General features: G+C 35.5%; 2 protein-coding genes across 2 annotated transcripts; one reads left to right on the top strand and one right to left on the bottom strand.

Annotated features, from left to right (window-relative positions):
• The first annotated feature begins 61,219 nt into the window (after positions 1–61,219).
• On the top strand, positions 61,220–134,096 carry SYT10 (synaptotagmin 10). Its single transcript, XM_044677975.1, has 7 exons — positions 61,220–61,367; positions 90,691–91,039; positions 103,093–103,660; positions 115,756–115,876; positions 117,775–117,946; positions 119,285–119,414; positions 134,031–134,096. The coding sequence occupies exons 1-7, from the start codon at positions 61,220–61,222 to the stop codon at positions 134,094–134,096; spliced, it is 1,554 nt and encodes a 517-aa protein (XP_044533910.1).
• LOC123249021 (AP-1 complex subunit sigma-3-like) lies at positions 129,366–129,839 on the bottom strand. The gene is given in 1 exon segment (XM_044677976.1): positions 129,366–129,839. A coding segment is annotated over 1 exon segment (465 nt). The 3' UTR covers positions 129,366–129,374.
• Positions 134,097–144,179: the final 10,083 nt, after the last annotated feature.

The raw sequence follows: 144,179 nt of genomic DNA, 5'->3' as shown, positions 1-144,179 counted from the left end.
GGGTAGTAAGTTAAGCTATTCTCTACCTCTTTCCTACATTTCCCTCTCTTTACTATCACTACTTTGATGTAATAAAGCTACTAACACTACTAGCAGCCTCATGATTTAATTTTAATGAAAACAAAACACAGCTCAAAAAAAGTTTTGGAAGGGTTTTTTTTTTCTTTATGGTAGGTCTGAAAGTCTTGTCCTCATCAAGGGAATAATGAATTCTAATAAATATATTGATATAATGAGCAACAGAATTGTTTCAAATTACAAAAATTACCAAATGGAGATGAACTACTATATCATAATCTTGCAACCTATCATATGTTAATATAGGGATAAATTTGCTTCAGGCGACTATGAATTAACCTGATTTAAATTTCACTGAAAATTTTGGACTGTAATAAAAGTTAGATTTGGAAAAATGGGCTACTCATTAAAGGCACACTTAATAATCTATGATGTGACCCTGAGTGAGTCACTTAACCCTATCTACCTCAGTTTGTTATTGATCAGCTGTTCTTTAGTTGTGCCTGACCTTCTGTGACCCTATTTGGGTTTTTCTTGGCAAAGATATTAGAGTTATTTGCTATTTCCTTCTACAGCTCATTTTACAGATGAGGAAACTGAGGCAAACAGGGTCAAATGACTTTCACACAGCTAGTAAGTATCTGAGGCCATATCTGAACTCAAAAATATGAGTCTTGTTGACTCAGGTTCAGCCCTTTATCCATTGTACCTCCTAACTCAGTTTACTCATCTGTAAAGTGGGAATAATAGTAACATCTAAATTCTTAGGGTTGTTGTGAGGATCAAATAAATTAATCACTATAAAACACTTAGCATAGTGCCTAGAACATAGTAAGCATTTTATAAATGTTAGCTATTAATTCTAATACTTTTAAGAATTAAAGAACATATGTCAAAATTCTGTGAACTCAGGGCCAAACAGTATAAAACAAATGATGCAGCAATAAATGTAAATGGTTCAATATTGCCTCTAGGATCAAATATCAACTCCTAGGCTTTTAAAAACCTTGGAAAACTTGACTCTAACATACTTTTTCAATTTCATTATATAATACTTTCCTATCGGTGCTCTACAATCCAATCAAGTTGGCCTTCTTGCCAAACGTGCCAACTTACAAAATAGAAGGTATATTGGAGTATAATATACAGAAAGGCAGAAATATTAAACTAAACATATAATGTATGGATAATGATACAATTAAATTTACATTCAATAAAAGACCCTCAAAAAAGAAACAATTGAAAAGTAATTAAGAAAAAAATAATCTATCCTAAAGAGCTCATGGGTCAAAAAACAAATTATAGAAAATATCATCAAAGAAAAAAATAAGATCACATGCCAAGGTTTATGGGATGCATGAAAGTAGTTCTGCAGGGGGAAAGAATCATCAAGAAAAGAGAACATAAACAAATTAATGCATTAGGTATGAAATTTAAAAACTTATCAAAAATCAAAAACCCTCAACCAAGTAACAAAGTAGAAATTTTGAAAATTAAAAGAGACTAATGATTAAAATTCTTGAGAAGAAGTATATCCTAATTTTATGTTAATTTACTAATTGATCACTCAAGACAATCTAAAATCCCTTCACAATCTGAGCAGGTAGACTGTGTAAGACCAATAAGAAGGACAAAAGAAAAAGAGCCAAAGAGAAAAAAAGATAGAGAATTCCTCTGGTACACTCTTGTCACCTTACCACACATTCGCTCCCCTGTACATCCCAAGATATCTCTGATAAGTAAATGGAGCCACTGAGGAAGTGGACTTAGGAATTCCCAATTCTTCCCTCATTACTTCATCACAGGAAGAGGCTGGTCTCAGGAAGATGCCAACATACCCCTTTTTCAATATATGACTGGGTCACTGTAGTCCAAAATGGTGGCTAGAGCTTGCCAACTTCATTACCTAAGAGAATTCTTGTTTACAGATAAATAAGGGGCAGGTTTCCACTCTGCCTCTAACAAAGTCAGCTCAGTGAGATGTCCTAAGGCCTAGGAACAAAGTACTTTAGCTTGGAAGCTGGCTGACCTTCAAAACCCAAGGCTCAAGAAAGACTTCACATAAAAATCATTACAACTCAATATTAATCTTCCATAAGAGATTAATAAAACAAAGTAAGAAGACTGATTGATTTGATTGATAATTGAATTGATAAACAAGCTGTTTCTTCTAACAAAAACAATTAACAAATAGCTAATCTGATTGTTTTGTTTTGTTTTTAAAGAAGTGTTAATGTCAAAAATAAAATGAAAATAACATGGAACAAATGAAGAGGAAATAAAAGAAGTCATCAGAAAATATTGTATCCAATTATACTACAACAAAACTCATAACTTAGAGGAAACAGGTTAAACATAAATATGAAATATATACATTTTAAAAAGAAATAAAGCATGTAAATAACTCAACATCAGAAAAAGAAATCAAACAAGTAATAACTTTCAAGGAAGGAAAAACTCCAGGACTAAATGAATTTAGAAATGAATTAAACCTTAAAAGAACAATTCCAGCATAATATAAACTGCTTGCAATAATAAGGAAAGAAGGCACCATTCCAATCTATTACAACAAAATATAGTCTTAATACCTAAAAGCGGGGAAAGAAAACTACAAGCCAATATCTGTTAATGAACATAGATGAAAAAATTATAAATAAAATATTAGAAAATAAGCTTTATAATATCATATAATATAACCATAATGGGTTTTACCAGGAATTCAGGCACAGTTCAGCATGAGAGACTATAAAACAAGTTAATAATATAAATAATAAAAAATATATATATTAAAATATTTTTTTAAATCCACATGATTATATCACTAGATGCTGAAAGGGCTTTTGACAAAATCCACTGCCAATTTTTATAAAAAACTTTAAATTACAGGAATGCAGTATTACAAAGAAAAAAAATTATATCAGGACCAATATCTACTAGTCTTCTTCCCTCCTCTCCTCCCCACCATTGGTTAGGAAAAGGAGACAAAGGCAGAACTGGCCCTGGGGTGATGGAGGACTCAAGCTGTGCCTACTTTGGCACAGCTTCAGGGTTTTGACTGTGGCTTCTTTGTCATGTAAGGGCCCCTTGACCTAGTAGATTACTAAAGAGCATGTAAGTCACCATCCCTTGCAGTAACAACAGGATGTGTTTTCATATGTAAATAAAGGAGGCTACATTTAAATAAGCTAAATCCAGCACATCCTTGATGCAGATTGATTTGTGAAAGTCTTCTGGCATAAGAGAATCCCTCCTGGGATGACACAGGATGACACAGTTGATGCTTGCTTTCTACAACTGGGACTATCAACAGGTTAAGTTCTTGTTCAAGCATCAAATTTATGTCTAAGGAGACACCTATGGGCCATCCAGACACAGGAGGAAATCCTTAATGGATTTAAATGCTAAGGATAATTTCAAAAGCAGTGCTAATCTATTTAATGCAAAGCTTTATTGAAAGTAATGAGGAGGGGAAAGGGGAGAGAGAAAAGGGGACCCAAACTTACAACTCAGACATACACTCTAACACAGGGCATACATAACTCGCATAAGGGTGGCCCTGCCTTGGGGAGCAGAGACATAGATCCATTCATCAGGAAGAGCATGCTCCAAAATGCCCTGCTGAGAATGGAGTTCTTAAATTCTGATTTTAAGTACCCTTCTCTCCACTTGCAGCTAGCCAACTTGCATATCAATGATCCAGGCAAAATGTTATTTTTGAGGTTTACTTATCAGGAAGAAATGCAAGCTGATGGCTGACAAAATATTATTTTGGGGCATACAGTCTACTAACCTTAGAAAAACATTATTGTCAGTGTTTTTTCCATTATTATGTTCTAAAAGCTTACAGTATCCCTTAAGGGGAGACTATGATAGTGATCTCAAGACCACCAGGGCCACTTTTATAATACATATCCTTCTGATGTTAGGGATAAATAAAGCTCCTTTTATTAACTATTCAAAAACTTATGAATGGGGGAAGCTGGGTAATTCACTAGATTGAGAGCCAGACCTAGAGACAGGAGGACTTAGGTTCAAATGTGGCCTCAGCCACTTCTTAGCTGTGTGACCCTGGGCAAGTCACTTAACCCGCATTGCCTAGCCCTTACCACTCTTCTGCCTTGGAATCAATACATAGTATTGATTCTAAGGGGGGAAGGTAAGGGTTTAAAAAAAAAACAATTTATGAGTGCCTCATTTTATTTCAACATATAAGCTGAACTAAAAAGGTGCTGGTGTCAGGCCTGTCATTAACAGTATCTTTGAAAGAATTCAAAACTATGTATGAATGAGTATCACAAATGAAATTAGAATGTCCAATAAAAATGACAATGAGAAACCAAAGGTCCAAAAGAATGAAGATGAAATAAGCCACTTACCTCCTGGCTATGACAATTAAAAATTCCCAGAGACTGACTTCCAAGTAAGAAAATCAATTTACTGATTAGGCTAATAATAACCAATAAATTAATTGAAAAGTAATCTCTCTTGGTGATCTAAGACCAAGAAATTCCAATTAAATACAGTTTTGGAAGCTCATTATTCAGCCCTCTCCAATACACTCCAAGGCATCTCTAATTGGTGACTAGCCATCTCCCAGATTCCTTAATTGATGGTGGATAATCAAGTCTGGTCCTATGACCCCAATGTGTAGAAGGAAAAATCAAGTGTTGTCCAGGTAGGAGTGACTTTGTTCAATGCTTTTCAATGTGAGATACAAGGACTCTGTCCTGCTATCTACAGACACATGGCCTAAATTGGTTCCTATTTACCAGGAAAGATAGAACCCATAATCTCACTTTTCTATTACCCTACAATGAAAGATACTCTAGGGTGGGGTATAACATGAATTTCCAAGGAACAAAAGGATGAGTAGGAAGGTTTAAGGAGTGAATCTGAGACTCAATTCAAAACCCAGAAATAGAAATAATTAACTGTATTAGAAATAAATTCTTTCACAACAGAGGTGATGAATTTAAAATTTTAAATTTGGCAACACACATTTGAAGACATGTATTTGTTTTACTAAACAAATTTGTTTTATTAAACTATTATTATTTTTTAAAACCCCTTACCTTCTGCCTTAGAACATATCTAAGGCAGAAAAGTGGTAAGGGCTAGGCAATGGGGGTTAAGTGACTTGCCCAGGATCACACAGCTGGGAAATGTCTGAGGACATATTTGAACCCAGGACCTCCCATCTCTAGGCCTGGCTCTCAATCCACTGAGCTACCCAGCCACCCCCCCTTTGCTAAACTATTATTGAAAGCTATATGTTTTTCTTTTCTTACCTTCTTTTTTAGCTCAGTGCAGGGAAAGAAATAACAGAATGGATAGATTATAAAGCAGCAAAAAAGATGAGCAATTGAGAAAGAATTATGAGTAGCAGTATCATCAAAGACATCCAAAGGGTTAAAATAGCAATTAGCATTATAAATTAATTTAGAATCATGAGGAATAATTAAAAGAACTAAAGACATATAGCACAGAGAAAAGCTGAATTATGGGGCAGAGAAATGATAAATGTCTATGTATTATATTAAAAAAATAATTATACTTGTTCTACTTAGATCCATAGAGAAGAATTAGAAGAAATAAAAGTGACAAAAGGCTAAATTTGGGTTTAATCTAAGGAGAATTTTCTCATAAGGGCTATCCAAAAGTAAAATGGGCAACCCTGGGAAGTGTTGGTCTCCTCTTCCCTGGCAATCTTCAAGGAAAGGATATATAGGCAAGTTTTATGCAGGATATGTTACAGAAAAAATCGTTGTTCTGATATGAATTGTTCCAAATATTTTTACTGGCCCCTTTTGAGAAAAGGAAAAAAAAAGAGAAGATAGGAAAGAAGTTAAGGGGAGGAGAAGTGCACATGAACAAAATCTTCAGACACCTCTTAGAAAAAATCAGCAGGCAGAAAGGGAGAACTATAAAACTGAAGGTTATGGAAATGTAACTTTTTGCACTGCCTGGGTCTGGAGGTTTGTTTAGTTGAAAGTTAAACAGAAGAGAAAAGTATTCACTCCTTCTGGCACCTTTGGAAGGAGGCTACTCCCCATCTAGTCCAGACTCTCCCTTTATCTTCAAACTAGGCATAACCATCATCAACCTCAACTCCCTCCCTACAGAAATTTCTCTATACATATATGGCATTATTTCTCCTTCCTCCATTCTATGATAAAATTAAATTGGTCTTCCTTCTGCTCCTCATATTCAAAATATATCTCTCATCTTGGTATGTTTTTACTGACCATCCCACATGGCTGAAATAGACATAGTTCAATTCTTCTTTTCCTTCAAAATGCAGTTCAAACAACATCTTCAATATCTTTCGTGAAGTTTTTCATAATCATCACAATTGCCAGTGCGCTCTCTCTGAGATTTTTATTGTATACATATTTGTATTAATTAACTCTATAATTATGCTATAAAATTATATATGTACTTATTTCTCACTCTTTTATTTTTTTTAATCCTTACCTTCTGTCTTGGAGTCAATAGTATTGACTCCAAGGCAAAAGAGTGATAAGGGCTAGGCAATGGGGGTTAAGTGACTTGCCCAGGGTCACACAGCTAGGAAGTATCTGAGGCCAAATTTGAACCTAGGGCCTCCCATCTCTACTCAATCCACTGAGCTACCCATCATACTCCCTTATTTCTCACTCTTACCTCCCATTAGAATGAAAGTTTCTTATGTATTGGGATTGTTTCATTCTTTGTTCTTATTAACTCTTCTGTCTAGCAAAGTACAGGGCCTTTAAAAAATACTTGGTGATTAGTCGATTTATTGAAATCCCTGGCTTCTTTTAAGACTCCACTTAAGTACTATTATAGAGGAACACTTTCTTAGGTTCCCCTAGCTACTAAAAGGCCCTCTAAGGATACATTCCATTTACTTTGTTTTTATATTCTATGTCCTGATTTATGTATATAAATTCCCCTATTTGAAGGTGAGCTGCTTGAATGCAGATAGTCTTTGCTTTTTTTTTTATCCTCAGTTATGTATGCATAGATATATAGATATATTGTATGTGCATATGTATATATGCATATGTACATATATATAATACCTTCCATCATTGGCACATAGTAAGCATTTATTAAATGCTTTGATTGACACTTTTAGCCAGAGCATATAATTTAGAAAGGGAAGCTATGTGAGAAAGATGCAAAGGTAAATAGCAACCAATCTGTGAATGGTCTTCAATTTCCAGTCCAATGTTCTTTCTACTATACCATAAGTTTATATACCTTTTACATTCTTATATTGCAAACTTCTTGAAATCAAAAGAATTTTTGGTGGTTTTTTTTGGCAAGAGACATATGATTAATTTTAAAAATCTTACCTTTTATTATATAACTTCTTATGTTTCTGTTTGTACTATTAATTTTCATGTTTTCCTTTCCCTAAAAATTACTTTGTTCAACAGATGTCATTTACACATAATTAACTGACAAAGGAAACTATAAAAACTTGTCAAATATCCCAGCTGTGTGACCCTGGGCAAGTCACTTGACCCCCATTGCCCACCCTTACCAATCTTCTACCTATGAGACAATACACCGAAGTACAAGGGTTTAAAAAAAAACAACTTGTCAAATAATGAGAAACAATTACACTTTTGTTTTTGCCTAAGTGCATGTATATGTTATAGGCTTACCAACTGGAAAAAATTTAAGGACAATTTTCAAAATCCAAAGCTATTATTTTTCTCCAGGGCTAAATAAAAACAAACTAACAAATATAAAACACAAAAAAATTTTCATAAAGTATATTAGTAAAGGCAGCAAAATGTAGTGGATAGAGAACCAATCTTTAGTCATCAGAGACCTGAATTCAAGCCCCATCTTTGACAAATGCGGGCAATGTGATCCTGTGCAAATAATTTAACCTCTGGGTGGGTTAGGGTTATGGAATAGGCCTATATAAGTAAAGAATTTTCTTACCTCACTCATAGTACCATAAACCATGAAATTAGAGAGTACTATCCAAAAAAAATAAATTTTAGTTTCAATTCCGATATTTTTATGGTAGTGTTATTTACCCAGATAATTAAAATTACTAAGTTTTTCAGACAACAAAAAACCTAAAGGAAATATTTAATTATGGTTTTTTATAATGCTACATGAAAATACTATTCCCATCTCAGTATCTCATTTCATATGATGTCATTTATATGGATATTTCATCATGATATATACTCAAATTCCCCATCTCCTATATTATTAATGTGATAAATCCCAAACACAATTACGTATTTCCCTGTGGATAATAAAAACAATTTACACCCTTAAACTCACTCCAAGTATTAGATGAAGAAGAAAGACCTTTTGGACTAAGGCTCATACTGGTAGAAATTGAGAATTGTTAAAATTCTTAAAGATTTTTGATTCTTCAATATGGGTGGCATTTAATGGATGGTTTCTGCACTCAAATGGGGTAAGGGGGAAAGGCAATATCAAACAGTAGTTTACTCCAGAGCCTTTGGCTCACTGCTCAACTCTGGTAGGGTAAGGATACAATCATGATAAAGTAAGTACTTAATTGTTTTTTAATTGTTTGTTTTAATTAGAGGAGACTGTGGTAAAGGCCAGGGGAAATGCCCAAACTTTAGTTCCTCTTCTCCCTGGGCTTAGCGAGCCCTAGGAAGGAAAGAAAGCCATTGCCATTGGCAGGAAGCACCCCTAAATACCCTGGCCATCACTTACCTAAACCCTCCGACCCAATTCATCCTGGTTTGGATGCTGTGGGACAGCTAGGCTGAGCTTCGACTGCCGTAGGGTGTGGGCGCCCCAGACTGCTCAACTTCCGACTACAGCGTGGAAGCAGCGCTGAGATCTCGCGAGGCCACCGGGCTCAGAGAAGGGTGGGAGTGGAGGCTGGCTGTGAGGGCCAAGAAGTTTTAGATCTCCTGGAATACAAAAACTAGGTCTCCCCCCTCTACCCCCCACCAACTCCCCCATCCCGTTCCAAGCAGAAAAAGGTTAAAGGAAGGAAAGCTAAAGGAAGCTTAGCCAACTGGGGCAGGAGGAAGCAGAGGTGTGTGGCTTCACAGCTCAGACACTGGAGACCTCACATGACTTTGGGAAAGTCCAGGTGCGGGACCTCCTTATGGTCATTTCTGGTATGAGGAAGATGTTGGGAGAAGCCATGAAAGTCAGCTTGTTTTCCAACGCTAACTCGTGTGTGTGTGTGTGTGTGTGTGTGTGTGTGTGTGTGTGTGTGTGTGTGTGTGCGCGCGCGCGCGCGCATCTGCGTGTCTGTGTGTCTGGGTCTTTTTCTTAGTCTCTTTGTGTCTGGGTCTTTATGCCCACGCTGAGCATTTCACTTCTCTGGCCGTTAGTTTTCTTAATAAAATGAGGACTCCATGACTCAGAAAACCCCTTTTCACTTCTCAATCTGGTAGGAAATAGTTGGGGATTGTTTTAAGTTGCCTTTTTGTACTTTATATTTTCACATGGATATTTATTTCTGAATATATCCTTCCTTTATCCTCTATAGAATAAGCCGACCCTTTATCCAAATATAAATAATTACTATTAAAAAGAAGGAAAAAGAGGTCGATAAAACCAACTGGCATATAGGCTGTGCAATATTCTACACCCATAAATCCTTCCCCCCAAAACCACAACCTTCCCCTCAATAATAACAAGATCTACAAATGTGATAAGACTTTGCTACTAACAGCAATATAATGATCCAGGGCAATTCTGAGAGACAAAAAAAAGAATGTTAACCACCTCTAGAGAAAGAACTGTTGAAGTTGGAAAGCAGAGGAAAACATATGATTTATCACTTGTTTATTTGGGTATATGATTTGGGGTTTGGGTTTTATAAGAGTATTAACTTACAAAAATGAATAATATGGAAATATGTTTTGCTTGGTAATACATGCATAATCCAGACTGAATTGCTTGTCAGTGCTGGGAAGGAGGAGAGAAGAAGAGAGGGAGACAATATGGATGATATAACTTCAGAAAATGTATGTGAAAATTTGTTCTTAAAATAAAAAATCCAAATAAAGGAATAATAAAAATAAATATTCCATCTCTTTATTCTAAAACTGTTCTTATAAGTTCATGATATTCATGATCTTTAGAAGGTAAAAGGCATTTCAGACAGATGCTCTTCCTCTAAAAACATATTTTCATTTATGAGTAAAAGCTCTGGGAAGAAGAGAAGGACCTGGGAAATGGTTATACAATAGCAACAAAATGTTCTGTCTCCCCAAATTGAATATATTTATGAACCTTTGGTATTTTGTTTGAGTCACTGATATGCCTGGACAGAATTCAATGTTCATCTGTGTCTGCCTCATCATGCTGCTCGGACCAGGTGAATTTATCTACTGTCTATTTCCTTCCCATCCCCTCTCATAACTAGCTGACAAACCAGAATCACATATCCTTCGAAGTTTCTTGCTCTTTTAAAAAGAAATGAGTTGGGGAATGGCTGAACAAATTGTGGTATATGCTGGTGATGGAATACTGTTGTGCTCAAAGGAATAATAAACTGGAGGAATTCCAGGTGAACTGGAAAGACCTCCAGGAATTGATGCAGAGTGAAAGGAGCAGAGCCAGAAGAACATTGTACACAGAGACCAATACACTGTGGTAAAATAGAATGTAATGGACTTCTGTGCTAGCAGCAATGCAATGACCCAGGGCAATTCTGAAGGATTTATGGAAAAGAATGCTACCCACATTCAAAGGAAGAACTGCAGGAGTGGAAACAGAAGAAAAACAACTGCTTGAACACATGGGTTGAGGTGGACATGATTGGGGATGTAGACTGGAAACTACCACACCAATGCAACTATCAACAATTTGGAAATAGGTCTTGATCAATGACACATGTTAAAACTAGTGGAAATACCATCAGCCATTGAAGGGGGGGAGCTCGGGTGGGGAGGTGAAGGAGAAAGTAAGAGCATGAATTTTGTAACCATGTTAACTTTTCTAAAAAATAAATATTAATAAATGTTTACCAAAAAAAAGAAATGAGGTTTTTTTAATTACCTATTTTCATCTTTGTAATAGGTTTTATCTACAAATAAAGAGAAGCTGAAGCATTCTGGAAGAGTATTTGCTTTATAAGATTAGGTAAGAAGGGATAAGAAGGGCTGGTGGGGAAGGAAGAAAGGGGAATATAAACAGTTGCCTTGCCTTTAAAAAGAAAAAAACTACAAGAGTATATTAAGTTCTTTGGCAACACAAAAGGAAGTTTCACATGCTTTGATAAATATTTAAAACATGAAAAATTAACCCAAAATTATTCTGTTTTGGGGTGTTGGTGCATAGTGTATTAAAAACATGTAACACTTAGTGGTACTGCTAAATTGGCATTTCACCTTCATCTCAGCTCTATATTTTCAGGAAATCCCTCAAAGTCTGTTTTCTGATAAGATAGGGTAGGATTTGAGTTCATCTTCAGAGTGGTCACTTTCCCTTAAGAAGGCTGAAATAGTAGGAATTACTGCCAGTTACAATCAATTGATTATAAAAATCTACAGGAAAGTAGGAGAAAGGGATAAGAGAAAGGGAGTGAGGTTTATAGAAAAGAGGGCAAATTAGGGGAATGTGGTGATCAGAAGCTAAACAGGGAGAAATAGAATGAAGCTTAATACACAGTAAACATAATAGTGCAAAAAGAATTTTGAGTATTTCTAATGAAGACCTCATTTCACAAACAAAAAATCAAATTAGCCTATAGTTTATTTTATTGACTTTTCACAAAGTCAGCTCCTATTTTTATTTATTAGCTTAATGTTTTTTACTTTCAATTATATTCATCTCTCCTTTGAAGTCTAGGGTTTCTATTTTGGTGTTTAATTGGAGGTTTTAATTTGTTAATTTTCTAGTTTTTTTAGTTGCATGCATGCCCAGTTCATTGATCTGCCTGTTCTCATTTTTATTGGTGAAAGAGTTTAGAGATATGTTTTTCTCTGATTACCGTTTCAGCCTCATACTACGAATTTTATGTTGTCTTGTCATCATCTTTGATAAAATTATTGTTTGCTTCTATGAAAAAAAAAAAAGGACTCCAGTGAATCATTTTCTCTAAGGGACTATTTCAATCCTTTTACCTTACAATTATGTCCTTTGCAAGTCCAGAAAAAGAGGAGGTTGGAGTTCACTTAGAGTTTAGCATAATGATTTACCCAAGGTTATTTTTTTTTGTTTGTGAATTTATTCTTTATCAGTAGTTTTCTTCCTAGTTACTGCTCCCAATAAGGATCTCTATCAGGCTTCTCATGGCTACTACCGTTTAGTTCTGCATGTCTTCTCCCTAATCCACCAGAAGATGATGCTACTTGCCAATTTTTAGCTGCTAACTTATTTACTGAGTATTCAGGAGCTTGTTCTGACTGTATTTCTCTTGTTCAAGTCCTCAACCACAAGCCAAATGAAAGAAATTCACACCAAGGAAATAATCAGGAGTGGCGTTATTAGAGGTCAAGTCTAAGTCAGATTCAGAGGAAATGATTCCTGTATAGTTGGAAAAGTATGTATAAATGCCAAGGACCAAAAGAAAAATTAAAAACCAAATTCCAGAGGGAAAAAATGGGTTTGTTTAGAACAGATTATTGGTGTCAGATAGGTCAAGAAGCATTCCTAATCAGACCTAGATATGGATCCCTGGTCACTTATTCATACCGCTTTGTTAAGGAAAGTTTCCTTAACAGGACCAGAAATTGAGTAAGGGTTTGAGTTAGCAAAGACCCTAAAAATAAGTGTTTGCTCACATCTGCTATAGCCAGTTCAGAGTCTCATCTAGTCAGCAGTAATGATTACCTAATTGCTTGTCATGTGGTCAGAATGAGTCAGAATAATAGGAAAGTATAAGCTGACTGTCATGACATATAAATTTGTTGTCATTAGGAGCACTTAGCTTACTTAACACCATTTCTAGAATTTTTTTTTTGATCCAAAAGCTATGGATTTCAGTCGTAATATTCCTTGGGAGTTTTAATTTTGGAGTTTCTTTGAGCCTCGAAGTGACTAATAATTTCTATTTCTACTTTGACCTCTGCTTATAAAAGATCTTGGCAGTTTCCTTTTATGATTTTTTTAAAAAACGATATCCAGGCTTCTTTTTTGGTCACAACATTCAAGTATTCCAATGATTCTCAAATTATCTTTCTTGGATATATTTTCTAAGGTCCATTGTTTTTGTTATGATATGTCACTCATTTTCTTATACTTTTTTCCAGTCTTTTAATTTTGTTTTTGTATTTCTTATTGTCTCATGGGATTATTATTTTCTATGTCACCCATTCTAATTTTTAAGGATTTATTTGTGCCAAACTGTTCATTTTCTTTCTAATTTTTTCTTCCATATTTCCCCCTTTTCCCTTTAGTATTCCCATTTTGTTTTAAACAACTTTTTTTAACTCTTTAAAACCTTTATTGCTTTGTGCCCAAGTTGTTTTTCTTTGAGGTTTTGCTTATAGATATTTTTAAGTTTTTCTCTTCTGGATTTGTGCCTTGAATGTCCCCATCAAAATAAGAGTACTTTATGGTAAAAGAAACAAAAACCTAATTTGTGTTTATTCTTCCAGATTGCTTTTTGACTTTGTATAAAGTTTTGTATTGGGCCTGGATTTGTGAATTTCTGCAGGGAATGTCTAAGGCGAAATTATTCCCTTTTAGGACCTTCTACTGCTTTCTTAGGGGTATTCTAGGAACTCAGGGGTCGCTCAGATTGGAACTTACAAACTTTTGGTACTATGAAAAGTGTCCTTATCTATGGCAAAGTCTGATCATTGACCTCTTGGGCTGAAGTCTGAAAGTTCTTGATCTAGATTTGGGTTCCACTTAAGGAGCACAGGCTAGTGTTAAATTTCCACAGTGTAATAAAATGAGATATTTAACCTAAAAAAAAGAAAACTTTGATGGGACATGACAGTCCTCAACTATAGGATAGGATAGGATAGGATAGGATAGGATAGGATAGGATAGGATAGGATAGGATAGGATAAGAATGCACATGGAAGAAGCAGACTAATATGAGGTTTGGTTCTTCTCCCCCCTCAGTTAATATAATCACAAAAGACCTAGACAACTCAATCAGAAGTACAAACTAGTAAAAATGTCTTCAATCATTAATATTGGATTATAGTATTTTGCCTAGTGGGTGAAAGATAGATGATAAAAGATAGGAAACATCTTTTTATTGGCTGAAAAGATAATACACCCCTCTGAGCCTACAAATAAAAACAGAAGTCAGTTTTTGTCATTAAGCCAATAAAGCAATGAACCATTCTAGTGATTAAAGTGGATTCCAGTTTTTTAAACCTTTACTTTCTGCCTTAGTAACAACTCCAAGACAGGGGAGCAAGAGGCTAACAAGATTAAATTACTTATTCAGAGCCCCACAGCTAGGAAATGTGTGAAGTTAGACTTGAGGTCAAGTCCTTCAGAGTCCTAGCCTGGAGCTCTATCTACTATGCCACCTTTATACCCCAAAGATTCCAATTTGAGTGTTAGTCAAGCACCTGAGAAGGAATTCATCCCAGCTTCTCCCCATTATAGTTATCATATAAAGATAGGATTAGTAAGCATGTGCAAGGGTAGGTGGTGATTCTCTAAGTAATGCTGTTAAAGTCTGCTAGTGTTAAGACTAAATATAATTTAGTAAAACCTGACAAAATCTAATCAGATTGGCCATCTAGTTCATATAGTGAAAAACTACTTCAGACCTTATTGAGAAAATCTTATAAACAGCACAGTTATAGGAAGAATATTAAAGTAGGCTATACAGTAAAATATTTTATTCTTGCATCTTATTATAGCAATTCAGAGGCAATGAGATATTGCAATAAGATTTGCTAAATTTTAAAAAATACAGTTTAACTTTCATGGGTAAAGAATTTTGCTATGAAAGAAGAAAACAGTAACTATAATTTAATATTGTTCTGAGTTTTGAAATCAGGTCTAAATATATGAATTTTTATTTTATTTTATTTTTACTTATTTAAGTCAGTAATCCATCATTCAAGGGAAATGCCATGAGGTACTTACTCAAAGGGAGTGTGATCTGAAGACTGTTAAGATGGATATCTGCATCTGGGAAACTGAAGGGACAACCTTGTATAGATAGAGGTAGGCTCCTCTTGACTCAATTTCCCTAATGTATCATTTCCTTTTGAACAGGAATATTTCCCACTTGGTTAATCTTGAGCCAGGCTATGATGCCTCGTGAATAATGTGGAATTTTAATGAACAATTAGCTGTTTTTAAAAGTTATCTATGACTTACCTGAAATCAAACAAAACTAAGAATGCTTTATCCTGTTATACCTTTGTTAAATTACTTTGTGCCCTTAGACTTATATTTGGAAAAATAGTCTTGATGCTGTTATAGTTCCAAGAGGTTTTACCTCAAATAGTAAGTTTTGCTAATAATAGCTTAGGGCTATATACTGTTATTATTAACTTTCATGCTATTGCAATAAAAATTTGCCAGGCCTTTAAAAAAATCATTCACTATTCTTATTGTCTTTCTTTCCTTTTCTTCTTGAGTTAAAACCCATTCTGGTGTAAAAATCAATCATTAGAAATTAAGAAAATAATTGTATTCTGGAATTCCACATATGATAGTTCAGTCAACCCCCCCCCCAAAAAAAACCCACTGGTTTCTTCCAGATATAATTTAATAATTTTCATAAACAAAAATCATCATAAAATCACTTCTATAAAATCTCCCCATCTGGGATGGCAAGGAGTAGTTGTGATGGAAGACAGGGATCTCATTTATCAGTAAACCAAGTCATTGTTTTGGAGTTTCACATTTAGTATGTTCTTTCAAAGTACCAATAAGATTTTTTGATCTTAACTAAGCAGATGGTCTCAAGAAACATGGCAAGTTTATGAGTATGGAAATTTTACAAGATATTCCTCTTCCCTTCACAACGTAAATATTGTTCTTGCCTTTTAAAATATATCCAATTAAGTAGTTGATAGGCTTTAACAGCATAACAATAGCCTCCAATAATTTAATTAATAATTTCACATTATTCATATTAAAAGAGAAGTGAAATTTTCCAATGATTCAATTGTTATTTTCTTAACAGTATTGCTTATATAATGGTTCCTAGAAATTAATATTAAAATAGAACTTAAAAACATAATAACACACAACATTATGGACCTACAACATAAAGCAAAACTTATTGCCAGTCAGATAACCTCAATTCAGTTGAATGCATTTCTGAATTATATAAAAAGTCACTTCATTCATTTTATCTCTTTGGAGATTCTATGCTAATTGCATTCAAGACCAGTGTAGAGTGATGTTGATTAAACTATACTTTGCCAAAACTTACTCTTGCTTTTACTAAACATATTGTCCAAATTGCAAATATTAAGTGTCTTTTCCATTAAGGCATGATTTACTTATCAAGGGCCTAACATCATAATTATCCTAATAGAATAATATATTTCACTTAAAATGAGACTAGAATGAATTAAATCACATTTATAGATACAAGTGGTATCATATAGAATCTCAGTTTTCCTAAAGGCACTTTACTGCTAGCACTTCACATTATAGGGCTTGTATTCTTAGCATTCTCAACTATCTTAGTGTTCATGAGGATTTTATATTCCTCACGTAATAGCTAAAATACTCTTGTAAGGAACCTTCAAGCACAGACTTTTGGTAGACTATCCTCAAATAAATCCATCTTGCAAATATACTACTGTAGTTTTCATGTCATAAAAAGTAATCAAATGAAATTTCTCATAATCTTCTTATTTCAATAGGATCAAACCATACTTTCACATCTTCATTCACACTCATTACAAACAGACTCCAACTTTCTAGCACTCTTTCCTAAAGTCACTAAACCTTGAAAAAACTAGTGTGTGCTCCTGGGTTTATTTCAAATAACCAAGTCTCTATGATCCTGTAAGATTCTACAAAATTTCCATTGTCTTCAAGTCAGTCTTTCTGACCTTTTGTGGATTCCTATAATCTAGGCTTCACCTTAAAATGAATGGAGGAGACAGATCTAATTTTATCAGTGTTAGAATAAACAAAAACCAATTTCCATTTAATCTAACCCATTTCTAACCAGTGTTATATTCAAGCTCTGGGAGTTGGTTTATCTCACCTTGATTGACAGGGGAAGACAGTTGGAGACCTTGGAATATTTGCAGAGGCTGTTAGGAGAGGGAAAAGTGGGTTGGCCTGAGGATATAAATAGCCCTCACAGCCATCTGGGGGAGGTCTTTGGTCTTTAGTCTTGGAGCTTGGACCTGGGAGCTTGGATCTTTGATCTTTGCTCTGAATCTCCCTAGATATTTAGACATTTGATCATCATTAGCTATTTAGATATCTGGGCCCAGGAGGAGGGAAGGAGAAGAAGCAGAGGGAGGTGAAGGGTAGATATTTCCTGAAGGCTGTAAGGCTGACATATTACAAACTGAGAGAAAGGAAGCTGAGAGAAACCATCCATACATCTGCAGATTACTTTCTCTGGTTTAGCCATGGCCAAGCTGAACCAGAGGGGAAAGAACAATAGCTCCAGCTTTACTGAACAACAGTCTACAGTCCTGAGGGATTATTGATCATAGTTATTAGTGACAGGGTCTCCTATCCCCAATCACTTCCTGATTATTCCTTTCCCTATTTAACATCACTAGATAAAGTTTTATTTAAGTACCTTCCTGAGTGGTCATTATATCACAGCCCTTGGGGAAGGAGCAATGCAGTCAGATGAAAACATTATCCAAGGCCAATAGAGCCCAATATTAATAATCAATCCAACCCCAGGTGGGACCTGAAAGGGTTACTCATCCACCTGACCATTAAGGGTCCTGCCTGGGCACTGTTATATAGAATAGGGCAATTATAACAACCAGCTGGGTGACAGGGCTCGGGTGTCCCTTGCACCAGCTATCTGGGGAAATACAGAGGCACAGCTCCCCAACCAATATGCCCTAGAAGCAGTAGCATCTTAAGAGCCCTTACTATCTACAACTACTATTACTAGCAAAAACTATTTATTTATTATTTTATAACACCAGGAATACCTTCAATATTTCTGACAAGTGTATGCCAAGGAAATGGAAGTATAATATTTAAAGGCCAGTCTATCCAGTCCCAATCTTCTTATTCGTCTTCCATGTGAGAGAAAAAAGTCTTTTAAAATTGAGGAGGAGAAAAACTCATCTCTTCCTTCTTTTTCACAATCTACTGCTTCAACCATGGCTTATTTTTGTTGTTATTGTTTGGTTGTGCCTGACTCTTTATGACCCCATTTGGAATTTTCTTGGCAAAAATATTGGAGGAGTTTGCCATTTCCTTCTCCAGCTTATTTTACATATAAGAAAACTGAGGCAAACAAGGTTAAACGTCTTGCTCAGGGTCACACATAGGATCAGAGGCCAGATTTGAGCTCAGGTCTTCCTGATTCCAAGAATGGCACTCTATCCACTGCACCATCTAACTGCCTTATATCCTTCCTAAAAGAGGCATCATAAGTCAGTGTAACCAGTTTATGCCATGTGGCTATGATCCCACTTCTGCATTCTAAGAGATTCAGATAGAGGTAAAATAGTAGAAAGTGTGAGAGCATGGTTATATGAGAACTTGGAGAGTGTAATGGACTAGGTAAGATTTGGAAAAAGGTCAAGCAAGCCTGTCTTTTTGAAAATTCTCTGATGGAATATTGAGACCTCAGGAAGAATGACAGTTAGCAGGAGAGCTGAGGATTGGGGGAAGAATCCAACAGACACACTTTCTGTTCACTCAACTTTGGAGGAAGAGGGAGGTGGGAGGAGAGATCTTGTGGGAACTGGAGCACTTCAAACCCCCAAATCTGAGAATTTCCCTGTGACTTTCAACTACTGCAAACAGCCCGATTGATCTTTCAACTTCATTGAGCACCATTGAAGATATACATTGCAGTTCCTCAGTTTTGTCCAAGGATTCAGGACTCCAGTGGGAGGGAGCCAGTCCCTGGGGGCTAACCAACCTAGCTTGAACCTTGATTACCACATTCCCTCTTTAGGCAGTTAAAGTTATTTAGGATAGGAGTTTTACTGGGGTCTGGGTCCATTAACTGAGATTGAAAACTACAGAAGAAATCTCTGCTACTGCCCAACCCTTGGAGAGACCGATACTAGAATTTAGAAATTACCTTCACCCTTTTTCCTGATATCCTTTCTTTTATCTTTGAATTGTTTTATACCTGAATAAATCCCATCTTAGAGATTTGAGTCAGATCTGGACAGCAGCTGATTTGGGAGGGAGATGACATCTTCCTGGGTTTTGGGAGGACGGTGGTGCTCTCAGCAATTGGTAGTGGGGAGGCTTGTCTTAATTTAACCTCCATGATGGCTGGGGACAAGTTGTAACTGAACCCCTGGGAGACCTCAGAGGAAGTGGAGTTTGTATCCTGATATCCAGAAGGAGGAAAGTGTTCTTGCCTGTGGGAGGTTTGTTTGGGTTGAAACTATAAAATCTAACCTGGGTTGCTGGTCAGCTCAGGTAGGTTTAGCTCCCTGACTTACCGAACTGAAGAAGTACTGGCTGAAGATGTAGGAAAGCTGTATCATTGCTGGATTTTGACAGGACTCAGCAGTGAGGAACCCACTTTCATTCCAGATCTCCATTGTGCCCCGCCCTGCTATAGTTTCTAGCTTAGTGTAGATAAGTTCATTCCCTAACCCCTGAGGCTTGCCTATAGACTGGTAGAATAGAGCCCCCTTTCCCTTCTTTCAGACTATAGTTCATTGAGTTAAACCCTGTTTATAAAACCTTTTGTCAGTCTACTCACTTGTTAGTTTCACAGACTCCCTGGCTAAGTGGATCTGTGTTAGCCCATTCTAACTGTATTTCCTCAGCTTGTTATGTCCCAACCTATTGTCCATTCCTGTCTCCTATTCACCCTTCTGAACATAGATAAAAATATAAGTTAAGCCCAGGTTTTTCCCTTAAGAGTACTAGGAGCTTTGAAAGTCTCTTTTGACACAAGGTACATCTCAGAGGCTTTTATAAACTTGTACAACCCTGTGCTTCTCATTATGTTAGATAAACTGAAACTCATTGATGTTATCTCCTGGCCAAAGCTATTTAAAAAAAACAACCTATGAATATAAAATAGATTCAGAATCTAAGGGGGTGGGATAGGAAATGGACTGGACAATTATTAGAAATTTCACATACTGCTTACATTAGAGAAGGATATTGACTTTGGACTCTAGAAAGGAATTCCAGTAACCAAGAGTTATATACTTACCTTTTTACTACATGTGTTCTCTAGAATTAGAGCACAACTTTCTGTGTGTACTTATAAAAGTGTGAGTCCTGGTTGTTTAAAAATTAATTTATTTATTTTTATTTTTCATGTAGCTATTGTCTCTCCCTCCTATAGACCTATTCAACTAGACAATTATAAAGCCTTCAAAATGAATATACAGGGCAGCTGGGTAGCTCAGTGGAGTGAGAGTTAGGCCTAGAGACAGGAGGTCCTAGGTTCAAACCCGGCCTCAGCCACTTCCCAGCTGTGTGACCCTGGGCAAGTCACTTGACCCCCATTGCCCACCCTTACCAATCTTCCACCTATGAGACAATACACCGAAGTACAAGGGTTAAAAAAAATGAATATACATAGCCCAGTAAATGAAATTCCCAGAGTGCCATATCCAACAATGTATGTCTCCTTCAGCATCTCAAATTTATCTCTTCTTTTTCAGAATGACATGCTTCATCTTGAGGGGCATTGTCATTGCATTGATTCAAGTTTAAAATTCTTTCAAATTTATTTTTCTTTTTTATATTTTCAAAGTTGCTTTTCTTTATAATGTTATTATCACTGTAAAAATTGTTCTCCTTCTCCTCTCTATGCAGTTGCCTTTGAAATTGTCCCTTTCATAATTTCTTATGGCACAATAATATTCTGTTACATTCATATACCACATTTTCCTCAAATGTGGCAAAATTGGAACATTAATGCATTGCTGGTGGAGTTGTGAACTGATCCAACCATTCTGGATGGCAATTTGGAACAATGCCCAAAGAGCTATAAAAGACTACCTGCTCTTTGAGGCAGCCCTAGCATTGCTGGATTTGTACCCCAAAGAGATCATAGATAAAAAAGACTTGTACAAAAATATAGCCATGCTTTTTGTGGTGGCAAAAAACTGGAAAACAAGGGTATGCCCTTCAGTTGGGGAATGGCTGAACAAATTGTGGTATATGCTGGTAATGGAATACTGTTGTGCTCAAAGAAATAATAAACTGGAGGAATTCCATGTGAACTGGAATGACCTCCAGGAATTGATGCAGAGTGAAAGGAGCAGAGCCAGAAGAACGTTGTACACAGAGACTGACACACTGTGGTAAAATTGAATGTAATGGACTTCTGTACTGGCAGCAGTGCAATGACCCAGGACAATTCTGAGGAATTTATGGGAAAGGGCGCTACCCACATTCAGAGGAAGAACTACAGGAGTGGAAACACAGAAGCAAAACAACCACTTGAACACATGGGTTGATGCGGACATGATTGGGGATGTAGACTTGAAACAACCACACCAATGTAACTATCAATAATATGGAAATAAGTCTTGATTGATGACACATGTTAAAACCAGTGGAAATGTGCATTGTATATAGGAGGGGGAGTTGAAGGGGAGGTGAAGGGGAAAGCAAAAACATGAATCATGCAACCATGGAAAAATTTTCTAAAAAAAATAAAATATTTAAATAAAAAAAGATAAACAATATTTGGGAGCCCCAAACATTGAGAGGATGATTTCTTATCAGTTATCCTTAAATAACACTTAAATGACTTCTCTTTGCTAAAAATCTAATTATCATTCAGTGGTTGATTGAAATCAGAAATATCCCCTTTCAAATGATATTATTTAAAACCACAATACATCAGGTTAAACACTAGAACTTGGAGAGTAATAGCAGGTGCCCTTTGGAGACACTATCCTTCATGTGCAAGTTGAATAAAAGTTCTAGAAGGAGAGCTATACAGAAAATAAATTATTTAAATTGGGTCATTGATCATTTTTTTTGCTTGCTACATTTATTGCTTATGCCTTAAGCTCCTTAAGAAATACTACAGCAAGGGGGCAGGGAAGGAGGAAAGAAGGAACCAAGGAAGGAAGGGAAGGAAAGGAAAAGAAAGAGGAAAGAAGAAGCTTTGAAGGAAGTAAAAGGAGAAAGGGATGGAAGGAAGGAGGAAAGAAAGAGAAAGAAAGAAAGCAAGCAAACAAGAAAGAAGTAGAGAAGCCTAAAGGATTTCTGATCTCATAGGCCAGTGATGGCAATTTTTTTTATTTTAGAACTTTTTAGGGATCCCATGCCATGCCCCACCCACCCACCCAGACTGTGTGCAGTGACCCATCCTCCTGCATTTGGGTGTGGGGCTGGACTACAGGCTGCCCAAGCCAGGGCCCAGCTCTGCCACAAAGGTGGAGGGAGGCTTGAGTGCCCCCCTCACTCCCAATTTCAGGGGTGGGGCCAAGCTGCTGGCCCTGGGCTAGTTGCACTCCACTGACAGGATGGTGGAGGAAGGCTCAGGTGTCCCACACCACCCCCTTCCTGCATTCAGGGGCTGGGCTGACCTCTGCCACAATGGTGGAGGGAGCTTTGAGAACCCCACCCCCTGGTGAGGCCAGGCTCCCAGCCAGCCGAGCCAGGGGCCTCTGCGTGCCCACAGAGAGGTCTCTATGTGCCATCTTTGATGCATGTGCCATAGGTTTTCCATCATGATGAGAGGGGGAGAAATCCCTACTCTAGTATCTCTTATCCCACACCTCATACTGCATGCTCTTTGGGTCTTCCATTTTAATCCAGAGAGCAATTTCTCTAAATATATGTTAATGTGACTAACATTAAATATTCAGTAAGATTGTGTGTGTTCAGCCCCATTCTGATTTCCAAAATCAGGAGGCACACCAGATAATGTAAGAGCAAGAGGCACTCTGCTTTATTGCAAGCTTGAGCTTGGGTCCCACCACCTCCAAGGCAAATGGAACAGGGAATGAGAGGTCTAGCCAGCTTATATACAGTTTGAGTTCCAGGAACTTGGGGGGGCTGGATATTAACACATGCTTCCTATCATCCATTCACCAGATGTTACTGGTCGGGGGTCTTTCCTGCCATTCATTAGGTGTTGCTATTTAGGGTCTTCCTGCCATTTACCAGATGTTACCAGTTGGGGGTTTTTCCTGCCATTCATTAGGTGTTGCTCTTTTTATCAGCTCTGCTTGTGATCTCCCAAAGGTTTAAAAAGGCAAGATTGATTTATAAACAAGTTCAAAAAATTCAAAGAAAAATTAATTTGAATATTACTTAAGTTGTTTGAAAAAATGAGACCCTACTAAATTCCTTCTGTAATATATATTTTGTCCTGATACTTAAATGAGGGAAAGCCAAAACAGAAAGAAAACAGTAAACTCATTTTTTACTGAACATTGACCCAAACATACAAATCAAAATGATTATACATTATTACCAGTTTAAAGTTATATGAAGAATCTAGAGTTGGTTCAATATCAGGAAAATCATAAGCATAATGGAGATCATGTTAATAATCTAAACAACAACAAAAAAAGATTTAATTGTATCAATAGATATAATAAAAGGTTTTGATAAGCTTCAACAATTCATATTCACAATACTATAAAACTGCAAGAAGTGGCCCTTTCTCAGTATAAGTAGTATCTAGCTAAATTCCAGGGCTAACATTCTAAGTGGATAAACTAAGCAACTAAGATAAGCTAAGATAAAGGGTAGATCATGAATGCTCATTATCACCCTTACTATTTAATATAGGTCTTAAAATGCTAGCTACAGCAATTAGATTGGGGGTGGGGAGAAGAAACTGAAGAAATAAACATAGGAAAAGGGGAAATAAAAATATCATGTTTACAGATGATATAATTATTTCCTCTTTGAATCTAAGAACCCAATATACATACTTTTGTCAAAGATAATTGTGACAATGAGACAACATACCAAAAGTTTGGGGATATAGTCAAAACAGTTTTTAATATATTTCTAAATCTGTTTCTCAACAAAAGACAAAAAATTATCAGATCAAACAATTCAACTAAAAAAACTAGAATGCCAACAGATAAAGAAATAAACACTAAAATAAATATTCTGAAAATCAGACAAAAATTAACAATACAAAGTAAAGCAAGCTGTTGAATTAATAAATGAAACTAGAAAATGTTTTTAAACAATAAGCAATTAGCTGATTCTTTTAAAAGAGAGCAAAACCAAATTGTCAGTTTAGAAAATGAAAAAAGAATTCACAACAAATGAAGAGGAAGTGAATGAAATTATTAGAATTTATTTTGTTCAACTATAAAAACACAAGTTAAATTAAATGGCTAGAAACTTACATAAATATTAAATGCCAAAAAAATCTAGAAAGGATTCTAATAACTTGAATTCAGAAAAAGAAATTGAATAAGCCATCAATAAACTTCTAAAAGAAAAAAATACCCTGGGACAAGATGAATTTATAGATGAATTCTATTGAACTTTCAAAGAATAATTAATTCCAATATTACATCAGATGTTTTCAAAAATATGAAGAAAGAAATCCTACCTAGTCTCTGTTTCTTCCATAATACAAATATAGTCTTAATGCTCAATCCAGGGAAAATCAAAGCAGAAAAAAAAGGACAATCAACTAATAACCCTAATGAGAATTGATTGACACAGCAGGTTTTTTTTAATGATTCCCAAAGTTTAATTAAAAAGAGTATAGTTCTGGGAAAATAGTCCCTCGATGGGACTTGAGAAGACTATAGTTATATTATGAATTCTTTTTTAAATTAATTTCATTTATTTAATTAATTTTGAATATTTTTCCATGGTTACATGATTCATGTTCTTTCCCTACCCTCCTCTCACCCTACTCCCACAGCCAACTAGCAATTCCACTGGGTTATACATGTGTCATTGATCAAGACCTATTTCCATATTATTGATATTTGCACTAGGGTGATCGTCTAGAGAGCAGTGATGGGCAAACTTTTTAAAGAGGGGAGCCAAAGGAAAGGAAATGCTCGTCAGTCTGTTTCTAAGGAAACTCTTTAAAGGTTTCATTGTATTGTGTCCTATTCATTGTATTTGTCAGATTAGGAATAATGTCATGCGGCTGCTTAGAATATTTCAGGGGGCCGCATCTGGCCCCCAGGCAGTAGTTTGCAAATCACTTGTCTAGAGTCTACATCCCCAATCATATTCCCATCAAACCATATGATCAAGCAGTTGACATAACAGTTTTAAATGAAATATTAGCAAGGAGTTTATAGAATATATGAAAAAGAGTTAAGACAATGACCTGGTTAGATTTATAGCAAAAATGCAGGGTTCACTCAATATTAGAAATATTCTAAGCATATTTATTCCTGTGCTGTCTAGTGTTTTAATAGGAATATGTGCTGTATTTTTAAAAAACCTTTATTGCATTTATTGATATAGTCAAATTATTTTTGTTCTTTTAGTTATTGATATGGTCAGTTTTACTTATAGTTTTCCTAATATCGAACCAGTCCTGCATTGGTGTTATAAATCCTAATGGATTATAATGTAAGATCTTTGTGATATATTGCTGTAATCTCCTTGGTAGTATTGTATTTGCATCAATATTTATTAAATTGACCCATAATTTTCTTTCTCTGTTTTCCCTCTCTTTGATTTAGGTATCAAAATAATATCTGTGTCATAAAAGAAATTTTGTAGGACTACTCCATTGCCTGTTTTGTCAAGTAGCTTATATAGTATTAGAATTAATTATTCCTTAAATTTTTGGTAAAATTAATTTGTAAATCCATCTGGCCCTGATGCCTTTTTCTTAGGAAGCTCATTGATGGCTTGCTCAGTTTCTTTTTTTCTAAAATAGGATTATTTAAGTATTCTATTTCCTATTCTGTTAAGCTGGAAACTTTTTATTTTTCTAAATATTTATGAATTTCACTTACATTATCAATTTTACTGGCAAATGGGCAAAAGAAGTCCTAATAAATGTTTTAATTTCACCTTTTTTGGTGGTACATCCACCTGTTTTCATTTTTGATCTGTTTTCCTCTTTCTTTTTTTAAATCAAAATAACCAATAGTTTATCTATTCTATTGTTTGCTCTCCCATAAAGGCTGTTCCTAGTTTTATTTATTAGTGTCATTTAAAAAAACTAATTTAAAAAAACTGTTATCCTTTGATTTTTCAGCATTTCCATTTTGTGTTGAACTGGAAATTTTAAAAGTATTTTTTTAGTTTTTTAGTTGCATGCCCAATTCATTGATCTGTCTTATTTATTTGTTTGTTTATCTAAACCCTTACCTTCTGTCTTAGAAGGGCAAGGGCTAGGCAAACAGGATTAAGTGATTTGGCCAGGACCACACAGCTAAAAAGTGTCTGAAGACAGATTTGAACCTATGTTCTACCAACTCAAGGCCTGGCATTGCATCTACTGTGCCACCAAATTGCCTCTTCTCTTTTATTGATATATGGGTTTAGAATAAATTTTCCCCCTAAAGTACTGTTTTGGCTGTATCCTGCATGTTTTCATATATTGTCTCATTGTCTTTATCTTTATTAAAATTATTGATTGTTTCCTTCATTTGTTCTTTGATCCACTCATTCTTTATAATTAAATTATTTTGTTTCCAATTAATTTTAATTCATTCTTCCATAGTCCTTAATTGAATATAATTTTTATTTCATTATAGTTTGAAAAGAATTCATTTAAATTTTTTTTCTTTTTTGCATTTGTTGGATTTTTATACCCTAATACATGGTCAATTTTTGTGAAGGAGTAATGTATAGCAGAGAGCATACTTTCTATTTCCACTCATTTTTCCCCAGAGATCTATTATATCTAACTTCTAAAATTATATTCATCTCCTTAACTTCTCTCTTATTTATTTTATAGTAAAATTTCTTTAGAGTTTTGAGGAGGGAAAGTTGAAGAACTCCACTAATATAGTTTACTGTCTAATCCCTCCAGTAATTCAATTAATTTTTTGCTTAATTATTTGTATGCTATGCATTTAGCATAGGTCTATTTTTGTTTTTGCTTTGTCTGTAATCATAATTGCTACCCATATCTTTTTTTACCTTCAGCTGAAACACAATAGATTCTGCTCTAGCTTCTTGCTTTAACTCTATGTGTTTGTTTCCTCTGTTTCAATTGTGTTTCTTAAAAACAACATATTGTCGGTTTCTGGTTACTAATTCATTCTACTGTTCACTTCCATTTTATAGGTGAATTTGAGCCATTCAATTCACAGTTATGATTACTAAGTGTGTATTTACCTATTTTCTTCTATTTAGCTTTCTCCCTCTCCCTCTTCTTCTCCTTACCTCCCTCCCTCTCTGCCCTACCTCTTTTTTCCCTCCTCTCTCTCTCTCTCTCTCTCCTCAAATGTCTGTTTTGCTTCTGACTTCTGCCTCACTTAAAGAACCCTTCCTTTTATCATTGTGGAAAATTAATTCTGAATTGGGAAATTATTTCTCTTTGACCCTCCTGAAAAACAGTTTAATTTTCTTTCTTTTTTTTTTTTTAAACCCTTGTACTTCGGTGTATTGTTTCATAGGTGGAAGAGTGGTAAGGGTGGGCAATGGGGGTCAAGTGACTTGCCCAGGGTCACACAGCTGGGAAGTGGCTGAGGCCGGGTTTGAACCTAGGACCTCCTGTCTCTAGGCCTGACTCTCACTCCACTGAGCTACCCAGCTGCCCCCAAAACAGTTTAATTTTAAAGATCAAACAGTCTCCACCAGGCTATGAAACTGGGTTACTCATCCTTTCTTTTGTCTAAATCTTGTGTCTTTCTTAAAGATAACAGGGTTTAAAGCACATTACAGGCATGACTTACAGGCAGGGTGGAGACCTGTTCCTTATTTATCTATTAACAAGAAATTTCTTCAGTAAAGAAATCAGTCAGCTCAAGCTGGCGTGGGATCCAGCCACACGATGAAGAAGAAAGGGTGTGTTGGTGTTCTCCTGAGACTTGTGTCCTCCCAATGAAGGGATGAGGGAAAAGTTGAGGTCTCTGAAGCCACATCCTGAATACCTTCTTTTCAATCATAGATGTCCAGAGGAGGAACTGCATGATATTCTTCTATAGGCTTCAGACTGGACTAGAACCTGGAACTTAGACCCTTTTCTACTCCTGGAGTTTGACGCACACTACTGCTGCTTGATTATGGACTTGACCCTCTCTAGATATATAGCCTTGTAACTGCCTTCTTCAGGTTGGGGTGAAATTCAAGTCCCCTCTTCACACAGCTCTGGATCTGTGACCTAGAACTGGGTAGTGGGCAATAAAGCTTCCAGTTTTCCCTTCTTCCTTTAGTGGTGTCCCAATTGTCCCAGGCTGGATCTGATGGTCTGAGGCCCCTTCTTATCCTTGTTCACAGCCTTTTCCTCAGAACTAGTGTGCATCTTCCATAGACTTTTCCCATCCCAAAATGCTTGTCCTATGTTAGCAAACCTCCCTGTCTATCTCTCTATGCCCAACTGAGCTAGAAAAAATGAATGACTAACTGCGACTTTTTCTTCAGATTTCCCCATCAAGATTAGTTCTGGTACATTTTCTGTATCAGTTCAGAGGGGTTTTGGATGAAGCTCCTCACTATTTCTTGCTTCTTCCTACTCCTTGGCTCCCCCAAACTGAATCCATTATCATTCTCCCCAAGGCCTCTCCCCTTTCTAACTTTTCTATTACTGTTAAGTGTACTCTCATCCTTCCAGTCACCCAGACACACAACCTCAACTGTCATGGCCAACTACTCACTCTCTTTCACTTCCAGTATCTCATCCATCCCACAGTACTTTTCATTTTGCAACATCTCTAGCATGAGCCCCTTTCTCTACTTTAACACTTCTATCACTGTGGTATAGGGCCTCATCTCCTCATCTCTGGACTATTTCAATAGCCTGCTTCTTATTCTATTCTCTTTTTCTTCTCCTCTTTTTGTTTAGTCATCTTTCTTTACAAATAAAGTGTAGTAAGGTAGGAGTGGGCTCAGCACCAGTGGTTATTATCTTTTATTTATTTCCTTTTAAATCCTTCTTCACAAGTCTGCCAAAAGTGCGTCTCTATTCCAATCCATTCTCCATTTGTCTGAATGACCTTCCTAAAATGCACAAGTCTGACTATGTCACACCTTTCCCCCTGCAACTCCATAGATTCTAATAGCTTCCTATCACCCCCAGGATTTAATATGAAATCCTCTACTTGTCATTCAAAGTCCTTAATAATCTGGCCCCACTTACATTTCAGATATTCCTAAACTATGTATCACACCCTCTCCCTCTCAAATATTCTATAATTTGGTGGAACTGGCCTTGCTATTTCTGAAAAAGGGTTTCTACTGACTGTCCATGACGTCTGCCTATTTCCTTCTTCAACTATGCCTATTTCCTTTCTTCAAGTCCCACCTTAACATTCCATATCTTACAAAATCCCTTTCTTGAATTTCTTCATGCTAGAGCCTATTGAATAATTAATGGAGACTTTGAAACATGCCCAGATGACCTAAGAAGAACATAGCATGTTTCTGAAAGAAAATGAAGTGGGATCTCCTAACGTGGTAGAAATAATCTTCTTTAGTTGGCTACAGAGCCAGAACAAACTGTCTTTAAAACTGTCAGATTAAGACAATCTTACTCTCTTTAAAAATAATTTTTAAAGTTTCCTAGTTTATAAATTCTTATAAATTTTTTTGTTTTAGCTTTTTCTGATAATCTGATGGCAAATCATTACTTTTTTATTAGCTGGAGACACAAATATAGTCTATTTTCTTCTAATCCTTCATTTATATTCTTTATTATTTTTTAATACTTTTTAGGGGTGTTTCTAATAAGCAGTAATCTGTCACTCTTATTAAATTGCTAGTTCATTCACATTTAAAGTTATGATCATTAGGTTTATATTTCTTCCATTTATCTCTATTACTCTTTTTTTTCTGAATTAGAATTTGGAGGGTTATCCTTCCTCAGCAAAAACAATACTTTGTCACTTCATTAGTTTTATTTAATTCGCCTTAAGACAATTCTAACATTCCTTGCCTTTCTTCTCTTCATCCTCAACCCTCCTACTGTTTGTCACCCCTTTCTTTTAGCCTGGGATATTATTTAATATTAATTTCTCTTACTTTCTTACTTTCACCTAATTATCTAACTTTCCCCATATTTTCCCAGACTCTTAATCTTTTAAATAAAGTTCTCTTCCTCTCCTCTCATTCAGTTCCTTTTGTATGTCAATTTTAACCATTTTCTGTACCTGTTCCTAAAATAGACTTCCCCTTCTCTCTTTTCCTTTTATTAATTATTTTCCCTTTCTATATCTTCTAGTATGTAATTCGTTGATTCATGGTTCTTATTTATTTCCTCTTCAATTTGTATTACTCATAGAATTAAAACCTCTAAAGTACCTATTTTAACTCCCTCTTCTAGACAGCTTACTTGCCATTCTTGTCCTCTCCTTCCTTTTCCTCCCCTTGTGCCTCAGTCTTAAAATGATCAAATTCCATAAGAGATAGAGATAATAGAAATATTGCCCCATGGAAGAAACTTCTTTTTTCATTACAACTCCCTTCCCTTCTCATGATCATTTTCTTCCTCATTTACCATGAAAGTAACTTTTCTAGGTTCATCTCCAAGTCTACCATCCCATCCCCCCCAAGTCTAACCACCTCTAAAGCATCTGCTTCCCCTTCTTCTGAGGCAAGATGCTGTCAAAGGAGGCATAGTATTATCAGAACTAGTAGTCTTTAAGCTCCAGGTCCTTGCATTATTATAGTCATTGGAAGGTTCCCAATTCCCAAAATAAACACCTAAAATAATGTGAAAAATAGTCTGCTTTGATCCACATTCCTACTCCAACAGATCTTTCTCTGGAGGTATACAGCAAGCATTTTTTGTCATGTCCTTCAGAATTGTCCTGGATCACTGTATTGCTGAGAATAGCTGGAGTCTTTCACAGCTGATCATTCCCCTTATCTAGTTTTAGAAAGAAATTTCTTATTGCTTCATATTCTTATTATTCATATTTTGATTGTTATTCATATTTTTAACACCACAGGAGTTTCTCTCTTTATAGTCCCTCCCCAAATTAACTTTTTTTTGTTACTTGTTCCTTTCTTGTTTATTATATTTCTTTACTTTTTTAAGGCTTCCATTATCTGGGATATTTGCAAAGTAAATAAAATGCTTTATTTCAAATGCCTCATTTTTATTGAATGTCTATCTTTCTCATTGGCATGGGTTCACTTTTGCAGGTTTTGTCAAATTGTTTTGCATCATAAATTCATTGGCTTTTTATTACATTTGCTCTTGTGTATCTAGTGTGAGTATAAAATTGTTGTGTTATTCAGTTGTTTTCTTTTTATTTCAAGGTCTTTTCCAGATGGATTGCAGAATTTGTTATTTATCATTGGAATTATTCAATATAATTACTGTGTGTCCTGGAATTTGCAGGGTTTATTTGTTTTTTAATCTTTTATATCTTTTCTTCTTTTTTTCCGGGGGGAAGTCATCTGTGGACTTGTTCAACTGGTACTTTGTTTTCTGTTTTTATACTTCTAGGCAGTCTTCTTGCATTATTTCTTAAAATATGGAGTTCAGATTTTCTTAAACTTGTTATATTCTTCTAGGAGATCTCTAGTCCTTAAAACTGTCTCTATGTATTTTGTAGGATCATTGTATTTTGCTTGCAATTTTATTTGTGCCTTGCTTTTTTTCTAGATAATCCTTCACTTCTGTGTATTTACTTTTTCTTATTTTTATTTATTTATTTGTTTGTTTGAAAAGACCACTGTGAATTCAAGTTTTTCTATTCTGCCAATTATTTCTCTTGTGTAAGCACAAATTCCACTTTTATGATTCTCATTTCTTTCTTAAGTCTGCTTTCTGGGGATTCCTTTGTGCCCTCTATCTCAGTAAGTGTTGATTCATTTTCCTTTTATCTTGTAATATTTATTCAGAGATGTTTGAATGCATTTTAATGTCCTTGAGTTAATCTACCCTTCTGTTATTAATATCTTCCTGGCTGATTTATTTATATTCAAGATTTCTAATGGTTTTCTTCCTGAGATCAATTTCAGAATGTTTTTTTCCTCTTTATATTTCCCTATTGCTTAATTTCTAGTTCCTTCTGATTTGATGGTAAATTTCCCCAAAGGCTAGAATTCAATGTTGTCTTATCCTCCTCCTACAAAGAGTAATTCACTTTTCACCAGTGTCTTCCTTAGTTCCAAGTGACTGGATTAGGAGGACTGAACTGACCTCAGCTGACTGCCAGTCCTTTTTTCTTCATGCCCAGTTAAACCCTCCTTTACCTCTTTCTCCCCTATATACTGCCATCTTGTCACAATTCCCTCTGTAGTTTTCCAGCTAGGCAGTCCCAACCAAACCCTGCTGCTGCCCCAGGATAAACCTATTTTTCTATTCTTATGCCTCAAGCTCCCCTACTTATATAGGACTGAGTTATATTGCTGTTTTCACAAAATAGTGGGATCATGTTAGGTTTGGAGCTATGTTAACAGAGACTGCTGATATGGTGCCAGGAGCAGTAGAAGCATTGAGAGTGGTAAGGGAGGAGAGATTGATGATTATATATAGCCCTCTCTTATTGGTAGTATGACCCAGATATCTGGACTATAATATTTCATTCTTTACTTCAATTTCAGAAGCAAATTCAATTCTACATTCAGAATAATCTTGGGTCACATAATTTAGGATCCCTTCATATTTGAATTTTGTTCTCCTTTACTGCTTGTAAAATTTATCCTTGAAGTTATGAAATTCAGCCATTACATGGTTTGGAGGGTTTTTTTTTTTAATGGGAGTGATGTGAATTCTAATTAGTCATTTTTCTTGTTGTCTGAATTCAAAAGTCCTGGGTTGTTATCTTTTATTATTTTTTGTGCCACAGTATACAAGGTTTATTTTTGTGTGTCTCATTAGGTTCTGTATGATGATTCTAATTTAACCTGAGATAAAAAAGCAACTTCTCAAGAGAGTACAGAAGTGTTTTGTGTTATTTTACTTCCTACTGAACATAATTAAAATATTGTTTTCTAATTGTTGTTGTTGCTGTTTTTTAATTTGATAATATTTTATTTTCCCCCAATCACATGTAAAAACAAATTTTAATATTTGTGTTTTTTTTCATTTTGAGTTTCCAATTCTCTCCCTTCTTCCCCTCACCCCTCACTGAGATAGTAAGCAATGTAACATGAAAGCTCCAAATATTCTAACAGTATCAAGAAGACAAATAATTTGTTTCATAATTCTAACTATATATTCTACTTTATGGTAGATAGTTGAGTCTTGTCTTAGAAGAAAAGTCATTCTATGTGATATATGTGCAATCATGTAGAACATTTTCCCATATTAATCTTTTTGTATAAGGAAACTAGAACAAAAAAATAGGAAGTAAAAAAATTATGCTTTTCTCTGAATTCAAACTAGATTCTTTCTCTAGAAGCATATGACATTTTTCATCATAAGCCCTTTGGGATTGTTTTGAATCACTGTATTGCTGAGAATAACCAAGTTATTCACAGTATTTCATCATACAATAGTATTGTTTGTTATTATGTACAATTTTCTCCTGATTCTTCTTTACTTCATTCTACATCAATTTTGTGTAAGTCTTTCCAGATTTTTCTGAATTCCTCCTGCTTGTCATTTCTAATAGCATAATAGTATTCTATTACAATTCTATACTACAACTTACTTAGCCATTCCCCAATTAATGAATATTCTCTCACTTTCCTATCACTACAAAAAGAGCTGCTATAAATATTTTTGTACATATAGGTCCTTCTCCTTTTTGGTTTTTTTTTTATCTCTTTGGTATACAAGCCTATTAATGATATTGCTAGATCAAAGCCTAGGTGCTGTTTCATAGCCCTTTGGGCATAGGGAAGGAAGGAAGGAAGGAAGGAAGGAAGGAAGGAAGGAAGGAAGGAAGGAAGGAAGGGAGGGAGGTTGAATGCTGCTACCTGGAGAGCTAAGCAGTGGGAGGATGGATGGTCCAAGTGAAAAGGAGGTCATTAATTAGGAGGGTCCCCTTAAAGGTCATCCTCAAACCACCGGGCCCATGGGTCCATCCTCAGACCACTAGCATTAGGCTAAAACATGGCTGGGATGGGGATGGGATGAAAGTGTAAAAGACCTCTTGGTTTATTTCTCTCCCTTTAAGGCCCAGGAAGTTGCTGGGATGGTGGACAGGGGTCCAGGAAGGAAGTTTGTTCTGAAGGATACATCCCTGTGCTTTCAGCTTAGCCTTACCATTTCCTAGTCCAAGGCTCCTCTTGTATGGAGTATTAGATCAACTTTCTTTTTGTTTTTTTCTTTCTCCAGCTTCAAGAAACTAAATTGGCTCCCTAGTGCCCCCCAAAAGAAACATTTGAAGCTCTATTAAAATCAGCTGAAGGATCACCACCTGAGACTGGTGGGATAAGACAGGGTATGGGCTCACCTGGCTTTACAATACCACACCACTGGAAAATTCTCTAATTTGGCAAAAAGTCTGGATAAGTAAATGCCTCAAGGAACTGGAAACTACCAGTGCCTACCCTATCAGTGCCCCATGCTGCAAATTGTGTATTTTTTGATGCTGTACTTACCACACAGAAAAAGTAACTGTGCATTATTGGCAATTCTCACATTTACTTTAAGGGCTAAATTCAATTTTATTTTCTTTATTGCCACCTAGAACTTCTAACTTTTCACTCAAGTAAAACAAGAAGAAAAAGACATTTTAATTAAAAAAGTCAACTTTTTTCTTTGTAGTGTTTTTGCCTTCATACCTCTACCCCCCACCAGTATTCATGCATGGCTGGTAACATTTTCCCATGAGTAAGACTTGCAGTCAATAGGAATGAGACAGAAGTAGTCACTACTCTAAATTTAAGCTCAAATTAAGTGTTACATGGTGGGCATGTCTAAAGTAGAACTTTCCTTTAAAATGAGCAACAACAAAAAAGAAGCCAGCTGGATAGTTATTTTGGGCACATGAATATGTCTCAGACTCATTATTAGCTTTTCAGAACTTTTCTGTGATGTTTTTCAGTTGTATAGAAGATTTTGATCTGGCTATAGGAGAATCTAAATTGAGTGTGTACATATGTGTGTTTCAATGATAGGGAAAGATGCCGTAAGTAATGTCAGATGCCCAACAATCCTTTCTTCATGGGAGGGATAAAAAAATACAATTACTTATTTAATAAAAAATTATTGATGGTCTTGGAGACCTCCATCATAAATCTGTATCTGGAAAGAATTTTAAAGGTCATCTAGTCATACCCCTTCATTTTACATTTTACAGAACTAAGGCCCACATAATTTAAATGACTTGCCCAAAGTTACATAGGTAGTAAATGGCAAGACCAGAATTTGAACTTCGGTCCTATATTGCTCAGATACTTAAACTTTTTTTGTATCGTGAATAGGAGGAAAAGAAGATTTGTTTGGGAAAAAATGTGTATCTTTAATATTCAGGTATGCCACAAATCACTGAAAGTCCCTATAATGGTAAAACAACATCCTAAATGTTTATATTGTGGTCCCCTAGTCACAGATGCGTACACACTCACACACGCAACAGAAATATTCTTACTTCATTCTTTGTAAATGCAGCAGCCTCTCCTATCTTTCTTTCAAAATTCTCACTTAAATTAGTAGGGTAGGTCCAAAGAAGGTAGCTGACAATTCCTTCTCCCTTTGTGTTCTTGGGGTAACTTTGAGGGGCTTTGGTGTTCTTTTTGATTTTTTTAAGAATCCAAGCAATTTTCTCTTCATTATATGGTATATTTCAAAAATACCAAACGAAAGAAAAGGGAAATAAAATAAAAATACAATTGGAAAAGATTTAAGTCTGATATATTTTACTATTTTTTTCCATGATGTTGAGACAGTTGTCATCCTTTCCCCCTTTTCCCCTTTTTGTACAAGTGAATCTCCCTGTGTCTCCCAAGCAGGAAGTGAAGCAGGCACTCAAGGGCTTGATCTACTATTGATTTTAATAGTACCTTTGATCTGCTCCATTTATGACCTTGGCTTGGTACACCATTCCTTTGGCAGACTGGTAGCCCCCTGCTCTGGAAGGTTTGCCTATTATCTCCTGACTTAGTTCAAGACATTGGATCAACTCATTCTGCAGCTCAGAATACCTGAGTTTAAGTGATCTACGAGCCTTAACCTCAGACCCAGGCACATGTCACCACTATGGGCATTCCCCATCCTTACCCACTCCTTTCCCCATCCCAATGACACCACCCACCCCAGGTCCATATGGAGATCTTTTACAGTAGGGTCACAGGCAAGAACCTCTCTGCTAATGTTTCTACTCTCCGTTTCTGTCCTTCCTATGGCACTTGACAAATTCTTTCAGATCTTCAAGAAAATTATTATTTTCCTCACATTGCAAGGCAACATTGAGCTCAATTGTTTTATCTTTCTTCCTGTCTAACCATGTCTTCCAGATATGGCAGTCAAACACAAGGATTTTAAGCACAAGCACCTAAAAGCTAGGTTGATGTAAATTCAGTTCCCAGCTTTAAAAGCAGCTAAAGGCTTTCTGTTTCTTGGCTCATTCATTATCAAAAGTCTATGGGATAATGGAGTTATTATTGAATATAACTATGATCTGACCAGATTTGCACAACAAAGTAATGTCTGTTTATTCCAAAGGTCTTTAAGTTTTCAACTTGTTTGTCATGTATTCTAAGAAGATCTATTAATCTTATTCCTCCATTTTGGCATATAAGTGAGAGTCTTCTGAGTCTTCTTTTAGTTACTGTAGGATATAATGTGCCCAATATAAATTTTAATAATTTTGCATGGATGTTTGTTAGGGTGTGTTTCCACATCCTTTATGGTCTATTTTATAATTCTAAAAGTGTACATTAAAAATAATCACATTAAATGTCTGCTTCCCATTCAGCTTTGATTTCAGAATACCAGCAAGGCTCTTAACACATTCAATCATTGCCTTTCTTGATATATTTATATTTATTCTTAATATTCCTTTCTTGGAGGAGGTCAAGGTGTTGTAGGTATCACCTTCCTTTGTTGATTCAAAGTGAAATGCAGATTTAGGATGGATGTCTTCAGTTTCCATCTTTCCTTGAAAAACATTAAGAATTTTATATTTTTCAAATTCTGAAAAACTATTCTTCTTCATTTCTTATGGCATGATAATATTCCATTGCATTCACATTTTAGTAATTCCAAAGTTTCATGTCCTATTTCATCTAATCAAGGTTTAGAGATTAAATTATTTTTTATGATTGCCTTGAAGTGATCAGGAATTTGTTGTCATATTACTTGGACTTGAAGGTACTATTGACAAAAAGGCAGTGTGAACCCTTGCCTGTGACTGATAAGATATTTCCCTATAAAATATGATACAGTATAAATGCCTAATAGAAGTTTTTATGTTAATACATTTCTTTTTTGTGGAAATTATTGTTTTATTTTTCATGTTAATTTTGTTCATTTATTTTTAATATTCATTAAATTTTTTCATCTAAATTCTCTCCTTTCCTTGAGTCCCTTCCCCATCCATTGAGAAGAAAAACAATATAATACCCATTATACATATGAAATGAGGCAAAACATAGTGCCATATTAGCCATGTTGCAAAAATTAAAAAGCAAGAAAGATAAAAGTCAAAAACAATATGCTTGAATTTTCACACAGAGTTCATCAGTTCTTTCTCTGGAGGAGGATAGCATTTTTTGTCATAAGTCTTTTGGAATTGTCCTGGATCGCTGACTTGATTAGAGTAGCTAAATCTCACTATTGATCTTTGTTACAATAGTGCTCTCACTTGTCACAATATTTGATTAAGAAAAAATGAGGTACAAAAATCCAAGCATAATCCAAGGAAAGGTGAGCAGTTACCAATAATAGAGGTCAATGATCCCTCAGTACCCAGAGACACACTTTACAGTCAGAGCATCCTGTTAGCTAATTTGATTTTATAGTCCATTATGTAAGGTCTATTGATGCCTACTAAACTAAAACTGTGATTGGTCCATAATTACACCGACTTGCAAAAGAAGTCTTCTAGAGCCCTTGGTTATAGGGAAAATACAGAGTTAGTTAACACCCACTGAAACATCTCTTGGAAACTCTTCTAACACTCTCCTGTACCAGAGGAACTCAGTTCTTGGAAAAAACATCTGATCAGCTTAATTTATCCACCCTTCTTCTTTATCTTCCTCAGGTGGCATGATCATTTTAAATACTTTGAATTGTATACAGAGTCTTCAATGAAGTATACTACTGTAAAAGAAAAATACTGATATAGACCTTCTGAGTAAAACGGTCTTTATTGTGAATGTACAAGTCATATAAAACAGCAGACAACCCCAGTATAGCCTGAGACCCCAAGATTATCAACTGACTGGTATTTATGAGTGAGGCAGATTATACAAATCCAGTTTAGAAGGTGGTCTCCACAGCAAGGTCTTTCTATTGAAAGTTTTCTCCTGGAGGCAGAGCACCCTCCTTTTTGCAAACAGCCTATCGATCTATCATGATGTAAAGATAACCAAATCCATTCTATGGCTTCTTCAAAGCTAAAATAAAATATTATTACTTTACAGCCTTAGAAACATGTGGACACATTTCAAGACCCTGAAGGCATGCACAGACTTCTCCTGGCAAGGATATCTATAGGGAATTCTATTATTAATTTTACACTATGATTATTTTACTACTGTTTTATGATTTTCATACATAGCTAATAATTAATATTCTTTCTTATTAAATCTATAGTTAAAATTTATCACTAAAATGTTGCATATCTAATGGGATTGAATGCAGAGGATACAAAGCTATAAATAGGTATTAAATAATTAATTTAAACTGATGTTTTTAAATTAAATTATCCTTTACACTACCAAGAACTATACAATGGTTACTGCTATGATTATTAAAGCTTTAACTATTAATCAACCAATAATCAACTTCACAATTGTGTTTTCCTGGTTCTACTCATTTCACATTAGTTCATATAAAGGTTCTCTTGTGACTCTAAAACTATACCATCTGTCTCTTCATTTCTTATGGCACAATATTATCACATTTTTTTACTTTATCTTTTTACCTTATCACATTTTTACCTTATGACCTATTTACTCTGAAACAAGTTGTATAATCTTTCTAGGATTCACTAAAACTATTCCTTTCTCCATTGCTTTATTTATAATTCCTTTATCATTTTACTATCACATATTTACTCTAAAACAAGTCTTTTTTTGCAAAAACAAATTATTTTGTAAAGCGAAAAACAAGATATTCACAATAAATAGATTCGCTCTTTTACATCCTCAAATACTTCTATGAATTTTTTCTCCAAAACAAATTAAGGCAGTGAAATTAGAAGAAATAAGAAAATTATATCATTTCCCCTTTATACATATTTCAGACAGAGAAAACTTTACATGAATTTCAGTTTAGGTTCAAACAGAATTTCTGCTCCATGTTAGAGTTTATAGCAGATAGAATCTCTCACTTCCAGCTCTAGTAGTCTGAATTCCAACAGCCCATTTTTAGTCTTTTGCCACAACTGTTCAGCCATTCCCCAGTTAATGGACAATTCCTGAATTTCCAATTCACTGTCATCACAGAAAAGAGTTGCTATAAATATTTTTGTACATATACATCCTTTCCCTTTTTCTTTGATCTCATTAGGATATAAAACGAGTGGTAGTATTGCTGGATCAAAGGGTATACACAGAATTCTGGGAAGGTGGCAGCTTAGACAGAGCAAAACTTCAGACCTCCATACCCTTTGTTATAAAGAAATAGGGGATGCTCTACTCCTAGGGGATATGTGGATATCGGTGAGGGAAGCTGTGTCTCTGTATTCCCCTAGGTTGCTGGTGAATGGGGAACACCAACCCCAATCGCCCTTGCTAGATGTTATAATTCCCCTTCTAGATAACAGTTGCCCAGGAAGGACCCTAAATGGTCAGGTGGATGGGTAACCCTTTCAGGTCCCACCTGGGGTTGGATCAATTATTAATATTGGGCTCTGATTAGCCTTAGATCACGTTGTTCATCTGACTGCGTTTGTTCCCTCCCCAAGGGTCATGATATAATGACCACTCAGGAAGGTACTTATTAAATATTTTATCTATAATCTTAATTAGGGAAAGGACAATCAGGATATGGATTGGGGATTGGAGACCCTGTCAAACTAATATCTATAGGCTTTAATCCCTCAGGACTGGAGGTTATTGATTCAGTAAAGCTGGAGCTATTGTTCTTCACAACCCATTCTGATTCAGCTTGGCCACTGTGTTATGTAAAGGATGGCAGTATGGAATCCCTGCAAAATACAGGTCAGCCTCACCCAAAGTCCTCCAGGAACAAGAGGGAAAAGTAGAGATTGAAAGAATCCACAGATCACCTGCTACATTTAATCCACAACTGACAATTCCCAGGAATATTATAGCCAAATTCAAGAACTACCAGACTAAAGAAAAAATATTACAAGCTGCTAAGAAGAAGTCATTCAGATACCAGGGAACCACAGTTAGGATAACACAGGATCTGGCTGCATCAACACTGAAGGACTGGAAGGCATAGAATATAATATTCTGGAAAGCAAGGAAACTGGGTCTACCACCAAGAATCAACTACCCAGCAAAACTGACTATATTCTTGCAGGGGAAAGTATGGTCACTTAATAAAACTGAAGACTTCCAAGCATTCATAAAGAAAATACTGGACTTAAAGAGAAAATTTGATATCGAAACACAGAATTCAAAAGAATCACCAAAAGATAATTAAGAGAGGGGAAAAAATTTAAAAAAAAATTAAGGGACCCAATAAGTTCAAATGATTTGTATCTCTATAAGAAAGCATGATATTGATAAATCTTAAAATTGTTATTATCATCAGGGTAGCTAGAAGAAGTATACGTAGAGAGAACAGTGACAAACTATAGGATGAAATGTTAATATATATATATATATAAATATATATAGTGTATGTATAAATATATATAAAACTAAAGGTAAAAAAAGAGGATAATATTATGAGAAATGGGAAAAGAGACAAAATGGAGTAAATTTGTATTCCATAAAGAAGCGCATGGTGGGAACAGGGAAGAAGACCTATACACTAGAAGAGGTTGGAGACAGGAAATACTTTATTCTTACGTGCATTGAAATTAACTCAAGGAGGGAAAAACAATCAGATTCATTGGGGCAGAGAATTGATTCATGCCCTAAAGAGAAGTAGAAGGGTAATATATGGACTAATGGGAAGGGAAGTAATACTTGGGAGGGAGAGTGTGGGGAGTAGCTTAGAAAAGACCCTAAAGGAAAATAAGGAGGAAATAAGAGGGGAGAGGGAGAAAGGGAAGTAAAATAAGGGAGGGGATTCAGGGGACTGATTAAAAACTGGTATAGAAGGAAATAGTGAAAGAAAAAAGGGCAGGACAAGGACAGGGAATCAAAATGTTGGGGAATACACAGTTGATAATTATAACTCTGAATGTGAATGGGATGAACTTGCCCATAAAATGGAAGCAAATAGCAGAGTGGATTAGGAACCAAAATCCTACCACATGTTGTCTACAAGAAACACATGAGGCAGGTAGACATACATAGGGTAAAAATGAAAGGCTAGAGCAAAATCTACTGGGCTTCAACTGATAAAAAGAAGGCAGGAGTTGCTATCATGATATCAGACAAGGCCAAAATAAAAATAGATTTGGTTAAAACAGATAGGGCAGGTAACTATATCCTGATAAAAGGCAAAATAGACAATGAAGAAATATCAGTACTCAACATGTACGCACCAAATGGTATAGCATCCAACTTTCTAAAGGAGAAGCTAGTAGAGCTCAAGGATGAAATAGATAGCAAAACTATACTAGTGGTTGACCTCACCTTCCCCTATCATATCTAGATAAATAAAACCAAAAAATAAATAAGAAAAAGGTAAGAGAGGGGAGTGAAATCATAGAAAAGTTAAAGTTAATAGATATGTAGAGAAAAATAAATAGGGACAAAAAGGAATACACATTCTTTTCAGCAGCACACCGAACATTGACAAAGATTGACCATGTACTAGGGCATAGAAATATGGCAAGCAAATGCAAAAAAGCAAAAATAATAAATGCAAATTTTTCAGATCATAATGCAATAAAAATAATAATTAGTAAGGGTAAATGGATAGGTAAATAAAAGATTAATTGGAAATAATATGATTCTCCAAAATCAGTTAAAGAACAAATCATAGAAACAATTAATAATTTCATAGAAGAGAATGACAATGATGAGACATCCTACCAAACCATGTAGGATGCAGCCAAAGCAGTACTCAGGGGGAAATTTATATCCTTGAGTACATATATTAACAAATTAGGGAGGGCAGAAGTCAATGAATTGGGCATGGAAATTAAAAAATTAGAAAGTGAACAAATTAAAAAGCCCCAGATGAAAACTAAATTAGAAATCCTAAAAATTGCAGGAGAAATAAATAAAATTGAAAGCAAAAGAACTATTGAATTAATAAATAAGATTAGAAGCTTTGGAATTTGAAAAAAAACCAAAGTACTGGTTAATCTAATAAAAAAAGAGGAAAGAAGAAAACCAAAATTAACAGTATCAAAGAAGAAAAGAGAGATCTCACCTCTGATGATGAGGAAACTAAGGTAATCATTAAAAACTATTATGCCCAACTATATGGCAATAAATACAGCAATCTAGGAGATATGGGCGAATATTTACAAAAATATAAATTGCCTAGATTAACAGAAGAAGAAATAGAATATTTAAATAATTCCATATCAGAAAAACAAATTGAACAAGCCATCAAAGAACTCCCTAAGAAAAAATTGCCAGGGCCTAATGGATTCACAAGTGAATTCTATCAAACATTCAAAGAACAACTAATCCCAATACTATACAAACTATTTGACATAGTAAGCAAAGAAGGAGTTCTACCAAATTCCTTTTATGACACTAATATAGTACTGATTCCAAAGCCAGGCAGACTAAAAATAGAAAAAGAAAACTACAGACCAATCTCCTTAATGAACATAGATGCAAAAATCTTAAATAGAATACTAGCAAAAAAATTCAAGTAGTCACGAGGATTATTCATTATGAACAGGTGGGATTTATTCCAGGAACGCAAGGATGGTTCAATATTAGGAAAACCATCCACATAATTGACCATATAAATAAGTAAACCAACAAAAATCACATGATTATCTCAATAATGCAAAAAAAACCTTTGACAAAATACAATACCTATTCCTATTGAAAACACTAGAAAGTATAGGAATAGAAGGGCCTTTCCTAAAAATAATAATCAGTATATATCTAAAACCATCAGCAAGCATCATCTGCAATGGGGATAAATTAGAAACATTCCCAATAAGATCAGGAGTGAAACAAGGATGCCCATTATCACCTCTATTATTTAACATTGTGTTAGAACCACTAACAGTAGCAATTAGAGAAGAAAAAGAAATTGAAGATATCAAAATAGGCAATGAGGAGACCAAGCTATCACTCTTTGCATATGACATGACCTACTTAAAGAATCCCAGAGAATCAACTAAAAACTACTGGAGATAATCAACAACTTTAGCAAAGTTGCAAGATGAAAAATAAATTCACATAAATCATCAACATTTCTATATACGTCCAACACATCCCAGCAGCAAGAGTTAGAAAGAGAAATGCCATTTAAAATTAAGCTATACAAGTCATGCTTTTTGTGGTGGCAAAAAACTGGAAAATGAGGGTATGTCCTTCAATTGGGGAATGGTTGAACAAATTGTGGTATATGCTGGTGATGGAATACTATTGTGCTAAAAGGAATAATAAACTGGAGGAATTCCATGTGAACTGGAATTACCTCCAGGAATTGATGCAGAGCAAAAGGAGTAGAGCCAGAAGAACATTGTACACAGAGACTGATATACTGTGGTAAAATAGAATGTAATGGACTTCTGTATTAGCAGCAATGCAATGACCCAGGACAGTTCTGAGGGATTTATGGTAAAGAATGCGACCCACATTCAGAGGAAGAACTGCAGGAGAGGAAACACAGAAGAAAATCAACTGCTTGAATACATGGGTTGATGAGGTCATGATTGGGGATCGAAACTACCACACCAATGCAACTATCAACAATTTGGAAATAGGTCTTTATTAATGACACATGTTAAAACCAGTAGAAATGCATTTTGGCCAGGGGAGGGGGGGAGGTCGGAGGGTGAAGGGGAAAGTAAGAGCATAAATCATGTAACCATGTTAACTTTTCTAAAATATAAATGTTTAAAAAATTACACTATACAAAATAAAATACTTAGGAATCTATCTGCCAAGACAAACACAGGAATTATATGAACAAACTATAAAACACTCTCCACACAATTAAAACTAGATCTAAATAATTGGAAAAACATTAATTGCTCATGGGTAGAATGAGCTAACATAATAAAAATGACCATCCTACCCAAATTAATCTATTTATTTAGTGCCATACCTATCAAACTACCAAAACACTTTTTTACTGAATTAGAAAAAACTCTAAGAAAGTTCATTTGTTAGAACAAAAGGCCAAGAATAACAAGGGAAATAATGAAAAAAAAAGTGAAGGAAGGTGGCCTAGCAGTACCAGATCTTAAACTGTACTATAAAGCAGTGACATCAAAACAATATGGTATTGGCTAAGAAGCAGAAGGGAGGATCAGTAGAATAGACTTGAGGTGAGTGACACCAGCAAGACAGTCTATGATAAACCCAAAGAGCCCAGCTTTTGGGACAAAAATCCACTATCTGCCAAAAACTGCTAGGAAAATTGGAAAACAATATGGGAGAGATTAGGTTTAGATCAACATCTCACACCCTATACCAAGATAAACTCAGAATGGGTGAATGACTTGAATATAAAGAAGGAAACTATAAGCAAATTAGGTGAACACAGAATAGTATATTTGTCAGATCTTTAGAAAAGGAAAGCTTTTAAACCAAGCAAGAGTTAGAAAAAATTACAAAATGTACAATAAATAATTTTGATTACATTAAATTAAAAAGGTTTTATACAAACAAGACCAATGGAACCAAAATTAGAAGGGAAGCAACAAATTGAGGAAAAATCTTTATAACAAAAACCTCTGACAAAGGTCTAATTACTCAAATTGATAAGGAGCTAAATCAATTCTATAAAAAAATCAAGGCATTCCCCAATTGATAAATGGGCAATGAATAGGCAATTTTCAGATAAAGAAATCAAAACCATCATTAAGCACATGAAAAAGTGCTCTAAATCTTTAATAATTAGAGAAATGCAAATTAAAACAACTCTGAGGTACCAACTCACACCTAGCAGATTGGCTAAAATGACAGCAGAGTAGAGTCATGAATGTTGGAAGGAATGTGTCAAAATTGGGACATTAATGCATTGCTGGTAAAGTTGTGAATTGATCCAACCAATCTGGAAGACAATTTGGAACTATGCCCAAAGGGGTTTAAAAGACTGCCTGCCCTTTGATCCAGCCATACCACTGCTGGGTTTATACCCCAAAGAGTTCATAAGGGAAAAGACTTGTACAAAAATATTTATAGCTGTGCTATTTGTGGTGGAAAAAAAAACTGGAAAAGGAGGGTATGTCCTTCAATTGGGGAATGGCTGAACAAACTGTGGTATTTGTTGGTGATGGAATACTATTGTGCTCAATGGCATAATGAACTGGAGGAATTCCATGTGAATTGGAAAGACCTCCAGGAATAGATGTAGAATGAAAGGAGAAGAGCCAGGAGAACATTGTACACAGAGACTGATACGTTGTGGTAAAATTGAATGTAATGGACTTCTGTACTTCAACAATGTAATGATCCAGGGCAACTCTGAGAGAATTATGAGAAAGAACGCTCTTCACATTCAGAGGAAGAACTGTGGAAGTAGAAACACAGAAGAAAAATAACTGCCTGATCACATGGATGGATGGGGATATAATTAGGGATATTGACTCAAAGTGAACACCCTAATGCAACTATCAATAATATGGAAATTGGTCTTGATCAAAGACACATGTAAAACCCAGTAGAATTGTGTGGGAGCTATGGGAGGGAGTGGGAGGAGGGGAGGGATAGAACATGAATCCTATAACCATGGAGAAATGTTATAAATTAATAAATTAAATAAAAATTAATTTTTAAAAAAGGTATGCACAAGTTGATAGCCCTTTGAGTATTTTCCAAAATTGTTCTCCAGAATGGTTACAGCAGTCCACAACTCTACCAAAATACCAATCTTAGCATCCCTATTTTCCATATCCCTTCTTTGTCATGCAGGAAGGGTTTGAAGGCCCCTGGCATTCTAGCATTTCTTATTTTCCTTTTATGTCATGCTAGCCAATCTGGCATATGTGAGATGGTACCTCAGAGTTGGTTTAATTTGTATTTCTGTACTCCATAGTGATTTAGAATATTTTTCCATGTGACATGAAAGTTTTGATTTCTTCTTCTAAAAACTATATACTGATAATTTATTAATTGAAGAATGGCTTTTATTTTTATAAATTTGATTCAGCATATTTGAAAAATGAGGCCTTTGTCAGAGAAACTTGATATAAAATTTTTTCCTCTAGTTTCCTGCTTTCCTTCTAATTTTGGCTATATTGGTTTTGTTTTTGCAAAACCATTCTAATTTCATGTAATCGAAATTGTCCATTTTACTTCTTGCGATTCTCTCTGTCTCCTATTTGGTTACAAACAATTCCCTTATTCATAGATCTGACAGGTAAATTTTTTCATACTTCTCTGATTTGTTTATGATATCATCCTTTAGCAGCTGGATAGCACAGTGAACAGAGTACCATATCTGAAGTCATGAAGACTCATCTTCATGAGTACAAATCTAGCCTCAGACCCTTACTAGCTATGTAACCTTGGCATGTCACTGAATTCTTTTTTTCTCAGTTCCTCATTTGTAAAATGAGCTGGGAAAAGAAATGGCAAACCATTATAGTATCTTTGCCAAGAAAATCCCAAATGGAGTCATGAAGAATCAGACACAAATGAAAAGGACTGAACAAAGCAACATTCATTCTTTATCCAGCTCTGTAAAATATCTTTTTTGGGAATTGAATTGGAATAGTATTAAAATCTTTAAATTAACTCTGACAATATTGTGATTTTTATAATATTGGTATTGCTAAGTTACAAGCATTGAATTGAAAATGAAATACACTCTAGCTATAAAAATTATTCTTCAAGAAGCATTTTGTAGTTGATTTTAAACAATTAAATGATTGAGTATGCTTTTAAAGCTATTTTGAATTGGATTGCTCCATCATTTATTCTCTCCTAAATTTATTAACAATAAAGATTTTTATGCATTTATTTTGTAGCCTAAACTTTTACTAATGATAATAATTGTCTCAATTATTGTATAGATTCCTAAAATGTAAGCCAGTAAATGGGGATTATCTTATCTACTGTTTGCTTATCTTTAATAGCTTTACATTTTTTTCTTATCTTATAGTCACCATTATACTTTCTATATTTCACATAATAATTGGAAAGTGGGCCAGCCTTGTTCTACTCTAGCATTTATTGGGAATTCTAATGTATCCCTACATATAGTGCTTGCTTTTGGTTATAGATAGAAACTCTTAAATCAAAATTTAAAAAAACCCTCTCTAAACAAATCACTTAACCATTCTGGACCTTAGTTTCTGCATCTGTAAATCAGTGGTCTGGATTTGATGACCTATATGATTCCTTATAGAGGGATCTATGTTCTATGATCCTATGATCTAACTGGGAATTCCACAAACCATTTATGCCCTCTATTTCCTCCAGGTTTTTGCTTTAACCATCTCCGTATATAAACAAACTATACTCAAAAATAGAGAAGAAATTTCAATGCCAAATACCTAATGTTGACACAGGGGAAGACCACAATAAAGAAAGAAAATTATTGACTAATAAGTCACTAAGTATTTATTAAGCATTTGTTATGTGCCACTATTTTAAGTAGTGGGACTACAAAAGCAAATAAAAAGAAAATCCTTACCCTCAAGAAGCTCTGATTCTAAGTGTGATAATGAGATTAAATCTACCTTGCCCATTCTCAAATCTAATCACCTAAAGTGTAAAAACCCCACTTAACTCTCAAGTGAGGAGGCCTGTGACCCACCTGTGCAAGAATGGGTGACCGAATCAGAATTCACTGACTGCCCCCTAGGCAGACCTTAGAAAAGCACCTGTTGTGATTGGACACATAAACTGGAAGGGAGGCACAGAGAGTGACGAAAGAAATGGCCTGGATAAATTGAAAGAACTTCCAGGGCTAGCCCTTTTGGCTCTTGGCTACTCCCTTCTTCATGTGGTGGGCGATTAGGGCCTGGAGGAGCTCCAACCACTGGCTGAGACCTTGGACTAAGTGAGGCTGCTGTTAACCTCTCCCTTGGAAGTACCTGTGGTGAGTGTAAAGACTAAATCTTCCTGGACTTCTTTAAAGGAACTGTTCTTTCAAAAGACTCTGTGACTGAAGCTTCTGCTTCATTCACCTCCTGGGCCCTCCTGACCTCAGGCCTTTAGCTCAAGGCTGAGCCTCCTCCCCTTGAGGACTAATTAGATCTGCCTGGGTTAAACTAGGGGGCCAAAGCAAATTACTTAGTGTGTTAGATTACTTATCCTATTCTCTCTCTAATTTTCTTATTTTCTCTTCCTCTTTTCATTTGTAAATAAACTTCTATAAAAGTCATTTTGACTTGAGGTTATTCTTTAATTGGGGATTGATAATTATTCAATTCCCTGGTAACCAAACCTTTTAATATTCACTCAACCAAAACCCCTTTATACCCCTTATAGAAGGCACATAAAAGGGAGCTGAAAAGGGGAGGGAAAGGTACTCTTATTGAAGGTATGGCAAAAAGGTCTGGAAAGTGAACTATGGCTGGTCTGTACTCTTTCTTGAAATGAAGGTTTTGAGAGATTTACTGATGAGAGACATTGGCAGAAGGCAATTGAAGAATGATGGTAAAGCCCAGAGATATGAAGCTATCTCATAAGCTGTGATTTGAGCCATGTATTCATAATATATATCATTTTTTAAATGTTAATTAAAATTCTGCCAACTAATACTTTATTCAAGAAATTATTTATTATGACTAGACTGGATTCATACAAATGACAATGTTTGACATTAGTAAAACAACAAATCTAATTATTAAATTAGGAACAAACACATCCAAATGCACATGATTATCTTAATATTTTTTAAAGCCTTTGAAAAAGTAGACTGGTCATTTATGATAAAAATTCCATAAAACATATTCAGAGAGCAATCTCTTCCCCTGTACCCACTTTCTCCACCAATCTCTAATTGAATTCCTTTCTTACCTTCAAAGCCCACTTCAGTTATTTCCTTCTGGGGACTTCTTCCTTGATGCACCCAACTAGAAGTGAGTCCACGCTTGAATTTTTCCTTCTCAAAGTAATCTGCCTTGTCTGCTTCTGCCTTGATTTGTTCCTTCACTTTCTAAGGGATTATTCAGATGCTCTCCTCCAGCTGAAAGATATGATCCTTCCCAAAATCTGAGGGTCGCTAATTTAAAACATTTCCCCAGGTGAGGCCTATACTCTCTCCAGGGTTTTTCCTGGCGTGGGAGGGGTTGGTTTGGGAACCAATTCCCCAGGTGGGGTTTTAGGACCCAGCTGCTACCTCTCCAGCTGTGTTGAGTTGAGGTTTACAGAGTGAAAGAAGAGGCAAGAAAATATCACAAGACTGAGTGTAATTGGCACAACCTAAATGGTCAGCCAAAAATGTAACAGGAAAAAAGGGTTTTTTTGGGTTCAATATATTAAAAGATGGTCACCAGAGGATTGAGCTATTATCAATCCTCAATTAAGAATAATCTCAAGTCAAAATTGAGTTTTATGGAAGTTTATTTACAATTGAGAAGAGAGAGAGGAAATAAGGAAATGAGAATCTAACCCGGTAGGTAATCCACTACGATCCTCTAATTAATCCAGGTAGATCTTAATTAACTCTCAGCCAAAAGTCAGAGGGTCAGAGGCCCGGAGGTGAATGAAGGAAAGCTTCATAGAGTCTATTAAGGAAGTTCCTTAAGAGAAGTTCAGGAAGATTCAGTCAGTCTTTAAACTCACCACCTCCACGGACCAGAAGAGCTAGGAGACCTCCTTCACCAGCCGTCCTCTTCACCAGAAGCCCCTCTCACTCACTCAACTCCCTCTTTTTAAAGAGGTCACTCATGCATCACTTCCTGTGCCTCCCTCCTACTTTGCATGTCCAATCACAATAGATGCTTCTTATTAGGATGCTTAGGGGTGGTCAGTTGATTCTGATTGTCACCCACTCTAGTACACTTGTGGATTAAAGACCTCCCAGAATTAGAGGTGTTCTCACCTTTGGTGATTAAATCTAGAGATGGACAGTGTAGATTTTATCCAATTATCACACTAGGCACTTAGTAGATGTTTATTAATTAAATAGAGATTTTGGAATATATTGCTTTCCAGAATGTTTGGATTAGTTCATAGCTTCACCAGTATTTTCCTATGTTCTCTATAGCATTTGCCATTTTCCTTTTTTGGCGTCTTAGCCAAAATGATGGATGTGAGGTAGTATCTCAGAATAGTTTTAATTTTAATTTCTGTAAGTAATGATTTAGGGAACTTTTTTTAAAAAAATAGCTTTGGGGGGCAGCTGGGTAGCTCAGTGGAGTGAGAGTCAGGCCTAGAGACAGGAGGTCCTAGGTTCAAACCCGGCCTCAGCCACTTCCCAGCTGTGTGACCCTGGGCAAGTCACTTCACCCCCATTGCCCACCCTTACCAATCTTCCACCTATGAGACAATACACCGAAGTACAAGGGTTAAAAAAAATAGCTTTGATTTCTTTTTCCTAAAACTGCCTTTTTATGTTTTTTGGTCATTTTTCAGGTCAATAATGGCTCTCATTCTTATAAATTTGACACAGTCACCCTTTATATTTGAGAAATGAAACCTTTATCAGAGAATTGCATCCATTTTCCTGTTTCCTTTTAATTTTAGCTGTGTTGATTTTATATGTGCAAAACCTTTTGAATTTTATGAAATCAAAATTATATATTTTACTTCTGCTAATTTCTTTTTTTCTTGCTTTGTCTTAAACTCTTACTCTAACCATATATCTAGTAGATATTTTTATCTTGCTCCCCCAATTTGTTTGTGTTATCATCCTTAATACCTAAAAAATGTATACATTTTGACTTTAACATGGTATATGGTATGAGAGGCTGAGCTCCTTTTTTCTGCTACATTACTTTCCAGTTTCACTAGCAGTTTTTGCCATATAGTGAGTTATTGCCCTTAAAGCTGAGATTTTTGGATTTATCAAACACTATGCTACTATGTTGCTTGCTGCTATAAATTGTGTAGCTAATCTGTTCCATTTATTTATTGGTAATTTATTACCAAGTACCAACCATCTTGATAATGGTAGCTTTGATTTGTAGTTTGAGATCTGGTACTGCTAGGCCCTCTTTCTTCCCATTTTTTTTTCATTGACTCCCTTGATATCTTTGACTTTTCTGTCCATCCAAATGAATTATTATAATTTTTCCATTCTTCTAAAGTAATTCCTTGATAGTTTGATTGGTATGGTACATAATAAGACAGTATTGTCACTTTTTTTGATATTGACTTTGCCTACCCTTGAACAATTAATATTCCTTCAATTATTTAGACTTCTACTTGTTTGGATAGTAATTAGTTGGATTGTAATTGTGTTCATATAATTCCTGAGTGTAATGTGTTAGATAGACTCCCAGATTATGTCTATTGTTCTTTTAGTGGAATTTTTAGTTCTGCTTCTTTCTGTTGAGTTTTGTTCATAATAAACAAAAATACTGATAATTTGTGTGGGTTTATTTTGAATCTTGCAACTTTGTAATAATTACTGAAGTTTGTAATTATTTCAATTAGTTTTTTAATTGACTCTGTATTTCCCTAAGTAAACTATCATGTTGTCTGCAAAAAGTGGTAGTTTTATTTCCTCATTGCCTATATTTATTCCTTCTAATGCCTTTTCTTGATTTATTGCCATAGCTACCATTTCTAGACCAATATTGAATAGGAATAGTGATGATGGACACCTTTACCAGAATCATATTAGTAAGGCTTCTCATTTATCTCCATTACAGATAATGACTATTCTTGGTTTTACATACTATTTACAATGTTTACAAAAAACACATTTGAAATAGAAAAATACTCACACAAAGTTAAAATAAGGGGTTTGAGCAGAATCTATTAAACTTTAGCTACATAAAAAAGGCAGGAATAGTAATCATGATCTCAGAAAAAGGAAAAGTCAAAAACAGACTTAATTAAAAGAGAGAAACAGGGAAACTATATTAAAGATACCATAGACAATGAATTATTATCAATTGTGAACATATATTCACCTACTGGCATAGTATCCAAATTCTTGAAGGAATTAAAACCCCCCAATAAAATACCAAAATGTAAATCCTGAAAGGAAAAGGAAAAATTAATTAAATTTAAAGTAAAAAAATACATTGAACTAATAAATGAAATTAGGAGTTGTTTTATGAGGGGGAAAAACATAAAGTGGATAAATGATTGGCTAATTGGAATTTTTTTACTTTTTTTTTTAAACCCTTAACTTCTGTGTATTGGCTCCTTGGTGGAAGAGTGGTAAGGGTAGGCAATAGGGGTCAAGTGACTTGCCCAGGGTCACACAGCTGGGAAGTGTCTGAGGCCAGATTTGAACCTAGGACCTCCCGTCTCTAGGTCTAGCTCTCAATCTACTGAGCTACCCAGCTGCCCCCAGCTAACTGGATTTTTTAATATTTTATTTTCCCAATTACATGTAATAACAATTTTCAACATACAGTTTCTGAAATGGTAAAATCTAAATTATCTCCCACTTTACCCTTCCCTTTCTATTCTAGGAGTCAGTAAGCAATTTGATCTGGGTTATACATATATTATCATTGTTTTAAGAGAATATTCATAAGAAAACCAAAACCCCAAAATAAAAACACAAACTAAAGTGAAAAAGTTTGCTTTAATCTGTATTCCAACACCAATAATTATTTCTCCAGAGATACATAGCATTCTTCGTTACAAGTCCTTCAGAATTTTCCTGGACTGTTGTATTGCTAAGAGTAACCAAGTCTTTCACAGGTAATTATCCCACAATACAGCTGTTACTGTGTATAATGTTCTCCTGGTTCTGCTTATTTCATTCTATATTAGTTCATGTAGGTCTTTTCAGCTCTTTCTGAAAGCATCCTGTTCATCATTTCTTACAGCCAAATAACATTCCATCATCATCATATACCACAATTTGTTCAGCCATTCCCCAATTGATGGGGACATTCCCTCAGTTTCCAATTCTTTGTCACCACAAAAATAGCTGCTATAAATATTTTTTGCACAAGTAGGTTCTTTCCCTTATACCGATTTTTTTTAAAGAAGAAAACCAAATTACTAATTTCAAAAATTAAAACAATGAATGTACCACCAATGAAGATAAAACAAAAACAATTATTAAGAGCTGTTTTACCAAAATATATGTCAATAAAATGGACTATCTTATTGAAATGAATATTTATAAAAATATAAATTGCCCAAATTAATAGAAGAGGAAATGGAACATTTTAATGACTCTAACTTAGAAAAAGAAGTGGAATAACTCACAAATGAGTTCCTTCAGGACTTGATAGATTTATAAGCAAATTCTACCAAATATTTAAAGTAAAATTAATTCTAATACTATATAAACTATTTGAAAAAATAGATTAGCAAATTATTTCTATGAAACAAATATGGTCCTGATATATAAGCCAGGGAGAACAAAATAGAGAAAGAAAGCAAATTATATGCCAGTTTCCCTAATGAATATTGCTGCAAATTTTTAAATAAAATATTAACAAATAGCTTATGGTGACCTTGCAGAGATCATTCACCATGGATTTATTCAGGAATGTAGGATTGGTTCAATGTTAGGAAAACTATGAGCATAACTGACAATGTCTTATTTATTTATATATATATTTAAACTTTTACCATTTGACTTAGAACAGATACTAAGTATTGGTTCCAAGGCCAAATGGTGGTAAAAGTTAAGCAATTGGGGTTAAGTGACTTGTCCAGGGTCACACAATTAGAAAGTGTTTGGAGACTAGATCTGAACCCAAAGACCTCCTATCTCCAGGCCTGGTTCTCTAGCCATTGAACCATAACCATCCTTTAAGTACCTATCCTTTTCTCCACCCTTGACCAGACTAAATTACTTTATTATTTATTTTAAATCTTTACCTTTTTTTCTTAGAATCCAAGATTTCAAAGCATAAGAGTGGTAAGGGCTAGACAGTTGGGGTTAAGTTGTCTAGGGTCACACAACTAGGAAGTGTCAGAGACTAGATTTGAATCCAGAACATCCCATCTCCAGGGCTGGTTCTCTATCCACTGAACCACCTAACCCCTCTTAATTCTAGTGCCTTCTCTCTGTGAATTATTTCCTTTTTATCTCACATATAACTTGCCATGTTTGCATATTTATTTGAATATTGCTTCTCTCAGATTATAAACTCCTTTAGAACAGGGATTGTCTTCTGCTTGTTTTTGTATTTGCTGCATTTAACACAGTGCCTGCACCGCTTAATAAATGTTTATTGATTGATGTTTATCACTGATGATGATTATCTTTGTTTTAAGAGAATATTCATAACGATATGAATAACAAAAAATAAAAATCATATAATTTTTTCAATAGATGCAGAAGAAGTTTTTGACAGAATACAATATCCATTTCTGCTTTGTTGTTGTTTTAAATACTGGAAAGAACAGGAATAAATGGAGCTTTTCTTATTATGATAAATTGTATTATCTAAAACCAAGAACAAGCATTAACCACAAAGTGGATAAACTAGAAGCCTTTCTTATAAGATTGGGGGTGAAGGAAGGATGTCTATTATCACCATTCCTATTCAGTATTGATCTAGAAATGCTAGCTAGCCCAGTAAGTCCTGAAAAGAAAATAGAAGGAATAAGCACAGGCAATTAAGAAACAAAACTAACTACAACTTTTTGCAAATGACATGATGGTTTACTTAGAGATCCTTAGAGAATAAACTAAGAAATTATGAAACATTTACAAACTTCAGCAAAGTTGCAAAATATGAAATAATGCTTATAAATCATCACCATTTCTTTAGAGTACTAATAAAAACCCAGCAGGAAGAAATAGAACTAGAAATTTCATTTGAAATAACTAACTACTCACAGTACTTGGGAGTCTACCAGCCAAAAAACATAGGAACTACTCCTTTTTATAGTGGATACAGAATAGCTTTGCATTATTTAAATATCCTTTCCTTTGCATTTGAAGGTCTTGAGTATTTGAAAACCCTTAGGTTTTCTCTATGCATCTTGTCTTCTAGATCCATATGTTTTGCTGGCATAGAGAAGATATTTTCTTTCATATCTTGTTTTTTCTTTCTAGATTGCCTTTCATTTCTGTATATTTGCCATCCCGATCTATTCTTTATTTTGTTTCTTTGGTGAAATTTCCCATTGCAGATCAAGTTTTTCACTTCTGCTTATCATTTTTGCTGTTCAGAACATAAATTCTGCTCTTATAAGTCATTTCTCTTTGACACTGCTTAGGAACAGTGTGTTTGTTCCATGTTCTTAAATTCCACAGAACCCTCTGTCTTATCAAGTGTTAGATCTCTTTCCTTCATTTTGCAGTATTGATTCATAGATGCCTGATCTTGTTTAGTAGATTTGGAGGCCATATTTCCTTCTTTTGTTGCCTTTTTTATGTTGATTTATCTATTTATGTGCAAGGTCTGAGATTTCTTTTTCCTGGAATCTTTGGTATTTTCAGTCCCCCTGCCCCTATTTATTTTGCTTATTTTTCACTTCTGACTCCATTTCCTTAGTGTTATCCTTAGGGACTTTCTGTCTAAGAAAATGGTTAAATATTTTATTGTATATATTTTGTTTTATAAATAAATAGTGACAATTATTTAGTGTTAGGGAAAAGTCCAAAAGACCTTGTAAATTCTAATAGTCTGTGAAGTTCTTTGAGGACTTGCCAGGTTCCTTGGGACCTTTTATTTGAAAGGTAAAAAAATACTATCAATTCTGTGAATGAAGAAGCTTAAAAATGACTAATGAGAAAGTTGTAAAATCTAAGGCATTAAATTACTAAATATAAATCTGTGAAATTTGAATTGGGTAGAATTACACCTAGAACAGTATGTATTAAAATTCAGTTTAGAATATTTTTCTTTATGCATTAGAATATATCTTAGGATGTCTAAGCTATATTTCTGATTTTTGAGTGAACTATCATATATTCACTTTCTGTACAAATGCCAGAATGTGACTATTTTATTAATCTTTGCTAATTGAATGTTATGTTAATCTCTCTCTCTCTCCATATGTACATATATATATATATATATATATATACATACACATATATATGAATGAAAGCTTTTTCCCTTTTTAGGAATATCTTTCATGTGTGATGAATACTAAAGATAAATGTTGTTAGTAATTATGGCTCAATTTAACTGAATGTTATTGCAACAATAAGAAAAATAACTATACTTTGTGCTAAGCTGTGATTTGCTGGAGTAAAAGCTTTTGGTAAAGCAATTTGATTTGCTCTGAATTTTGAAATCAGCTATAATTGTTTAAATTATTGTGAAGTCAGTACTCTATCATTCAAGGGAAATGTCATGAGCTGTTCAAAAGTAGTGTGATCTGAGAAATGCTATAGGAGAATGTATGTACCTGGCGAGGGTAAGAATGTGGTCTTATTAAAGTAATGACAAGATGCTGTGGACTCATTCTTCCTATTAGGCTATTTCTTTTCTGAAGAGAAATATTTTCCACCTTGTTGACTTTTGACTCTGGCTATGATACCTTGTGAATAATGTGGAATTCTGTTGAATGATTGGCTGTTCCATAAGATAACTGTGATTTTTACCTGAAATCAAACAGAGCTAAGGGACTTTTCTCTTGGTATACTTATAATTCAGCCTGTGACTTTTTGGCTTAGCCCAGAGGAAAAGTTCTGATTTTGTTACAACTGTGTCCTGTTTCCTTTCATAGCAAATTTCTATAAACATGGTTCTATAAACACTGTAAAGTTGTGTGTATATTTCAGAATAATTTCTATTTATTTATTTGTAAATAGTCTTTTCTTTAAAAATTTTAAGTTCCAAGTTCTCTCCCTCCTTCCTTCCCCTCCCCTACTCATTCAGAAGGCAAACAATGTGTATGAAGTCATAAAAAACATAATTCCATATTAGCCACATCCCAAAATAAACCCCCCAAAAAGAGGGAAATAAAGGATGGTCCAATTTGCATTCAAGAGTTTATCAGTTCTTTCTCTGGAGGTGGATAACATTTTTTCATCATGAGTTATTTGGAATTGTCTTGAATCATGGAATGATCAGCATGGTATTATTTAAGTAGCCATGTCTTTCACAGTTGATCATCATTACAAAATTGCTGTTACTGTGTAAAATGATATCCTGATTCTTCCCATTTCACATAGGTCTTTCCATGTTTTTCTGAGACATTTCCCATGTCATTTCTTATAGTATAACAGTACTCCATCACAATCATATGCCACTGCTAGTTCAGTCATTCTCCAATAGATGAGAGTATCCTCAGTTTCCAGTTCTTTGCCAATGCAAAAAAGATCTGCTATAAATATTTTTGTTTTCCTTTTATCTCTTTAATGTGCAGATCTAGCAGTGGTGTTGCTAGAGGAAAGGGCATGCACTGTTTTATAGTCCTCAGGTCATAGTTCCAGAATGATTGGACTAGTTCACAACAGTTTTATTATGCACATTTTCCCTCATCCCCTCTAGAATTTGTCTTTTCTGAAAGGTATAATTTCTGAGGTAATATCTCTGAATTGTTTTAATGTCTTTCTCCATATTGACAGTGCATTTTTTCATGATTATGGATATCTTTGATTGTCTGTTCATGTCCTTTGACCATTTATCAATTTGGGTTGTAAGGAGTAAAAAGGGGTTTTGGTAAGGTGGATATTAAAAGGTTTGGTTGCTAGGGAATTGAAGAATTATTAATCCCCAAATAAAGAATAACCTCAAGTCAAAATGACCATTATGGAAGTATTTTTACAAATGAAAAGAGAAAGTAAGAAAATTAGAGAGAGGATAAGGTAAGATAATTAATCTGACACACTAAATAATTCACTCTGGTCCCTGGTTTAGCCCAAGCAGATCTAACTAGTCTTTAGGCTGAGGCCCGAGGCCTGAAGACCGGGGATGAATGAAGCAAAAGCTTCAGTCTCTGGTCCTCTCTTGAAAGGAGAGTTCCTTCACAGAATCCAAGAAGATTTAATCTTTACACTCACCACATGTAATTCTAAGGGAAAGATTTAAGATCATTCTCACCAAGGTCTCAGGGTCCCAGGTCTAGCACTCCTCCAGGTCCAAGTCACAAAGAAGAGCTCCTTCAGGTCTAAGACACAAACAAGAAGAGTGAAGCTGAACTCACTGAACTCTCTTTTAAAGGGGCTTCTTTTGCATCACTTCCTGTGCCTTCCTCCTAGTTTACACATCCAGTGACAACAGACACTTTTCTTAGGACTGCCCAGGAGGCAGTCAGTAAATTCTGATTAGTTACTTACTCTAGCACACGTGGGTCACAGACCTCCCAACTTGTGAATTAAATAGAGTTGTTTATACTTTTGGTCATTAGATTTGAGAATGGGCAAGGTAGATTTAATCTCATTATCACAATCCCCCATGATCATTTGGGAGATACTGTCTCCCCAATTGATCATTTGCCGTAATCATTTTGTACCCCTAAAAAATCTTCTAACTACAATAGTTAGAGATAAGAGGTAAGTAGAAGAGATAGAGAGAGAAAAACCAATGTTTTGCTAGGTGCATTGACAAAAAGCCAATTAGGGGGTAATCCCCTTTGGCATAAGAGTTTACAATTCAAAATAATTGTGTTCAATCTCCTTAAGTTCAATCAATTGCACCCCAAAGTTCATTCTGGATTGTCTTGATTTAGTATAAGTTTCTGGAGGCATCTTTCCTGGATCATCTTGATTCAGTGTAGGTTTCTGCAGGCATCTTTCTCCAAATGGTCCATTTTTTCTGAATTCAAGGAGTAAGCAGGCTTCTTTTCCTGAAAAATTTCTTGAACAAAATTCTAAAATCTTGGATTTTTATAAAAAATACATGGTGTTAAAATTAAACATTCTCTGGAGATTATATCTTAATTTATAATTATTAAGCTAAAAAAAGTGGGTCTGAAAAAGAGGGACAATCAGTCACAGGTGGCCAGCCATTCCATTAGCAGTCTCCAGGAGAGACAGGCCTAGAGATGGCCTATGTATACCTTCTAGCTCTGGATTCCCCTAAAAAAGCCTCCACTTCATCCCACTGCTCCAATTTTATTCTTAGTGAAATCCCTTTCCAAATCCCCTCCAGTTGGGGGATACTGACCTTACTCTGGGCAAGAGGTGCCTCTTCTAGAAACCAGGAGTCATAAGATTTTTAGAATGGTTGCAAAGTACACATGTTCACTTTCTAGTCCAACTATCTTTCCTCTACCCTACCATTTGTTTACAGCTAAAGAGGCTTTGTTTGAATTCTTATTCAACTAGAGTGAGTGTGTGTGTGTTGGGGGGGGGGGGAGGAGAAGAAAATTTGTAACTTCAATCTTAAAATTGAAACTTTCTCCCTTTTAAAAATCAACTTGTTTTCAATTGTCAATGAAAAGGGTACAAGTTAGTGTTAAATTTCCCCAGGGGAATGGTTCTTATTTTTATCAGTTTAACTCAGTTCTCAGATTGAGAAATGAGACCTTTATTAGAAATGCTGTAAAGTTTTAAAATATTTCTTCATTGTCTAAGGTTGCTGTTCAGTTGAGTCAGATTTTTTGTGACCCTATTTGGACTTTTTCTTGGCAAAGACACTGGAGTGATTTGTCATTTCTTTCTCCAGCTCATTTTATAGATGAGAAAACTGAAGGAAACTAAATGGCTTGCCCAAAGTCACACTGATGTTAAATATCCGTGGTCAAATTTGAACTCAGGAAAATTAATCTTTTCTGACTCCTGTCCTGGCCCTCTATGCACTGCACCACTTCGGTGCTCAAATTATTTCATTAATTCATCTTTTATCAAGCACTTTGTGCAAGGCAAATGATACAAATAAAACATTAATGTCCTGACATTACCTTAAAAATTTGAGCAGAAAAATGAATCACAGCATTTATGTTGAAGCACAATGGAGTCAATGATTTTTTGGGGGGTTTGTTTTTAAACGTCTACTAACCAGGCAAGTTGAATTCACAATTAAAATTTGTTCCAAGGTCTGATATAAAAGAAATGCCACATAAAAACAGTATTATCTTTGATCCAACCACCATCTTGGTCAATAAATAATCAAGGACCCTTAGATACATACATACCTACACACACAGCTGAAAGATGATGAAAGGGAGTTTAGGATTGGGAGGGGTAGCTAAGGTAGTAAGGGGAGGGGGAGAGGACAGAACCCAAACCCGACCCAAGCTTAGAACAGAAACAAACGCGCACTTCGAAAGTACAGCAGGTAGTCTTCACTCTCTGCTACTACCTATCCCAGACAGGAAGGCTAGGAGGATCCCCACTCAACCCGCACTACGTTGCTATTGGATGTTCTCCCAGCAGCCAATCAGGAAGAGAGCCCGTGCGCAAAAGGAGGGGAGCATTGTTTTTTACAAGTGGAGGTCTGCCTCTTTTTTCCCCCCCTGTCTTCTTCCCTCTCCGCTGTTGTTTTGTCTCTCCTAGATCTCCTTAGAAGCGTGAGAAGTGATGCAAATCTGTAGCTTAAAGAAGGCTGCAGCATTTCTCCCTCATCAATCTTTTCCTCTTCTCCCGCTATGGGGCTAATTTGGGGCTCCTAGGAGTTAGTGGGTTTCCCAAGTACTCCCAGCCAGCAAAACTCCAGCCAGGAGATGGCTTAAGAATCAAAAGAAGTTAACAGACTGAGTTTGAAGAGGGAACAATACAAGGAAAAAGAAACACACACACACACACACACACACACACACACACACACACACACACACACACACACACACACACACACACACTAGCAAGGAGAAGAGGGCGAGAGGAAGGAAGAAGATGAGTTTCCCTGAGGACAAGTTGAGCAGCCTTTGCCAGGAAGCGCTGCACATCGTCGCGGAGCTCTGCTTCGCGGGACTGGTGGAGTGGGAGAAATGCTCTGGCATCTTCCCCCCAGATAAAGCCAACCGGGGTGGAGACAACACAGGTAACAAAGAAAAGAAAAAACTGGGCCGGAAGACGGGAGGGCTCTGCCTACTTCCTTCAGCATCTCTGTCCTCCCTGTTTCCAAACCCTTCGCTCCCCAGGCTCGGGTTCCCTTCTTTCCTTCTGTATTCTCTTCTGCGATCTGCTCGCGGTTTGTCTTCCAGTTGAGCTTATTTCTAGATAATTATTTCACTCTCTTTCAACCTTTTCCTGGGAAGTTCTCGCCTGGATTAAATTTACCCCCTACTTTTCTTCAGGGTTCATTTTTAAACTGCTTGACTGTCCTGTGCCGCTTTCCCTCTTTCCTTACTTCTTTCCTGCCTCCCCACCAGCGACTCGAACTAGAGTTGTCAAATTGATTCCCTGCCAGAGTGGGTGTGAGCACGGGCTGGAGGCCAGTGCTGTGGTTGCACAGATTGTACTGTGAGGTGAGGTTTGGGAAGTTTGAACTTTGTTCCTTCCTCTCTCCCTCTCGGATAAAAAAAGCAGAGGTGAGAGATAGGTATCCAACAGGAGAAAGCTCCAATACAAACAACAGCAGCAGCAGCAACAAAAAACCCCTTCCGATATCACAGAGCCCCTGGAGGACTCTTTTTGCCTCTAAGTGTAACAAACCTCTGGGAAAAAGTAGATTTAGGGACTCAGAAGGGAATTAGGGACAGGTAATCTATTCCAGTGATGATGGTGATTTACATTTCAAATAGTGATTTTCACATTTTAAGATATTCACAGGCATTAACTAACTTGCTATTGACTATAGCTTTATAGAAGCCAGCAGGGTAGCTTCTACTGCCTCTGGGTTACCGAGGAAATTGAGGATGGGGTGTAATTTTACCTAGTGGGCTTGATGCATGCAAGTCGCTTGCGTAGCCAGGCTTAGACGGTAAATGATGGAGCTGAAATAAGAACCCAGGTTGTCTGATTCCTAGTCCAGCCCTTCAGGAGCCCTAGGTAGAAGGACAAGCAAGGGACAGACAGTGGGAAAAAGTACTAACTCTAGAGTCAGAGAACCCAGGTTCAAATCTCACCTCTGTTTCAATCCCATCCAGGACCAATCTCAGGCAAATCAAAAAGATAAGTCAGTAAGTATTAAGTCTAGTGTGTCTCACACTAGACTAAGTGGTAGTGGCAAAAATAAAGACAAAAAGAGTTACTGCTTGGAGGAAGCTCACAGTACAGTGGAGGAGATAAAATGAAAACTATCTACAAATAAGGTGTATACAGGACAAATTGGAGCTGGTCTTAAAGGGAAAACACTAGCATTAAGGGAGGGAGATTGGAAAAGACTTTGTAGAAGGGAAGATTTGAGCTGGGGCTTGAGGGAATTCTAGATGTAGAGATGAGAAGAGAAAAAGCACAAGTAAGGGGATTTTTTAAAGAATATTGCAGTTGGCTTAACCTCTCTGGGCCTTAGTATCTTCATCTGTAAAATGAAGGAGTTGGATTAGATGGCCTTTGGAGGTCCCTTCCAACATTTGATGTATGATCCTGTGAAATAAGGCAGAACCTGGAGAGCAAATTGTGTTATATGGGGGCATAGAAGAAACTAGGAGAGAATGAGAAGATAACCCCATAAAATCCAAAGTTGCCTGGTGCTTAAGGAAATAGCATTTTGAAATTTTGAAAATCGCTTTTTGCATTAAGAGGCAAATTGGGTCTCAGATTTTGCAGCACCATTCTCCAGAGCAATTTCTTGTTGTTCAAAGGGCTTTGTTAAAAGGACATTTTCCTCCCTTATCACATCCTACCTTTCTCTACCCCTGGGATGTTTCTATTGGTTGAGGTTAGTCACTAAAATATCAGATTTTGTGAAAACACGATCTCAAAGCTGAAAGTAGTATGATCATTTTAGATAAATTATGATACCCTTTGGAATGGGAGGAAGGCAAGCCTTTAAGAATTGGGTGATCTTTTGTTTTTAAGGGACAGAGAAACAAATTGGTCATAAGTATCATTAACCTAAAATTCAAGATTATGGCAATAATATTGAAAAGAAAATTTTGACTGTACTTTAGCACTATCTAAACAACCTAATGAGGTGATGATTCCTGAGGTATATTGTTGAATGATATCTAGTTGCTGCTATAAAAATATTTTGTAAGATTATTTGGGAGTGTTGTGAGGGTTTATTTGGGAGTGTTGTGAGGGTTTATTTAGCAATTAATTTAGTAATAGTTTTGGACCTAGCAGGAAGGGCTGGAGGATTCCAAGATGGAATGAAGGAGCAAGAAGTGGGCTTGTTCTCTGAGAGAGACTCCATTAGTGGTTGGGACATAACTGTTGCTAACCCTGGGAGATCTCAGAGTTAGGGAAAAACTGCCTCCTGGTTCCCTGGGATCCTGAGAGGTGAAGGCTTTCAGCAAGTGGACAAGACCTACAGAGCTGCACCAAGTGGGGAAGTAGTTTGGGACCTGGCGGACAGCATTTCAAACTCACTCTCCCTACCTGGGTATCTTGGATCACCTGGCTGAGTTGGCTCTTGGCATCCTGTGACCATCCTTGGTTTACCGTGAGACCCCAATTGGCCCTTTAGCTGAGCTGACCAAACCTGGCTGGAACCAGGTTTGAAGAAGCTTTCCCTGTGACTTCAGTACTGCTTCCTTTGGGCCCTGCCTGGCTTAGGTCAATAGGATAGAGTAGTGAAGTCCTTCCCTGTCCCCTGTGGTTTGCCCTTAGTTTTTCAAGTATAGAATCCCCTATCCCATCCTTTATTTAGTTATCCTCAATTAAACTGTATAAACTTTTACCTTTGCCTGTTGGTTTCATAGACCCTGGCCTAGGGTGAGCTGGGTGACCCTTGGGCCAACTGCCTTTCCTGTGTCAGTTAAAACAGTGAACCCTGGTCTCCCTATCCTGGTTGGTCCTGTCTCTCCTTCAACCCAGTGTGTGTACCCATTTAGTTACATTTTATTAATAAAAATTAACATCCCTGGTGCCTCACCTTTACAGGAGTGACTTTCACAGGGTCACACAGCTAGGAAATGTCTGGGATCATATTTTAACCCAGGACCTCCCCACTCCAGTCTTGTATCTCTAGCCACTGAACCACCTACCTGCCCCAAGATTAAGATTTTTTTTTAAAGAAACATAGTTTAGGGTATTCTTTTCCCCATTTCTTCTATATCTTTTAAGTATATCTTTTTATAAGAAATAAATGGGACAGTTGTGTGCATAATGCTTATGAACAGCAAATATATGATTATGAATATACAACATAAACATAGAAGTAGCATGGTCTCAGAGTCACTAAAGTGATTTAAAGTAATGTTCAACTAAACAAGCATACAGCTCTGTAGCAAAGAGGTTCATTTCTACTGAGAAAATGAAAAAACCCACATTTGGTTGGGGGGGAGGGGTACAGTTTGGATAGATACAAGGCCTCCTATCCCCCCAACTCCCATAGACTGGAGGAGGGTCCAGGCTTATATAGTATTTCAAAGCAAAGGGAGAAGAAAATCTTTTAGGATTGGGACTGTAGGAAATTTCTATCCAGCACAAGAAATATACTGTCACTCTTTTGGAATATACTAAAATGCAACGTCAGTGAGATTAAGGGAAGCATGGTCACTGTTCAGGGAATACTGACTTGGGCCAGAACCCTGAGTGCAAAGTTATTTCCAGGTATAATCCTGTATTCCAAAGTAATTATAAACATCTCAAAAATCATTAGAAACTTGCTAATCCTTAATATTTCTCCCATTTATTTCCCCCATTGGGGAGTGGGGGGGGCAAGGGACTATTTGCTCCCATGGCCAAAAAAAAAAAAAAAAAAAAAAAGAAGAAACAACTTGGTGGGACATAATTTTTGGTCACAATCCATTATGAATATCTTAACACAATATCCTTGAAAGGATATCCATGAAACCATTAAGGAATAGAAAAAGAAATCAGTGGACAAATACAATGAAATAAAAGACCAAACCAATACAATAATGAATATCAACATTAACTAACTTCAAATCTATTTATTTGCATTTTTGTAGCCAATTTCCACAAATTTTAGTTCACATTTCAGATGTGTCTTATGTAGTTGTTTTATCTTTAAAAACATTTTCTCTTGGACATCTTGGGATAGGCCTCTCTTGTAGATTTGAGTCTTTGTTTCCAAGTTACTTGTCGAGATTCCTTAGCTATATTATTGTTGAAATATTTTACAAGGCAGATCTCAATATAAATTAGTACAACTTTAAACATTGTTCTTCAATAAATACTTGTGGTTCTGATCTTATTAACAATAGAACAAGTCAATTAAATTTTAGAGATTTTACATGCTCGTTAGAATAATTTACATTTAACATTCAGGATTATCCAGTGTATTGCTTCCTCAAAGTTTTTTATTCCATCCCATTTCTTTTTGAGATGATTGGATGCTATTAGAGATCAAATTCTATAGTTTACAAAAAAAAAAGCAATAACACTTTTGCAAATAAATTTCTGCACCCTCAGATTAAATGACTATACAAATGTGTCATCTTCCCAGAGACTACTGTACTCCATTTGAAACAAAAACTTAGAGTAGGAAATAGAAACACTTAAGTAATTCCCCTCTGTATATAGAGAACAGTGTATACCAGATGGGTTGTGTAGTAAAACATGTTCAGTTGTTAACTGCTTTCAGATGGACTTAATCTTATATATGACTGTGTATTAATATGCAGATGACAAGTCCAAATACTTATTTACTTTAATTGTTTAGGACGAGGAATGACTATGCATTTAAACTGAAAACAGCTTACATATTTGCATTGTTCATATATCTTCTAGTAAACACTTACTCTGATTATAGAAACTTGCTTTAAAAAAGAAAAAGCAGGGACAATATTAAGCAGTATCAAAACTAGTCCTCTTAGGCATAAGCTTTAAAGGCATAGAGTGATTCATCACATGTATACTAGCATCTTTAACTTTGAGTTCAGGGAAGAATCACAATTGATGATGCAGTAACAATTCCACCTCACAGTCAGACTCGGGAATAATCAGGTGGGAACATTCCTATTAAGAGAAGTCAGAAGGCTTCCCATCTCAGCTGTGCTGAGATTATCTCCTCAACTTTTCCCAAATAAAGACCTCCACCTGTAGCAATTCAGGATCATGTTCCTTCTGAGTAACTTCTGGCTTTTTCTCAAATGATGACTTAATGATCCATCAGACAACTATACCTGAATTCAAAACTCACAATGATATTAATTGCAGTCCCAAGAGCTTTTACCTCCAATGACAAGTTTCAGTAACCACAGTTTAGGTAATACAATTAAGCTTATTTTCATAGTGTTATTTTTAAAAATGATGAAGGCTGATATTATGAGGAAAACTAATATTTTATTTAGGCCCATGTCAATAGAATAAAATCGACCACACGCCTGTAAAAAATTCATTCCGTACCTTCCCTACTCCTCCACGTCCCCAGGGAGCAAACTCAAGTAGCAAAGAGCAAGTCAAAACTGACTTCCCAATATTTAAAGCTGGGCTTTACCTTGAAGATGTCATCCAAAACAGGAAATCCTTTGGACCATGGAAAATGTAATTTTCCAAGTGTCCACAGGAAGTTTGTCATTAAAGCTCAAATGAGTCTCAAATAGCTCTAAATAGAGTACCAGAAATTCTAAATAACACAATAGAGAAAACAGTAATAATAAAAGTTTGCCAGGGCTCACACACATATGAGAGATTTCACTTAGTTCTCTTCTTCTTAACTATAAATGCATCCTGGTATAAAAATAAATCATTAAGAATAATTCTACATTTAAAACAGACTTTATATTCTCAGTACAGTGTTTTAGAAATTCCATAACCCAAACAAGTTATTACACACACACACACACACACACACACACACACACACACACACACACAGGACTGGTGACCTTGTTCACAGATTGAAAATTTAGAGATCAAGAAGGTCAGCAAGGTTTTGCCTTTTGGCTTTTCCACATAGTGATTATAAATTTTTCTTATACTCTTTTTTCCTAATGTTTTTCCAGGCCTTACTGTGTCTCACCACTCAGTAATAGAACTAACTGATAGAATCTTGCCCATGCTATTATTCTTCATCTATCTGGGAATCCTTTGGAGTGTTTGGACTCCACCCCCCCCTTTTTTTTTTTTTTAACCCTTGTACTTCGGTGTATTGTCTCATAGGTGGAAGATTGGTAAGGGTGGGCAATGGGGGTCAAGTGACTTGCCCAGGGTCACACAGCTGGGAAGTGGCTGAGGCCGGGTTTGAACCTAGGACCTCCTGTCTCTAGGCCTGACTCTCACTCCACTGAGCTACCCAGCTGCCCCTCCACCCCTTTTTTACCCAGAAAAAGTTTCTCTTTTTGCAGTGGGAACCAAGACAGTTTTTAAAACTCAACTGAAGAAATCACAAAATAGGTGGGAGTTTATAAATTAACCTTTGCTCAATACTTATTTTAGCATTTAAAAACATTCAAACTTTTTATAGTCAAATTGACTGCTCAAAGATTACAACTTTCTTTCTGCCTTTATTTCTTGCATTCCTACTTGCTTAGAACTTACACATTACATTTTCCTCCAGTGAATTTTAGTTAAAAGCACCTTAATGTTCAAATGGACTTGGATTAACCTTAACTTGCTCCTTTTATATTGTAATCCAACACTTCTCTCCTTTTACATGCTTTCATCATCATAATTCAAATAATTTTAACTTCACTATATTTTTACTTTTGAATTATGCCCAATTCAACACTTACAAGACTTCTTCTGACACAGATCTCTAAGAACTCAAGTGTTTTCAATGTAAAAACAGTATTACCTTTTATATTTCCAAAAAGGACAGTTTCAAGCAATTTACACTATTCTTTCACCATTTAAAGCTACAACAGTATAATCAATAACCCAAAGGAATCCAGATTTTAAAAGAATTTACTATTTAAACACTATTCCCAAGAGAGACTAATCAAATTCATGTCAGGCATTAATTTTATTCATAGTAATTCAATTTGTAATATGAAAAGCTTTTTATAAGATCATATAATTAACAAAATTCCTGATATATATGCATATATATAAATCACATTGAAAACCATGCGGAATTATCCAGTACAAGACTTTTATATTTAATCAACAAAATAACAAAGCAAATATATAGTGCTTATATCCCAGGTTCTATGTTAAACAATGCACAATCACCAAAGTGGCAGTCACATATTAAATTTTAATATATCCCAATTAGTGTTCTTTTTAAGCACACACAATTAAATTTAGTTCAAATTTGATTTTCAGAAGGAACTCAATGATTTTAGGACAGTGCTAATTCACTATGCTTTCTACTTTATAATACTCAAATAGCAATTTTAGTGCTATTGTTCTCAATAATATAAACATATGAAATTCCATACTTCCCAAAGGTAAAATTTCCACTGAACATTCTCCTTGCAATAATTTTTATTTTAATAGCATTTCAAACTGACTAATAGATCTGTAATCTTTAATTAACTTATTTTCTTCCTTATATTGGCATGTGATTATTAACTTTTGAATTATTCCCAATTCTACTATTCACAAGATAGAAGCACCAGAATTCTTTAAGATGCCTTTTAGCAAACATAAAAATCTTTTAAAGAACAATTAAGTTCTGAAAATTTATCAGTGAGAATAACAGAATTTCCTCTTAGGGGAGGAGACAAAACTTATTCTTAACTATTTAAATAGATAATAGCCATAATATTTTCAGTAGAATCTCCAGTCAATATGAGAGTAATTTCTACCTCACTTCAGTGTTTGGGAAACATCCAATTAAGTGTCCTAATACAGAAGAATAACCTTGCTTTCTCGGCTGTTAAAAAAAATTGAATCTAGCATTCTGAGAGTCTTTATTTCTCCTGATAAAATGATTTCACTTAAAGTGTAAGTGAAACTCATTACAGGGGACTTCCAATTTTATGAAAATCATTTAAAGCACATTTTAGGTATTTATAGCTTCATATATAAGTTCTTTTTAACCCCTTATCTCACTCTTGCTTTCTTGTCCTCCAAACATCCTTGGCATTCAAAAATGCAAGGAGGGAAGAGAAAGAAAAAAGTTCTAAAAGCAGATCATAAAACACAGAAGTTTTCCCTTTAAAATCCTACCTTGCACACACAGTCAGAATAACAGTTAATATTCTCCCAAGTCCTACTTGACTGATTGACTTGATTTCTTTTAGAAAAAGTTTCACTGGCTATTTCCACAGGCTGAAATAAACTTAAACACACAGACAGACAGACACATATAACAGATATGAGTCTGCAGGGCTTTTTTAAATTGGGAGTCAAATGTTAAAATATTCAATTCTCAGGAACTTAATTTACAGTTAAATTTTAGAGCTGGTTGTATTTAGACTAATTTGTCGTGATGAAAGAATTCCTCTTTTTGTGACCAATTATTGTGGGGGGAGGGTAAGGGTTGGGGAGATTGGGGATTGTTCTCATTACCCATCATTAAAACTAAAAAGGAACCTTACAGAAATACAATTTTTTTTACCATTTTACATTGTATGGGAAGGACCTTTTTTTGATATTTGGAGATGTGTGGGTTTTCCTGAAGGAGATATTTTCAAGTCAGATTGATTCTGCAGAGAATGGACTGCAAATTGGAGGTCTCCAGCTAATAATGTACTACAGGTCCTAACATGTTACAGCTGTATAAATAGGGTCGCTGTATCTCTTAAATCACTCCTAATAAAGTGTAGGACAAAAATAAAAATTTAAAAAAAGAAATACAAAGTTTTCTTACCTATTGACATTTCCTAATGATGATCTTTCCAGAGGTCCATAAACTAATGCATATGCTCTGCCATCAATGTTCCTTTGGTGGCTTCTTAATGCTAATCAAATTTCCCATAATCAAGGAAATGACCAATGCAAGTAAACCAAGACCCCTCCCCAAGAAAGAGATAGGCAAACTCTCTTTAAGTCACAACATCAAGAATTCATACTCTCAAAGGAAACAAGTAGCTCAACCTGGAAAAAAAAAAAAGGAACCTCAGGAATTAAAGTCAGAAAAGGGATATATAACTCATTTCTATCTGTGGAAGCCCAGTCTGAGTTGAGGCAAAGGTCTCTTTCAGGACTCTATCTCAGCTGAATCCTGGAAGTCAGGAGAGGCATCTTCACAAGCTGCCACCATTAATGTCAACCATAACATCAAACAAGCACATGGCTCTGTGGCAAAGATGTTTATTTCCATTGAGAAAATTCTAAAACACATATGTGGAGGGAAAGGGGCCTGGATAGACCAAAGGCTCCTCAAAAGAGAATGGAAGAGGATATAGGCTTATATAGTATTTCAAGACAAAGGCAGAGGGGAATCTTTTATGATTAGGTAATGTGGGGAATTTCTACCTAACACAAGAAATACAATCAATCTTTTGGGATATATGAGGGTGTAACTTCAATAAGATAAAGGAAAGTGTGGGCACTCTTTAGGGCATGCTGACCTTTTTGGGCTGGAACACTGTAAAGTTATTTCAGGCATATGCCACCATTCTATAATTTTGATACGCCAAAATAACTCTAAATATCACCAAAAAAAACCCATTAAAAACTTGTTAACTCTTAAAACATGGCACTCTCCCTTATTTAATAAACTAGTGGCTTCCTATTGTCTCCAGGATCAAATCCAAAATTCAAAATTCAGAACCCTTCATCATCCAGCCCCCTTCCAACTTCTCCAGTCTCCCTACACTTTACTTTGACTTACTTCAATTCAGTGATACTGGCTACCTGTCTGTTACATGAATAAGAACTCTCTCAGCTCCAGGTATTTTCTTTGGCTATTCCTCAGTCTGGAATGCTCTCTCTCCCATTCATTCTACCTACTGACCTCCTTGGCTTCCTTGTTAAGTACCAACTAAAATACCAACTTCCACAGGCAGATTTCTCTAACCCATGTTAATTCCAGTGCCTTCCCCCTTAATTATTTCCTATTTATCCTGCCTGTAGTTTGCTTCATATGTATTTTGTTTGCATATTGTCTTCCCCATTAGATTTTAAGCTCCTTGAAGGCAGAGACTGTTTTTTGCCTCTTTATGTATTCCCAATACTTAGCACAGTGCCTGGCACATAGTGGGTATTTAATAAATGTCTATTGACTGATTGATTGATTAATTTGATGTGACATTAGATAAACTATTCTAAAATGATATAAAAATAAATTATATCAGAAGTTTAATTAATTTTATGATGATTAAAGTAAAAAAATCAAAAGGAGTTAATTTATGTTCTCAGATGTGATCTTTTGTATCCTGCAAATTGGAGTGAAGGAGAGGATTATAAATATTCAGCATTTGTACCACTCCCAGTTTAGGTAGGACCAACCTAATTATCACCATTAAATACTAAATATTTTAAATATAATTTCATTTTCCAGCGATATTTAACTTGAATACACTAACCAGATTTAGGTAATTTTGCCCATTTGATTTTAAACCTTTCTTTTAATATGCTGGCTTTGCCTAGACATGAACAAAAATGTGTTTTGTCCAGTATGGAAGTGTTCTTATGTAGTATGAGTAGTGGTTGAATCTCATATGTGACTCAAATATCCACACTTTGGAGCCAAAAACCTCATTTCACATTTGTTAAAGAATAAACAAACACAAACAACAAATAAAAAACTAGTTTAGAAAAATAAGTTTTTCACCTTCTTGGCTTAAAAGGGAAAACTTGTGTTTGTGTGTGTCTGTGTGTAGGTATGTGCCTATACATGTATACACATATACTCACCTACATACATATTTGAAGTAAACGTATAATTTTAAAAGAATGTCACTTGAAGTAATTTTGTATTAATTTATATTACATATTAAATATGGTATGGCAATGACTGACCACAAAAACCCTGGTAGTTGTAGGTCTTCTTGGCTTGGGTAGAGAGGAAATTAACACAAGATCAGGACTGTGGGGAAAGGTTCCCCCCATTCTTCACAAGAAGAGCAGCAGTTTGGAAGGACTTTTAAGAGACTATTAGGACAGGAAAATGGAGAAGTGACAGATATCTTTCTGGAACATTGTAAACATGGGAACAGGAAAGGATTCTTGTAGGTGATGATTGAGGTGAATCTTGAAGCTAGAGATGCCAAATTAGAAGTGAAGAGGGACAGTATTTCAGACCAGTGCAAAGGTATGGATATAGTTGATGGAATGTCAGGTCTGGGGAACAGTAAATAAGGTATTGCTAAATCATAATAATATGTGAAAAAAATGGAAAAGTCATAAAAGACCAGATTGTAAAGATCCTTAAATGCCCAGCAGAAATTGATATTCGATTTTTGAAACATTAATTAAAAGTTTACTTTGTTCTCACACAACAAGGAGATGCAGCAAGGATACAGTGGCTCATAGTTTCCCTTCACCTACCTACCCCTCATGATCCACAATATAGAAATAGTTCTGGTCAGCATCAAAACAAGTGTACTGTGGATGACTCCCATGATCTTCAAAAATCTGTGAAGTACATGGACCTCCACTGCATGTTGGCAGGACCTTTTATGCTATTTATTGACTAGGAAGCTGTATCACACAAATAAGTCATTTGGGTCCTTGAAAAGACTTTGAAAACTAATTCCTATCATAAGAGGGAAGAAGGAGGTGAGGACCTAACCTATATTGTTCATAGTTACTAGTCCTATCACATACCATTCCTTAATGGCAAAGTCCTAAGGATTTCTAGAGGACATTCTACTGTTTAAATATATTTAGGGCTTTTAATGGACAATCCTACTGGCAAGGGGAAAAAGTTTCAAAAATAATATCCACCACCACCACCAGCACAAACACACACACACACACACACACACACACACACACACACACACACACACACACAGAGTTTATAGACCTCCTCTCCCTACTACCCCAAGGAGTAACCCTGATTGGAAAGTGCTGAAGGACTCATGTTACTTCCTTTTGATAGAAGGAAGGAGACATTAATTGAATGATGTTTCTCCTCTTCTCAGCAGAAGGCAGGAGATAATGAAATTATTAAATGCAGTCATCACAAGGGGCTATCTTGACCTCACTGACTTCATGGTTAGAGCAGGTCTTGTGATATCTCTAGAAACTTGTCACTCCTAGCTTTGATATCATCAGATGTTAATCCTATCTAGAGCCTCTGATATCATCAGATTTAATCAATCTAGAGTTTCTGACATCATTAGGTGTTAATCTTATTTAGAGCCTCTGACATCAACAAATTTTAGTTATTCCAGTCTGTCAAGTTTATTTAAACCCTCCTTATGCCTCCAAGTGAGCATACCTGTGTTATTTGGTGACTCCAAACTGCAATACCTCTTCCTTAATCAAAGACCCTTGTGGATGCTCCTTTGGTTGTCCTCTTTATTTCAGGTTGACATATCTGGTGTCAGTGATTGAGATTCAGAGATTCTTGCCAGACCAGCCACAATTTTTTACCACAGGACCCTTTTGTGTCTATTCCAGATTTAATTAGGTGGCTCAGTTTGGGTTAGTCTCTCAAATTCCCAAACCCTCTTCTGTTTTTCAGTTGAGTTCCTGATTTTTTGACTTAGGATGTTAAGATAAGACCCCTGGGAGATTTTGGTTCCATTCGGACAGTTCTCCCTAAAGGGACAGCTTCTGAATACATATTTTCAAATTATGGACCATATACTTGTAAGTATTTGGATAATTGCCAGGAATTAACCAAAACTTAACAGTGCTGGCCACAATGGGACTCCTTTTATTGCAACAAAATCAACTTTTTTACAGTTAACTCTTAATCTGTTAGCCCCAGAATTGAAGACTCAAGAGTAGGATGCTTTTTTTTCAGTGGTACCTTGAAACAACCAAGTTGTTTCTTACAGGCTGTATCTGAACTCTCCTCCCTTCAAGAGAATATCCAACCAAGTGAGATCAGGAAAAAGGAAGGTTTAGAATGAGGTCTGTGACCTTCAGGAGGAGGTCTCCAAATTAAAAGAGAGGAAAAAAAAAGTCAGGTGAAAGCTTTACACAGAGATATTAGACCTTAAAGAGGTCATGAAATAGATCTACTTCCTCCTCTTTCTTTAGGCCTTCCCTTTCAGAGCAAACCCAAAGCCTATGGAGTGACAAGGTATACTCCTAGTATACAATGTTAGGCCATTGGAAGAAAAATTGCCACAAGCTACAGCCTAAGCTACGGCAAAAACTAAGGAGCCCCCTTAGTGCCATTCTCTTCCTCCTGTGATGCCTCTCCCATTAAAAAGATCAATTAGGTTCAAATTAATGAGGCTCTGATGATATCATTTGTGCATATTAAATTTATTATTTTTATATTTTATTTTAATTTTTTCCAACTATATATAAAGACAATTTCTAACATTTTATAAAAATTTGAGTTTTGAATTCTCTCCTCCCTCCGTTTGAGGAATAAGGCTTTTGTTAGAGAGATTTGTAAAAAAAATTTACACCATTATGATTACTGTGTGTTACTCTCCATCCTATTCCTTCCTATTTATTTTCTGACCATCATGTCCCTGCAATTTTCCCTCTTTTCTATTAGCCCCACCCCTCTTCTCTTAACCTCTTCCTCTCCTATTTTCCAATAGGGTAAAATAGATTAATCTACCCAACTAGTTGCATATGTTCTTCCATCACTGAGCCAGTTCCAATGAGAATAAAGTTCAGATACTCCCCTCCTGACCTCCCCTATCTTCCTCTCCAGTGTAAAAGCTCTTTCATGCCTCTTTTATGTGAGATAATTGACTTCATTCTATTTTCCCTTCCCCTTTCTCACATTGTATTCCTCTCTCTCATTCCTTAATTTAATTTAATTTTGAGAAATCATTCCATCATATTCAACTTATACCCTTGCCCTCTATGTCTATGTATACTCCTTCTAAATGCCCTAATAATGATAAAGTTCTTAGAAGTTACAAGAATCAACTCACCATGTAAGGATGTACACAGTGTAGCCTTATTGAATGCCTTTTGATTTCTCTTTCCTGTTTACCTTTTTAAGCTTTCTCTTGAGTTTTGTATTTGAGAGTACTTTTCCATTCATTCTGGTCTTTTTATCAGGACTGTTTGAAAGTCCTCAATTTTGCTGAACACCCATTTTTTCCCCTAAAGGATTATGCTCAGTTTTGCTGGGTAAGTGATTCTTGGTTGAAGTCCAAACTTCTTTGCTCTCTGGAATATCATATATCAGGTCCTCTGATCTGAAGCTACTAGACTTTGTGTTATTCTGATTGCAGTCCCATGGTATTTGAATTGTTTCTTTTTGGCTGTTTGCAATATTTTCTCTTTGGCCTGGGAGTTTTGGGAATTTGGCTATACTCTTCCTGGGAATTATCTTTTTAGGATCTCTTTTAGGAGATGATAGGTAGATTCTTGCTATTTCTATTTTATCCTCTGGTTCTAGTATATCAGCATAGTTTTCGTTGATAATTTCTTGAAAAATAATGCCTAAGTCCTTTTGTTGATCATGGCTTTCAGGTAGTCCAATAATTCTTAGATGATGTCTCCTCAATTCATTTTCCAGGTCAGTTGTTTTTCCAATGATGTATTTCACATTTTCTTCTATTTTTTTCTTTCTTTTGACTTTGATTGTTTCTTGATGTCTCATGGAGTTATTAGAGTTTACTTACTCAATTTTAATTTTTTTTCTTGTTTGAGGATCTCTGGGCAGTTATCTTGGATAATTTTTTGTAATATGATAGCCAAGGTTTTTTTCTTGATCATGATCATAATTCTCAAATTGTTTCTCCTAGATCTATTTTCTAGGTCACTTGCTTTTCAGTAAAATGTTTCATATTTTCCTCTATTTTTTCATTCCTTTGATTCTGCTTTATCGTTTCTTGATTTCTCATGAAATCATTAGTTTCTAGATTGTCAATTTTGATTTTTTAAGGCCTGATTTTCCTCTGTCAGTTTTTGGTTCTCCTTTTTCAATTGGCCCATTTCTTTTTACATCACTTTCATTTCTCTTTTCCACTTTTCTTTTGCCTCTCTTAATTGGTTTTTGAAGTCCTTTTTGAGTTCTTCCAGAATCTGTGTCCAATTCATATTTTTCTTTTGGACTTTGGGTATGTTTCCTTTACTTTCACTGTCCCCTTCTGTGTCTGTACTTTACTGTTTGTCTCCATAAAAATTATTTAGAGTTAGGTGCTTTTTGTTGTTGTTTGCTCATTTTTCCTATCTAATTATAGGTAGGCTTGGGGGATAATGTAATGGTCTGAGGGCTGAGAGCTCTGAGAGCCCTCTCCCCCTGCTGATTTAGTTGACCCTTGAGATGCTGATAGCTTAAATACTTGTCTCAGGCTTAGGTGTAAGCTTTTGATCTCACTTTGATCTTGATCAGGTGAAGGGCTGGTTGATTTCTAGCCTCAGGCTTAGCCTCAAGTTTTTGGTTTCACTATGTACTTGATCTAATCAGTCACACCCTAGATTGTCCTGTCTCTACCCTGAGCTTTAGGCAAAAAAAAAAATTCTAATTTTTAAGGCATAATTTTATTGAATGGGTTTTTGTATTTCTATTTGACCAAGTCTAAGTTTTTAAAAGTTCTTTTCCTCAGGGAATTTTTGTATCTGTTTTTCCAATGGGCCAATTCTGTCTTTCAAGAACTTTTTCTCTTCAGTGCATTTTTGTAAATCATTTTCCATTTGATCAATTCTGCTTTTTTTAAAGTTCTCTTTGTACCTCTTTTACCAATTTGCCTATTTTATTTTTAAGCTATTGATTTCTTCAGTACTTCTTTGTGCCTCCTTTACTAAGCTTTTTTTTCTCATGATTTTCCTGTTTCATTCTCATTTCTTTTCCCAGTTTTTCTTCTACCTCTCTTATTTGATTTCTAAAATCATTTTTTAGCTCCTCCATTAATTTATTTTGACTTGAGAGCAATTCACATTTTTCTTGGAGGCTTTGGATATAGTAGTATTGACTTTGTTTTCTCCTACTGAATTTGGGTTTTGGTCTTTTCTATCACCGAAGAGTTTCTTTTTTGTTGTTTGTTCATTTCCCAGACTTTACAAAAAAATCACTTAAAATTAAGCTTTATAACTGTGGTGAAGTGAGCACTGTTCCAAGGTTCAAGTTCTTTGTGGAAGTGCCTTTGGAGCTAGTTTTGAGGATCTATAAGCTTTAGTTCTCCCAGGGTGGTATGATATAAGGGAATGTGTATTCAATTCTCTCCTGACCTGTACTGTCTGTGAGTAACCATAAGAACTCTTTTCTCCCTTGGAAATGTGACCAGGATCCCTTACTCTCCTAAAGCTCTAAGGGCTGGTATGTATTAGTGCTCCTCCTTACCCTGAGACTGAGAACCAGAACTACAACCTGGACTTCTGTAGGGCAATGCTGCAAGAGTTGTGCCCAGAGCCAGTAAAGGAACCCCTGTAATCTCCTTCTGAGGAGGGATCTGATTCCCCACCCCTACCCCAACTCTCTATGACTGAGAGCTCCAGAAGCTTTTGCTACTGATTCGGCCATCCCCAAAGCCTATTGCTGAGGTGGAGCTTGCCTTTGACTGTTGCTTTGTGCCCTTCTTCCACCCTAATGCAATAGATCTTTCATACTGGCCTTCTAAGTTGTTTTGGGATGAAAACTATTTTACTTTATCTTTTTGTAGGTTATTCTGCTCCAGAATTCATTTTGAAGTATTATATCATAGTTTTTTGAATTTAATTTGTTTGGGATCAGGTGGATCCATGTACCTTCTCTGCCATCTTCACATACTAAATTATTTTAAGCAGCTTCACCATTACTGTTTGCTATCTTTGTGTCTATCCTTGTAACTGTATAAAAGCATATATGCACATGTGTGTCCTTGACTAGAAAAAAAAATACTTTTTTCTCCCTTCCTCCCATTCTAAGCAAAAAGGGTAGGGAGTGGGTATGGGAACCAATAGTCAAAAGCTCCCTTTTCTTTCACCAAGCAACTAATTCAAATAAGCCCCTTATCTTTGCACTGAACTATACAAATCTTTGCCCTTCTGCTTTAACTGCAGAGAGACAGTAAGAGGGTAACTACAACTTGATTTCTTTTTTACCTGTTTTTAAGAAATTTATTAAAACTTTAATTGTGAATTGTTCTAAAATATTAGAAATTATAAATGCAAATGTAAATGAACCTCAAAATTAAAATTTATAGCTTATATACAATTTAAATCTGGGGAATTGACTGGTTTCTTGGACACCAAACAGTGTGTCTTTGAAAATGAATTATTGATAATAAAAAGATCTCCTTTTGAAATGCTAACAGTAGATGGGCCTTAAATAAGTTGTGAATAATATCATTTAGGAATATAGATTCAAGTATAATTGAATTTATTCTGGTCTTATTTAAAAGGAAATGTGCCTCTCTCAATAAAATGCTTTTGATAAGTCAATTTATTGTGCTATTTGGTATTAAGATAAAGAGTTAAAAAAATACATGGGTCTGGGAATTTGCTAATGTTAACCCTTAAAAAATGAAGAGTCATAGGCATTATACCTATTGGCCTTGAAGAACCAAAGGAGCCAGTGTGCTTAGCAAATTTGTTTATTTCCTTTAAGAGAGAGAATTCAGACACATGTGTGGGGGTTTGGATATACCCAAGTCTGGAAAGGAGAAGGAGGTTACAGCTTTTATAGTGTTTAAACAAAGTGAAGAGGGGTCTCTAGGATTGGGCAACAAGGGAGAACCTTCTGCCCAGCAATAAGAGATGTTCCTCAGCAACTTGAAAGCCAGAACATAACTATGATAGCATGGAAAAAGACAGCCCTTCAATTATCTGCCTTGCTGTTATCTGCAGGAACTGTGTGACCTTTCAGGACTGAAATGGACTATTCTTATGCAGAAACAGTGCAAAGTTACTTCCAGGCTATGTGTCACTGTTTTATCAGATTAATCCTGATGTTCCAGTGCAATTCTAAATATCACAAGACCTTTAGAAACCTGTTAACCCTTGACTGGAATTGTGTGATCTCAGAATGAGTTATTTCCATTTACCAATCTGTAATGCGGATATTTGATAATTTTAGGTCAGTATTCTTTTGGATTATAGATTAAATTGTTATAGGTTCAATTGTTAAAAGAATGATGTTAAAATACTTGGAATTGTTCATTTTAAAATGCCATGGATATGTATAGTTTTTATCGTGAATCTGGAATAGCAGGAATCTATTTAAGATGCTCCCATCTATAAAAAGTAAAGTCCTAAGATCTTACCAACCCAGATAATTAAGTACAGTGTTTTGATTTTAATTAAGGAGATTTTAAAATCCTTAATAGCCTAACTAGACTATTACAAGTTAGTTGGGTGCTTAGAGATCCTGCCTACCCACCTTAGCAATGAGTTTTGCTCATATCACATATCTTTTTTTTTTTTTTTAAACCCTTGTACTTCGGTCTCATAGGTGGAAGATTGGTAAGGGTGGGCAATGGGGGTCAAGTGACTTGCCCAGGGTCACACAGCTGGGAAGTGGCTGAGGCCGGGTTTGAACCTAGGACCTCCCGTCTCTAGGCCTGACTCTCACTCCACTGAGCTACCCAGCTGCCCCCCGCATATCACATATCTTTTGACCAAACGCTACAACCTATTATTCTTAGTGCTATTGGGAAGTTATAAATTTGCTTTGGCTCTGTTTCTGATAAGGCTTCATAGTGCTTTAATCTGCCAAATGTGAAATTCAGAGGTAGAAGAACTATGGGGTAATATATAAATCAACTTACACTTAAGAAAGTAAGCTTCACCTATATTTATTTAGCTATACTAAAGTCTTGACTTAACTTAAAAGCAAAGACCTCTCCCTCCTATATTTCCTTTCTTGAGTAGCTCTGGGGAAGAGGAGAGCTACTGAACTTGGAAAACTAGGCTAGTTTTCTGAGGGCAAACTTTATATTTGGAGCAATAAGGAATTTTGGTGCTAATTTATGTGAAGAAGCTTTTGGTCTCTTAACCTTTAATACACTTGAAAGACTGTCACATATTTTACCCTTTTATGTAAACATGTTTGTTCTTTTCATTATGGCTATGGGCAAAACCATCCTCCAAGTCCCTCAGGCTTGTAATCATCTTGGATTCCTATCTTCATTTCCCCACATCCAAGCCATTGCTAAGACCTGCCAGTTTCTCTTTGTAGCTTCTCTCAAATCTCTCCCCTTTTCTGACATTGCTATCACTCTTGTGCAGATCTTCATCATTTCATGTCAGGACCATTATAATAGCCTGCTAATGGGTCTTCCTGCCTGATCTCTCCCCACTCCAGTCTATCCTCCATTCAATCTTTAAAGTGATTTTCCTAAAATGTGGGTCTGATCATGTCACCTCACACCCAATGTCATAAACTCCAGTGGTTTTCTATTGACTCCAGGTGCAAATACAAAATGTTATGTTTGACATTCAAAGCCCTTCATCCTTCAATCCCCTCCTACCTTTCCAGCCTTCTTACATTTTACTCTTTAACATGTACTCTTTGATCCAGTGATATCCAGTGATATTGGCCTCCTGGATGTTCTAAGAACAAGCCTCCATCTCTCAATTCCAGGCATCCTCTCTGACTGACCCCATGCCTTGGAATGCTTTCCCTCTTTTCACTCCAACTATTGACTTGTTGGCTTCTTTTAAGTCTCAACTAAAATCTCACATTCTACAGAAAGCCTTCCCCAACCCTTCTTAAATTCCAGTGCCTTCCCTCTGTTAATTCTATTTATCCTATCTATAGTTTGTTTTGTCTGTAAGCTCCTTGAGACAAAGGACTATCTTTTTGCCTCTTTTGATATCCTCGGTGCCATAGCATTGTGTCTGGAACATAGCAGGTGTTTAAGAAATGTTTATTGAATTGAAGTCTTCCAGTATATTATGGATATCAGCTGTGGAGAGCCTCCATTAGACCATACCCTCAGGAACCATTCCTCCAGTGATTCAGCTGGGGTTTATTTGAATCTAGCCAATACCCAATTCCTTGTTAGAGAACGTATGCCTACCCCTTGCTTCCCAAGGGCAGGGAATCACCCCTTTTCAGGGAGTAGTGGTAGGAAAAGGCTAGAGCTTTCTGGTGGGAGTTGCAAAGTCTGCCTCCTGTTTGCTTTGTCTCCTTTTTGGGAAGTTTAATCCTCATTCTAAAAGTGAAGAAAGTATGGGCTGAACCCATATGGTGGGGAAATTCTGTCAGATAATAGCCCTGTTACAACCCTAGAGGTAATAGGAGGCCACTGGAGTTTACTGAGCAGGGTTATGAGCCGTTGTGCCGATGCTTTAGGAGTTCACTTTGGGAATTAAGTAGAGGATGCCCTGGAGTGGGGACATAGGATGTTGAGACGCCAATTAGAAGACAATTAGAATATTTCAGGGAAGATGGTCAGAACTTGGGTAATGCGAGTGAAGGAAAATGTATAGGAGAGGTGTTGTGAAGGTAGAAATTGCAAGATTAGGCAATGGCCTTAATGGCCATTGGGGTCATTGATAGGATTTGAGGATGCCCTCAAGATGGCACATCTGGAGGACTGAAAGGTTGGTGGTGCCCTTGGAAGTTCAGAAGAAGGGAAAGTTTGAAGGGAAAAAGTAAAAAATTCTGTTCTGAAATACCTGTAAGATATCTCTCTTGAAATATATAGTTCTAGCTGCTTCCAACCCTGTAGCACCCATCTGCCACTAGTGAGTGGCAGAACTTCCTTTTTGAGGCAGGACCCCAGGCACTGTAAGAATCAGGATTTGAACCTGGACTTCTGACTACCGAGCTAGTCCTTTTCCCATTGTACCCCATTGCCAGCCTGGTCAAAAGACGGTCTTCTTGAGCCATAGAAAATCATACCCATTTAATTTTTTTCAGGCGTGCACACTTCTGCCTGAGTTGTATAAACCCACAAATGCTGGAGGATGGTCAGATAAGCTTTCAAGTGTATCAAAATTTTCAGTGTATTTATACTTCAGAAATCAACAAAAAAACCAGTTTGACTTTATTATTTTATTGATTATCTAGACCAGTGATGGGCAAACCTCGGCCCACTAGCCAGATGCAGCCCCCTGAAATGTTCTATCCAGCCACATGACATTATTCCTAATCTGACGAATACAACAAGTAGGATACAATACAATGAAACTTCAAAAGAGTTGCCTTAGAAACAGACTGACAGATGAGCATTTCCTTTCCTTTGGCACCCCCTCTTTAAAAAGTTTGCTCATCACTGGTCTAGACTTAAGAAAGTGATGGAGAAAACTTTAAAAGTATGTTTGGGGCAGATATTTTCCCCTGAGAGAGCCAATTATTGAACATTTTGTACCCCTTCATGCACGTGATCTTTTAAAATAACATCACATAGACTTAGCTACTCTCAGCAATACAATGATCCAGGAAAAATTCTGAGGGATTTATAACAAAGGATGCTTTCCACATCCAAAGAACTGCTGGAGTAGGAATGCAGATGAAAGCATATGAGTTTTTACTGTTTATTTGGGGTTTTGGTTTTATATGATTTTTCACTTACAAAAAGAACAACTTGAAAATATGTTTTGCATGATAATATAGGTATATCCCAGATTGATTGCTTGCCAGCTCCAGAAGATGGGAGAAAGGGGAGGTAGGGCAACAATTTAGATCATATAATTTCAGAAAACGTGTGTGGAAATTTACTACATATAATTAGTAAAAATAAAAGTTTAGAAATAAATAAGATATTCTAAATTATTTAGATAAGTATATCTAAATTATTCTAAATATCCTATAATCAGTGGACTATAATCACCACCAAGCATAAAACTTTGTAAATAATAAGCACTTAATTTTTAAAAATAGATTTTTGTCTACATATTTTGTTTTTACATCCCCTAGATTTATCTATTTATGCCTTCTAAATCCAATAAATGTTTGTACTTGAATCAAATGACAGCAAGAAGGTTTGATTTTTTTTCACTGTTTTATCAATTACATAGACACAAATGTAGAGAAGGCCCTCTAAACTTTAGTGAAATGTTTTCTTACATATTTTAAGTTTTAAGAAAATGTATTTGAATATAGTTTCCAATCACTTATCAGTTCAGAGCAACAGGTAGGATTTAATCTAAAGAAAGAGAAAGAGTAATTTTTAATTCCTCTTCCTTTATTTTTCATCATCTTCATAGATGGTAAGAATATTGTTTCTCTCCTTTTGCAGTGTCATTGATAATTAACGTTTACTATTTCATAACACTGTAAGAAGATGAACAAATGCATTAAACAGTCAAATCTCAGCAAACATCTATTTTTCTTAATTTAGGGTCTGTCATTTTTTGACAATATTTATTATTGATTTTGATCCTCAGACTTTTCTTTTAGTGAATCAGGAGACTTGTTTTCATCTTTAAACGAACTGTCCTTTTCTGACATGAGTGCTTAAGGGAATATTTTTTAACTAAATGAATTATTTTAAAATTTTATTGATATTCCGTTTTGCTTAAAGGTGAACCATTATTATGTACTTTCTCATTTGTCATATCATTTTTGAGGAAAATTCTAATTCTATTTATAACTCAAGATTAAATCAGTAAAATTTTTTTGTGCTAGACAACCAATAATGTATGATACAATATTAAATGCCTTAGATATTGGAAATCCAGCTCTGTTTCATGATGAAAACAAATCCTCTACGTATTTCTATCTTATATTTGGTAGGCACTCAATAGATGTTTGTTGACAATTTCAGAAAAAAATTTCTGAAGATAAATATGCGACACTCATAACATGTACCTAACTTTTAGAGAATAGCATATTTATATAAAGACCACTGAGCATCCTCTGCCATTTTATGATTTTCCTCCAAAATATGTTCAAATAGAGCTATAACAAGACAAGGCTTGGTAACTAATTCCATATTAAATGCACTATTTATTAAAGTTTTAGGAATAGAGAAACATTTACTTAATGTAAATGAATAACAATTTGCCTTAAGGATAGGGAAGAAAATATATAAAAAATATACAAAATAGCAAAATATCATAATTTAAATTGTTTGGTTATTATCATAAGTTTTGATAGCTTGAGATAAAAGAACATGTCAGAAAAATGAAAAATCTAAGAAAAAATAATCAGGACATAATATACAGCTAAGAATAGCAGGTTTGAGAAACGGGGATGTCTGGATTACCTTCCCTTCAAGAAGAAACTGATAGAATTAGAATAGTAACTGATTTGGGAAAAGGATACTAAAAGTAAATAACAATCTTGGGGAAAATGTTAATGAGAAAGCAAAATCTTTTTTTATTAAATCTTTTGTCTTCTAATTCCATAAAGTCTTCCTGGTATTTTTTTCCTAAGAGAAACATACATATGACATTTCCAAACAAAGCAGTGTTAATTTGTTTAATATTTTATGTTTTGATCATTCGTGTGTGATGAATTTTTAACTGAACTTCCTAGTATGAAATGCAGAATTTGTGAAATTCAAATTCAGACACTGTAAAAGTGATTACAAATGACTTATGAAGAAGGAAAATTACATTAAAGGAATGAATTCTTCATCTGAAGACCATCCTAGAAATCAGCATCATCAGCCTGGATACAACAGCAGCCAAAGCACAAAGCTGTCTGAGCAGTAAGCTTTCATTTCCAGCTAGGTGCTTTGGCCACATGTGTTTTCAACATATATGTCTCTTTCATCTCCAAGTTCTAAATCTCATTATCTATAGAAATGCAATCAGCTTACACCAAACTATTGTGGAGTTGTTATGGAGGAGCCCATGACACTGTAATAATAATAATGACAACAACAATAGTATTAGTAATAATAGTTAACATTAATATAGATAGCACTATGTGCCAGGCACTGTGTTTAGTACTTTATAATCATTATCTCATTTGATCCTCACATCCACCCTGGAGAGTAGATGCTATTATTATCCTCATTTTACAGATGAGGAAACTGAGAAAAACAGATTAAATAACTTGCTATGCTCTGTGTGACCCAGCTAGTAATCGTGGCTGAATTTGAACCCAGGTCTTCCTGATTCTAGGTCCAGTGCAGAGTGCTACCTTAATTAAAGTGTTAATTAATGCTTATTAAATCTTAATTATTACTTTCTAAGATCATTGTGTTGTAGTCTATTAGCTAACAAGTACTGGTAGAAGGCCTTGACTACTCAACTTGGAATGAGCAGTGTGGTCTAAATGGAATTTCTCGACTGGCCAAATTTAATATTTACAAGAATTACAAGAATTAAAGCAATAAGATGTATGTAATAAATACTGAGTCTATTGTAGACTCAATTTACCAGCTCAGTGCAGAGAACGAATTGAAGAAAGTGGTGAATTCTAGGTAAAGATAACTAGATGAGCAAAGCCATATGGCCTGTTTGGAGGTAGTTCAGTTTGCTTATAGCATGTGTAATATCTGTAAATCGATATGTAATTAATTAGTTTATCTTAGGCAGAGTCCCTGAGAAGAAGAAGGAGGAAAAATCCTTCTATTTTATATTGTACCCTTGTACTTAGAGAATCAGTATGCAATGGATTCATCAAATTAATAGAAATTTAGGTAACAATATAAAAATTATAAAGCATTTACTGTATTTATGGGTACATGCATAATTTTTAAAAAACAAATTGTCATTTAAATATGGTAGGAATGAATACCTCAGTGTCAATTAATATATCAGGCAGCTAGATAGGGCAGTGGATAGAGAAGCAGGCCTGGAATCAGAAAGATTCATCTTCCTGAGTTCAAATACCTCTTCAGATACTTAATACCTGTGTGATTCTGCATAAGCCACTTAAGCCAGTTTGCCTCAGTTTCCTCATCTGTAAAATAAGCTAGGAGGGGAAGAGATAAATCACTCTATTATCTTTGCCAACAAAACCTGAAATAGGGTCACAAAGAGTTGAAAATGACTGAAGAACAACAAAAGAATAGATAGATTTTATAAAATGTTTTAAACTTGCAAAACTTATCTCAAATAATCTTTTGTGGTAGAGAGTGCAAAGATTATCTCTCCTTTATAGAGGAGTAAACTTAGGTCCTGAGAGTTGACTTCTTCAAGGTCACAAAGCTAATACATTTCTGAATCAAGATTCCAAACCTAGGTCTGACTCTTCACTTTTCCATGCTTTACCAAATTAGGCAAAACAAAACAAAGGGAACATTATATTAGGCAATACCCCAAGGAACTTTGTGTCTGGGATAAAGAAGAAAATAAACATGGATTAACTGTGTGATTGTTTGCTTCATTTATAGCCCTGCCACAGGAAAAACATGGATAATTAACATTCACGGATAGTACTAAGTTCTCATTTGAGTCTAAAATTTCTTAAATTTCTCTTTTAACTTCTTATTAAATTTGGTAATAAATACTTTATCAAATTGAGTTGTTAAAGTTTCTATTTTCAGCCTAGATAGAGTTTTAAAAAGCAGTGAGTCAGATAGTGGGAGAGAAGAAAAAAAGACAACACCCTGATAAATCCATGAATTCAAATAGTAAGAGACAATAGATGGTTAGATATTGAGAAAAATAACACACTTGTACACTTTTTTTTCTTAAACCAGGTTTGGTAGCTGCATAGTATAGGGGATAGAGAGCTAAAATTAGAGGGAAGAAAGCCCGAATTAAAATCCTGTCCCAGATACTAGCTATATGACCTTGGGCAAGTCATCTCACCTCTATCACATAGTTTCTTCATATGTAGGTTAGACTGGATATTCTCTGTATAGCATAAATAATTGACTTGGCATGAGAAAGAATATGTTTAAGGGTGTATAAATACACATATAATTGGTGATATATATATATGCATGTATATATGTATTTTTTAAAAGTTTACTTAGCTTATAACTTATCTATAGTGTAGAATAAAACTAATTGCAGTATTTGCAGTTATTGAATATATTCTTTATTGCAGTATTTGCAGTTATTGAATAGATTCCTTATCCCTATGTCCCCCACAATGAAACCTATTCTAGGTTGCAGTTGCATAGACAGAAATACCTAAGACCCTTATCAGGTTAGAGAAGCAATGACCTTTTCCCTGCAAATGTTTTTATTTCCAAATACTAGATGCTGTACCAAGCATTGCTAAGTCAACTGATGAGACAGTCTACATGACCAGAAGCTTGCCTTTTATCATCTTGCTTTTTCTAACACATACCGTTCCCTCTATTTTACCACCTTTTTATCTGTTCTAACTTAATTAAATTTTTACCATGCCCACTGCCCTATGGCTGGGAGCTAAAGCTTGGCTTGACCAAAGCCTACCACTTGGTCTCCATGGTAGGAGCAACATCCATTTCATAGATGTTGGGCTGTTTTTTTAAGGGGGAAAGAAGGCCATTTTTATTTCTTGCTGCCTGAGGTATGAAAGGCTTTGCCCAGGGAAGATTGTTGGAACTTTAAGCTTACCTTTTACTTCAGTGAATGCTAACCTGGATGTTTCCTATGTTGATTCTGCAGAAAGAATTTTTTATGTTTTATGTTTTATGTTAACCTTCTGTCCTTTTAAAGTGTATTGTTTTAAGTAGTAAAGTGGCTCTTAACTAGAGTTTAATTGGTTCTGATTTGCTTATTGAATTTTAAACTTTGAACCTGCTGGACTAGTCTAATTTAGGCTTGGTTCATAATATACTCTCAACAGAAAAATGACAATTCAAGAAGAGTACAAATAGGAAAACATAAGCAATGCCAGTCAAATTGGTTTGGGATTAAATGAATCTAGTCAGTCAGCAGAGCAGAGAAGAACCGCCTTCAGGACAGAATAGCCCAAACCCACAGATCCAGCAAATGAACAGAGGAGCAAGATTACAGCCATTGACAGGGGGGAAAGAAGGAAAAAATATGAGTAAACAGCAGCAGAAGAAAAAGGAAATTAAAATCAACAGCATCTATCCAGGAAATGAACAAAGAGCAAATGGAATAGAGAAGGACCAAGGAACACCAAGAAAAAATGTGAAAACTCCAGCAAATTGGGCTCAGGCTTTGAAGAGCTCAAAACACAATTCAAAAAACTAATAAGAGAGACTGAAGACAATTGAGAAAAGAACTTAAAAAGCAAAATAAGTCATCTGGAAACAGAGGCACATGAACTAAAATAAGAAAACAGTGTCTTTAAAGCCAGAATTGACCAGCTTGAAATCAAGGCAAAGAAAGTGAAAGATGACCTACAAAGAAAAATAGAGCAGAAGTAGAAGGATGCCCCAAAAGCCAGGGATGAAATTCAGCCTTTAAAAATTAGATTTCAACAACTAGAAGCAAATGGCTTCATAAGGCAGCAAGAATATATAAAACAAAATTAAAAGAATGAAAAAATTAAGGAAAATATGAAACACCTCGTTTATAAAACTACAGACCTGGAAAATAGATCCAGAAGAGACAATTTAAGAATTATTGGACTACCAGAAAATCATGATCAAAGAAAAAGCCTGGACATCATTCTACAGAAAATTATCCAAGAAAACTGCCCTGACATTCTTGAACAAGAGGGAAAAGTTGAGATTTAAAGAATCCACAGATTACTTTCTGCATTTACTCCCTAATTGACAGTGCTCAGGAATGTTATAGCCAAATTCAAGAACTACAAGACCAAGGAAAAGATACTACAAGCTTCTAAGAAGAAACCATTCAGATATCATGGAACCACAGTTAGGATGACACAGGACCTGGCTGCATCCACACTAAAGGACCAGAAGACATGGAATATGATATTCTGGAAAGCAAGGGAACTGGGTCTACAACCAAGAATCAACTACCCAGCAAAATTGACTATATATTTGAAGGGGAAAGTATGGTCATTTAATAAAATAGAAGACTTCCAAGAATTCATAAAGAGAAGCCCTGGCTTAAACAGAAAATATGATGCCCAAACACAGAACTCAAAAGAATCACCAAAATGTAATTAAGGGGGGGGAATAAAAAAAATTTTAAGGTACCCAATAAGTTCAAATGATTTGTAACTCTATAAGAAAACATGATATTGGTAACTCTTAAAAAGTGTTATTATCATCAGTTATTGTCATCAGCTATTATAGTTAGAAGATGTATACTTAGAGGGAATACTGACAAACTGTAGAGGATGAAATGTCATATATATAAATATGTGTGTGTGTGTATCAGTAAAAAAGAGTAAATAGAAGTAAAAAAGAGAATAATACTAAGAGAAATGGAAAAAGAAATAAAATGAGGTAATTTTATATTTCACAAAGAAGTGCATGGGGGGAGAGGAGGAGAAGACCAATAAAATGGAAGGGTGAAAGAGGTTGGAGACAGACTCCAAGAACATTTTTAATCATTACAGTGGGAAGGGTCAGAAAGGTTCAAATGGAAGGAAAACCTCTAACTCCGAATTCAATCATCATCATTATCATCATCATCAACATAAGCAGCAACAATAACACCAGGTCAACAACATCATCATCATCAACAGCAACAACATCAACATCAACATCAACATCATCATCAAAAACAATATCATCATCAACAACAACATCTAACTATCCATCCTTTCCTGGTCCAGGAAAGATTTTTGCTGGGTAGCCTAACCTAATAGCATACTATACAGAGTACTGAATGAGATCCAAAAGACCTAAACTCTATAGAAAGGGGTCTGTAGAAATAGAGCTCACATAACACCATTTTCTATTTCTTCTAATGGTGCAATTCTCACATAGAGTAGGAGCAGACAATTCATATTAATATTTAGCATTCTCACCTACCAGAAGCAATTATAGGTTTTGATTTTTAAGACTTTGAAGGATAACCCAGGCAAAGCTCTTGCAGCAGAGCATTTGCTACTACATAAATCTGGTCAGTAATCAACCTTTAGTGGTTCAAATTTTGAAATGAGTTTTGTTTGGAAATGATACTTGTGTATCTTGTGATTGCTATGCATGTTCAATTTTTTTGCTCTTATCAAACTTTCTCAAGAGTTTTTAAAGGAAACTTTAAAAAGACAAAAGGAATAGTTTTCTGTTTCCAATGACTATATGAAAACTATGTGGCTTTTTAATTTGTTGTAAAGCCAATACAGTAGCTAGAGCTCTGGACCAGGAGTTAGGAAGACCTGAGTTCAAATTTGACCTCAAATACTTACTAGCCATGTGACCATGGGCAAGTCATTTAACCTCTTTTTGCCACAGTTTCCTGTTATTAAATGGAGATGATAGTAACATCTACTCCTATGGTTGTAAGGATCAAATGAGTTTTGTAAAGGTGTGGTATGTAAATGTTTATTCTCCCCTTATATGTAAAATGTTTTACAAACTTTCAAGTGCTATATAAATGCTAAATGTTAGAAAAATGCATATTAAAGGATTAAAAGAAGGAAGATTAATCTTTAAAATATTATTGTTTCAAAGTTTCTTCTTTTTCACACAGTGCCTGGCATATAGTAGATGCTAAATAAATGTTTACTGACTGATTCCAATGAGTTGATTTTTTTCCTTTTGTTACAGATATCTCTATCAGTCTTTTAGCTGTAATAGTTACCTTTTGTGGCCTGGCCTTGCTGGTAGTCTCATTCTTTGTCTTCTGGAAGCTTTGCTGGCCATCTTTGAGAAGCAAACTCCTTACTTCCAATATCAGTACCCTGCCACAGAGCATCTCCAGTGCTCCAGTCTTGGAGATTAATGAAAAAGAAGAGAAAAATGAAAACGAGAAGGTGTCCCCAAAAATTGAATCTGCAATGAAAATTAGCCACACTTCTCCAGATATACCTACTGAGGTACAGAATGCTTTGAAAGAACATCTCATTAAACATGGACCTGTCCAGAGGCAGACAACTGAGCCCACATCTTCATCCCGGTAAGGAAAATCCAAATATATTGATATCTTAATAGTTATTTTTAAGTTTCTCTAAATGACAGAGCTGGTGTAAAGAGAGAAAAGAAGGACCAACAGATGGAAAATGAGAATGACAAGCACAAAAGATGGAACAAACATTCAAAGAGTGGAAAAGAAGTAATGATAACTTTCAGTGAGAGAAAAGTACAAATAGGAGAAGGGAGAGGAAGAAAGGATAAAAGAAAACTAGTAAACAGAAAAAGATACAGAGACAATGATAGTATCTTAAGAATTATATAAAGTTGGTTAAACAGAGAGTAATACAGAAGGTTAAGCAAGGATGCTAGACTTATTGACAAGAAAATATGGGTTCAATTACCCACTCTGATGCTCATTAACTATGGGACTTAGGATCTATGAGATCCAAATTCTTTTAAAATAGTGGCAATAATCCCTGTTGTATTATTATATTAGACTCAAATGAGAGAGCATATGTAAAGTACAAGTATTAAAAAAAGATTAAATGTTATTGTAAATAAGCCTATCCAGTGGAAATTTTAAAAATATATAAATTTTAATAATTTAATTAAATATTTTCCAATTGCATGTAAACAAATTTTTAACAATCATTTTTAAAAATTTTGAGTTTCAATTTTTCCCCTACTCTCATCCCCAACTTGAGAAGGTAAACAATTCAATACTAATCATACAAATAGTCATGGAAAACGTATTTCCATATTAGTATTGTTGCAAAAGAAAACAGACCAAGAAAAAGGAAAAAAAATTTAATGTATGCTTCAAACTGTATTCAGAGCTCATTGATTCTCTTTCTGGATATAGATAGCATTTTTCATGAGTGCTTTGGAATTGTCTTGGATCACTGTTGATCAGTGTAGCTAAGCTAGTCTTTCACAGTTGGTCATTTTTATATTTCAGTTAAAGTACACAATGTTCTCCTGGTTCTGCTTATTTTGATTTATATAAATTCATGTTTCCCCAGGTTTTTCTGAAACCATCCTACTAATCATTTCTTATAGTACAAAAGTATTCCATCCAATAATATGCCACAACTTTTTGAGCCACTTCCCAACTGATGAGCATTCCCTCAATTTCTAATTCATTTCTGCCACAAAAAGAGCTGTCATTAATAATTTTTGTACATTAGGTCCTTTTCCTTTTTCTTTGATTTCTTTGGGATACAGGCCTAATAGTGGTATGGCTGGGTTAAAGTGTATACACAGTTTTATAGCCATTTGGGCTTAGTTCCAAATTGTTCTCCAGAATGTCAGATTATTTCACAACTCCATCAACAGTGCATCAGTGTTATAATTTTTCCATCTCTTCCACAGGTTTTGTCATTTTCTTTTTTCATCCTATTAAACAATCTGGCGTGTGTGAGATGGTACCTCAGAATTGTTTTAATTTGCATTTCTCTAATTGGTAGTGATGTAGAGCATTTTTTTCATGTAACTATTTGTAGCTTTTATTTCTTCTTCTGAAAGTTGCCTGTTCATATCTTTTAATGTTACATTTAATTCTGTTTCTGTAACAAGATAATTGTATGAATCTGATTAAGTCAGAATTGATGGGAACAAATGAGATTATCAAAGGAAAAAGCTTATAGAGAAGACTGCTCAGGAAAACACCTTGGATGATAGCTGCACTTAGCATGCAGATGAATGCTAATCCAACAAAGAAGCAGTTATATAAGAAGGAGGAGAAATGGAAGAAAACTGTGTTGCAGAGTGCAAAAGCCAAGGGGAGAGAGACTATCCACAAAAAGAGAGGTGTTCAGCCATGTCAAAAACTACAGAAAGGTCAAATCAAGTGAGGATAAGGAAAAGCCATTGGAATTTGATTCAACAATTGCCCAAAAACTTGTTGACAAGTACCTGCTGTTATTCATAAATATCAAGATGCTTAGAAGTATGGATGGAAATTAAAAAAAAACACTTTATTATATACTCAAAGCATATTCACTGTTCACAAAAAACAAACAACTGAGCAGCAGTTTCAGCAACCTAATATAGGTTTTAGTTACATATGCAGAATGGACACAGTGGAATTTTGTAGAAAGCAGAAGGGAAAGTTGTGATTTGCACATCAAATAACAGCAGAAGGAAAGATTTTTATCAGTTTAAAACAGGAGAGCAAATATCAGTTCTATAGCTAGAATTTGGTTAGTATGTGATTTGCTCATCTTAAATAAATGGCAGCAAGATTATGAAACCAAAAATTCTATCACAATTTAGCAGTTACAAGGTCATTGGTGGTACCCACTGCAGGTTGCTCTAATTGCTCTTTTGTTCACCTACAACTTTTTTCTAGTTATTTTTTAAAAGATTAATTAACCAAAAGAGGTGATAAGTTCTTGGACTAGAGAGAAGAAATTCTGTTGTTTTGTTTCAAAGAGGTCTCTCTTTACAATTGCTTCAAGCTTTTGCTACCTAGAATTTCTCAAAGCTTATACTCTTTAAAGCCCTACACAGGCAGGACTGATTTTTTTTTGTTAGCCTAACATTGTTTTCTTCTTGCTCTCAAGGCATCTCCCCTCCTCTCTACTCCTCCTTTATTGTTAGCAAATTGCTAACAATGGGTAATAGAAGAAACTAGAAATGGATAAGGAGATAACCCCATAATATCCAGCGTTGCTTAGTGCTTAAGAAACAGTATTTTGAAATTCACTTTTTGCATTGAAGCAAATCAGTTCTTACTTTGTAGCGCCATTCTCCAGAGCTATTTTTTTTTAATTCAGAAGGTTTGTTTAAAGAGAAAAATGGAGTAAAAGACAAAGTTTCACTCAAGGGCTGCCTCCTACTTAATGGACTTTCCTTATCCGATTGCTAGTAATGATTTCTCTCTCTCCCTCTCTCCCTCTCTCTTTCTCTCCCTTCTTTCTCTTCCCCCCACCCCCTGCTCCACCATCCCTCTCTCACACAGACACACACAAATACCTACTATGTGTCAGACACTGTGGTAAGTGTTGAGGATGCAAAAAAAGGCAAAAGACAGTCCCTAGCTTCAAGTAGCTTATACTTAATGGGGAAGACAACATGTAAAAAAAATATACAATGAAGACTTCTTAAGAATATTCCCCTCCCTTATCACTTCCTACTTTTCCCTTCCCCTGGAATGTTCCTATTTGTTGGAATTAGTCACTAAAGCATCAGGTTTTGTGAAAGCACCATCTTCCCACTGAATGTATTATGTTCATTTCAAATAAGCGAAACTTTGATTTTTATACATTTTTTAAATGCTCATAGGTCTGCTAGAGGGGTGGGGTGAGTGAAAGTCATCCAAAATGGATGTCAATTACTGTGTCTTAAAAAATAAGTAATGTTTTGGGATATCTGAACTTTTTTTTCAATTATTCTGACATGTGAGATAACTTTAATGTATGAGCTGTCAATGTTGAGGAAAAGCAAAAATAAAAGTAAAATTATTTATGTTTATTAGTATCCACAATAGGAATAGATTAATCTAATCCACTAGTCACTAGTGGAAAGAGAATTTACTAGATTTGGAATCAGGGAACCTGGGATCAAAATCAGGCTCTGTCACTTATTCTCTGTAGCAATTTATTTGGCCTAACCTCTCTGGGCCTCAGTTTTCTAACCTGAAAATAAGAAGTTGGACTAGATGACCTCTAAGATCTCTTTTAGCTTTTTAAGTCTGTGATCCTATAATGTATTTTACATCTAAATTCTTTCACTCTTATGAAAAATTGCAGATATTTTTGCAGGTCTTTGGTGGGGTATCCTTGTCCTTATTTTCTCTTTATGAATAGCATCTGTATAGGGCTGTGTTTAGCTATAAGTATATTCCTTCAAGCTGCAGAGTTCATTTGGGGAATGTTGTTTTAACTAGGATAATAAAGAACTTCTTGCCCCCAGTTCTTAGAACCTGACTTTTGATACACTGAAAGCATAATGTTTGTGTCCATGTTTCCCAATCATGGCCAAGCAATGTTCATGAAACCTAGATATCTCAAAGACGGCAACATAGTAATAAAGGCAAAGGTTTTTCTCCCTTCTGCAATGTGGAGAATGCTTAGCTTGTGCCATATCAGGCTCCAACAATAGGAGAAAATTCTAATGTAAACCTCACTGCATTTTGATTGGCTGATATTTCATTTGAGTGAGAGTAATAGTCATACCATTGTCATTACCAAAAAGCCGGATGTGTTGCCATGGAAATGGTAAAGCATTGTAATAATTAAAGCTTCAGTTAACTGACACACTAATCTGTGATTTAGAACATATCCTCAGTACTGTGTAATTAGGGCACTGGCTCTACTAGAATAATACTCTTACTATACTTTGATTCCTATTAGGAAAGGGTGTAGAGCTACATGATTGTATTCAGAGGTATTCAAAAGCAATTACTGGTTTTGTTGAAGAGGATTAATTGTTATATTACATCGAAAGATACTCTGAAAAATAGAGGGTAGTGTGGTATAGTGGAAAAAATCACTTACCCAAGGTCTGGTCCTTTCCCCTACTATTTGGGAAGCTGAGCCAGTATTTACTCTAAAACCATGGATCTATAGACTGGGGTCACTAATATTTCCAGTGCTTAATTCACGTCTGTTTTTTGGAAATCACTGTATGAAATATAGGTGATATGACATGATTAAATTCTAGTTTTTATTTACAGCAACTATACAGTGACAGATGGGTCCTAATATCTCAGGAAACAGCTAATTTGGGATAGCTGGACGTGATTTCTGTAGCTTGGAGAAATGGAAAAAGTACTTGTTTTGTATTCAAAGGGCCTGGGTTTGACTCTTAGCCCTACTACTTAATGATCCTATAGGTGTTCAAATTTGGGGCAACAGGTGTTCTGGGGAAATGCTTTATAAATGAGAGGCACTCTGATAATCATATTTATTGGGATGGGTGTGATAGGCAATGCAAAGGTAATGTGAGACAATGTAATAGCAGTTTTAACCATATTCAATTAAATTCACGAGTTGCATAGGAGGCATGATTATAAAGCCATAGAATTAATAGGTCCAGAAAGGAGCAATAGTTCAAGAAGATTTTCCCATGTTTCTGCCTTTGTGTTAAAGTGACCAGATATTAAAGTATATGTTGATTTAATTTGAAAAAACAAATAACAACAACAAAAAAGACCCCTAACCCCAAATTATTTTTTAGGGAATTAAATCAGAGCTTAGAATCAAAGTCATGTTATGGCATTTAGAGGCAGTTGAGATCTTAATTATCATTCAATCCAGTTTTCTCATTTTGCAGATTAGAATATTGAGCCCAAGAGAAGTTAAGTAGCTTGCCCAAAGTTACACACATCATTTGACTACAAGTCTAGTACTGATCTGATTTAGTGTTCTTTCTTCTATATCAGAGCTACAAATTTTAAATGAGACTGCTTTTCTTTTGTGGCTTTTGGAATTTCTCTTAACTGAATTTTTTATTTTGTATTTGCATAAAAATGGTGATACATGTACTAGTCACCAGATATACATAATGAAAGACATCTAAAGGATGCTATATCATTTAAAATTCATCCAATTTCAGCTACTGTTATTCCTTTCTACTCTGATATTTTATCATGTACCATCATGTTTGTTTTTCTCCCCTACTATTTTAGTTAATCCATGGTTTGGTTAGATCATTAACACATTTCGTTTCCTTCTTCTATATGAAGCTTTTGCCAGAACTACTTTTCTGTAGGTTCCTTTTTTTCCCTATGAAGATGATTTGGGGAGGTAAATTCCTTTTAGCTTTTTCTAGATACCGCATATGATCTTGACCCTAAATCTATAGAATAGGGTCAAAGTCAAGATCAAAGTAAAATTACAGAAATATGCTCAGTAATCATTTCAAAAATGTAATCTAGCATTTTAAACATGTACTCATTTAAATTCAAAATTTAAACAAAAAAATCTTATAAATTATCCTTTTATCCTTTTTTAGAATACCCTAGGAAATATTCTTCATTGGATAAAGAAATAAAGGAGTACTTTTTCTTTAAAACACTTAAGTTCTAGGCATACGTGTCTAAAACATCTACGATAAAAGTAGTAATTATTTACCATTTCTGGTTCGTATGACCAGCAAAGTGGCAGATCTATCATTATCTGTTAATCACTTCAACACTATAATCTCCAAATAAAAGCATTAAGTGCCAAATGCAGAGTAGGGAGATCTAAGCCATCAAGACAAGAAAACTAAAGATCAGGATAAGGTAGGAACCTTATGAAAGAAGATAAAAAACAAAATAAAACAGTAATACTTAAAAGTCCTCCTTCCCATTCCCTTCCTGCCTAGAATTAAATAGAAGTCCCAAGATTGTGTCAGCCAGCCCTAAAGTAAGAACCCCAACTGAGCAGAACCTATTCTACTCAGTTACATGAAGGAGAGGAGGAGGAGAGCAGAAAAATAAATTAGCTACCCTGAAAATGCTAGAGTTGCCTTTCTAAGTCTGATGAAGAGTGTAAGACTGACTATTTATCTGGGACTCAGAGTGATTTGAAGAAACTGATTTTTTTGTAACTCAGTAATCTGAAGAAACTATCTTTGAAAATTACAGCCTGGCTGAAGTCTGTCTTCTACTGGATCATTCCACACCAGCTCTCATGGTCTCTAAGATAAATTAATCAAATGTCCTTGAGCTTTGTGTAAACACATCTGGTCCCAGATTCTCTTTCCATGATTGAGTTTATCACTTGGCCTCAGCTATGTGATCTGACCCCAAGACTCAGTGGATCATTGTACTGCTGAAACCTTCATACTCTTTTCTTGCTGTCTTATGCTAAAAATATGTACCAGAGATGTCTTTGTTCCCTCTTGTACCTGGATGGCCTTCACCCCATTGCTGGGAACTCTCCACCCATACCACCTCAGATCACTTTCTGGATCAGCCTTTCCAACCTCTTTCCATCCTTCCCTAAGAATTATAAAATTGCTGGCCAACTATACTTTGAATGTTGATTGATATTAGACCAATTAACCCCCATGAACATGTATGTCATAGCTTAATAAAGATTATCTTGATTTTAAGGCATGTATCTCTTGGTTATCTCTGAGTTCTAGGAAAGTGAGATGGAGGTCTCTAGGGGTCTCAGTGCTTCAGGATATTTTCTCCAACAGGGTTTGTGACTTTCCCAGAGCCACAATAGCCAGTAAGTGTCTGAGCCCAGATTTGAACTCCCAAAGCTGAGTCTTCCTGACTCTGGACCTTGCCCTCTAATCACTGTGTCACCCATCTGCCCAAGGTACCTTTCAGTTTTAAATAAATAAAAAGAGAAATAAGTAATTTAAGCAAATTCAAAGAGTTTAGGATAGGGTAGGCAAATAAGAATGAGACTGAGAAGAACTAATGGGAAATAAATTATCATCATAGTAGAATAAGCACAAATAATTATAGAGGCAATAAATCCTGCAGGATGAAAACACAAAATAAAATAATACAAAGAACTGTAGGGGAAACTAATTAGAAAAAAAAACCTTGCCAGAAATTAAGTTTAGTCCTAACAGCTTATCCTACATACCAGTATGAGTTTAAAATAGTTATAGGACCTGAGTATTAAAGATACCCTACTTAAAAAATATAGGAAAAAACCAGATTAAATACCTTTCATACCCATAGCTAAGGAGATAATTCCTAATCAAATGGGGTGGAGGGAATCAAAAAAGATAAAAGATATTTTTTGATTTTATGAAATTGAAAAAGCTTTTGCACTATCAAAATAAACAGAACTAGGATCACATGATAAACAATACAGTGGGAAAATATTTTACACCAAATGTCTTTGATAAGAATCTAATATGCAAGAAGGATAGATAATTCTTTCAAATATATGATTCAGCTAGGTTATAAAGTTGATTAAACATTGGGCTTGAAGTCAAGAAAACTGATGTTTGAACCCTGAATCAAATACTAACTAGCTGTGAAACCCTATGCAAGTCATTTGAACCATTTTCAATCTCAGTTTCCTCATCTGTAAATTGAGAAAAAATATTAGGACCTTATCTAATAGGGTTATTGTGAAGACAAATTGAAGAAATATATCAAAAAAACACTGTAAACCTCAAAATATCATATAAATGTTAATGATAAGGATGAGGATGAACAAAAAGTTCTCAAAAGAATGGCAAACTACTAAAAATCATGTGAAAAATTGTTCTAATCACCATGGACCTCCAGAATCATCCCCCTTCTCCCCTGCCACATTTCTATGCTGAAAAAAACCTATGTCCTCAGAACCTCCTCTCTTTTTCCATGATTCCCTCCCTTTGAATGTAAGCTCCTTGAGAGTAGGAACTATTTTAATTGCATTTGTTTCCCTAGCAGTTAGCACAGTGCATTGTGCATAATGTTAAGTGTTTACTAAATGCTGTCTGTTTGTCATCTACCTACCTATCAACAGAACTGAACATTTACCTTACATCAAGAAAACTGGCAAAGATGATGAAAGATGGGTATGGTCAAATTTGAAGGGACTTGTTGAAAGACATGTACACTATGGGTGAAGCTGTGGATTACCCATCCATTCTGAAAAACCATTTGGGTTGTATGTTGTTTTTCAAATATTCTTATACTTTGACCCAAAAATCCCTTTGTCAGGCATACAGGATGGTCAAATATAGAAAGATCCAACATATTCTAAAATATTTAAGGTAGCACTTTTGGTAATGAAAATTGCTTATGTAGCCTTCTGGTACTGGAGGTTTATTTTTGTTTTGTTTTTCCATTGGGAGTTATTTGTGGCTTGTACAATTCCTTTTCCTGATATTGTTATTTAGTTTTATTTCTTAATGAAGGAGATAGTTTCAGAAAAATCTGGGAAAAATTATGTGAACTGAAATGAAGTGAAATGGTCAGAACCTGGAGAACAATTTATACAATAACAATATTGTAAAGACAATTAACTTTGGAAGGCATAAGAAGGGGCAACTAGATGGCTCAATGTGATAGAGAATCAGGCCTGGAGACCAGAGGCCCTGGGTTCAAATATGGCCTCAGCCACTTCCTAGCTGTGTGACCCTAGGCAAGTCACTTAACCTCAATTGCCTAGCCCTTATGCACTTTTGCCTTGGAACTAATATTTATTATCAATTCTGAAACAGAAGTTAAGGGTTTAAGAAAGGAAGGGAGGGAGGAAGGAAAAAAGGGAGAAAGGAAGAAAAAAGGGAGGAAGGAAGAAAGGAAGGAAGGAAGGAAGAAAGGCATAGGAGCTATGGTTAACACAATGACCAACTACAATTCCAAAGTACTCACAATGAAAAATGCTATCCTCTTCCAGAAAGAGAAGTGATGAACTGAGAGTGTAGATATAAGCATATTTTCTTTTTCCTTCCTTCTTTCTTTTTTTTCAAGGTGAATGAAAGGGGAAATGGCTAATGAAGGAATTTGTTTTGTTAACTATAGTTATTTGTAATGGACTTTGTTTTTCTTGCTTTCTTAGCAGGTAAGGGAGGGGGAGGATGGAAGGAGAGAATTTGGAACTGAAAATAAAATTGAATTTGAAAAAATAGTTTATTCCTATGTTAGCCTGAACACTTTATATTTTTGTAAGTATTCATCTATTTTCACTAAATTATCAGTTTTTAGCATATAATTGACCTAAATAGCTTCTGACAATGTGCTTTATTTCCTCTCCTAAAATGTTAAATTCTTTTTCATTTTTGATATATTAATCTACTCCCCCCCACCATTTTTAAAACTTCCTCCCAACTTTATATATCAATTTTGTGTGTTTTTTGCTTTTAATTTTATTCATATCTTTAATTTTTAGATTTTTCTATTTTATTATTGTCAAGGATTTCTTATTCAATATTTTTCAACTCTTTAATTATATGCTAATTCATTGATTTATTCTTTCTTGTTAATAAAAATATTTGGAGATAAAAATTTTCCCCTCAGAACTTCTTTAGCTGCCTCTCATATATTTATTCATTTTTTCTCATTATTGACATTTTCTTTGATGAAATTTTCTATTGTTTCTCTAATTTGCTCATTATAATTATGTAATTTAGTCTCTTCTTTAAAATGTGTTCTTTAGAAATTATTTATGAAATATATTTTGTTGCATTATGTTCAGTAAATGATATGTTTAGTATATCTGGTACAAATTTGTACTACCAATACATGTTCATTTTATGGAAATATGCCATATGTAGTTGAGAGATGTAAAGTCCTTTTTATTTCAGTTCAGTAATTGCCCGAGACCTATGATCTCTATATTTCTAATATTCTATCCAGTTCCTTGGTTCCTTTTTTATTTATAATTTGGTTAGATTAGATCTCAATAGACTACATTTGGTTACTAGGTACATATATTAGTTGTTGATATTGACTCATTATCTATAATACTACTAGCCTAATGTAATGGGTAATTTCCCTACTGATCTCTCTTTTTTTTATCTTGTTGGAAATAGTGATTGCTACCTCTAAAATTTTGAGTTCAGCCAAAGCAAAATGGAATTTGCTCTAGTCATTCATTTTAGTCTTTTCCATTGCTTGCTTTTTTGGGACTTAAAGGAAGCCAGGAACATCAGTAAACAAATTGGATGGGGAGAATAATCCAGGCATAGGGGACAGCCAGAGAAAATGCTGGGACCCAAGAGATGGAGTGTCTTATTTTTGGAATAACCAACCAGGAAGCCAGTGAAACTGCATAGAAGAGTACATGCTTAAGAGCAAGGGAAGCCTGGAAATGTAGAAAGGAACATTTTAGGAAAATGAGTGGAGAATGGATTGAAGTAAGGAGAGATTTGAGGTACACTGATCTACTAGCAAACTATTGCCATATTGACATAGTGGTGGCAGTGCTAGAGGAAAGAAGGGGATATATATATATATATATATATATATATATATATATACATATATACATATATATCAGAGATGCTGCAATGATAAAATTGACAACAGCCTGGATATGGGAAATGAGAGATCATGATGAGTCCAGGATTGTGTCTAGGTTGTGNGGGCTTAGCACACTGCCTGACCCATAGTAAGCCCTATTAATATATGTGTGTTGCCTTGCTATGCCTCCCTGCTAACTAGGGATGAGGCTCCATTGCTTGTTATTGAGGAATTGTCAGCATCCTCTAAAGTTCTAGTTGTTCTGTCCTGCTTATTGCTCTGGTGCTGAGCCTTGTGCTATATTTTAGGGTGATAAGAATTTAAATTCGCCATAGTCCTAGTCCTCAAGGAGTTTATAATTTATTCAGCTGGAAGGGGATATATATATATATATATATATATATATATATATATACATATATACATATATATGAGAGATGCTGCAATGATAAAATTGACAACAGCCTGGATATGGGAAATGAGAGATCATGATGAGTCCAGGATTGTGTCTAGGTTGTGAGCTTGGGAGACTGGGAGGATTGTAAAAGGACACATTGGAAGTAGGGAGGCTTTGGAGGAGAAACTTCAATTCTAATTTGGACATTTTTCATTTAAGCTATTGACTGGACATCCATTTCGAGATGTCTGAAAGGCAGTTGTAGATGAGAGATTGAGAGTTAGCAGAGAGATTGGGAAATTAAAGGTAGATTTGATAATAGGTAAGGGAACTGATAAGATCACCAAATGAAGCAATATAGAGGGAGAAGAGGACAGAACTCTGAGAGATACCTACAGTTAAAAGGGTATGATCTGGAAGAAGATCAAGCAAAGGAGACAGAAAGAGTGGTCAGATGGCTAGGAGGAAAACCAGGACCCAGAAAGTACCATATGTCTTAAGTAAACATTCCTTAGGGGACCCTCTTTACCCTCAGAATCTTCTTTAGAAATATACAGGTATTAAGAAGACATCAAAATCAAATATTTTATCTTAATCTTACACATTTGAGTGGAAAGTATTTCTTTTGAAAATTGTTTTACTAAGTGCCAAAAACTTGTAGAAAAACCCATAAATGTAGAAAATATCTTGCATTCTATATTTCTGTACTTTTAAAAATTGCTTAATAATATAAAATATGAAAAAATCATTATATTTGTGTACCTTTTCTTCTAGATAATCTAAGTGGTGTTTGTGTTTGTGTGTGTATCTCTGTGTGTGTGTGTGTGTGTGTACATACATGCAGGCATAATTCCTTCAGGAGACATCTACCAAGGCAAATACAAGTGTCCAGTGTTGATTTTTCTGTGGGCACAGAACCAGTTTCATGGAGGGGAGAGACAACCACCAGCATTGGGAGAATAAAACCTGAGCTCTATAAACAGAAATCAGTTGACTCTGAGGGCAGCAGGAAAGAAGATGTCAAAACTTGTGGGAAACTTAACTTTACTCTCCAATATGATTATGAAAATGAACTACTCATTGTTAATATTATCAAAGCCTTAGATTTACCTGCAAAAGACTTCACAGGAACATCTGATCCTTATGTGAAAATATATCTTCTTCCAGATAGGAAAAAGAAGTTTCAGACCCGGGTACACAGAAAGACTTTAAATCCCCTATTTGAAGAAACCTTTCAGTTTCCTGTAGCCTATGATGAATTGAGCAACAGAAAATTACACTTAAGTATATATGATTTTGATAGATTCTCTAGACATGACATGATTGGAGAAGTGATTCTGGATAATTTTTTTGAAGTTTCTGATCTTTCCAGAGAAGCTTCAGTGTGGAAAGATATCCATTGTGCCACTACCGTAAGTAATGATTTACTTAAATGAATTCTTTCCAGTAAAATGTTTTCACTGCAACATAAGAACATTTGAGGTGTTATTTTATTTTTTATCCTTGAACTGGATGGAAAGATGATACAATCATCCAAACATCTTCGACATAGTTATTACATATAAATACATATTATGTATATATATATATGTCTGTATATATATATATATGGATGGATATATAGTGTATATTTTTAGGAAGCTATTCAGTAAGAATCTTTATATGGGCATCTAATAAGATTATCATGATAGTGATAGTAAAATAAGGTCTTAAACACTTTTTTTGTGAATCTTAGATCTCAATGCAACCAAATTAGTTTTCACAGTATTGAATTTAACTATACATTTTACATTTAATTCTAATTTCGATGTCATAGCAAATATCATTAAAATTAATGAAAACTATGAATGGATATAAAATTTTAAACTTTTAATATTAATATATATTATAATTAATCTTAATTTTAGAGTGCGGTGAACCCAAGATGAAGCTTGCTACTTTTTAATATTGTATCAAAATGGAAGGGGGGAGTTGAGTTAGCAATCATTTAAGTAGCTACTATATGCCAGACACTATGCAGAGCTCTAGAAATACCAGTACAAATAAAAAGAAAGATAGTCCCTACTATCATGAAGCTTGCATTATAATGGAGACCAGCATATAAGAGAAAGCTGGAAGAGAGAAAAGGGAAGTTATCCAGCTTGAAGGCACTATGGAGAAAGTAGGGAGAGTCAGTAAGGGTATTTGGAAAGGAATGAAGGCATTGGTGGCCTGAATGTCTGGAAAAAAACAACCACAAAGGAATAAGGTCCTTTCATTTTATAAAGTTTAGGGCTAGAGTCAGCTTCCAAGGTAAGAGAGCTTTCTGGACCTTTGTAGGGCAAGTCATTTCCTACAAAAGTTGCCATAGAAGAGAGATAAACGAATAAACTTGAAATGTAGAACAGTTGATTTTTTTTGTGGTTTAAAAATTTCTATTGTCTAGGGATCTACTTAAAAACTGTGTTCATCAATTTTAATGAGTTTTAAAACACTGATCTTCTATAGCAGGGATTGGCAACGTATGGCTTTCAAGCCATATCTGGCTCTTTTGAGGGCCAGATATGGTTCTTTCTGCAGGAGCCATAAAGTCATTTTTTTTCAGGCGCTGTTACAGGAGTGCACACTGTGAGCACTGTAAGGCTCTCATGAAATTACATTTTTAAAAATGTGGCATTTATGGCTCTCATGGCCAAAAAGGTTGCAGACCCCTGTTCTATAGGGACATAAAAAATCAGGAACAAAGAAACCAAAAAGATTTTTTTATCTAAAATTGCTTGGAAGTATGCTTCTTTATTATGCTTATATTCAATACTTATCATTTCTCATAAAAATGGTATAGATGAGTTGCTTTTAGTATTAACACACTTCATCAATTAAGTTGAAATGTTTTACTACAATACCACAATATTGTCAGTTGTTGAAATTTCATTTTTTAATTTTCATAATGAGAGAACAAGATTTTGAAGGGAATTATTGAAAGAAATCACATTTCATATTTATACATGTAGAGGGACTTACTGAATTATGCAAAATATTTTACATTATAACATATATTCTTGGAAAAAATTGGTGCCTCTTAAGCCATTAAAAAACTTCATATGTATAAGTAATCTCTTTCCTTTTTCTTCAGCAGAATGTTCCCTCTATCATTCTCACTTTCCCATTTATTTTCATTTGCTCCCCATCTTCTTTCCTTCTACTGACATACTGTTTCCCTCATCCTCAAAAAACCCTCACTTGCATCTCTCTCCAATGGCTATCATTCACCATCATCCTAAGTCTCTTCTCTCTCTTTTTTTAAAGCATAAATATTTATTTTTACATATACTATAATAATACATGTGATTTGTTATATATAAGTTGTTATAATAAATATGCTTATCCAAGAGAAACAAATTCTCACATTAGCTCTGTTTAAAAATTGGTCACATTCTTTTTCCTCTTTCTCCCTCTTCCCACCTCCCCAAGAAGGCAAGTAAGATTATATAGTTGTACATATACTATCATATAACATATATTTCCCTATTCATCGTATTGGGGAGCAAGAGACATATTGCTTATACTAGAGAAAAATTAATGGAAGAAATAAAGTGAAGAATGTTATGTTTCAATTTGTAGTCAAACTCCATCTATTCCTTCTATGGTGGTGGATAACCTTTTTTTATCATGAGTCCCATGGAGTTGTCCTGGATTCTTTCCTTATTGAAAATAGTTAAGTCAATCACAGTTGATCATCATACAGTATTTATGTTACTGTGTACAATATTCTCCTACTTCTGATTACTTCAATTTGCATCATTTCATATAAAACTTTCCATATTTTATTGTGATCATCTTGTTTGTCATTCTTTATGGCACAATAATATTATATTATAAGCATATACCATAACTTGTTCAGCCACACCCCTTTGTCCATCCCTTCAGTTAATCTTTACTTTTTCTTATTCTTTTTAAAATTCTCTGTGGTCTGGCTTCTGACTTTAGTATCTAAGTGAAATTACTGAGAAATTGTTCTCTCCAAAGTTACCCATGATCTCTAAATTACCAAATATCCAATCAATTCAACAAAAAATTAAGTGCCTACTATAAGCCATTTTGAATAATCTCTGCCAACTCTGATGTTAAAGCCACTCAGAATTACTAAGCACTGAAAATAGAAATTAATATGAAACTAGTCCTTAGTTTGAAGGATCTCTCAGGTCATTAGAAGTAACAGGCAAACAATTATGTGCAAACAAAAGAAAAAAAAATCCCATTTGGTTTTCAAGTCTCTTTAAAACCTGCTCCTCCTCTCCCAGTCTTCTTTTACCTCACCCCCTTCTGTGAACTCTGTGATCCAGTGAAACTTGACTCCTTTGAAAGGGAGGTTCAAGCATCCACTGGCCCCTCCATTTTCCCCTCCACTGTAAAACTCTTTCCACTCTTCTACTTCCCCTTTCCTGCCTCTCCAAGTACATCCCTTTTTCTCACCCTTTCATTTTGGGGGAGAGATATACCAATATAATTGATTCACATTCATGCCTTTGGTTCATATAAATTCCTTTTAACTGCCCTAATAAATATAAAGTTCTTAAGATTTACAAGTAGCATATTCCCATATAGGAATATAAAGAGTTTTACTTTATTGAGTCCCTTGTAATTAATTTTTCATGTTTATCTTTTTATGTTTCTCATGAGTCTTATGTTTAAATGTCACATTTTCTATTCACCTCTGGTCTTTTCTTAGGGAATGCTTGAAAGTCCTCTATTTCATCAAATATCCATTTTCCCTCTAAAGGATTACACTCAGTTTTGCTGGGTAGATTATTCCTGGATATAATTCTAGTTTCTTTACCTTCTGGAATATCATATTTCAAGGCCTTTGCTCCTTTAATGTGGGAGTTGATAAATCTTGTTTAACTGTGTCTCCATGGTATGAATTGTCTTTTTGGCTCCTTGAAGAATTTTTTTCTTAACTTATTCTGGAATTTGGTTATATAGACCAGTGATGGGCAAACTTTTTAAAGAGGGGGCCAAAGGAAAGGAAATGCTCATCTGTCAGTCTGTTTCTAAGGCAACTCTTTCAAAGTTTCATTGTATTGTGTCCTACTCATTGTATTCATCACATTAGGAATAATGTCACTTGGCCAGATAGAACATTTCAGGGGGCTGCATCTGGCCCGAGAAGCGTAGTTTGCCCATCACTCTTATAGACAGTTAAACCTTGGTCCTGGATGGTTTTGAAACTCATCAAATTTGGTATTTGATATATTTTGATGAGAAAAATTTGGGGGGTATTTGACATTTGCTTGGCACTTAATGTGCTTGCTAGAACTTGTTGGCATTGCAATCTTGGAAAGCATATGTCCATTCCAGCTGAAACAAAGGATCACTTTATATTCAAGAACATAAAGAAGAGCTCAAAACAGAGGAGCTGCAGGAACTTGAAAGGGAGAAGCAACAGCTAGTGGCAGAGAAATTTTCTTCTGGTGAGGAGGCAAATGAGGATGTCCCCTCTTCATTAATCAAGAAAATGTGAGCAAAATGGGTGGAAGTGCAAAACTTTGTTGAAAAAATCACCCTGATCAACAATTATAATAAGCAGAATTATAAATTTATTATTATGTAACAAGCAGAATTATAAATTTATTAAATGACAAGACCATTTCCCACTTTAGAGGAATTTTGAAATGTAGACAAAAACAAACATCATTGGATAAGTTTCTTGTGAAACTTACACCTGGGGAATTTCCAAAAGAGTTCAGTGATGCCCTCAGAGATTATCAAGTAAAATAAGATGCCTGTGTGTTTCCCAGAATAAACATTTGGACTGTACCACAACAATTTCCAAGGGAAAACTCCAGTTAAGCACCCCCAATTGACCCAATTGAGGAGACTGTCTTAAATTTCAAAGACCTTTTATTAACTGTTTATCTAAAGACTTCAGGACAACCCTGAGAAAAAAAACTGCCAGACTGCTTCCAGTTGTCCAAGCATTTTTTTTAAGCAATACAGTGAATTATTGAGTTCTATTGTTTGTGAATCTCCATTGGCTAATTGTTCCATTGAGTTATCTCACTATTCTGTAGACAATACTGGATGGTTTTATGACTGCTCCTTTACAATGTAGTTTGAGGTTTCGAAGTGCTATCCCCTTTCATTACTTCTTTCATAATTTTCCTTGATATTCTAGATTTTTTTGTTTTTCAAAAAAAATTTTAATCAACTTCTATAAAATATTCCCTTAGTAATTTGATATAACATCAAAAGTGTAATTTTGGCAGTATTGTCATTTTTATTAATATTGCATGACGTATTTATGAGCAATGACTATTTTTCCAATATTTAAATTGTTTTTTTATTTCTTTTAGGAGCACTTTATAATTCTAGTCTTTTGAGAGCTTTCAGACATTACTCCCTAGATAATGTTTGAATTTTTTAGTTAATTTGGAATGAGATTTCCCTCTTTTTGATTAAGCAATTTCAGTAATATTTTATTTTTTACAATTACAAGTAAAAATTTTTTATAACATTCATTTTTTAACATTTTGAGCTCCAAAATTCCTCCCTCCACTTCTTCCGTTCCTCCTCCCTGAGACAATAAGCAAACTGATATACACTTATACACGTGATCATGCAAAACATTTTACTACTAATCCTGTTGTGAAAGAAGATATGTATAAAAAAAATCCCATCAAAGAAATAATGTGAAAAATGGTCTGCTTGAATCTGCATTCATACTCCATCATTTCTTTCTCTGGAGGTAAATAGCATTTTTCATGATAGATACGTTGGAGTTGTCTTGAATCATTCTGTTGCTGAGATAGCCATATCATTTACAATTGATCATTGTACAATATTGCTATTATTGTGTACAATGTTCTGGTTTTGCTCACTTCACTTAGTTCTTATAAGCGTTTCCAGGTTTTTCTGGTCATCCTTCTCAGGATTTCCTATAGCACAATAGTATTCCCTCATAATCTATACCACAACTTATTCAACCATTCTGCGATTGTTGGGCATCCTTTCCAATTTCCAATCCTTTGCCATGACAAAAAGGGCTGCTATAAATATTTTTGTACAAATAGTGCTTCTCCCTTTCCCCCAGCTTTTAATCTCTTTGGGATACAAACTTTGGGCATAGTACCAAATTATTATCCAGAAAGGTGAGATCAATTCACAACTCTACCAGCAGTGCATTAGTGCTCCAATTTTCCTGCATCCCTTCCAACATTTCTTATTTTCCTTTTCTGTTATATTACCCAATCTGGTGGCTGTGGTACCTAAGAGTGGTACCTAAGAATCCTTAATTTAGATTTCTCTAATTAGTAGGCATTTTAGAACATTTTTATGTGACCTTGGATTATTTCACCTGAAAACTGCCTGTTCATATCCTTTGATGATTTATCAATTGTATTCCTAAACATTTGACTCAATTTTCTATATCTTTGAGAAATAAGGCTTTTGTCAGAGACATTTGTAACCCCCCCCCCAGTTTTCTGCTTTTCTTCTAATCTTTGTGGCATTTTTTCAGTTTTGCAAAAAATTTTTAAATGTAATGGAATCAAAATTATTCTTTTTATATCTCTTAGTGTTCTCTCTTATTTAGTAATAAACTTTTCTCTTATCATAATCCATGTTGCTGTAATTTGCTTATTGTATTACATTTTATGTCTAAATCATATACCTATTTTGACCTTATCTTGGTATATGGTATGATTTTGGTCTATACCTAGTTTCTACCAAACTGCTTTCCAGTTTTCCCAGCCATTTTTGTCAAATAGTGAGTACTTGTCCCAAAATTTGAGATCTTTGGGTTAATCAAACTTTAGATTACTATGGCCATTTACTACTGTGTATTGTTTACTTAATCTATTCTATTGATCCGCTATTCTATTTTTAGGCCTTTAGAGTGTTTTGATGATTACTACTTTATAATACACTTTGAGATCTTTGAGATTTAGTATTGCTAGATCAGTTTCCTTTCACTTTTTTCCTCCCATTTTTCCTTTGATATTCTTGACCTTTTGTTCTTCCAGATAAATTTTGTTATTATTTTTTCTAGCTCAATGAAATAACGTTTTGGCAGTTTGATTGGTATGGTAAATTAAAGTACAGTTGTTGTTTTAGTATATTGATTTGGCCTATCTGTGAGCAACAGATGTTTTTCCAGTCATTTAGATCTGACTTCATTTTTGTGAACAGTGTTTTTTAATTATGTTCATGTATTTCCTGGGTTTGTTTTGGATAATAGACTCCCAGGTATTTTATATTGTTATTTTAAATTATTTTATTATTAAAATATTTTAAATCGAATTTCTCTTTTTCTCTCTTGCTTCTGTGCTTTGTTGATAATGTATAGAAATATTAATGATTTGTCAGTTTATTTTATATCCTGCAATTTATCTAAAGTTGTTAATTATTTAATTTAGTCTTTTAGTTGATTCTATAGGATTCTCTAAGTATGCCATCTTGTGTGTAGAGTTGTTTCCATATTGCATATTGTAATTCCTTCAATTTCTTTTTCTTCTCTTATTGCTATAGCTATCATTTCAAGTAAAATATCAAAAAATAGTATTGTAAAAGGACATCCTTGCTTCCTCCCATAAATTATTGGGGAGGAGTCTTCCTTATCCTCATTACAGATAATTCTTACTAATGGTTTTAGATAAATACTATATATCATTTTAAAGAAAGCTCTATTTATTCCTATGATCTCTAGTGTTAATAGGAATAGATGTTTTATTTTGTCAAAGCTTTTTCTACAACTAATGAGATAATCATATGATTTCTGTTGGTTTTGTTTTTGATACAGTCAATTATGCTAAGTTTTCCCAATATTGGACCAGCCAGCCCTACTGTATTCCTGATATAAATCTCACCTGCAAATCCTTGTAATATATTGCTGTAATCTCCTTGCTAGTATTTTATTTTAAAAGTTTGCTGAAGATTCATTGGAGAAATTAGTCTTTTCTTCTGTTTTCATTCTTCCTGGTTTAGGTATTAGTATGGTGGGGGGCCAGATCCTTTGATGTCTTGTACCTCTCCAGGTATTATTTTGCTCAAAGGAATAATAAACTGGAGGAATTCCATGTGAACTGGAAAGACCTCCAGGAATTGATGCAGAGTGAAAGAAGCAGAACCAGGAGAACCTTGTACACAGAAACAGATACACTGTGGTACAATCGAATGTAATGAACTTCTGTACTAGCAGCAATGCAATGACCCAGGACAATCCAGAGGAACTTGTAAGAAAGAACACTATCCACATCCAGAGAAAGAACTGTGGAACTAGAAATGCATTAGAAAAATATACGATTGACCACATAGTGCAATACAGATGTGATTAGGGTTTTTATGTTAAAGAATTCCTCTACTGCAAATATGAATAACATGTTTTGAACAATGATACATGTATAACCCAGTGGAACTGCTTGTTGGCTTTGGGAGAGGGGAGGAGAGAGTGTGGGGAGGGAAGGAGATGATGAATCATGTAGCCATGGAAAATATTCTAATAAAAAAATTAAAAATAAATATATATGTATATTTAAATTTTTTTTAAAAAAAGAAAAGAGACTATCTGCCTTGGGTTGGAGTAGAATGGAGTTTTCCTTTTAGTTATTGATTCTTGAATTTAAAAAATATACATATTATTTTGAAATGCTGTTGATTTTTTTTTTAAATTTTAAACCCTTAACTTCTGTGTATTGACTTATAGGTGGAAGATTGGTAAGGGTAGGCAATGGGGGTCAAGTGACTTGCCCAGGGTCACACAGCTGGGAAGTGTCTGAGGTCGGATTTGAACCTAGGACCTCCAGACTCTAGGCCTGGCTCTCAATCCACTGAGCTACCCAGCTGCCCCAGAAATGCTGTTGATTTTTAAGGATTTTTGTCACCTGCATTTTTGCCAAAGCCATTATCAGCTATAGTTTTATCCCCTTTTTAGCTATCGTTATGCCTTCAAATTTTTTATCTTATCTTATTCCTACTGCCAGCATTCCAGAGACTATATCAAATAATAGCAGAGAAAATATGTATTTTTGTTCCACTTTCATATTTGTTGGAAAAGATTCTCAATGTATTCCCATTCCATAAGATACAGTTTTAGCCTTAGTTTTAAAACTTGGTTTTAGTGAGATGATCTTTACAATAATTTTTAAAAGGTCTCTCTCTGTCTATACTTCTTAGGAGTTTTACCATAAAATAATATTGTATTTTGTCAATGGTTTTTTCAAAGACTATGATTATGTGATTTTGGATGTTTTATTTTTTTTTAATTGATTTATTATGTTGATTGTTTTTTCAATGTTCCTAATGCATTCCTGATATAAATCCTACTTGATCATAATATAATGATTAACTTTTTTTTTGCTAAATTGCTGTGGCCTTTTAGAAAGTATTAAAAAATTAAAATTATTATAAATTTTAAATAATTAAAATTAAAAAAAATTAGTTCATGAATGATATTGACCTAGTTTTCTTTCTGAGCTTTATCTTAGCATGGTTATGATTTAAGACTATTTATCAAGGATACCCAGAGATAGCCAGGTGGTGCAGTTAATTGAGAACTAGGCCTAGAGATGGGAGGTCCAGGGTTCAAAACTGGGTGTTTGATCCTAGACAAGACACTTAACCCCCATTGCCTAGTCTTTACCATTCTTCTGCCTTGGAACCAATACACAGTATTGATTCTAACTCAAAAAGCAAGGATTTTTTTTTAAAGACTATATTTGCTTCATAAAAGAATCCTGGTATTTTTCTACCTTTTCCAATATTTAAGAATAATTTGTGAAGTATGGCTAGAAATTTTTTCTTTAAAATATGATGGAATTCTTTTGTGAGTATATCAGAATCAGAAGGTCTTTCCCCTCTCTTTGGTAGTTTTTTTTTTTTTAATTTTAAACCCTTAACTTCTGTGTATTGACTTATAGGTGGAAGAGTGGTAAGGGTAGGCAATGGGGGTCAAGTGACTTGCCCAGGGCCACACAGCTGGGAAGTGTCTGAGGCCGGATTTGAACCTAGGACCTCCTGTCTCTAGGCCTGGCTCTCAATCCACTGAGCTACCCAGCTGCCCCTGGTAGTTCTTTTATAGCTAGAGCTGATTCTTTTTCTAAGGTTTGGTTATTTAATATTGCTATCTGGTATAGTAATTTGAGTATTTTATATTTTTAAAGTATTCATTTCTTTTGTGTTCTGTTTTGCATATGTAACTACATACATAATATAGTCTTATTATTTTTATTTCTTCTGATTTCATCTTGTTTCTTCTATATATTGTTGATTTGATATTCTGCTCTTTTTTTAAAAATCAGATTACTACTGCCTTGTAGGATATGCCCCATGAATTCCCTGTTTCTGTTGCTCCTTCTCCCAGAACAATATCAATTATTCATGTGTCAGAAAGGACACTGGCCCCAGGTAGGGCTTGTCCTCCACCATAACCCTGATTATCAACCATCACTGATCTTTTCAGTTTCTGAAACTTAAGTTGTCATTCATTACTAGCTCACTCCTCTCTATCCTCCTTATCCCTACCCCTTTCATTTACCCACCTATGCTCTAATGTCATCTCACAAAAATAGCATCAATTTACCTATAGGCAGGATGTTGCCAAGTTCTCTCCATAATGCCTTTTATCTACCTCTTCACTCCTCTAGCAGATTTCTGCTTTCATGCCTGTCTATATACATTCAGAAAGAAGTATTACTGACCTCTGTGTTGCCACCCTCTTGCTGTTATTCTCCTCTCCTGCTACTTTTAGTTATGCCTTTTACAGATCTGTTGTTTGAGGTGTTCAAGAAACAATCTCTTCAGATCTAATTTTCTTTTTTAAAAGGTTTCAAATTTTTGCAACTATGCCCAAAGGACTCTAAAACTGTACATACCCTCTGATCTAGCAATACTAAATACCAATATTATATCCCAAAGAGATAAAAAAAAAGGGAGGAGGAAGAATCCATTTGTACAAGAATATTTGTTGTAGCTCTTTTTGTAGTAACAAAAAATTGGAAATAGAGGGATTATCCGTCAATTGGGGAATTGCTGAACAAGTTATAGTATATAATGTAATTGAATATTATTGTGCAATAAGAAATAATGAGCAGTGATTTCAGAAAAACCTAGAAAGACTTATTTTTTTAAATAATTTTTTATTTTTAGAAAAAATTTCCCTGGTTACATAAGTCATGTTTTTACTTTACCCTTCACCCTCTTCACTCCTCCCATCCCCCGACTCACACCCCTTCCCCCCCCCCAGCTAATTTGCATTTTCACTGGTGTGGTCAGTCAAGACTTATTTATACATTATTGATAGTTACATGGGTGTGGTCTTTTCAGGTCTACATCCCCAATCATGTTCTCATCAACCCAAGTGTCCACGTAGTTGTTTTTCTTCTGTGTTTCTACTCCTGCAGTTCTTCCTCTGAATGTGGATAGTGTTCCTTTCCATAAATCCCTCCGAATTGTCTTGGGTCATTGCATTGCTGCTAGTACAGATGTCCATTACATTCGATTTTAAAATATTTATAGTCTTGCTCTTTGTGGTGGCAAAAAACTGGAAAAGGAGGGTATGCCCTTCAATTGGGGAATGGCTGAACAAACTGTGGTATATGCGGGTGATGGAATACTATTGTGCTCAAAGGAATAATAAACTGGAGGAATTCCATGTGAACTGGAAAGACCTCCAGGAACTGATGCAGAGTGAAAGGAGCAGAGCCAGAAGAACATTGTACACAGAGACTGATAGACAGTGGTAAAATCGAATGTAATGGGCTTCTGTACTAGAAAGACTTATATGAATTTATGTAAAGTGGAGTGAGAGCATCCAGAACGTTGCACACAGCAACAACAGTGTTTGTGAATGACCTAGTTCAGTGATGATGAAGCTTTTAGAACTTTATAGAGACTATGTGTTGTGCCCCATCCCCACAACTGCGTGTTGTCCCCTGCCCCCCCCAAGACTGAGTGCCCCCACTGCTACCTTATCCCCAACAGGGGAGGAAGAAAAGGAGAAAGTGGCCTGAGCACTCCACTGAGGGAAGAGAGTTAGTGCAGAGGGCTCAAGAAATGTGGTCAAAAGGGGGAAGAAAGGAAGCAGCTCCCCTGGACTCCCTCCACCTTTCTAATAACTAACTCTGCCAAGGACAATGCACATGCTAACAAAGAGGCCTCTGTGTGCCATCTTTGGCACATGTGCCATAGGTTCACCATCATGCATTCCCAGCAATAAGTGATCCAAGACAATCCCAGAGCCTCACAATGAAACAAGCCATCTGCATCCAGAGAAAGAACTGATGGTATTGAGATGAGAATATGGTAGTAATATTGTGACTAAATTACTTTTAATTTCCTCTACTTCTGGATGATTACTTTCATTAACCCTGAGTAGAATAGCTTCTTTAAAATAAGCTTTTAGCAATGCTAGTCAAAGCAGTTTTAAATGATGTGAGTACTTTATGAAAATAATATTTAATTTTTCCCCAATATTTGATGTTCTAGACATTGACCTATTTGGAAAAATATATATAACTGTATTTTCCTTTTTTAGGAAAGTATAGATCTGGGTGAAATTATGTTTTCCCTTTGTTATTTACCTACGGCTGGGCGTATGACATTAATAGTCATCAAGTGCAGAAATCTCAAGGCAATGGATATCATGGGATCATCAGGTGTGTACACATCCAGCCATTAGATCAAAATGCACCCTTCAAAACAAAACATACCACTAGTCTGTTCTTGATCTAGCTATAATTCTACTACTAAGTACATATTATTTTTGAAGCATAATAATAGCAGTGGGATACATTGAAAACTGAATTTAAAAATTTTGTTTGTTTAAAATGGAAGCCACCTATATAACATATACTCCAGCTCTATGGTTCTGTCTTTCCAGAATTACAACTTTTGTTTTGTTTTTGGAACTCTGCTCATAATGTTTTTGTACTCATATTTTTTAGTGAATTCTCAGGAAAAAATATTTAAAACCAAAAGAGCTATTTAATTGCTTGAAAGTGAATCTCCTTGCTTCCTGATTTACATTACTATATGTGAGAACTGCTTAACAGCATACTTAGAATGGATCTATTTCCTTTGTCTGAGATATAGGATAATGAGTGTATTACAAAATCTGCTGTTTTCATCTATATTTTTGTTGCATTTCCAAGCCAGGAAATTGCACAAGAAGTGGCAACTGAAGGCTCAGTCGATCATTAAAAAAAAGCTAATGATGATGCATTAATAGATATAATCTAAAGCCTAGATGGCCTCTCTGTGGGGCAGAATGATTGTTGAGGGTATGGGCAGGCCAACTCCTGAGTAGCTCAAGGCTAAGAGCCCTATATCCTTTTTCTAGTCCCTGAGTACTTAGCATATTAGAGTCTAAGATATATAGTTTCAGTATTAAGCTGTGTTTCTAATTGCTATCCTTTAAAGGGGAGAGTTCCCCCAAACTTGTACCTACTAAGTTACTCCCTTCTAGTTTACACTGATTACAAAAAAAAAATTACAAATGGTGAATAGCAAAAAAATCCATTTATCCAAGCAAAGAACAAATAGAAATTGGAGAAATTATATAGATTACAGTATGCCATAAAATATGGTTGATATGAACTCTTTAGACGAGAAGATGAAATATCATCTCTTCCAAGAGAACTCTTATCTTTCCCAAAGAGAAATTCCTCAAGGATTTTTAGGCGGATAAACTGGAAATCAAGGACATGTCAAGAAGCTGGCTTTTCTTCCATGCTTACATCTTCAAAAGTTTCTCTCTCCACCTGCTCTGTCTCCCTATCTGTCTCTCCCTGCTTTGTTTCTCCTTCTCAATATATGTAGGAGTTGGTCCCACAGTGAACTTGCCACCACATGTATCTAGATGCTGAGTTTACATTATTGTAGTAAGAATTAAATAATATTAATCTCACATAATTAGCCATATTGTTTAACATCTTATTGTCTGTTCCTGCAGAAATCAAAATTGTCTTAGAAGAAAAAATAAAACACTTCAAGTTGCCTTTCTTGGATAAAAATAAATATTCTTCCATTTTTATCAAAACTAGCCAGATCAAATTAATTCCAAGATTATTTAATCCTGATCAATTAATAATACTAAAATATACCATTGAATATATTATCTCAATCTGCTATTATTTCTGTGATTGAAACTGTTAATATAAATCATGCTATACATTTTTTTCCTGGTTTAACCTGTACATTCTTCACTGTGGAGGACTTAGTATGACATTCCCTCCAACAATCCAGCTAGTAACTGAGCTGCAACTTACAGTATTACAAAGCTTTCCGAAGCACTAAAAGGCTAAGTGTATCATCGATGTTATAGAGTTATTATGTGTCAGAGGCCAGATTTAAGCTCAGGTCTTCCTGCCTCCAAAACTGGTCCTTTATTTGCCCTACCATTGCTCTCATAAGCAATAAGATTGGAAATCCTAAGTGTTACATGAAAACCATTCTTCTCTTATATTAAATATTAATTTATGTTCATAGTACTGAACAATTTGATTGGAATTCTGTAATCCCACAGCTTTATAAAAATAATGTTTTTTATTTTCAGATCCATATGTAAAAGTGTCATTAATGTGTGAGGGTCGAAGATTAAAAAAAAGAAAAACAACTACTAAAAAAAATACTTTAAATCCAGTTTATAATGAGGCCATAATTTTTGATATTCCTCCTGAAAATGTGGACCAGGTCAGCCTTTTGATTGCTGTCATGGATTATGATAGGTAAGTATGTCTTCCTATCTAAATGGTCTTTTCAAAAGTACATCATGAGATTTTAGGCTGTGGGTATCTAGATTTTTAGGTTTATTTTCTATTATCAAAAGGTTTCCAATTTTCAATAGATTAAGTAAAATATTAGACGTACATATGTGAACATATTTAAAGATTTTTAAAAAGGTAAACTAATGGCATTAATTCTTAGCAGTATTGTTGAGTGGAGAAAGCACCATGCTAGAAGCTAACTAGTAGCTATATGTTGGGCAAGTCACTCACACTAGAGTTTCTTTTTTCATCTATAAACTAGGTATTAGTCATAAATCTTTTATGATGGTAAAGAACAGAAAATTAGTAGAGGAGCCAAGGATAAATTTAATCCATTCTATAGATTACCAAGCTGGCTTTAATGCCATTTTGCATGTCATACAACATGCTAAAAAATCAAACCCATGACCTAACCAAATAAGACACATACTTTTGGGCTTAGCAATTTAATTGTAACATACCTTTCACTACTCTTCCATACAAACTCTCCTTCACTTCAGAAGAAAAGTGGCCTATTTGCTGTCCCCAAAAAGTTCTGGCACCTCTGGACTTTGTTCATGGCATTTCCTCTGTTTAGAATATTTTTCTCTTTTCCTGCCTCTAGTCCACACCTGACATATAACACACAAAGAAATATACTTAAAGTGAGGCCAAATTGTATTAGATATTTCCTACTATGGGTAGAGCCCTGTATGACTAATTTATTCTATAGAAAGATTTATTCTATATAGTATACATACATACACCTAATACATACATATGTATACATATACCTATACTATATCTATATCTATTATATATGTATGTATATGCATATGTATATATTTACAAATGAATAAACTCATTTAAATTGGATTGTGTGGTGTTTTCTACAAAAAATTTACCATTCAGCTCCAAGTCAGAAACTAATTTGCATTACAAACGGTTTCTATGGAAAGAAATCATATTACATTTGTATTATTAGATGTCAGTACCTTTTTTCAGGTAAATATTTTTTACTTATGGTTTTTATTTTGAAAATATGCATAATTCAGGCACAAGTAAAAGGTTTTAGGTATGGTATACATTACACATAAATGATTCTCTGGCATTACAAAATTTATACCTCATGGTACATTTTGGAATCAATTGAGTTTGTAGATTTGGTGTTAATTAAATGTTAATATATTAATTCTGTTAAAATAAGATAAACTCACTATAATAAAATCTTGGTTTTGGCCATTAATTTGCATATTTTATGATGTATGATTATTTATATTTGAACATAAAATTAAAAGCATAATCCTTAATTATTCATAGGGTAGGACACAATGAGGTAATAGGAGTATGTAGGACAGGACTGGATGCTGAAGGTCTTGGACGAGATCATTGGAATGAAATGCTAGCCTATCACAGAAAACCAATAACTCATTGGCATCCATTGCTAGAAGTAAGTCTACTTTTTTTTAAGCCTTACCTTCTGTTTGAGAATCAATACTGTGTATTGGTGCATGGCAGAAGAATGATAAGGGCTAGGCAATGGGGGGGGGGGGGTTAAGTGACTTGCCCAAGGTCACCCAGCTAGGAAGTTTGGTCCCCTCTATAGGCCTGGCTCTCAATCCATTGAGCCATGTAGTTGCTCCCTTAGAAGTAAGTCTGCTTTTAGTGTTCCAATCTATGTTTTATTTGTTAGCACTTTTTGTTGAACTATTATTACATGAATTATGTCATAAATTGAAATACAATTTATATTTTAATACCTTCCCAATACCTTCCCATGTGTCTGGGCCCATGGATCAGAGACAAACAGAGAGAGACAGAGACAGACAGAGACAGAGAGAGAACCAGAGAGAGGCACATTTTATTCTTCTAAGCAGAATGGCATGCGTGCAGCATTCCTTTCCTAAGAAAGGAGCCCACCAGCTACAGGCTTGAACTAGCTTTTATTTCTCAAAACTACATAACTCAGGAGGAGGAGTGTCCATTCCTGGGGTAGAAACAAGAGGGGTTGAATTGTTTTAGAGTAATAGTTGCTTTATCTGGAAAGTCACTGAGACTGCTCCTGGGTTTGCTTTATCTGGAAAAATCCCTAAGGCAGGGTCTTTGCTCAGTTGGCTGCTTAGTTTATGGTCCAGGTTTAGTTGGCAGCTGCCATTTCTCAAGCTTAGCCACAGTTGCAAAGCACTGCTGTTATGTTAAGGTTCTGTAGGATCAATGATCCCTGGAAAGAATGGAAGCTTGAGCAAATCCAACAGATTATTATAGTCTAAATTCCTTTTATTTCCACAATCCATATTTATATAAAATATATTATTCCCATAGTGTCCTGATTTTTTTCTTAGGAAACTCATTGATGAAGAAACTCAATTTCTTTTTCTAAGATAGGGTTAAGTATTTTATTTTGGATTCTGTTAATCTGGACAATTATATTTTTATAAATATTCATCCATTTCACTTAGATTGTTAGATTGGTTGGCATAAAATTGGTGCAAAAATATACTGTTCCTAATAATTTCTTTAATATCATCTCCCTTTGTGATGTGTTCATCCTTTTCATTTTTCATACCAATAATTTGAGTTTTTTTGTTTCTTAATCAAATTAACCAACAGTTTGTCTATTTAGTGTTGTTTTATTTTTTGGTTCAATGTATTTCTTTTATTTGTATTAATCTCTTTCATTTCAGGATTTCCAATTTAGTGTTTAATGGTGGATTGTTAATTTGTTCTTTTTCTAGCTCTTTTAGTTGCATGCCCAATTCATTAATCTACTCTTTCTCTGTTTTATTGATGTAAGTGTTTAGAGATATTAATTTCCCCCCCTATGTACTGCTTTGTTTGATTTCCTAAAATTCTGGTATGTTGTCTTATTGTTGTCATTCTCCTTATGAAATTTAATTGTTTCTGTGATTTATTCTTTGACCCTCTTTTTCTTTGGGATTAGATTATTTAGTTTTCAATTAATTACCCTTTTTTGAATATAATTTTAGTGCATTATGATCTGAAAATGATGAATTTAATATTCTTTTCTACATTTGGTTGTGAAGTTATTATATCCTAATACAGTCAATTTTTGTGAAAGTGCCATGTACTGCTCAGAAAAAGGTATATTCCTTTCTATTCTCATTTGGATTTCTACAGAGGTCTATAATAACTAACTTTTCTATATAATAACTAATTTATCTCCATAACTTATTTTTGTTATTTTTTTGTTAGATTTATGTTGATTTGAAAGAGGAAAGTTGAAGTCTTACATAAGTATTATTTTACTGTCGATTTCTTCCTGTAATTCATTTAGTTTTTTCTTTAAAGTTTGGGATGCTATGCCACTTAGTGCCTCTATGCTTAATATTGATATTACTTCATCATTTGTGGGAACTTTTAGTAAAATGTAGTTTCCCTGATTACCTCTTTTAATTATATCTATTTTTGCTTTTGTTTTGTCTGAGATCATGATTACTATCCAGTATTTTTTTTAGATTAGATTCTGTTCCAACCTTTATTCTGTGGGTCTATCTTTGCTTCAAGAGTGATTCTTACAAACAACAAATTGCAGTATTCTGGTTTTTAAACTACTCTGCTATCTGCTTCTTCTTTGGGGTATTTTCATCTCATCACATTTACAGTTAGGACTATTGGGTATTTTCCTCTATGCTATTCACCCCTCCCCATTCACCTCCACACCCCCACCCTTGCCAATCATCCTTCTCTCTCTCTCTGTCCTTTCAGCCTGTTCTTCCTCAAAAGTGTTTTGCTTCTGACCACTGCTTCCCCAAATCCACCCTCTTTCTATCAGCAACTCCTTCCCTGCCCTCCCCCTCTCCCCCCACTCCTAGCCATCTTTCTTTTGCTGTAGGGCAAGATAGATTTCTCTACCTTAATGAATAAATAATTCCTTCTTTGAGCCAATTCTAATGAGAAGGTTCAAGTTTTGCTTGAAACCCCCTCATCTTCCTCTCCAATGTAAAAGTTCTTTTGTACCTCTTTTATGTAAAATGATTTACCCCATTCTACCTCTCCTTTCTCTCTCCTCCCAGTTTATCCTATTTCTCATCTCTTAATTTTTTTATATCATCCCTTCAAAATCAATCTAACTGCCTTAATAATGATAAAGTTCTTAGTAGTTACAAGTATCATCCTCCGATATGGGAATATAAACAATTTAATTTAACTGAATTCCTTATTATTTCTCTTTCATGTTTACCTTTTTTATGCTTTTCTTGCACTTTATATATGAAAATCAGATTTTCTCTTTGGCTCTTATCTTTTCATCAGGAATACTTGAAAGTCCTCAATTTCATTAAACGTCTTGGTTTTTCCCCTGAAGGATTATACTTGATTTTGCTGGGTAAGTGATTACTGGTTTAATCTTAGCTCCTTTGCCCTTCAGAATATCATAATCCAAGCTCTCCAATCATGTAACATAAAAACTACTAAATCTTGTGTGATTTTGATTACAGTTTAATGATATTTGAATTACTTCTTTCTTTCTGCTTGCAATATTTTCTCCTTGATCTGGGAGCTCTGAAATTTAGGCATAATAATCCCGGAGTTTCTTTTTAGGATCTTTCTTAGGAGGTGATAAACGGATTCTTTTAATTTCTATTTCACACTCTATATGAGATATTAGGGAAGTTTTCCTTGATAATTCCTTGAAATTTAATGTCTAGATTCTTTTTTTAATCATAGTTCTCAAATAGACCAATAATTCTTTTTAAAATTTAAAAAATTAAATTAAATTAAAATTTCCCCCAATTACATGAAAATAATTTTTAACATTCATTAAAAAATTTTTTGAGTCTCCAATTCTCTTCCTCCCTCCTTCCCCACTCTCTCCTCCCTGCTCCCCTGTTGCTGAGATGGTAAGTACTCTGATATAAACTTCACATGTTTAATCATGCAAAACATTTTCTAATATAAGTTCTTTTTGTGGAAACAAACTCCAACAAAAAAACGAGGAAAGAAAGTGAAAAATAGTAAGCATTGGTCCAAATTCAGATTCCTATCAGTTCTTTCCCTGGAGGAAGATTTCTTTGGAATTTTCTTTGGAATTATCCTGGATTATTGTGTTTTTGAGAATGTTTCAGTTTGTACATCATACAATATTGCTGTTTCTGTGCACAGTGTTCTCTTCATTCTGCTCTCTTCACTCTGCATCAGTTCATGTAAGTCTTTTCCATTTTCCCCCCAAAATCATCCTGCTCACCATTTCTTATAACAATAATATTTCATCATAGTCACATACCACAACTTACTCTGCCATTCCCCAAATGATGGCCACACCCTCACATTCTGATTCTTTGCCACCACACAAAGAACTACTATAAATATTTTTGTACATATAGGTCCTTTTTCTTTTTTTTTTTTTAATCTCTTTGGGTTATAGATTGAGTAATAGTATTCTTTGATAAAAGAGTATGAGTCTGTTGGGCATAGTTACAAAATGGTCTCCACAATGGTAAATTAGTCCATAACTCCCCCAACAGTATATTAGTGTCCCAATCTTTCCATATCCCCTCCAACGTTTGCCATTTCCCTTTTCTGTCATATTAGCCAATATGATAGGTATAAGGTGGTTTCTCAGAGTTGTTTTAATTTGCATTTCTCTAACTAATAGTAATTTAGAATAGTAATTCTCTAATTAACAGTAATTTAGGAGCTAGAGAATTTTAATCTTAACAAGCATTTTTTCATCTAACAATAGATAGCTTTGATTACTTCATCTGAAAACTGCCTGTTCTTAACACTTGACCATTCATCAATTGGGGAATGATTTGTACACTGGTACATTTGATTCATTTCTCTATATATTTGAGAAATGAGATCTTCATTAGAGGAACTTGTATTACACTTCATGCCATCTCTCTGCTTATCCTACTCTCTCTCCTTTTACCCTGTCCATCCTCAAAAATATTTTGCTTCTGACCACCACCTCCACCAATTTTCTACCCCTTCAATCAACTGCTCCTCCTTCTAACTTACTTATATCCTTTACCTCCTACTTTCCTATAGGATAACATAGATTTCTATGCCCAACTGAGTGTGTATCTTCTTCCTTTTTTGAGCCAGTTCTGATGAGAGTAAGGTTCTCTCCCTCACTGTAAAAGCTCTTTTGTACTTCTTTTTTATAAGATAATCAACCCAGTTCTACCTCTTCCTTAACTCTTCTCCCATTGCATTTCTCTTTCTCAACCCTTAATTTTAATTTTTGTATATATTAACGCATGATATTCAACTCACAAACTTGCTCTTTATGTATATTCCTTCTAATTGTCTCAATAAAGTTACAAGTATCATCTTCTCATGTAGGAATCTCTTTGAATCTTTTATGATTTCTCTTTCCTATTAACCTTTTTGTGCTTCTCTTAAGTCTTGTATTTGAGAGTCAGATTTTCTATTTAGCTCCAATATTTTCACCAGGAATGCTTGAAAGGCCTCTGCTTCACTGAATGCTCATTTCCCCTCCTCAAAGATAATACTCAGTTTTGCTAGGTAGGTAATTCTTGATTAAAGTCCTAGCTCCTTTGTCCTCTAGGATGCCAGATATCATATCAATTGTTAAATCTTGTGTTATCCTGACTGTGGCTCCACATTATTGAAATTGTTTCTTCTTGGCTGCCTGCAATATTTTATCCTTAACCTGGGAGCTCCAAAATTTGGCTATATCCTTCCTAGGAGTTTTCATTTTGGAATTTTTTTAGGTGAGCAGTGAATTCTTTTGGTTTCTATTTATCCCTCTGATTCTAGAATACCAGTGAAGTTTTCTTTGATAATTTCTTGAAAGATGATGTCTTGGCTCCTTTTTTATCATGGCTTTCAAGTAATACAATGATTCTTAGATTATCTCTCTTGGATCTATTTTCCAGGAGGTCATTTGTTTTACCAGTAATATATCCCACATTTTCTCTAGTTTTTTTATTCTTTTGAATTGTTTTATTGGTTTTTTGATGTCTTATGGAATCATTAGCTTTCACTTGATCAATTCTAATTTTTTAAAAATAGTTTTCTTCAGCAAGTTTTTGTACCTCTTTGTCCATTTGGCCAATTCCGCTTTTTAAAAATTTTTCTAACAAATGCCTGATCACATGGGTGAATGGGGATATAATTAGAGATATTGACTCAAAATGAACACTCTAATGCAAATATCAATAATATGGAAATTGGTCTTGATCAGTGACACATGTAAAACCCAGTGGAACTGTGTGTGGGCTATGGGAGGGAGAGGGAGTGAGAGGTGGGGAGGGATAGAACATGAATCCTATAACCATGGAGAAATGTTATAAATTAATAAATTAAATAAAAACTAAAAAAATAAACAAATAAATAAATAAATAAATGAGAAGTTTTTCTCTTGAGTGCATCTTTATGCTTCTTTTACCATTTGACCATTTTTAAGATGTTATTTTCTTCAGAATTTTTTGTGCCTCTTTTACTAAGATATTGACTCTTTTTCATTATTTTCTTGCATCACTCATTTCTTTTCCAATTTTTCTTGTACTTCTCTTATTTTATTTTTAAAATCCTTTATTAGGTCTTCCAAGAATTATTTTTGAGCCTGAGACCAATTCACATTTCTCTCTGAGGCTTTGCATATAGCTGTTTTGATATTGTTTTCCTCTGAGTTTATGTTTCCATCTTCCTTGTCACCAAAGTAATGTGTTATTATCAGGTTTTTTCCTGTTTATTTTCCAGACTATTCCTTTAATGTTTTGTTAAAATTGGACTCTGCTGCCAAAGCAGATGGGGCACTGTCCCAACTTTCAGTCTTTTTTCATGCTACTGTTTTCAAAGCTAGTTCTGGGGATCTCTAAGTTTTCAATCCTTCCAAGATGGTATTATCTAGGGAGACTTGTGGTCCCTATTCTCCTGACCTGTGCCTCTGGTTTGTGAGTGACCCATAAATAGCATTATTTTCTACCCTGGTACTGTGATCACTGTCTCTGTTCCTGCCTAGTGCTCTCCCTCACCCTAGAACTGCAACCAAGAACTATATCTAGGCAAAGTAACAGTGCCGTGCACCAATTTTCATCAAAGGGTCTCCTGCAATCTCCTTCTGACCTTCTTAACCATCTGCTGGCTAAGAGCTATGGAAGTTGCTGCCCCCAGTACACATGCTCCTTAGGCCTACTGCTGGCTTTTTGACAGAAAGCCTGCACTAAGCTCTACTTTTACTCCAGTGAATGAAAGAGACCTTTCCTGCTTATGTGAGTTGTCTTGGGAAAGGAAATTCTTTTGCCTTGTCCTTTTGTTTATTTTCTAGTTCCAGAATTCATTTTGAGGTGCTATTTTAAAGTTGTTTGGAAGGGAATTTGGAAGAGCTCAGGTAATATCTAGCTCAATTGTGCCATCTTGGTTCTGCCCTTCATAGACCAACATTTCACACAATATAATGTAATATGGAAACTGCTAAATCTATTGTGATCCTTACTGTGGCTTCATGATGTTTAAATTGTTTCTTTCTTTCTGCTTACAATATTTTCTCCTTAACTTGGGAGTTCTGGAATTTGGTTATACTATTCCTGAGAGTTTTTCATTTTAAGATCTTTTCAGGAGATAGTCAGTGGATTCTTTTAATTTCTATTTTATCCTATATGAGATATTAGAGAAATTTTCTTGATAATTACTTGAAATTTAATGTCTTGACTCTTTTTTGACAATGGCTTTCAGTTAGCTCAATAATTCTTTTTAAATTTAATCAAATTTAGTTTTCCCCCAATTACATGTAAAAGCAATTGTTAATATTCATTAAAAATTTTGGCATCACCAATTCTTTTCTTGTCTCCTCCCCTCCCCTCATTGAAATGGTAAGCAATCTGATATAGATTTTACATGCACAGTCATGTAAAATTTTTTCCATATTAGTCCTTTTGTGGAAGAAAACTCAAACCCTAACCTATCCCCCCAAAAATGAGGAAAGAAAGTGAAATATAGTAGGCCAAGATGGGGGCCTCTTTTGGCTCACAGGTTGGGCTCCATTCCCAACCTAGTATGATTGAACTTTAATGATGACTTTTTGCATTGTCTTGGGTTGAAAAATTGTTTCATCCCTTCATTTTGTGAATTCTGTCGACACTCCAATGGAAGCAACTTATAAAAAGAGGAGCCTGGTCTGCTCAATAAACATTTCACATCTTCTATATAAAAAAATGCTTCAAAAAGCATTTTTTTTCCAAATTAGGCTATACTTACTCCATTCTTTTCTCAGCTTGCTTTGCTCTTTTCTTTTAGAATCTGGAGAGAACGTTCCAATTCTTACACCATTTCTTAAAATATTAACAAAAATTTTAAGCATTACTGGCTAACATTCTAAATTGATGGCATTTAAGACCACTATAGAAAAACCTCTATCTAAGTATAACTTAGAGATGCAATATAAGCAAAGCTTAGAACAGGGGTTGGCAATGTATGGCTCTCGAGCCATATCTGGCTCCACCTCCCAGTCTGGGCAGAGCCCCAGGATGTGCCCGAGGGGGCCCTTCAGCCCCTGCCCCATATTCCAGTGCCTTCTGCCTCCATCTTCCTCCTTCCACAGACGTTTATGGCTCTCACAGCCAAAAAGGTTGCCCACCGTTGGCTTAGAAGTTAAGTTCTCAATAAACAAAAGCTTTTTACAAAACATTACCAAAAAAAATCTTGTTATATTTCATATTATTCTAACTGTTCCAAATAGTTTCCTAGACTTAAATTGGACATATCAATTTGAGATTCAATCTAACCTACACATACAATCTTTTTTTTTTTTTGCAAAATTTCATCTTTATTTTCTTTAGCTAGTAAAGCCCTGGATAATGATTTTTTTAACTATAAAAACTGGACAGCAACTGCTCGAAGAACACCAGGTGAGCAGAACAAGCAAAATCTCAGCTTGATATACTGTAACATATAAGAATCAGTAAACATTTCTAGTGCTAATGTGTATAATGTTATAAATGGTGTTAATTTGGGGAGGAAAACTTAAAATGTATAAATCACCTTACCTACCATGTTTTCTCTACATCATTCAGGAATCTGTATAATAAATGCACGCACATGTCTACTAAGGCAGACCAAGAAAGGTTTTTAGTGTCAGTAAATTCCTTTAGAAGTTATTCAATCCAAAATTTCCTAAAGACACCCACATAGCAGGCAGACTCATCTCCCAGGAAAACTGACCATGATTGTCCCTCCATCACTTCAATATGAGTGAACGTAGACCTCCAGACTAACACTGTCTAGGTACTAAGGAAAATACTTGATGCAAATTAAAATGCAGAAAAATCCTAAGACATTGGAAAATTGAGACTGAAAATAAGAAAATATTTATTCACCGGAGACTTTCCTATCCTTGAGTATACGCAGATGTCTCATTTCCATGGACATGAATGCTCTGTGCATCCAAAGAGTTGACACTATAGTCAACAGCAAGAATTGAATGGAGACCCAGAGTATGCGTGCATTAGGGAAGCCAATTCAATCATTTTCTCTTGTCTCTCAAGAGAGGTCAGAGACACTGCCACTCAAATTGAGTTCAAAAATGTGTTATAAAAAACATTAAATTAATAAGTTAGTAATTAGTTCATTTGAAGAGGTATAGGTTGGACTGGATGGTACTCATCTAACTCCCTTCTCACTCTGAAATTTATGATTTTGGTGAAAATACAAACTGGGATATTTATTTACATTTCTGACTGCCAAAATTTTATTAGAACAATTTCATCCTAGCTGCTGCTGAAGATTTTCATTTTTGTTTTAAAATAGGTAGTTGTGTTTTTGTCATTGCTATTATTACCTCAAAGTCAAGCTAAATAAGAAAAACAAGATAAGATAGGCAAGCCTACTATACAGGGTTGAAGATTTGTAGAAATCTTATGTGTGTGTGTGCGTATGTGTATGTGCATGTACATAAATATGCATATATACACATATTATATACCTACGGTTGTCTACTTGACATATTGACATTATTTTGACATACTACGAATTCATAATAAAAAACAAACTATGTAGTTAGAAAAAAGTATTATTTTAGTCCAAGGTAGGTAGGCAGTACATTTGTAATATTTTTGTACAAAAGAGTTGCTGACTTATTCTTTGTGAATGCTAGCAAAAATATAGCATGTCATTTCTCAAAAATATTTTAAAATTATTTCTTTGCTGGTAAAAATCAATGTACAAACAAACATGCAGTCTACTGAATGATGGTGCTTTTAAATGCTAGTCAAAAGAAGCCATGTACAGACAATAATATAGATATGCATCTGTTACAAATATACTACAGATTTTAAGTCTTTAAGTATCCAAGAAGTTTTGCACACAATCCATTTAAGTTATTTTTGGCATGAGACTCTGGCACATCAGAAAAGAACCACATCCAGCTGAAGTTTTGCAGATTTATGACATGCAGCATCTGTGGGTTGTCAAGTAGATTTTTCAGCTAAAATGCAGGTTTGCTCATGTATTCTTCCATCGTCTCCTGTAACATATCAGAGTCTTCAATAGCCTTGACAGCTGACTTCTTTGAGGTTTCTTGGATTTCTCCACCCATGATAAACTCATCAAGGATAAAATATGCCTTTTCTAAATTAAATATAATATCCAGCTCACAGACATTTCCAAAATACTTGTCTAGTAATTCCACATAACGATGTACAATCTCTAGTGTCAATAGCTCATCGTCTTGATTTTCTACTGCACAGCAAAAATATAAGCTAGCATATCTTTTATAAACAAGTTTTAGATCCTTCCAGTCAACAAAACTGCTGGTCTTATGACCACGAGACAGAATCATCTGTACAATTTCTCAGATGATCTTTTTTCACTCTTTATCAGGTAGTGTGGTATACCATTTCTGCAGTCTTAATTTCCCTTGTCTACTGAACAGCAATATAAAATGGATCATGTTGGCAAGGGCCGAGGCTGCCGCCCCCCGCCTAGGGAAGGTCGGGCGCCCGAGCTGCCGGGCCGGACGGGCCAGAAGCGGGACGGGCCGTCGCCCCTCCTGGAGCCACAGGCTGCAGAGGTGACAGGTGAAGCCTTCTCAGACCATCCTACACATACAATCTTAAGAACAATTTCAAATTAAAATTTTAGTTAGTTACTCCAACTGATTTTTTTCTTCCTGCTAATTGTAGTTCACAATGATCTCCACCACCCACTCCTCCCACACTGCTCATAGTGCAAGGGGGAGAAGAAAGAGAAAAAGGTGGTTTCCTTCACCCTTGGGCATTCACACACAGAAACATATATATATATATATACATGTTCACCACAAAAAAAAAAATCAAGTCAAAAACAACATATTGACTGGAAGCTGCCCTTTGAAATGAAAGGGCATTTCAGAGTGGCCAAGAAGGAACTTGTGGATCACAGCAAACATGATCACCAGGATTGGAATACTAAGAGTCTGAAGATGGACAGGAGGGAATGTGTTAGATGGATCTAGCTGAATCTGGAATGGAGGTGAGCTTAGAAAGCATCATTGGAAATATGTGAGTTATGTAAGTTCCCAGAAACCTGGGCACAATTGCAATAGATAAAGGCTAGACTGATCTGGAGAGGGGTTTCTTGTTCTTTAAGTTTGATTGTCCTCTTTTCATTTCAATTCACAGGCAGTGGGGGTAGTTTCTGGGAATGAAGCAAGGCCAATTCCATCAATTCAGAGTCATTATCTTCCTTTTGATTTGATTGTTCTAGCACTCCAGGAAAGATGCTAAAGTTCACATGATTATGGTCTTAAAAAAATGGTGAATTTAATATTTCTTATTTTCTTTGCAAGGTTTTTATGCTCTCATTTGTGTCTGTTTTTATTAAGGTGCTATGCATAGTTGAGATAAAAGCATATTCCTTTCTATTCCCATTGGGTACTCTTCAGAGGTCTATCATCTCTAACTTTTCTAAAATTCTATTCATGCCCTTAACTTCTTTCTTGATTATTTTATATATAAATTTATCTAAGCCTAAGAGAAGTAAATTGAAGTCTCCCATAAATATAGTTCTTTTGCTAGGTGGTTTGGTGGAAAGAGTGCTAGACCTCTATTCAAGAAGATTTGTCTTTGAGTTAAAATCCAGCTTCAAACACTTAATAGTTGTCTAATTCTGGGCAAGTCATTTAGTCTTATTTACCTGTTTCCTCATCTGTAAAATGAGCTGGAGAAGCAAATGGCAAACCATCTTTGCCAAGAGAATGCCAAATAGGTGTCACTTTTGGACATGACTAAAAATTACTAAACCATAACAACAATATAGTTTTAATGTCTGTTTCTTTCTATAAATCATTTTAACTTTTCTAGAATTTTAACACTTTTAACTTCTAGAAGTTGGTTATTATTTCATTTTGTGCATATTTGTTTAGTATTGACTTCATTGTCTATTATATATTTTGAATGAATAACAATGCTGAATGCAGATGCACCAAATGGCATGGTATCCAAATTCATTTGTCTATGATATCTTTTATGATGTACCTAGGAGGTTCAGTGGATAGAGGTGCCAGATCTAGAATCAAAAAGAGTTGTCTTCCTCAGTTCAAATCTGACCTCAGACATTTATTAGCTATGTAACCAACCAAGTCACTTAACCCTTTTTGCCTCAGTTTCTTTATCTCTAAAATGAGCTGAAAGAAAGATATGGCAAATTACTCTGGTATCTTTGTCAAGAAAATCTTAAAGAATCACACACAGTTGAAATGAATCAACAACAACATAGTGCTTTTTGGCAAAATACATTTTCCTTAAACATCTCCTTTTATTAGACATGCTTTTGCTTTTTATGAGATTATAATTGCTGCTTCCTCCCTTTTTTACTTCAGCTGATGCATAATAGATTCTACTTTAACCACTTATTTTAACAATGTTTTGGGGGCAGCTGAGTAGCTCAGTGGTTTGAGAGCCACGCCTAGGAGGTCCTAGGTTCAAATCTGGCCTCAGACACTTCTCAGCTGTGTGACCCTGGGCAAGTCACTTGACCCCCATTGCCTACCCTTACCACTGTTCTGCCTTGGAGCCAATACACAGGATTGACTCCAAGAGGGAAGGTAAGGGTTTAAAAAACAAACAAACAAAAAGACAATGTTTCATTCTTGTTCAAGTGTCTCTTTTGTAAACTATATTATTGGATACTAGTTTCTAATTCATTCTGGTATCATCTTCCATTTTGTGGGAGATTTCATCATATTCACATTCACATCTAAACGTGCTAACTGTGTATTTCTTTTCATCCTGTTCTGTTTATCTCTTTTTTTAACTCTTCCTTTCTGTGGAAGGTAATTCTGTTTTTCTTCTGATGACTTCTTCCTTTAATCTTCCCTCACTCTTATCATCTCTTTTTCTCAGCCACTTTCCCTCCTATTTCTAAGTTGGATAAGATGAATATCTGAACCCAACTGTGTGTGTGTGTGTGTTTGAATTTTAAACAATTCAAATGGAAATGAGATTCTAGCTTTACCCTTTGTGCATCTTTCTTCCTTGCACACCTCTTTTAGGTAAGATAATTTCCCCCATTCTTTCTCTCCCTTCCCCCTTCTCCCAGGGCATCCCTTTTTCATCCATATCCTTTGAACTAGTCTCTTTTACTAAGCTTATATTTCAATGAAACCATTGATAGGAAAAATTCCCCATATACTCCAAAATATTTATAAGTTCACTTCTTGTAATAACTAAGAATTTGAAACAAAAAAGATGCCCATTAAATGGGAAATGACTAAATAAATTGTAGTATATGAATGTAATAGAATATTATTGTGCTGTTCAAAATGATGTGTATGATGAGTATAAGGAAACATGGAAAGATGTTTATGAACTGATGTAAAGTAAGGTGAGTAGAGCCAAGAAAACAACATACACAATAACTACCACAATGTAAATGGGAAGAACAATGTCAAAAAAATAAAAAATGGATGTAACAAATTTATAAAGATCAAGAGGAACCCAGATGAAGAATTAGGAGAGGACACATCCAAGTTATACCATGTGTAGAGTTGGGAGGTCCACAGGGGTTTACTATGCATTATGCTTGTTTTGAAGGCTTTTTTAGTGTATCCACCAGTTTTTCTGACTTTTTCCCCCTCTCTAAACATACAAATAATAAACATTATTGGGGGCTTAGTGGATTGAGAGCCAAGCCTAGAGATGGGAAGTCCTTGGTTCAAATCTGGCCTCAGATGCTTCCTAGCTGTGTAACCCTGGGCAAGTCACTTCACTCCCATTGCCTAGCCTTTACTGTTCTGCCTTGGAACCAACACATAGTATTGAATCTAAGACTGAAGGTAAGGGTTTTTATAAAAATAAAAAAAACCAACATCCTGATATTTGTCCCTATGGGATGGCTTATAGAAAGGGGTGGGCAGAGGCATTAAAAAATAATAAAATAAAAAAAGTTATATAGGTTGCATTTCTTCTTTTCTCTGAGATTATTTAAGGGATCTTAAAAAGTTTTGAACTGTTAAAAACATTCATTTTATTTGTACTTATCAGAATTTATCACTTTTTCTAAATGTTATTATATTATGACCCAAAACAAAAATTGCTCACTTAGAATTTACTGTATGCAGGTAATATAGAAATTTATACAATTGGTTAGCAAGAAATTGTTAGTATCAGTCTTATCTAAGTTTGAGGTTTTTTCCCATATAAAAGATTCTACTTAATAAACACTTCTCACCTGAATCAAGAGGGATGTGGTCACTTTTTAATCTCAAACTTTATACTGAGCAATTTTCTTTCCATAGTAACCACTCTAAATCAAAAAACTATTCCTAAAACATAAGACTAATCCCAAAATAAAATAGGATTAAGTATGCCTTGTTTGTATATTCTTATTTGTGTATTCTATATTATGATATATATGTACCACTTCAAATTGTGAGTTCCTATAGGGTAGGTTCCATATATATGTGTGTGTGTATGTGTGTGTGTGTGTATATACACATATATATACTATTTGTGTTCTAGATGTTAATTTTCCATATGTGTATATGTTCTATAAATCAAATATCAGATTTGAATGTTAAAAATATTTAACACTAAGTAATGGCGAAGTCCAACTAACCATATTTCTGAATTTTGTCATTCTATTTGAATTTTCTATCTTTCAGTTACCTGGACGAGCAACTAGTTTTGATAGTCAAGGGTCCTGTTCATCTCCCAAAAAATCACCTTAGTATCTTCAGGATGAACTTAAAGATTGTCAGCACCCAGAAGCATGTTTTCCTCAAATCCACAAAGAGATATGATTTAACTTCTTCATCTGAACCATAAACATAGTTCTGTATTGAATTAATGTTGTTTCTATTTTGCTGTTCTCTTGCTGATTATAATAATTTAATATTTCACATAAGAGAAACATTTCTTTCTTATGCAAAGACATGTATTGGTGTCTATTGTTATACCTATCATGATGTTATTATTATTGTGACAGGACCATACTCTGTCCGTCTAAATGATAGTTCTAGAAGTCATCCTTCATATATATATATATATACATATATGTATGTATATATATATATATCTCAAATGAAAATAATAAGTGATCATTGAGTAAAATACATAACTTACTGATTTTGTTAGTTATAATAGTTGTATGTCTATGGACGCTAGATTCTGTAATTGTATGGGCAATTTCAATTGAGGGAACTTTCAAAAATTATGTAAACTTTCTGATAGGAGTATATTTCCTTGTCCTTAAGTTGAAGACATTCTTCTCTATAGTCCTTTCTTCTGTCCTATGTTTTAATTTTGTACTCTGTCCTACACTATTAAATAACGGGTGCTTGGAGTTTATTGTAAAATTCTTCATAGTTATCATCTCGCTCTGGAATGATCTTAATGTTATTTTTCCAGCATTATATTGGACATTTCATCCATTCTATAGGAGCTTTTTATTCTATAAATGAGCTGGAGCTCATTTTACAGATGAGGAATCTGAGGCAAAAGGGTTAAGTGATTTCCACTAAGAAGAATTTGGGAGAAACTTGAAAGTAAGTAAAAATAATGCTTTAAAAGAAATGTTCTTTCTGGTTGAACACTATAACAAAGTAGGGGTATGTGTATGATAAAATATTTTATTTTTGTATGCTCAAAGAGAATTAAAAAATGGGCACTTTTAGAAAAACACACTCAGAAGATATTTTAGGTCAGAAACAAAGGGGAAGACAATGGCTAGACGACAGGGAGAAGGGGAGATTATGGAGAGAGGGGAATACGACAGGGAGACAGGAAGTCGATGGCTAGACAACTGCAAGACTAAGGGGAAACGATGGGAAGACAGGGAGACAACAGGAAGACAGGGAGACGAGGAGGAGACATTGAGATGATGGGGAGGCCATCGTCTCCCCATTGTCTAGCTGTCGACTCCCCATCTCCCCATCATATCCCCCTCTCCATGTCTCTCCATCTCCCCTTCATCTCTACCTCATCTCCCCTTCATCTCCCCATCTTTTAGCTGCCATCTCCCCATTGTCTCCCCTTCATCTAGCCATTGTGTAGAAGTTGCTTCCCTGTCATCTAGCCATTGTCTCCCCTTCGTCTAGCCAGTGTCTAGACGTCTAGCCTGCGTCTAGCCTGTGACTAGATAGCATCCAGATATCATCTAGCTGGTGTCTACCCGGTGTCTAAACATCATCTAGACATCATTTAGCAGATGTCTAGACATTGTCTAGCCGGCGTCTGCCAGAGTCTGGCCAGGGTCTAGACAGCGTCTAGCTGGCTTCTAGCCAGCGTCTGGATGTTGTCTAGCCGGTGTCTAGCCAGAGTCTAGACAGTATCTAGATGGCGTCTAAACATTGTCAAGCCAGTATCTAGACAGCTATGTCTAGATATCATCAAGCTGGCATCTAGCCAGGGTCTACACAGCCGTGTCTAGACATCATTAAGCTGGTGTCTAGATGATGTCTAGGAGGCATCTAGACGGCATCTAGGTGACGTCTAGACATTGTCTAGCCAGAGTCTAGCTAGCGTCTAGCCAGAATCTATCCATCGTCTAGACAGCGTCTAGCCAGAGTCTATCCAGTGTCTAGACAGTGTCTAGACAGCGTCTAGCCAGCATCTATATGGCATCTATCCAGCATCTAGACAGCGTCTGGACATCATCTAGATGTCATCTAGCTGAAGTCTAGCTGGCATCTAGCTGACATCTTGTCAGTGTCTAGACATCACCTGAGATGCACATGTATTTTCAAAAGGACTTAACAAGTAGAATTTTAGTCTCGAGATGACCAGTCACCCGAAAGACTTGGGGGAAAAAAGTAAAGTTTTATTTTGGATTCAAAAAGTCACCTTCCAAAGTACAAGTGACAACAGAACTATACAGACTTCTGTGTGTATGACAAAGATATGGTGACTTCAGTGGACTCCAAGTTTAATAACTGTTAAGTGGAGGCAAAAAAATCTAATACACTCTTGATCTACACTTAGAGGAACACAGATTGCAGGAATCAAGGAGTGATGATCCTGTTGAAGCATGTCTTGGTTGAGGCACCTAGGTGGCTCAGTGGATAAAGAGCCAAATCTGGAGATGGGAGGTCCTGGGTTCAAATATGGCCTCAGATACTTCCTAGCTCTGTGACCCTGGGCAAGTAATTTAATCTCAATTGTCTAGCCCTTAACACTCTTCTGCCTTGAAGCCCATACTTAGTATCATTTCTGAGGCTTAAAAGATAAGAGTTTTTAAAAAATACATCTAAAGTGTTGTGTTAAGTTTGGGGTGCTATATTTTAGGAAGAATATCGAACTAGAGATTATCCAGTATAGGGTGACCAGCATGGGCTGTGAGTTCACAGCAAATGAGAAATGTGTGAAGGTGCTAGGGATCAGATTAAGAACCATCCAAAGCATTAGAGGTCACTGAATCCAACCCCATCGTTTTACATCTGAGGAAACTGAGGTCTAGACAGGTTAAATGACTTACTCAGAAAGTTCATCCTGGAGAACAGAAGGCTCAGGTAGAACTGATGGCTGTCTTCAAGTGGCATCATAAAAACATAAAATAAGTGTAGAAAGAGTTCTCAAAAGTCATTTTGTCTGATCTCCCCTTTTTATATTTAAGGAAACTATTTTCCCAAGATTAAGTGCCTTGTCTGTCCTATGTCACCCAGACAGTAAAGGTGAAAGCCTTTTTTTCTAGACTCCAAGTGCATTTTTCTTCCCACGTACTGTGTGCCTTATGAGAGAAAAATGTGTCTTGTTCTACTTGGCCCGCATAAGCAATACTAGGAGAGCAACAAATAGAAAAGAGGGAAATTGAAGCTTCATGTCAAGGAAACCTTTCTAATAACAAAAGTGAAATGAGTTGCTTCAAAAGGTCATGAGTTCCCCCTTCTTGAGGTCTTAAAAGCAAAAACTGGATTACTATTGGTTAGATACATTGTACAAGTGATAGGTTAAATTAGATGACTACTGAGATTCCTTCCAACTCTGAGATTCTGTGCTTCCATGAAGTTTCCATAACCAATTAGAATTTCTAATTGTTTTAATCTAGTTACAGTATTTTTCTCCCTTATTATCCACGACTCTCTCCAGAAACCCTCTTCTGATATCTCATTGGAGTGTGGAAGTGATTCTGGTTTCTTAAACACTAGAAGAAATGTAATTTAAGAAATATATCAAAGGATAGAGAAAAATGTGGAGTCAATTACTACTCCCAGTCCACCTAGCATTAAAGGTTACTCTAGCCTAGAAAAAGTTTTCTGGCTGGTCTCCCAATTTGGAGAGGCTTTGAGGAAGTTAGCTTGTTCCAGAATTTTGGCCACAGATTTGTCAGCACATTATTAAAGACCATCTGCAAAGACAAGAGTGACAAAAGTCTCTGTCCAATGTGAAAGGACCCATTGATGGAAATATAAAAAACAAAATAAGGCATTCTCCTCTTCCTATTATGTTCAAGAATAAGAACCAAGCACTATGGCTCATACTGTCATTCCTCAGCTGTCATTCCCCACATGTGATAGGGAACACCAGAGGGTAATCTAGGGTAGAGGAGTCCAACACATGCCACTGGCCTGACCCATATTAAAATGTAATTGGGAAATATTTACCAAAATAAATAAAAGTATGTTAAAAAACATATATGGGAACAGGTAGATGGCTCAGGAGTTTGAGAACCAGGCCTGGAGACTAGAGGTCCTGGTTCAAATTTGGTCTTAGATACTTTCTTAGCTGTGTGACCTTGGGAAAGTCACTTCATTCCCATTTCCTAGCCCTTACCACTCTTCTGCCTTGGAACTGATATGCACTTTGATTCTAAGATGGAAGGTTCTAAAAAGTAAAAATAAAACATAGATACCGGTAATATATGATTTTCTAACTTAACATGACCCCACAGAAATCCTCATCTAAATTTTAATGGCTTCTATTTCTAATTTATTTTGACACCATTAGTCTAGGATAGTGATGGCAAATCTTTTAGAGATCAAGTGCCCAAACTGCCTTATGCCATATGTGAGCCCCACACCTTGCCCCAGACAGGGGAGAGAGGAAGCGTTCCCACTGGGCTGCTGGACAGAGGGGCAGGTGATGTGAGAAATGTCCTCAGACACATGTGGAGAGGGCAGGGAGGGAGAAGCCCCCTCCAGCATGCTCCAGCACACGTGCTATGGGTTTGCCAACATGGGTCTAGAATAATGCTCTCTATGGCTATCAGAGAGTTGGCTATCTGATTCCTCTAGCTTTACTCTTTTTTTTAAGGGATAGTGCTTTTCTGGTGTGATATTGGAAGTTTGGGGACCCTCGCACTTATTTTGAGGTCTCTGGTCTAAACTTCCTGTGGACATTTGGATCTCATTTCAAACTACATCTCCCATGATTCAATGGGCTTCCTTCTTACCTGGTGATGTGAGCCAACATAAAGAGAAGCTTAACTAGAGAGAACCTGATTCGGATGCTCTCTTTCCTAGGAAGCAGCCAAGTGGGCAGAGGTAATGGTGCGGAATTTCAATGAGCTCTTATCAGGCACTTTATCAAAATGACTTTAAATAAAAACCTAATATCTTTATATATATATATATATATATATATATATGTATGTATGTATGTATGTATCCCTCTATATTAATTGTATTTGTAACACTGGTTAGTTTATGAATGGATCCAATGTAACCCTTGACTCATGGCATCCTCACCCACTACAGAAACTCCACCCTTTTTATTCTTGTCAAAATTCAGTAGAGTTTACTCACACAAGCATATATAGTTCTTTCATCACCAGCAATAGAAGAAACCCAAGGCTCTTTCCTAGACCAAGAATTGATCCACACACCCTCCTCCCAATCCCACTCCCCACCCAGTTTGGATGATTAAAGAAACCCAAGCCAAGAAACTGAAAGAAATATGGTTCCTGAACACCATTCCCTCTCCTCCCTTCTTTCTCTTTAGACTACTCTTGGCCTTTGAAATCCTCTTGAAGTCTCATGTCTTCATTATGCAAATCTCAGTGTAGGGCAATGGATGAAAGGTAGAGGCAGATTAAAAGGCCATGCAATTCTATATCTCTTTTCCCTGTCACCTTTCTCTATAAAAAGTCCTGGAAACCATACCTCATTCTACATCATCCCCCCCAAGTTGAAATTAATGCCATCCTGTCTTTGATAATTACTGTCAACATTTTAGTTCTGAAGTTTAGGCTGATCTCAGACATGTCTATTATATCTGGAGCAGGTATGTAGATTCTAAAAAAATCTGAAATAATGCCCAAGTATCCTGGAGAAGGAAGTGCAAACCACTCCAATATCTTTTTTTAATGTTTTCTTTTCTCCATTATATGTAGTAACAATTTTCAACATATGTTTTCTGAAATTATAAGATCTAAATTGTCTCCCTCCTTCCCATCCCTCCTTCCTCCCTGAGACAGTAAGCAATTTGATCTGGGTTATATGCAAAACTTGTTTCCATATTGGTCATTTGGTCATTGTTTTGAGAAAATACTAGTATAAAAATCAAAACCCCAAAATAAAAACACAAACAAAATAACATTAAAAATAGTATGCTTTAATCTGCATTCCAACTCCAATAGTTATTTCTCTGGAGGTAGATAGCATTCTTAGTCATAAATCCTTCAGAACTGTCCTGGATCATTGTATTACTGAAATATTACAGTATCTTTGCCAAGCTAAACCCCATAGACAATACAATTCATGAGATTATGAAGAGTGAGACATGACTGAACAAAGTAGGTCACGAACCAAGGATTATGGCCCAAAATAATATCATAGAGTGACTGTTGTCAGGGACTTCTTTTTTTAATTAAATTTTTTTCAATTAGTGAGTATTTATTTTCTCACTTTCCAACTCACACCCATTGAGAAACAAAACACACTTGAGGTAGAGAAAAGGGAAAACAAATCTTAAGATAGCTTGCCATACGCTGACTAATAGGTTATAAAGCTGGAAAAAATCTCAGAGGTCAGCTAGTCTAACCCCATCATTTTACAGATAAAGGAACAACAATTGCCCAGGATTAGATAAGTAGCAAAGTGCAGACCTGGGTTTCCAAGCCAGTTTCTTTGGCTCTCCAGTCTTCCCTTATTGAACCTTACCACTTTTTGTCCCCTTACCTTGGGTTGTCTACCCTAAGCATATGAAGGCTTCCCTCTGGTGGAATAGGAGGATGAGAAGAGTTTGTTCCAGTGGCCATGAAGGTAGAAGAAACAGGTGCTGTGGAGCCCTGAGAGCTTGGGCAGACATGGAAGATGCCAAAGTCATCCACTTCATCCTGAGCCATCATTAGTCAGTCTGGCTTTTGTCTTGGTACCTGATTTTGATGACTCTGGAAGAGAGAGTAAGGTTGATGACTTTGTACAACTCTGCCTCTATTAAGTCCAATTCACACATAAGTCAAGATGTCACCAGTGATGGCATTGGTTCTCTTTGAAAATGAAGGATGAACAACAACAACCATTTATTATAGTTCTTACATAGCTGTTTGCACATTTTCTCCCAAATTAAACTGAGGAGAGGTGGGATTAAGATGGCGGCAGAGTAAAAAGCAGATGCTTGATCTCTCCTAACCCACGCATATAGGACTCCTCAAGAAGATATAAAAACAAATCCAGAGGAAAGAAGGGACCCCACAACAGGACGCAGCATCGAAGGTACGTGGAATTTGGGGCATTTCCATGCTATAAAGGGGGGAAATAGCTCTCATGAAAATACAAGCAGAGCAACCCCCTCCCCCACCCCATACCACCTACAACACCAAAGCCAGTGCACAGGAGTCAGAGCAAGTTTGGGACACCCATTAAGTCATTGGCAGCTCAGCAGGGCTTGTTCCTGAGAGCACCAAGACTTAAGACCCCCCAAGAGGCTAAAGAACTCACAGACTCTGAACACAGACCCTGAGCCCAGGCACAGGCGAAGGGGCTGACACAGGCGTGGACTAAGGTGCAGACTAAGGGGCTGATTCTGAGTGCAGGAGCGGACCTTGAGTGGGGACCCAGTACAGAGAGGTGCTTGACTGTGGAAGCAGCTCCCTGAGACTGTTAAAGGAGCTTCAGGCAGAAGAACGAGCAAGGAGACCACCAGGAGGCTTGTTCCAGAACAACTAGACTTGAGATCTCAGGAGTCTAACGATCAGATCCTGGGCACGAGCATAAAGCTGAGAGGGCACTCAGCTTACAATGGCAAACCAGAATCATCAGGAAAACCAGAAGAGAAAGATGAAGAAGAAAAAACCTTTAGCACTTGACAACTTTTACACAGAAAAAATCCAGAGAACAAAGGAAACACCAGAGGAGAACAAACAATTAACCATATCCAAACCTTCCCAAAACAATGAAAATGGGTCACAAGGTCTTGAAGAGTTCAAATCTGAGATCATGAGAAAGATGGAAGAGATCTGGCAAGAAAATAACAGTTTAAAAGGCAGAATTTCACAATTGGAAAGTGAGGCAAGTAAATAAAAAACCAGAAATGACCAGATTGAAAAGGAAAACCAAAAGATTGTAGCCGAAAACTAGTCTTTAAAGGCTAGAATTGGGCAATTAGAAAAAGATGCCCCCAAATCAAAAGAATTAATAAGCAAATTGGAGACCAAAATCAAGCAGCTGGAAAACAGGTCAGACCAAACTGAAAAGGAAAATCAAAAGCTTATAGCAGAAAACCAGTCTCTAAAGACAAGAATTGGGCAAGTAGAAGCCAATGATCTATCAAGACAGCAAGAACAAATAAAACAAAGTCAAAAGACAGATAAAATAGAAGGAAACATGAAATATCTCAATGAGAAACTGATAGATCAAGAAAACCGGTCTAGAAGAGACAATCTGAAAATCATTGGTCTTCCTGAAAAAACAGAAATTAATAGAAATTTGGACTCCATACTAAAAGAAATTATTCAGCAAAATTGCCCTGAAGTTCTACAACAAGAGGGCAATATAAACATTGAAAGGATCCATAGATCACCCTCTACACTAGACCCTGAAAAGACAACACCTAGGAATATAATAGCCAAACTCAAGAGCTTCCAAGTAAAAGAAAAAATTTTACAAGAAGCCAGAAAGAGACAATTCAGATATCAAGGAGCACTAATCAGGATCACACAGGATCTGGCAGCCTCCACACTAAAAGACCGCAAGGCTTGGAATATGATATTCAGAAAGGCAAGAGAACTGGGTTTACAACCAAGGATCACCTACCCATCAAAACTGACTATATTCTTCCAGGGGAAAGTTTGGGCATTCAACAAGATAGAAAATTTCCAAGCATTTGTACAGAAAAGACCAGGGCTAAATGGAAAGTTTGATATCCAACCACAAAAATCAAGAGAAACATGAAAAGGTAAATAAGAAACAGAAGGGAAAGTAAGAAAACTCATATTTTTTAAATTTGGCTCTTTAAGGACTTCAATAAGATCTAATTATTGGTACTCCTATGTGGAGAAATGTTATGTATAATTATCTGTAGTGAATTCTGTTCACCATTTTAGCATTCACTATTATAATAATTAGAAGAATTATTCATAGGGAGAGGTTGGAATACTAAATGGTCTAAGATGATATGGGTGGGAAGGAAAGAGGGAGGTGAATAGTAGAGGCCACCAAGAGAATCTTGAAGGAATAAGAAAAATAAGATATTCTATTACACACAAAGAGGGCATGGGAAGGGGAAGGGATGAATACTATTATAAGAAGGAGAGGAAGAGAGCATTAAGAGGTAATAGTTAAAAGAAAAGCAGAAGATGGCGGCAGAGTAAGGAGCAGCTGCTCGATCTCTCCTAACCAAAGCATACAGGACTCCTCAAGGGGACATAAAAACGAATCCAGACGAAGGAACCCCACAACAGGGCGCAGCATTGAAGGTACGTAGAATCAGGGCATTTCCATGCTATAAAGGGGTGAAACAGCTCCCACTAAAACTCGAGAGGAAGAAGTCCCTCCACCCCCCCCACACACCACGCACAGCGTCAAGGCCAACTCACAAGAGTGAAAACAGGACTGGGGAAACCATTAAATCACTAGCAGCCCCAGGGCTTGTACCTGAGAGCTGCAAGACGTGGGACCCCAAGTGGCTGGCGGGGCTCGCATGGACTTTCCCGAGCATCTAAGCGGGTGAAGGCATTGCCCTAGGCACGGACAAAGATCTTGAAAGCAGGGACTTTCCCAAGCGTCTTTGCAGGTGAAGACATTGCCCCTAGGCGTGGAGAAAGATATCCAATGCAGGGACTTTCCCAAGCCTCTGAGCAGGTGAAGGCATTGCCCTAGGCAAGGACAAAGATCTCGAACACAGGCTTGGATCTCAAGAGGGGACCCGGTGCAGACGGGAGCAGGGCTGTGGAAGCAGCCCCTGAGACTGCTGAAGGAGCCTCAGGCAGAGGGGCAGACCGAGGAGGACCAGGAGGCTTGACCCCAAGGACAAGGAGACCAGAGCCCTCGGGAGCTTAGAAAGTGCAGGCAGACCCTGAGTGTGAAGACAAAGCTGAAAAGGGGATGGGCTAACAATGGCAAGCAGAGAAACCCAGAAGAAAAAGATTATCAAGAAAAACTCTGGAACACTCTACAACTTTTACACAGAGAAAATTCAGACAACAGAGGAGGAGAAACAAGTATCCAAACCTTCCCAAAACAATGAAAACTGGTCACAAGCTACTGAAGAGTTCAAAAATGAGATGCTGAAGAAGATGGAAGAGATCTGGCAAGAAAATAACAGCTTAAAAGGCAGAATTTCACAATTGGAAAGTGAGGCAAGTCAACTGAAGAACAGAAATGACCAGATTGAAAAGGAAAACCAGTCCCTAAAGGCTAGGATTGAGCAATTAGAAG

This window comes from Gracilinanus agilis, chromosome 5 (assembly GCF_016433145.1).
Source record: "Gracilinanus agilis isolate LMUSP501 chromosome 5, AgileGrace, whole genome shotgun sequence".
Classification (NCBI taxonomy): domain Eukaryota; kingdom Metazoa; phylum Chordata; class Mammalia; order Didelphimorphia; family Didelphidae; genus Gracilinanus; species Gracilinanus agilis.
The sequence above is the reverse complement of the archived record's forward strand: the minus strand, read 5'-3'. Positions and strand labels throughout refer to the sequence as shown.

What these genes read in the sequence shown, in the direction of transcription:
- SYT10 (XM_044677975.1), top strand. Translation starts at nt 61,220, where the DNA reads ATGAGTTTCCCTGAGGACAAGTTGAGCAGCCTTTGCCAGGAAGCGCTG. An exon ending in ATATCCATTGTGCCACTACC is followed by an intron (nt 103,661 to 115,755) that starts GTAAGTAATGAT and finishes TTCCTTTTTTAG; the next exon opens with GAAAGTATAGATCTGGGTGA. An exon ending in ATTGGCATCCATTGCTAGAA is followed by an intron (nt 119,415 to 134,030) that starts GTAAGTCTACTT and finishes TCTATCTTTCAG; the next exon opens with TTACCTGGACGAGCAACTAG.